This window comes from Urocitellus parryii, chromosome 1 (assembly GCF_045843805.1).
Source record: "Urocitellus parryii isolate mUroPar1 chromosome 1, mUroPar1.hap1, whole genome shotgun sequence".
In the NCBI taxonomy this organism is placed as follows: domain Eukaryota; kingdom Metazoa; phylum Chordata; class Mammalia; order Rodentia; family Sciuridae; genus Urocitellus; species Urocitellus parryii.
In genome coordinates, this window is record NC_135531.1 from 1,242,559 (window position 1) to 1,376,915 (window position 134,357).

General features: G+C 45.6%; 4 protein-coding genes across 7 annotated transcripts; 3 read left to right on the forward strand and 1 right to left on the reverse strand.

The window, feature by feature from the left end:
- The first annotated feature begins 50,655 nt into the window (after positions 1 to 50,655).
- Lrrc14b (leucine rich repeat containing 14B) lies at positions 50,656 to 54,520 on the forward strand. The gene is made up of 2 exons (XM_026381434.2): positions 50,656 to 51,633; positions 53,070 to 54,520. Exons 1-2 carry the CDS (start codon positions 50,747 to 50,749, stop codon positions 53,713 to 53,715), a joined length of 1,533 nt encoding a protein of 510 aa, XP_026237219.2. The 5' UTR covers positions 50,656 to 50,746; the 3' UTR covers positions 53,716 to 54,520.
- A 3,438-nt stretch (positions 54,521 to 57,958) lies between these two features.
- Ccdc127 (coiled-coil domain containing 127) lies at positions 57,959 to 67,345 on the reverse strand. 3 transcript variants are annotated; one of them, XM_026381442.2, is made up of 4 exons: positions 67,268 to 67,345; positions 64,938 to 65,000; positions 64,553 to 64,683; positions 57,959 to 58,991 (listed from the first exon to the last, which is right to left on the reverse strand). In XM_026381442.2, the coding sequence occupies exons 3-4, from the start codon at positions 64,671 to 64,673 to the stop codon at positions 58,330 to 58,332; spliced, it is 783 nt and encodes a 260-aa protein (XP_026237227.1). In that variant the 5' UTR covers positions 64,674 to 64,683; positions 64,938 to 65,000; positions 67,268 to 67,345; the 3' UTR covers positions 57,959 to 58,329. The 3 variants fall into 3 exon arrangements, with proteins under 3 accessions (XP_026237227.1, XP_026237228.1, XP_026237229.1); XM_026381443.2 differs by having other exon boundaries at positions 67,264 to 67,332; XM_026381444.2 differs by lacking the exon at positions 64,938 to 65,000 and having other exon boundaries at positions 67,268 to 67,339.
- A 116-nt stretch (positions 67,346 to 67,461) lies between these two features.
- Sdha (succinate dehydrogenase complex flavoprotein subunit A) lies at positions 67,462 to 91,600 on the forward strand. The gene is made up of 15 exons (XM_026381436.2): positions 67,462 to 67,570; positions 73,338 to 73,424; positions 74,516 to 74,677; positions 77,264 to 77,407; positions 77,604 to 77,768; positions 78,865 to 79,013; positions 80,599 to 80,723; positions 82,357 to 82,525; positions 83,635 to 83,830; positions 84,512 to 84,683; positions 86,031 to 86,149; positions 87,956 to 88,067; positions 88,261 to 88,391; positions 89,779 to 89,892; positions 90,933 to 91,600. The coding sequence occupies exons 1-15, from the start codon at positions 67,508 to 67,510 to the stop codon at positions 91,017 to 91,019; spliced, it is 1,995 nt and encodes a 664-aa protein (XP_026237221.1). The 5' UTR covers positions 67,462 to 67,507; the 3' UTR covers positions 91,020 to 91,600.
- Positions 91,601 to 91,690: 90 nt separating this feature from the next.
- Pdcd6 (programmed cell death 6) lies at positions 91,691 to 109,535 on the forward strand. Of its 2 annotated transcripts, none has more exons than XM_026381437.2 (6): positions 91,691 to 94,993; positions 95,641 to 95,702; positions 99,363 to 99,407; positions 101,611 to 101,769; positions 106,266 to 106,375; positions 108,996 to 109,535. In XM_026381437.2, exons 1-6 carry the CDS (start codon positions 94,893 to 94,895, stop codon positions 109,092 to 109,094), a joined length of 576 nt encoding a protein of 191 aa, XP_026237222.1. In that variant the 5' UTR covers positions 91,691 to 94,892; the 3' UTR covers positions 109,095 to 109,535. The 2 variants fall into 2 exon arrangements, with proteins under 2 accessions (XP_026237222.1, XP_026237223.1); XM_026381438.2 differs by having other exon boundaries at positions 101,611 to 101,763.
- Positions 109,536 to 134,357: the final 24,822 nt, after the last annotated feature.

The window sequence follows — 134,357 nt, forward strand, 5'->3', positions numbered from 1 at the left end:
ACATACATACATATATATAAATTGAGCTTTTTTGTTAGCCATCATTATTATAAAACACTTTTTTTCTTTATTTTTGGGAGCGTGATGCTGTAGACTGTGAACCCAGGGCCTTGCACATGCCAAGCAAGTGCTCTGTACTGAGCTACACTTCTATCCAGGTTGAATGGCTTTTTAAGCTTCTACAATGCAATATGTACTATTTTCTTGCCTTAAACAAAATAAAGGTAATTTTTTTCCTGATATTTGATGCTTAAGTTTGATATAGATGAAAAATAAGACTGATTACATTTTTTTACCACAATTTTTAAGTTAGAAGCATTACATGGAAAGACTACAAGAGATTTTTTTTTCATTTAGAGTTGTTCTCCTAGCTCTATGGTTACACAGTTTCTTTCTGAACTCTATTTCAGAGTTAATGTCATCAAATATTTTAAGCATCTAACCTAAATACTCTTATTCTTGTTTTAGCTCTTCTAACTCTCTAGACCAGGATCTATGATTTTGGGAGGTCACATTAGAAATATGACCTACATAAGAGAATTGTGAGTCCCCCAAACCAAGTCACTAGTGAGAGATCAAGCAGAAAGGAGAAAACTGGTTTGAAAATCACTTGTAGGGCTTTATGTGCTCATTGGACAACAAATACCAAAATATGATAATTAGATGTAAACTGAACTTCAACAGGAAGTAAGACCATATTTTATGTGTAGATTATGTCTCCACTGGCCTACTAAATGACTTCTGGCTGGGCACTGTGGTGCATGGCCATAATCCTAGCAACTTGGGAGGCTGAGGTAGGGGGACATGAATTCAAAGCCAGTTTCAGCAAAAGTAAAGTGCTAAGCAACTCAATGAGAGCATAACTCTAAATAAAAATAATGCAAAATAAGGCTGGGATGTGGCTCAGTGGTTGAGTGCCCCTGAGTCAATCCCTAACTCCCTGTCCCCAAAAATAAAAAAATAAAAGATAAATAACTTCTGTTTCTATCCTTATAAAACTTTAATCAAGGAGTGGGATAGCTGGGTCAAATGGTGGTTTCATTCCAAATTTTCTAAAGAGTTTCCATATTGCTTTCCAAAGTGGTTGCACCAATTTGCAGTCAGTCCCACCAGCAATATATGAGTGTACCTTTTCCCCCACATCCTCACCAAAACTTATTGTTTGTATTCTTGATAACTACCATTCTGACTAGAGTGAGATGAAATCTTAGTTTTGATTTGCATTTCTCTAGTTACTACAGATGTTGAATATTATTTCATATATTTGTTGATCGACTGTATATCAGCTCCTTAGCCCATTTATTATCGGATTATTTATTTATTTATTTTTTGTTGTTGAGTTCTTTATATATCTTTCTATAACCTGGAGATTAGTGCTCTATCTCGTCTGTGTGGCAGAGACTTTCTCCCACTCTGTGGGCTTTGTCTTCATATTATTCATTGTTTCCTTTGCTGAGAAGAAGCTTTATAGTTTTACTCTGTCCCACGTATTCTTGATTTGCATTATTGTGCTTTTAGGCAAAAAAAACCTTCATATTTAATATATACCAGAAACATATTTGAGGTTTACAAAAGAGAACTTCCTTTTTTTGTGCCTGATTACTAAATATTGTGTTGTTGTTAAAATGTCCTTTGGCCAAAGTTGGTCACATGCTCAACTCAGATTCAAGGCCGAGATGTAGTCTGTGCCTGTGTATGGAAAGATCTGCAGTGTCACATCACAAGGGTTTGAAAGGATGGAGTGGAAATGTGTATTTGTCTATGGTCATTGTGAGCAGCTTATATCCTGGTCATGTATGAAATTAATCTTATGATTTTGTGAGAAGCAAAAAATTTTTCTGAAAAAGAGAAGCATTGAAAATGTACCTGTCACAAATGCATGAGAATTGGTAGCATGTACTGCACTTACTGACTTGTGCTGGAAAGTTAGTTGACTTTGAGAATAGACTCCACAGTCATTGGTCCTGTTGAAATGTTTCTGTTAACTGTTGTCCTTCATCTTTTCCTTTACTATACTAGTGTGAGATGGACATTTTATTATGACTGAATGTGGAAACAGAAGTGTGTCTATACTTCTTTAGGTGTTTGCCCAGCTACTGTGAACACGGGGGTAAATGTTCCCAGTCTTGGGACACTTTCTCTTGCACCTGAACTCACATTGGTTATGTGGGAACCACTGCCTCTCCTTTCTGTTCTGATATCCCATTCATTATTTGGTGCATATGTGTTTGTGTCTGTGCACCTATGTACCAGAAAATGAGAAGCAATAGTCTTTCACAAACACATTTTTGGCTGGTTTAATTTTGATCAATTTTATTTCCCAATGATTTTAAAGTAGCTTTAAAAATTAATAGTATCAAATACAACAGCATAGGGAAAAAAGTGAAAAAAAGAACCAGTAAATGGAAAATAAGTGTAGTAAAATAAAATATAACGGTAAGTTAAAAATAAATAAACTGCAACCAGAAAACACAGTGTGGTATCTTGTTTTGTTCCTCAATCTGAGCACACATATAGCTCTCAATTCTTGTCTTCCAAAGACAAGGTGTGGCCAGGATGTCAACATGAAGTTGAATGAGGAACACCTCAGAAGTACCAGATAGGGTGCAAATGTGGCAGTAACTCTCAATGATGAAGAGAAAACAGATAAACTTTCAGGTCCTGTCCAGTCTTGCTCTTGTTTGATGGCGAAGGAGATGGAAAGTATTAACACATATTCAGAATTTACCATATGCCTGCCCAATTTTAGTTCTCTGCATATTTTAACTCCTTGAATTCTCAAAACAAGCACAGGAGGTAAAGTCATTATTACCTATACTTTGCACATGAGGGAGGAAGGAGGCTGAGGAGATTGACAGTGACTCACAGCTCTGAGCCTGGAGCCAGGACTGTTAACTGCACCCATCTTCTTACTCAAGAATTATTCTGTCAGTTTTCAAGCTAACTTTATTGACCACTAATTATTAGCTTCTAGAAGCATATGACAGAGCCCCTGAAATTCTCATGTTTTTCTAATTATTAACTTTTATTTCTGTTCATTTTAGAATTTTTGCTTATTTCTTTGTTTTAAATTTGTGTATCACTCCTGATGTTTGGAGTCCTGTCTCCACAGCACTTTCCCTTTTCCTTGGTCTTTAGAGGAGAGCAAGACATTTCAAGACTGCCTTATTCAGTCCCTCCTGCTGGGGGAATACCACCATTGTACCATTAAAAACCCTTCCATGGACCTGGTGCATTAGTCCATACCTGTGAGAAAATGAGACAAGATGACAGTAAGTTCAACTGAACAAGAGCCGCAGCAAATTAATGAGAACTTGTCTCAAAATAAAAACTATACAGGACTGGGGATATAGCTTAGTGGTGGAACACTTTTCTAGTATGTGTAAGGGCCTGGGTTTAATACCCAGGACTCGTGGGAGAAACCCAACTATTCCATATGAATGAATTCTATTCCCATATAAACTGTGAGACGTAATGCAGAGAGTGAATTGTCATGAATCTAACTTTGTAGGAAATGAATCCCAGGGATCTAGTGTCAGTTTGGAATTACACCCCTAGGTTCCAGATGTGGGAGTTCCATGGAGACGCAAAAGAAGGTGAACTTTACATATCCAGTGATCAGTTTCATTTGTATGTCCACTTTTACTTTGCTGGTTAAGAATTCGATAAGGAAATCCTCACTTAAAAGGGACTGGAAATCTGATCTCAGAAACTTTGTGCTAAAAATGTGGCCACAGTCACAGAGTTAGAACTGAGATAGTTTCTTTTACTCACAACCTCTCCCATCACAGTAGAAAAGTGTCTTAGACAAAGCAGATACCTACTAAATGTGTTTGTTTCAGTAGCTGATCTAAACATAATTCCATGTAACACTGAGGAAAAATAAACTTGACTGATAAATGTGAAGGATCTTCCCCCTATGGCCCATGGTTTGGTTTGTTAACTGATTCAATTTTATTGTGATTCTTCTAATGGTATTCCAAAATAAACTTGGATAATGCCAAATTAAAACCAAGTGATCATGGGGCCGTTATTCTTTGGTGGAGTACAGGACAAGGATTGTAGTTCGAAGTGTAAAATTAATGCGTACATACATTCCCATTTAGATTAATTTTTTTCCCAATCATTCTTCCTCTCCCTTTGTTCTTGTAGGAAATTTGAACCCCAGTCCAAATGCGTGCATGCATCACTCTGGGCTATTTTCCTAGGTGGTTATTAGCATGTTTGTTTATTCATAGAATCTAAGTGGCCAATTCAAGCATGATGGGGAAGGATCCATGTTTTCTGTACTTCCATCAGTTGGAGATGGTATTAGTTGGACTCTTGATTTGGAGTTCTCTGATTTGACACATTAGGCCCTTGCCTATATATATATATATATATATTTCTTTTGTAATATCAAGAAAGCAGAAATTCTTCTAAGCACTATAATAAACAACCACATGTATGAATGAGTAGAGCCTCGTAATTTTTTTTAAAGTGGAATGACTACCCTTTGAATGTCCATGGAAATGAGGCTGTACTGAACAGAAAGCTTTTAAAGTGTCTTTGCAGAAGACAGCTGATGAGTGACAGGGATACCTAGGTGCATCTCATAGCATCTACCTACATGTGCTGAAAATATTCGGGTAAATCATGAAAAATCTCAAGACTTCAGAACTAGAGACAAGAAGGGCAGTCCTTAAAGGGCCCTAATATAAATACTGATTTAGAAGGACCCACACAGTGTGGGGACATGACAGGTGCCACCCCTGTGCTTTCCCAGGGCTCTGGGGTCAGGGCTGGGATCTTAAGGCTATCACTTAGAGCCTGAAAGCTGTCACTAAGAGCTGACACCCTTCAACTCAGTAAGGCACAGATACCAAATCATTCTTGGCTTTGACAAATGGACAATGTGGTGGGGCCCAGTAGTTCACAGAGATTTTAGGCATAAACAGGAGTGGGTTGACCAGTGTCTTTATGTGCACATGAATGTCCATGATCTAGTTCTATTTTCTAATTCCTCCTGGAGTTTTATCATATGAAATATAGGATAAGGCTTAGTTGTAGAAGGTACCTATGAAGTCCTCAGACCTCTGCCATCTTTGAACATCTTTACTAATTCAGAAAGCTCAGTGACTAGCCCTAGGTGGCCCAGAAATGTGTAGTGAAGTAGAATTATTTTGTTAGGCTGGGCAAGTAAATTTTTCTAGGCCTCCATTTTCTCATCTGTAGAGTAAGAGTTGAGCTGAATAAAGGATAACATCTATCTATAACCTCTGTTTCTCTCTGAAAAGGAACATAGTCGAAGAACTTCTGAGAAATCTGGCATGGGGCTGTACTTCTCAGAGGCACAATACTGGGACCAACTTTTCCTTGTAGATGCAGGATAGCTGCTAGTGATTTTATTAGTGAGTCCCTATTAATGATATTGAGCACAAGTTTCTTGACCAGTTCTTCATCGTAAAATATGACAAGTTACATGTGAACTTGCTAAAAATCATCTGGACACACTTCTGTCCTACTCTTCTCTGAACTTGTACACGCTTTCCCCATCAGAGGAAATGTAGGCAGGTGGCTTCATCTCCAAAGAGGTAATGTGTAGAAATGTATTGGACTTCTTTTTTTGTACCTTTTCTTGAATTAATTCCCAAAGTGACAGAATCAATTTCCATGATTGACACGATATTTTTTAATGAAATATTTCTTCTTTATTTTGGGGGAGGTGGACATGAGCATAGCAGGTATGCTTTGAATATATGTTTATCTGAATGCATAAAATAAACATGTTTCTTTGTCATCAAGCCACTTTTTCCTGTAAATGTTCCTTACATAGCTTGAAGGAGTATTACTCAGTGTAGAAAGTTTCAAAAAATGGAAAGAAGACATACTTTAGCAGAATAAACAGAAATCAGTAGATGTTGTATGATATAGGATTAGTGTTGTTGTTTGTATATGGCTTAATCAAACCAAATCGTCAAGTTAAATTAACTGCAAGTTTATTTGCATGAACATTAGACAGTGGATTAGGAGCCATCAATGGTCACCCTGTATGAGTGCAGATGAACGGGGCTTCAGTGAGTTGGAGGAACATGTTTTCATGTGGTGGGATTTAAGGATAGTTCAAAAATCCTTTAAAAATTTGTTCGCAATTACAATTAATTTCTTCAGTTTTAATTTGCTATTCAGACTACAGAGCAGCTATTTGTTGTTCCAAAGTGTTGTTCTCTGTTTGCTTATCCTTGAAAACAAAGGACAAATTATGTGATCTCAAAGTTCTCTGATAGGTAATATTTTTTTGAGTTTGTGAAAGTAATGTCTTCTGAAAATGGTGTGTCTTTTAAATAATATCACTAGAAAGGGCAATCATTTAAATTATGATTTTTTTTCAGAAGACTAGATTGAGAGATTATTATCAGTCTTCTCCTCTTCTGTACTTGAAGGAAGAGATTTCTTATATTTTAACCATGCAAGATCATTCTGATTTTCAATGTTTAAATTCTTTTCACTTATTTTCCAAAACTAAAGTTTATTATTGAATTCTAACTTAGTTTGTAAGTTTTCTGTTCCCTGCCTTAACTTATTCAAAGACAATTTTATATTTGACTACCTATTTCTAATTTTATTGTAAAGGAAAATATAATAATAATTTTATAAGAATAGCTAGCAGTAATTAAAAACTCAATTACATCAAGGCATGTATCTTTGGACTTCGAATATGCATTTTCTCATCTGAATTTCACAACAGTCCTCTAAAGAACACTATTATCTTTATGTTATTGATTGGAAAAGTGACTTTCTCTCTTAAATATTTCTCTTTATATGAGAATATAAATATATGGTTATTAATATAATTATCATTTAATAATTTATATAATAAATTATTTGGTAATTCCAGAAGAAGTCATATTCTTAGACTGGGGTCATGGTTGGGAGAGAAAGACCTAGAAACAAAGTGTAGTTTCACCATGACATAGCAATGGTACTGCTTCAAATGGAAATTATTGGTGTTGATCTTGATCACCTGGCCAAGGGAGTATCTGTCAGGCTTAGCTTTTTTTTATCACAAATTTTCACTGAATATTTAAAAGATGATAAAAAATTGATTTATGTGCCTCCTCATAGGAACAATTAGAATCAAAAGTTACAAATTAGAATCATAATGTTAATTTTGAGTAGGAAGAGATTGCATTGAAATAAATCCACCTAAAACTAGCTAAAATTGATAAGATGTTTGAATTTTCTGTCCAAGTTAAAATTTCACTTTTTTATTATTTTTTTAATTTTAATCACAAATTTCCACTGAATATTTAAAAGATGATAAGAAGTTGAAAGCACAAAATCAACCTGAAAATTTCCTTTAAGTATTAAGAAGCTTATACTCCAAAATATATCAGACTTTTGCCAATGCAACACAAAGGCTAGTGTAATGTGTTCATTAAAATATTTGAACACCTTACCTTTCTGGACTCACACATACATATGTTGGCTTTAAAACATAAGTGAACAAGTTTACCTTTTATTCCTTCTTACCCATGACCTGTATGCCTATTATTTGTAGGAAATCATAGGAAAGAGAGAAACTTCCAAATGTTGGTAAAACAGATTATCAAGGAAGTTAAAAGAAGTGATAATTCATAAGGTGTATAATAATCATATTTATACTTTATATGCATATAATAATCATATTATTATGATAAATTATTTGCATAGAATTAGTTGTTGATAACTGGAACTCCCATAAACTGATCTAGACATGATCCTTAATCAGTGATATTTACACAAATACATAGGACATGTTTAGAAATATGTCAGCAAAGAATTTACTCCTCATCTGTCTTATTTTTCATGCTGGCTAATTCATTTGAATTCCCCCTCTTTGTTTTCTAGAGTATCAGCCATGGGTTTCCATCCATGATAAAGTAGAAAGTCCATTTGAACAATAGATCCAAAATTTTTAAGGATATTCCTGAAGATTGGCCTTATTTAATCACTCAAGATAGAAATTCTTTAGAGAAATGTATCAACCCTCTATAGGATGACATAGCACATAAAATTACATCTGTCTGGTGAAGTATTTAATAAAATTTGGCACATAACAGAATCTGAAAATTAGGAATAAGTACTCTCCCTCAACAGAACAGCAAAGTCCACTTAAAATTATAGATTAATTGATGCTGAATTTAGTTATTTCAGAATGACTTATCTTCAATCTGATGTAAAAATAGTTGCACTTTTATTCAACACTTTTTTTAAGCATCTATTTTACAATGCTGAGGATATAGTTATAAGAAAAGCAGGCAGGAGTCCTTGCTCTCTGAAGAGAATGTTTCAGGTTGGTGGAGTGTGTGTGTGTGTGTGTGTGTGTGTGTGTGTGAGAGAGAGAGAGAGAGAGAGAGAGAGAGAGAGAGAGAGAGAGAGAGAGAAGAAGATAGAGGAGAAATAAATATGTTTATAAAATGTCAGCCGGTAAAATGTGCAGTACAGAAAAACAGGACCGGAAGGGCTTAAGGAACATAGAAGAAAAAGATGCAAATTTAAATAGGGTAGTCTGGGAAGAGCGTGCTGAAAATCTGACATGTGAGCAACACCTGAGGAGACAAGGAGTGGACCATACGTGGGAAAAGACTTTCCTAGCAATGAGAGCAGGAAGCCCAAAGGCTGTGAAGCAGGAGCATATCTGGCCTGTTTTGAGAATAGCAAGGAGTCTTCCATGGCGGGAAAGATGTGGATGGGGCAGAATAGTAAGAGATGGAGTTAGACAGGTGGAGGAAACAGATCGTGTGGGAATTTGTAAGGACTGAGAAGGGTTTCTGGCAAAAGTGTGACATTTGAACCCAGTTCTAAAGTTTGTTCTGGCTATACTTTAGGATTGTAAGTAGAAGTTCTTTGCAGTGATCCATGTGAGAATAGGTGGTGCAATGGAGATGGTGAGAAGGGTGGAACTTGAGCTGTTTTGAAAGGTGAGCCGGCTGGTTTTGGTGCCCAACCAAATGAGGGATGTGAGATTCTTTTTGGCATGGGCAACAGGGACTATGCAGGATTTTCAGAAATTTCTCTTCTCTTGTCTGCATAATAAAGAGTAGGAAAGAATTGAGATTTACAAGGTTCTATGTAGAAGACTTTATAATTATACACCCTGAAGAGGGAAAGTAATCAACCTAGAGCTATTAGAGATAATAGAACAGAAGAAAAACTGCAGGTCAAAAGATACAATGACACAATTCAGTCTGATACTCAAATACCTTTACTAGGAAGCTAAAAATATAATAGTGAAAGACTTCAAATTAATGATAGCCACAAAATTGAATTATGTGTTAATTAAGCTTGTGTGAGGATATGTATCTCTAAAAAATTCTACAAATTTTAAAGATGAAAAAAATAGAGAAATATGTCCTATTCCTGGCTTGGAAGATCAAATGGAAGCGGTAACTTTTGATGGCTTAATCTGTGGTTTTTATGTAACTTCAGCTGAATTCCAATGATGTCATTGGCATTGTATAGAATTCAAAGTAATTGATTTTACAGTAAAAATAGTGAGATAGACAAGCATACTAGAGGGCTAATGAAGGAATAATAATTAGCTCAAAAATAGACTGTTTTGAAAAACAATAACTTATCTGATGTAATACTGCATTAAGAGGAGAAATACAGACCTTTAAATAATACAGAGCATGCATTAATAATTTTAAATACATATGAAAACACAATACATTGCAAATGAAAGTAATGGAATTATAAAGAATATAATTTTCTTGTACATTCTTCTGGGAGTAACTTTATTTCAGTAAGGTACAAAAACAAATTTTCCCTCAAAGAAGTGTAATTTAAAAAATAAACTCATTTACAAAGAGAGTTTGGTTATTTAACCAAAGAGGAAAAGCAGTTTAGATTATTGGAGAAGTTGTGAAGAAAAAATGGGCAAAAGTGTCTAAAGAAAATTCAAGTATCTTCAAAATTACAATAAAACAAGGAGAAAATAGTAGCAAAATATTTTAAGTTACTGCAAGAGGTCTAAGCATCGGAGGATAATGTTAAGTATTCTTTAGAGTTTCTGATAGTTTTCAAATTTAATATAGCAGAATGAGGTTTAGTATATAAAATACACATAGAGCTTATAAAATTTCAAAAATTGTCACCAAATCTCCAATACACACACACACATACACACACACACACACATCTACCCAGAAATCACTCATCCAAAAGAAAAAAATCTCTAACATTATTTATAAACGAAGATATAGAAATTAGTTGTATGGTCAGTTACATACCTGGGAATTAGCCCACATCCAGGGGCAGCTGATGAATCTTAAAGAAAGCTACCTCACACCATAGAAGTAACACTATTGATGGATTCAGTCCTCCACCAGGGCAATATTTTAAGTCAGCTTTAAAATATTTTTTAGTTTTATTCTGGGAAATCCATTTGGTACAGAGATGAGATGGGAGGGGAGGGAAAGGGAAGGGGGGATAGGAAGGGCAGCAGAATAAAATAGACATTATTATTGCTATATGTATATATGTGACTGCATGACCAATGTGATTCTGCAAACTGTACACTCAGAAAAATGAGAATTATACCCCATTTGATTCAAATGTATGAATTGTCAAGATCATTGTACTGCCATGTGTAACTAAAAAAAAAGAAAAATAATTTGAAAACATAAATGTTTCATGCACAAAGATATGTAATAGAAAGCAACAACTAGAAACAAAAAATAAATCTTTTACAATTTGAAAAAGATCAAGTAACCTATAGTTCAGTGATTACATGCATAATCCAGATTCATGTTTACTATTAATCTGAGGTAGGAAACTAATATTTGCAACATAAGGTTTATAAGGAAAAAGAGCAAAATTCTCTCCATGTTCCAAATACATAACAATGTTTCCTTATGGTTAAAGGTAGAAGATACAACTAAGACATGTAGTTGAGTGCAGGTGAAAGGAATTTGGATACCCATCTGGTCCTGGGCTTTTCTTGGTTGGTAGTCTTTTGATTGCTTCTTCAATTTCATCCATTGATATTGGTCTGTTCAAATTGTGTGTATCCTCCTGACTCAGTCTGGGCAAATCATATGACTTAAGAAATTTATGGATGTCTTCACTATCTTCTATTTTATTGGAATATAGGTTTTCAAAATAATTTCTAATTGTCTTCTGTATTTCTGTAGCATCTGTTGTGATATTGCCTTTTTCATCTCATATGCTAGTAATTTGAGTTCTCTCTCTTTGTTAGCATGGCTAAAGGTCTGTGGATCTTATTTATTTTTTTGAAGAACCAACTTTTAGTTTTGTTAATTTTTTCAATAGTTTCTTTTGTTTCAATTTCATTGATTTCTGCTCTGATTTTAATTATTTCTTGCCTTCTGCTACATTTGCTGTTGTTTTGCTCTTCCTTTTCTAGGGCTTTGAGATGAAGTGTGAACTCATTTATTTGTTGGTTTTTTCTTTTTTTTTTTTTGAGGAATGACCTCCAGGCAATGAATTTCCCTCTTAAAACTGCTTTCATTGTGTCCCATAGATTCTGATATGTTGTGTCTGTATTTTCATTTATCTCTAAGAATTTTTTGATTTCCTCCTTTATGTCTTCTGTAACCCATTGATCATTCAGTAACATATTGTTCATTTTCCATGTGATGTAGGATTTTCCTTCCTTCTTTTATCATTGATTTCCAGTTTCATTCCATTATGATCAGATAAAATGCATTGTATTATCTCCACCCCTTTATATTTACTGAGGGTTGCCCTATGGCATTATATATGGTCTATTTTTGAGAAGGATCCATGTGCTGCTGAGAAAAAAATATATCCATTTGATGATGGTTGATATATTCTATATATGTCAGTTAAGTCTATGTTATTGATTGTGGTATTGAGTTCTATAGTTTCTTTATTCAACTTTTGTTTGGAGGATCTGTCCAATGGTGAGAGAGGTGTGTTGAAGTCACCCATAATTATTGTATTGTGGTCTATTTGATTCTTGAACTTGAGGAGAATTTGTTTTATGAATGTCGCAGCACCATTATTTGGTTCATAAATATTGATAATTGTTATGTCTTGTTGGTGACTGGTTCCTTTTCACAGTATATAATGTCCTTCCTTATCCTTTTTGATTAACTTAGTCTTCAAGTCGATTTTATTCGATATGAGGATGGCCACCCCTGCTTGCTTACGAGGACCGTATGCGTGGTATATTTTTTCCCATCCTTTCACCTTTAGCCTGTGTATGTCTTTTCCAATTAGATGTGTCTCCTGGAGGCAGCATATTGTTGGATTTGTCTTTTTAATCCATGATACCAGCCTATGTCGCTTTATTGGAGAGTTTAAGCCATTAATATTCAGAGTTACTATTGATATATGGTTTGTACTTCCATCCATGTTTGATTATTTATCCTTTTTTAAAAAAATTTAGTTTGTTTCTCCATGATTATCTTTCCCCTCGCCCTCTGTCTTTACTGAGGCACTTCCCACTGATGGTTTTGGTTATTGTTTTTCATTTCTTCTTCGTGTAGTGTTTTGCTCAAGATGCTTTGCAATGCTGGTTTTCGGGCTGCAAATTCTTTTAACTTTTGTTTATCATGAAAGATTTTTATTTCGTTGTCATACCTGAAGCTTAATTTTGCTGGATACAGATTTCTCGGTTGGCATCCATTGTCTTTCAGTGTTTGAAATACATTGTTCCAGGACCTTCTTGCTTTCAGCGTCTGTGATGAAAAATCCGTTGTTAACCTTATTGGTTTACCCCTGAATGTAATCTATCTCCTTTCTCTTGTAGCTTTTAATATTTTCTCTTTGTTCTGTATATTGGATATCTTCATAACAATGTGTCTTGGCATTGGTCTACTGTGATTTTGTGTGCTCGGTGTCCTGTATGCATCTTCAATTTGTATATCTGTTTCCTTTTTTATTTCTGGAAAGTTTTCTGTAATTATTTCATTCAGCAGGTTTCTCATTCCCTTGGTTTGAATCTCTGTACCTTCTTCTATCCCGATGACTCGTAAGTTTGGTTTTTTTATGTTATCCCATAACTCTTGGATGTTTTTCTCGTGATTTTTTACCAGTCTTTCTGAGTTGGCTAGACTCTTTTCAAGATGATATATTTTGTCTTCATTATCTGATGTTCTGGCTTCTACTTGCTCCACTCTGTTAGTGATACTCTCAATTGAGTTTTTAATTTGGTTTATCGTTTCCTTCATTTCTAGAATTATTGTTTGATTATTTTTTATAATCTCTATCTCCTGATAAAGATGCTTAACTTCTTCTTTTATCTGTTTATGTAATTCATTCTCAATGTGTTCTTTCGTTGCTTGAATTTGCTGTCTCGTATCCTCTTTAAGGTTCCATTCCATCTGTCTAAGGTGTTCCATGAGTTCTTTATATGACCATTTTTCTGATGACTCTAGGTCCTCCTGAATATTTAGGCTGTCCTGCATTATTTGTACTCCTTTTCTTCCTTGCTTTTTGAAGCTGCTCATGTTACTTCTTGTTCTGTTTGACTGCTGAGTTACTGTTTATTCCTATAAATTTATTTGATGCTTGGGAGGAAAGGTATTAGAAGGGAAGGGAAGAAGTCACTAAAGAGAATGAGAGTAAGCAGGTAGAATTCAAGGAAGGGGGGATAAGATAATTGAAAAGAAATGAAAAGACAAAAGAAGAAAAAAAATAGGAAAAAAATTTTTAAAAAAAAATAATAAAAAAATTAAAATTAAAATTGGAAGAAAAAAAAATTTTTTTAAAGAGAGAGTGAGAGAGGAGAGAGAGAGAGAGAGAGAGAGAGAGAGAATTTTTAATATTTATTTTTTAGTTCTCGGCGGACACAACATCTTTGTTGGTATGTGGTGCTGGGGATCGAACCCGGGCCGCACGCATGCCAGACGAGCGCGCTACCGCTTGAGCCACATCCCCAGCCCAGAAAAAAAATTTTTAAAAAAATTGTAAAAAAAAATTTAAAAAACAAGAAAGAAAAATGAAAATGAAAGAAAAACCCAAATCAAAATAAAAAAAGAGAAAAGAAAAAAGAAAAAAAAACTAATAAATGCAGTCTTAGAGTTTGATTAACTTCTCTTCCAGTAGGTGGCGCTGTGCCCACCAGGCCAAGTTTCTCCTGTCAATACGCGGGAACCAATCACTGTGCAGCAGCTCCTCCTCCCAGTCTGGGCAAGTCTCCAATCCTGAGTGCCTAGGGCCTCCTCTTGTGTCTAGTCACTTCCGCACTTTTCATCTAGCCAGGCCCCTCTCACCGGTGACACTCACCACAATACTGGGTACACGCCAGGTCTGCTGCTCCCGGGAGCCCTGTTTTCATGAATGACTGGGCACACTCTTCCAGTTTGCCATTCCCTCAGACTCTAAGTTTGCAGAGCTTGGGGCTCAGAATCCTCAGCGAATTTTACTGCCTCTTCGGTAGCCATGCCCCCGGTAGCTGGTGCAGGAGACCTCAGCTGTCAGCACTGGTGGGAGCGGTAGTTCGGCGTCGCGGGTCCCACGCCACCTCTAATTCCCTCGGTCTGGCTACCGCGCTCACCGGAGAGCTGGGAGGGGCCCTTACGGGAGAGGTGGGAGGGGCCCTTAAGGTTTCCCCGATGTGTGGAGAGGGAAGGCTAGGGGATTACACACCTGTAGCCGCAGGATTCAATGAAGTTATCTCCTCCGCCATAGTCTGATGATGTCAGTTCTCTGCCATGGTGGTATCTCTTGCAAATGGCGACAGTTCGTTTCCCTTTGCCGGGTGACCAATGCAACGGGTGGGTCCTTACTGTCTCTCCCAAGCCCCGTTTCAAACCTGTGGCCACTACCTATGAAGGCTCGGTTGGCATTACCTCCGTAGGATCAGAAGGGCTGACCAGTTGTTTCAGCTGGATGGATTAGTGCTGAGTCGCAGCTGTTTGTTTGCGGGAAGCAGGGGAACGGGAGCTTGAATTCAGCCGATCCGGGCTCGGTGTGAGTTCTGAGAGGCCCAGACTGTTCACCCCAGATCCACGTCAGCTCAGCATTGCCTAGTGATCCTGAGCAAACAGATTTAGGCTGTTTACGACTCCCTATGCCTGCACAGCTGAAGAGGTCAGAGACTTGATCTCTCCGCGCCCGCCACCATGTTGGAATCTATTATATTAATTTTAAATGCTACAGTATGGAAATTATTGTAGTATTAAAGCCACAGGACAGATATTTTATTTTTAGATACTATATAATGGATATTACATAAATTTAAAGGCTACAGTGTAGCTATTACAATTAAAGATCACAGGACAGCTGTTATTCTAGTATTGAGTTTGAAAGTATGGATATCATATAAGGATCAAAGACCACAGAGCAAGTATAATATTAGTTTTAGATGTTATAATATGAATATTATATTAGTACTAAAGGCTGCAGAGCAGCTATATCACTCTAAGATGATAGAGTATTCTACTTTAGTACTAAAGGCTGCCTATAGGGTCATTATTATGTTATTTTTAGATGACACAGTACAGATAAAATGATAGAATTAAAATCCACAGGGCAGTTATTCTATTATTTTAGATGGTATTGTATGGATATCATATGAGTATTAAAATCCACAGGGAGCAATTTTATTAATTTTAGATGCTATGTTATAAATATCATATTAGTACTAAATGCCACATGGCAGCTATTATATTAGCATTAGATTGTATAACATGGATATTATATTAGTACTAAATTCCACAGGGGAGCTTTTACATTATTTTCAGATGCTATGGCATGAATGTTATATTAAGATTAAAGGTCACATAAAAGGGTTTATATTAGTTTCAGATACTACATATAGCTACAATATTAATTTTAAACTCTAGAGGACAGGTATTACATTAGTTTTAGATGCTATACTATGGGTATATTAATATTGATGGTTATAAGGCAACTATTTTATTTGAGGTATAGGTCACAGTATGGATATTTTAAAAATATTAGAGTCCACAGATCACCAGGCATGGTGGTGCATGCCTGTAATCCCAGCAGCTTGAGAGGCTGAAACAGGAGGATTGCAAGTTCAAAGCCAACCTCAGCAAAAGTGAGGCGCTAAGAAACTCAGTGAGACCCTGTGTCTAAGTAAAATACAAAATAAGCCTGGGGATGTGGCTCAGTGGTTAAGTGCCCCTGATTTCAATCCCTGGTACCACCCCTAAAATAATAATAATAATAAAGTCCACAGGTCAACTATTATATAACTATTAGATGCCATTTATATATTATATTAATATTAAAGGAAGATATTATACTAATTTAAGTTGTTATAGTATAAAATTTACATTAATAATAAAGGCTATATTGCAGCTATTACATTAATTTTAGATGCTCTTTTATGGATACCTATTATTTAAGGCCAATAGGTCAGTTTTAAATGCTAGTAATTATGTTTATCATGCAAGTATTAAAGGATACAGGGCATCTATTATATTCATTTTAGATGCTATAATGAATATGTTATTAAAACCTCTCATCACCTATTATTTAACTTTTGATGGTATAATATGCACAACATATTAGTATTAAAGACAACAAGGCTGATATTATATTAGTTTTTGATCCTATAGTAAGAATATCATATTAGTATTTTAGGCCACCAAGCATCTACTATATTAATTTTAGAGTATATTATGGATATCTTATTAGTTTCAGAAATCATAAGATAGATATTATATCTTAGGGTTTTTTTAATAGTTGTGGTTAAAAAAAAATTTTTTTTAGTTGTCAATGGACCTTTATTTTGCTTATTTATATGCAGAGCTGAGAATTTAATCCAGTGCCTCACACATACTAGGGAAGCTCTTTGCCACTGAGCTACAATCCCAGCCCCATATTATATTAGTTTTAGATGCCATAATAGGGATATTATATCAAAACTAAAAGCCACAGGAAAGCTATTACATTAGTTTTAGATGCTATAGTGAGGATTTAGTATCAAATCCACAGGTGGTTAACATATTTCCAATGATATCATACAGATAATATGTCAGTATTAAAAGTCACAGGGCAGCTATAACATTAATTTTATAAGCCAGTGTATGGGTATAAACATGAAAGGCCACAGGACAGCTGTGGTTTAAATGTTAGGTATCCCCAAAAAGCTCATATATGAGACAGTGCAAGATAGTTTAAAGGTGAAATTATTGGGTTATGAGAGCTTTAATATAATCCCTGATTCAGATTAACTGGATTATAACTGTAGGCAGGTAGAATGTGGCTAGAGGAGGTAGGTTCCTGGGGGTGTGCCTTTAGGGTATATTTTGTCCTAGTTAAGCAGAGCATTCTCTCTTTCTCTCACTCTAGCTCCCTCCCCCTCACCCCTTTCCTTCTTGGTAAAATGTTCTGAGCCATTTTCCTCCACCACACACTTCTGCCAAAATGTTCAGCCTCATCCCAGGCCCCGAGGAATGAAGCCAGCTATGTATGGACTGAGACCTCTGAAAGTATTAGTTCTAAATAAAATTTTCTCCTTAAAATTGTTCTTGTTGGGTCTTTTTCTTTCAAATGAAACAGCTGACTAAAACATAAACTGGCACCAAGAAGTGGTATCATGGCTGTGACTAACTTGACCATGTTGTTCAGAAGCTTTGGGGGCATTTTAGAATGTGTGGGAGCAATCTCAAAAATTTTAGTGATGCAAGTTGGAAAACCTTTGAAATATTGTAAACACAGCTTAATGGGGGTGATTCTTGTGGGAACTCAGAACCAGAATGCTGATAGGACTTCAGGCATTAGAAACAGGACTCATGAGATTTCAGAGAAGGAAGACTCTTAGAAATTGTACTATAGGTCATTCATGTTTTGTTCTAGATAAGAAGCTGTCTATATTTTGCCCATGTCCTGAGGCTTTCTGTGAGGCTGAATTTACAGGTAATGGACTTAATTCTAGGCTGCATAGCATTTAGGTAATGGCATGGATATTGCTGGCATGTTTTAGCAAAGTTTATTGTGATAATCAGGAGCAGAATACAGAGCAGAAAATTCTTAAAAACCTGCAGTTTGGCCAGAAAACTGCAAATAAAACTGAAGCTAAGGAAGTTGTGGTTTTCAAAGATATTACAGTCACTAAAGAGACTTTGAATAAAGACAATTGGAAAGAAGGCTTGAGGGCATCTTGGGAATTGGCAAGACCACATCCACCTCAGGCCCAAGGGTGTAAAAGGAAAAATTACTTTGAGAAGAGACTATTGGGGTACCCTGCCTGCTCAAAGAGGCCTAGGAAGTTGTTTCACTGTGCTCAGCCACCTAGGCATTCAGAGGCTACTGAAGTCTTGGTCCTTGGAGGCTTAGCTACTGCTTGAGATGGCAGCAGACCTTGATGTCAACCATGTGGAGATGGCTCAGCATGAATGCAGATGCTGGAATTAGGGGATCATGGAGGCTTCTACTAAAATTACAAAGGAAGGCCTAGGAGACCAAGCAAAGTGCTACAGGGCCAGAGACCCTGTGGGTTGCCCCTGAGAAGGCAATGTGTGGAGTTTTGAGGAGAAAGCCAAAGCTGCAATGGAGAACCCCAAGATTTAAAATTGCCAGTAATGTGGAACATCTTCCAGGGAAACCCACAGGAATGGAGCAGAAACAAGTCAACAAAGAGGCTATATGGGCTGCAACCAGCAAAGCCATAGGGACGGAGCTACACCAGCCCTTTGGAGAGAACATCATGATGCCATGTGCCCCAGATGCTGGACATGGAGCTATAGGATTTATTTTCCAGATGGATTTTGGGCTTGTTCTGGTCCCATCCCTTCCTTCTGTGCCCCTATTTCTCCCTGTGGAATGGAAATATTTATTCTGCACCTTTACGTGACTTGCTTTTGATTTTTACAGCAGCTCACACTTAGAGTTAGCCTTGAGTCTCAGTGGAGACTTTGAACTTTGACTTTTAGACAATGCTTGAACTGTTAAGACAATAGGGACTCTGGGGGCTGGGGTTGTGGCTCAGTGGTAGATGGCTGCCTAACGTGTGAGGCACTGAGTTCAATTCTTAGCACCACATAAAGATAAATGAATAAATTGATAGACCCAACCTGATTTTCTCTTAAAATTGTGCCATCTTGCCACAAAGCCATGAAAAGCTAATTTTGGCTTGACTATAAATTACTGCAAATTCTAAACTAGCTTGGAATGCCTGCCCGTGCCTTGAACTCACCCATGTCTGGCTCTCTGACCAGATAGCAGCCCTCTATGAGACTTTAGTGACACCTCGTAAATATTGGCCTTCCCTGGCCAGATAACGACTCTTTCTGAGGCTCTAATGACCCTCATAAATTCTGATGTTGGGGCCAGCAAAAATGTAAACTACCATTATTAGTGTTATGCTCGTTAGAGTTTTGTTATCTGTAACCCCCTTTGTGTGACTTTCTGGGATATAAAACTGGGCTGCAGGAAACTGCAGCTGCTGTCTTGTTCCTGCGGTTTTGGGTGGGAGAAGCAGCCTGGCCAGTCGAAATAATAAGCTTGCTTTAATTTGATTTTAATTGGAATCAGTGGTCTTTTCTTGCATCTTGGTCTAACAAAATAAAATAAAATATTTTTTTGAAAGACTATGGGGACTCTTTAAAATGGACTAAATGTATCATGCATTGTGAGATGGACATGGGCTTTTAGGCACCAAAGGCAGACTGTTAAGGTTTAGATATTATGTGTCAGCCCCCAAAGTTCATGTGTGAGTGCTGCAGGCTGCTTGGCCCCGGGTTGAGCGGGCTGGCTGAGCTCCACTCCTACTGCTGCTGTTGCCGAGCACTGCCTGCCGCACCCCTGCTGAGCGCTTCCCTGCTGGGCCGTCAGTGCACGCAGGCTTGCAATCTTGCAACCCGGTTGGGCACAAAAACACAAGCCAGTCAAACTGAGACAAAGTTTTATTTTGTGAGAGGCCGTGTGCGTCCCCTAACAAGTGGGTCCATCCACGTGTCTCCTACCTGAGCGGGGGGGGGGCTCCACTTCCCCCGGAACACCCTCCTACCATCCTTTCCCAACCAATGGGAACTCTCCCATTACAAGAGTGACATGAGTAACCTGAGTCCTGAAATGGGCCCAGGTAAACAGCAGGAGTCCAATTAGCATATGAATTTAACTTAACATAATCATAATTTGAATGGCTGGCTGGCAGTCACTAAATCCAAAGGTGCCTGTATCAATATTTTTGCTGTGGCTCCTAGCATCTGCCCCCTTCTGTTTAATTAAACAACAGGCAAATGTGGCTAGGGACCGTGCCTGTTAGGTTGTCCAAATTAACATGTGGTTCTTACCCGTCATGGGAGAACTGACCTTTACACGTCAGTTTCCTGTCTTAGGTTGAATCCACTGTAACCAGATGAACCCGTCACTGACTACCGGTCCAGCATAGCCATGCTTGTGGATAGGCCTAAGCACCAGTGGGGGGGTGAGGTTCTTGCCTCACCTCTGTTGGCCCCCAAATTTAGACCATCACTAGCAGAAGGGAGAAAGACACAGAATTGCCACGACACCAAGCCAATTGACGGCTCCTTGGAAACACTGGTGACACATCGGCTAAGATATTTAGCACTACCAGTTCGCTGTATCAACAAATAGAGCACAATGCATACAGGTGATACATAGTCCAGGCAAGTTGTGTAAGCAGTTCAAAGTGGAGGAGTCTATCAATATGTCCATTTCCTCCCAAAGTAAACTAAGTCCTTGATTGAGCAGTTCAAAGTGGAGGAGTCTATCAATATGTCCATTTCCTCCCAAAGTAAATTAAGTCCTTGATTGAGCAGTCTTATTGAGTTATATTGATTGATGTATCAGTTTATACAGTTTACTGTGATAGCTATCATAAAAGTTGTAGTTTGGTTTTATCTTAGTCTTCACCAGCAATGGGATGGAGATGGGAATTATGGCCATGTTGCTAAAGAGACATTATCCTGAACAGAATTATTAAATATAATGAAAAGGAAAGGTGAAAGTAAACAAACAGATCTGTTAACCACCTTAAAAAGAAAATTTATAACAGCTGTTTACCTAATGTAAATTAAACCATATAAGTCACGTGACTTAAAATTTTTTTTTTTTGGATCCTTTATATCTATTTATACATGAGCACTCCTTATAAATGAAATATGGACATACACACATACAGACATACAACACAAAACAGTGCATACATAACATAGAACATATAAGACAAGAGTAAATAAAGGCCTTGTAGCTATAGCTAGGTGAAATCTCCATTGCAATGTTTAAAAACTTTACAGTTAAAAAAAAATAAAACACAGTCAAAAAATAAAACTGGTCAGAAAAACATTAACCTAGGTTTGTATGAGCTTAAAAAATAAGGTAAAATAAAATAAAATAAAATAAAATAGAACTTTATGATGTGGGAAAAATGCAAATAATAAAATAGATATTGAAAAAGGCACCGTGGTAAATCACTGTCGCAGATGTAAGAATAGCCAGGCTGGAACTCTGGATATCAGCTGTTATGGATTTGAGTCAAATCATCTTCTTTTTCTGTAGAAATTGTTTTAGTTAATCTCTCTGGAATCCAAATTGGTTGCTGTTCCTCCTGTGGAAAAACACAGATGGAGCCCCGACTCCAGACTATTACTGGATCCGGACCTTTCCATTGTCCTGTTAGAATATCTTTCCAAAGTACCTTAGGCTTATGTACATTTTTCGGATACATATGTCTTTCCGCAGCACTAAGTCCTGATGAATCCAAATTTAGAAAGTTTAGAGTAAAAAGGGTTATTTTAAGTTTATCTTTGGGGGATATATACTGCTTACTAATTCCCTCCTTTTGTTTTAATAAGTACATTTTAATAGTTTGATGAGCTCTTTCAACTATGCCTTGTCCCTGTGGGTTGTATGGGATTCCTGTTATATGAGTAATGCCAAATGATGAGCAAAATTGTTTAAAAGACTTGGAGGTGTAACCAGGACCGTTATCAGTTTTTAACTGTTTAGGAACACCCACAGTGGCAAAATTTTGTAAGCAATGAGCTATAACATCTTTAGTTTTTTCTCCGGGATGAAGGGAGCCCATCAAAAATCCAGAAGAAGTATCAACTGTAACATGTAAATATTTTAATTTTCCAAATTCTGGCAAGTGTGTGACGTCCATCTGCCAAATATGGTTAGGTATCAGTCCTCTAGGATTGACTCCAAGATTAACTTGTGGCAAAAATGTCACACAATTTTGACATTGTTTTATTATATGTCTGGCTTGTTCTTTAGTTATTTTAAAACGTTTTTGTAAAGTATTAGCATTGACATGGAACCTTTTATGAAAATTTATAGCTTCTTCTATTGTGGAGAAAATATGTATGTCATGTGTAGATTTATCTGCTAGTTCATTACCCAAACTAAGGGCTCCAGGCAATCCTGTATGTGCTCTGATATGTCCTATAAAGAATGGATCCTTTCTATCCCAGATTAGACTTTGTATAGCAGAAAACAAAGAGAAAACAGTAGAGGAAGGAGAAATCCTACCAGCATCTTCAAGAGATACAATAGCATTAACTACATACTGACTATCAAAAAATAAATTAAATGTAGAATCTTTGAACATCATAAAAGCTTGCAATACTGCATTGAGCTCTACCTTTTGAGCTGATTGTTTGGGTACTAAAAATGTAAAAGTTTGATCAGGAGTAACTACTGCTGCTGTACCATTGTTTGACCCATCAGTGAATATATTTGGAGCATTTATGATAGGGGTTTTTCTTGTCATTTTTGGAAAAACTACAGGATGCTTAGACCAAAAAGACAACAAAGGATTAGATGGCAAGTGATTATCAAATGCAACACTAGATTTACACATGATTATTGCCCAAGTATTTAACTCATTAGCTAACTCATCAATTTGATCCATAGTATATGGAGTAATAATTTTATTGGGAGAAATCCCAAACACTCCTTTTGCTGCTTTTATTTTTTTTATTTTATTAATTGCCCTACAGCCTCAGGATATCTAGTAAGAATAGTATTAGGAGAATAAGATAAATGTATCCATAATAATGGACCTTCTTGCCAAAATACCCCTGTAGGAATATTTTTTTGTCAGTAGTACAATAAATAATAAAGGCAAACTTATATCAATTCTATCCAAATGCATATTTTCCATATATGTTTCAATGATTTTTAATGCCTTTCTAGCTTCAGGCGTTAACATGCGGGGTGAATTTGGATCTGACGGACCTTTTAGAATATCAAATAAAGGTCCTAATTCTCCTGTTGGTATGCCTAGATAAGGCCTTATCCAATTTATATCTCCCAATAACTTTTGAAAGTCATTAAGCGATTTGAGTTGATCTACTCGTATTTGAATTTTTGGTGGACGGACCATGGTTGAGGATAATAGAACTCCTAAAAAATTAATTGGAAGATTTAATTGTACTTTATCTATTGCTATCTCTAGATTATAATTTTTTAATAAGTTTGTAAGCGTGGCATAACATTCTAGCAATGTGTTTTTATCTTTATGTGCCATTAATACATCATCCATATAGTGAAATATCTGTAGTTCAGGATTTTGATTTCTAAGTGGCTGGATTGCTTTATCAACATAAATTTGGCACAAAGTTGGGCTGTTAGCCATCCCTTGAGGGAGTACTTTCCATTCATATCTCTGATCAGGACCTTCATGATTCAGTGCAGGGATAGTAAATGCAAAATGTGGACTATCCTCGGGATGAATTGGAATTGAGAAGAAACAATCCTTAATATCTATAGCTAGAACATGCCAGGTTTTTTGGTAGAGCAGACAATTGGGGAATCCCTGATTGAGCAGGTCCCATAATAACTATCTCATTATTAATGGCTCTTAAATCTTGTAATAATCTCCATTTACCAGATTTCTTTTTAATGACAAAAATGGGAGTATTATGGGGAGATATGGAAGGTTGTATATGTCCTTCCGCTAATTGCTGTTTGACCAGATCATGGGCTACTTGTATCTTTTTTTTTAGTTAGGGGCCACTGAGGAACCCACACTGGTCTTTCTGATTTCCAAGTAATTTTGATTGTCTCAGTGGCCCTTTTTGAAAACCCAATCCATGTTTATTTATTTCTTGACCTATTTGAATTGGTGCTGTTATATCTTGTTCTTGATCTCTTAATCTCTTTTCTTTTCTAAAGCCTTGTTTTGCCCTAGTAGTGGGCGTGTTAGGATTGACGTTATTTGTTAATGTCAATCCTAATTGATCTAGGACGTCTCGTCCCCATAAATTTATGGGGAGATGGTCCAATACATAGGGCTGTATAGTTCCTTCACATCCTTCAGGATCTTTCCAATCTAATACCATTGCACTTCTATGGGGATTAGTCGCCACTCCTAGGCCTCTAAGCGTTTGTGTGGCTTGTTGCAATGGCCAGTGCTTAGGCCATTCCTGGCGAGTTATGATGCTGAGGTCAGCGCCTGTGTCCAGCAGTCCATTAAAATCATGTCCTTGAATATTTAATTTTAGCATAGGGCGAGAATCTAAATTTAAAGATAGCATAGCCCAATCTACACCTGTGGAGCCTAATCCCTTGGAACCTCTTTCTACATTACAACTGGAAAATTTATCATGTAGGCTTGGTATTATTAATAACTGTGCTATTCTATCTCCTGATGAAATTACTGATATACCTCTTGGAGAACTAGCTATGATTTTTATTTCTCCCTCATAATCGGGATCAATTACCCCAGGACTTATCATAAGTCCTTTAAGTGTAGGAGAACTGCGTCCTAATAATAAGCCTACTGTTCCCTGGGGAAGAGGTCCTTTTACTCCTGTGGGAATGATTTGAACTCCCATCTCTGGAGTTAATACTGCTCTGGCAGAGGCACAGATGTCCAACCCTGCGCTCCCTCTAGTCTGTCTGATGAGGGATCTAATGGATAATGCGTCCTGGGTACCACCTTGATGGTGCTGTTGGGTTCCTCCATTGCCCCGTATATTTGTGGTTTTGGGCCCCGGGGCATTGGGCCCTCCAATTCGTTTTTTGGCAACGGGGCCTGATACCTTTCTCCACGATATCGTGGGTAGACACTTGGTCTTTGTCCATTTTTTGATAACGGAATACCCTCTATGGTGGTTTGAGAACGGCATTCATTAGCCCAATGTCTCCCTCTATGGCATCGTGGGCAAATACCCAGGATTCTACTCTTTTGATACCTAGCTTTGTTAAACCCTCCTCCTATGGGGCAATTTCTTTTAAAATGTCCTTCTTGATTGCAATTATAGCATGTTTTTGGCTTGGTACCTAAAGCCTGTTTTACTTCAGCTGCCATGACTTGTCCTTGTTCATTAATGTCTCTACATAATTTAATATATGTGTTTAAATCTTCCTGTTTCCATGGTCTAATGACCTCTTTGCAGCAACGATTTGCTTGATCTTAAGCCAGTTGTTTTATAAATGGCATTGCCTGTTCTGTATTTTCAAATGTCTCAGAGGCTGCTTCAATAAGTCTAGCTACAAAGTCAGCGTAGGGCTCATTAACTCCTTGTATTATCTTAGATAGTTGACCTTGTAAATCCCCTTGTCCCTTCAAAGTTTTCCATGCCCTAATTGCATTTATAGCGACCTGAGCGTATACGCCAGGATCATATCCGATCTGTTGCCTCTGACCTTCAAAATCTCCTCTCCCTAGAAGCATTTGTAGATTTCTTTCAGGGTAACCTGCTGCTGCATTTCGCATAGCTGTCTCCTTGCAAAATTCCTCATTGGCAATTTTCCATAATAAATATTGTCCTCCATTTAGCACAGAGTGACACACGTTAGCCCAATCTGCTGGTGTTAAGTCCCAGCTGGTAATAGATTCGACCATACTGACTGTGAAGGGAGCGGCCGGGCCGTAGGTTGCTACAGCTTCCTTTAATTGCTTTACTATTTTGAAATCTAAGGCACGGTAAACTCGTTCTCTTTCTTCTCCCCGCTCAACTACAGGGCATGCTAATTTTTGGGGTCCTGCCTCAGGATTCTGTTCATCATCTATGGAGGCAGGTAAAGCTGTTGGTTGAATTACGCCCTCTGGTGGTGGAACGGAGTTAGTAGCAGCCTCCCTATCTGACGACCGTTTTTTCCCTGAGCTTGCTTTCTTCAAATTTTCTTCTGTCTGACTAGCTTGAGAGACCTTTTGTTTTGCTTGACCTAATATGTTTTCTGCCATGGCTTGGACCTCTAACAATTTACTTAACAGTTTTTCGGTTTGTTTTTTACTAGATTCTAATCTACTATAAAGGTAACGTAACCCAATAAGATAGGATAGAAGAAAGCCAAAACAGAATGAAACAGAAACGGAGAGGAGGAAAATGATTATATCAATTTTCTCTCTCTCAGGGCCGAATAACTTCAAACCTTGAGCCAACCATTTTTCCCAATTCGCCTGAAAAAATTGTAAGGCTAGAGAGCCTGAAATAAAAGCAGAATAAATCAAAACAGGAATACCCATTCTGTCGCCTTTCCTTAGGGGCGAGCGATATTACTCACCTTTAAATTTTGGGCGTTCCCCGTACAGGGCCACCAAAATGCTGCAGGCTGCTTGGCCCCGGGTCGAGCGGGCTGGCTGAGCTCCACTCCTACCGCTGCTGTCGCCGAGCACTGCCTGCCGCACCCCTGCTGAGCGCTTCCCTGCTGGGCCGTCAGTGCATGCAGGCTTGCAATCTTGCAACCCGGTTGGGCACAAAAACACAAGCCAGTCAAACTGAGACAAAGTTTTATTTTGTGAGAGGCCGTGTGCGTCCCCTAACAAGTGGGTCCATCCACGTGTCTCCTACCTGAGCGGGGGGGGGGCTCCACTTCCCCCGGAACACCCTCCTACCATCCTTTCCCAACCAATGGGAACTCTCCCATTACAAGAGTGACATGAGTAACCTGAGTCCTGAAATGGGCCCAGGTAAACAGCAGGAGTCCAATTAGCATATGAATGTAACTTAACATAATCATAATTTGAATGGCTGGCTGGCAGTCACTAAATCCAAAGGTGCCTGTATCAATATTTTTGCTGTGGCTCCTAGCATGTGAGAAAATTAAAAAAAAAGTTTAGAGGTAAAATGAGGGGTTTATGAGAGCCATAAACTAATCCATGTGTTAATCCCTGATAGGAATTAATGGGGTGGTAACAGCAGGTAGGGGGCATGTTTTGGGGGTATATATTTTGTCCTTGTTGAGTAAAGCTCTCTTTTTGCCTCTTGGTGTAATGTTCTGAGCGACTTTCCTTCACCACGCAATTCTGCCATGATGTTTTTTCTCATCCCAGACTCCAAGAGATGGAGCCAGCTGTCTATGAACTGAGATCTCTGAGACTATGAGCCCCTAAATTAACCTTTCCTTCTTAAAATTGTTCTTGTTGGGTCTTTTGGTCAAAGCAATGAAAAAGCTGACTAAAGCAATAATTTTTACATGCTATAATATGAATATCATAATATTGTTAAAGGCCACAGTGCAGCTATTTTATCAATGTTAGATTTAATAATGTGGATAATATATTAATATCAAAGGGCACAGGGCAGATATTATATCAATTTTAAACATTAGTAGTAAGAATATTATATTAGCATTAAAGCCACACAGGACAGCTCTTATATCAGTTTTGGGTGCTCCAGCATAAATATCATATTAGTATTACAAGCCACAAGGTAACTATGATGTCACCTTAATTGCTATAGCATGGATATTTTATTAGTATTGATGGCTACATGGCAGCTCTTGTATCAGTTTTAGATACTATACTATGGATATCATGTTAGTACCAAAACCATAGGACAACTATTATATTAATTTTAGAAGCTACAGTATGGATATTGTATTAATTTTAAAGGCCTTGGGGGAGCTATTATATTGGTTTTAGGTTCACATTATGGATATAATATTAATATTAATTTTCACATTTCAACTATTACAAATCAGTTGTAGATGACATAATATGGATGTCATATTAATTGTAAAGTTCTCAAGGGAGTTATAATATTAGTTTTGATACCATAGTATGAATGTCATATTAGCATTAAAAGGCCACAAGGCAACTGTTATTTCAGTTTTAGAGGCCACATTATTAATATTACATTAATATTAAAGGCCACAGGACAACTTTCAGTATAGTTGCTATATTATGGATATTGTAGTAGCATTAAGAGCCATCATGCAGGTATTATGTTAGTTTGGGATCTATAGTGTTGATATAATGTTAGTATTAAATGACATATGAGGGCTACTGAATTACTTTTTGATATTATACAATAAATACTACATTAGTATGAAAGGCCCAAGTGCCACCATTATATTATTTTTAGATATGACACTATTATTTCAGTCATCATCTTTGCCACTGTCTAAAAAATCCTGACAAGAACAATTTAGAGAATGAACATGTAATTTGGCACTCACAGTTTCCAAATTCTCAGTCATAGAGGACCAGCTCCACTGTTCTTGGCCTGAAATGAGGCAGAACTGATGAACAAAGAGTGTAGAGGAGAAAAGTAGCTCAGGACATAGCAAACAGGAAGCAAAGAGCTCTACTCACCAGGAACAAAATATAAACACCAAAGGAATGCCCCCAATGACCAACTTTTCCAGCCACATCCTTCCTGCCTGCAATTAACATCAAGTTAATCCTTATCAGTGAATTAATACACTGATTAGTTTAAGACTTTCATAACCCAGTAGTTTTACCTGTAAATGTTCCTGAATTTTCTCATGCATGAGCTTTCATATCTAAACCATAATATCCTGACCCTGGCCCCCAAAAGCTCATGGCCATCTCACAATGCAAAATACATTGAATCTACTTCCAAAAGTCCATATATTGTTAATAGCATTACCCAAAAGTCCAAGTCCAAAGTCTCTTCTGAGATTCAAGGCAAACTCTCAGCATGAGCCCCCATGAAAATCGAAAGCAAGTTACACACAATCCAATATAGAATGGCACAGGGACATATCAAGAAGGAATAGGACCAAAGCAACACTGAAATTCAGCTAGGCAAAGAAGACCTGTAGATCCACATTCAGCATCTGAGGCATATGGCATTGTGATGTTCTCTCCAAAGGGCTTGTGCTGCTGTGCTCTATGGCTTTGCTGGTTGCAACCCACAAGCCTCTCTCAGCTTATCTCTGTTAGATTCCCACAGCCTTCCTTGGCAGGCTTTCCATGGTACTGGCATCTCTGAATCTCAGGGGTCTCCACTGCAGCTGCAGCTTCCTTCTTACTTCTTCATGCATCAACATCTCAGGGGCTGCCCACAGGGATTCCAATACCTTGCCTGGCCTCCTAGGTTTTCCTTTGAAATCTCAGTGGAAGTCTCCATGACCCTCTAACTCCAGAATCCTGCAATCCTAAAGAACCAACATCATGTGGTTGATGCGAAGGCTGCTACCAATTTAAGCCAAGATCAAGGCTGCAGTAGCCTCTGTGTGTCTGGGCAGATGAGTGAAACAACTTCTTAACTCCTCTTTTGCAAGCAGGGTGCACAAATGGCCTCTTCTCAAAGGAATTTTTACTTTTACAACCTTGAGCCTGAGATGGATGTGGTCTTGCCAGTTCCTAAAATGCCCTCAAGCCATCTTTCCTATTGTCTCCTGGTAAAGGATTTAACATCTCTTTAGTGGTTGTAGTGGTCTTTAACAACCACAACAACCACAACTTCCTTAGCCCCAGTTTTATATTTTTCTTGCCAAATTGGAAATTGTTCAAATATATCTGCTCTGCTTTCTGATCCTTATTATCACAGTGAACTTGACTAAAAGCTTCCAGAAATATTCATGTCACTGTTCAAATGCTGTTGCCTTGAAATTTTCTCTGCCAGATTAATTATTCCATTACATTTAAATACAGCCTCTCAGAATATCTCAGGACACAGGCAAAATGTAGCCAACTGCATAGCCAGAATGTAACATGAATGGCCTCTAGCCCAATTTCAATAGTCCTCTGCTCTGAAACTCTACAAGCCCAGTCTTTGCTTTCTACAATCCTATTGGTGTTCTGGTCTTCTGGGGTCCCAACAGAATCACCCATTAAGTGCCAAATACAACATCTGTAAACATTTCAACCCCCACCACCCCACCCCTGCCCCAGGAAACCAGTTCCAAAGACTTCTGAAACACTCAGTCAGACTAATCATAACAAAAAACCCACTCTCAGTACCATCATCAGCTTTTTAAACACTGTGACCAAAAGACCAGATAAGAACAATTTTAGTGGAGAAAAAGCTTATTTGGTGCACATGGTTTCAGAGGTCTCATTCCAAAGACAGACAACTCAATTACTCTCTGTCCAAGATGAAGCAGAATATCATGGCCAAAAGGTATAGAAGAGAAAAGTAACAAGAAGCAAAAACATGGCAAACATGTCACCAGGGACAAAATATTAACCCCAATGAAATGCCCCCATTTACACGCCTCCTCCAGGTGCACACTATAGTTACCACCCAGTTAAGCTCTGTCAGTGGATTAATGCACTATTGGGTTAATGCTCTCATGACCCAGTCATTACACATCTAAATTTCTTTCATGGTCTCACATATGAGTTTTTTGGGGACGACTCATATCAAACCATATTAGGTATGGATACCACAAGAACATGAAAGGACACAGGCAGTTATTATATTAGCATTACATACTACATTATGGATATAATATTAGTATCAAAGGCCACAGGGAGATACTAGATTTGTTTTAGATGTTACAGTATGTAAATTATACTTGCATTATATCAGTTTTATAATATAATAAAAATGAATAAAATAATAAACTAATATTTTATTAGTTTTAGATAAATAGAGTGGATACATTATGAACATTAAAGGTCACAGAGCAGGTGTCATACCAATTTTAAATGCTATAGTAAGGATATCAGATTAGTATTAATTGTCACAGGGCAACCATTGTACTTGTTTTAGATGTTATAGTATGCATATTATTTTAGTATTAAAGACCAAAGATCAGCTATTATATTAGTTTTATATTATGTATTATAATATAAAACTAATATAATTAATATAATTAAATGCTACAGGGCAGCTATTATGTTAAGTTTTGATGGTATACTATGGAAATTATATTAATACCAAAGTCTATGGGGCAGACATTAGATTAGTCTTAGATGCTACAATATAGATATTCCACTAATGAGTATGAATAGTAACATGAGAGGCCACAGGCAGCTACTATATAGTTTTAGATGTTATGTTGTGAATATTATCTTAGGATTAGAGGCCATATGGCCGCTGTTGCATTAGTGTTCAAGCTCACTCTATGGATACTGGATTAGTATCAGAGGCCACATGGGGACACATTAGCATCAAAGGTCACTATGGACAATTCATTTGCACTAGAGACTGCACATGGATGACACCTTAGCATTATCACACTACCATATCAGTAGTATTTTACCACCTGGTCCTGGAAGGTGGGTGCCCTCTAGTGGCCACTGGGACCCAGTACAGGATCAGCCTTGCACACTTGCCCCTTCCTGGCATTCCTGAGAAATGACAAAATTCAGTACTGTCTCCAAATTATTCAAAGCCATGATTTTGGAAATTCAAACTGAAAGGAAATCCATTATCCATGATTTTTAGAAAATAGTGATTGAACAAGTTTTTGAAAATTATATTGAGTGAAATGAATGTAGATACAAACCGAAACTCCTACAAAAATTACTTCATAGTTGTTATAAATAAATGTGAGAAAACTAAAAAAATTCTAGAAGGAAACAGAAGAAAATCTATGTAATCTTAGACTTAATGATGAGGGTGTGTGTGTGTGTGTGTGTGTGTGTGTGTGTGTGTTCTGGTAATGGTATCAAATGCAGTTCTGCATACATGCTGGACAAGCTCTTTAATACTGAGTGACTTTCACAGCCCTTGGTGATGAGTTTTAACTCACAATCCCAATAGCCAATTGACTCAAGAAAAATACTGATAATGTGGACTTTATAAAACCAAACTTTTGCCAAGTGTAGTATTATATGCCTACAATTCCAATCACTGAAAAATTGGCAGGAGAATTGCAAATTTGAGGCCAGCCTGGGAAATTTTAAAAAGGATAGGAAATAGCTCAGTGGTAGAGCACTTGCCTAGTTTTTGTGAGACCCTGACTTCAATCCCCAGCACTACACACACAAAAATTAAATTTTCTATTCTGTGAAAGAGAGAACAAAAAGACAAGCCACAGATTGGTATATTTACAAACACATTTCTGAAAAGAAAGTTTTATTCAAAATACACAAAGAATTCTTAAAAATTCTTAAAAACCAACAACTAAAAACCCAGTTAAAATGAGTAAATATCTGAACAGACAAAATGATTCTCAGCATCACATATCATTAGGTAATTGCATATTAAAACAATACTGAGATAGCATGGCACTGCTATTAGAAATGTTAAACTCTTAAGAAATGACAGTGCACCAACAGCAGCAAGATGTCGGACACCAGCACTCTCAGGCATTGTTGGGAGAATATGAGACACAGACACTTTGGAAGACAGTTCTTCTCAAAGCAAAACAAGTCTAATCTATAACCCAATATGCTACCTATAAATTATCTCCATTTAGACAAGTGCTTTGAAAAACCATAAAAAACAAGTGCTTTGTCAAAATAAAATCAGCAGGAAGTATGCAGAGCAGCTCTACCGATGCCAATCAGATCATAGTTAGAATGCACTTCCATAGCTGAATTCACAACCAACACAAAATAGAAGGGAATGAACTATCCATCTATACAAAGACACAGATGCATCCTATCTGGTGTGCTGCTAAGTGAAACAAGCCAGGCTGAAGAGGCTACATGATGTACGGCTCACCTTTTATGACATTCTAGAAAAGACAAAATTTCAGTAAGATTAGGAGATGCACAGGATGAGGCCCAGGAGGGAGCCCAGTGCAGGAGACTCTGTCCACATGGAGTCCCTATGCATGAATGTATTCAGCAACTGAGAAACTTCTAGATCACTTCTCTAAGGGACCTCTGTCGGGACTTAATTATGTAGGCATGATGGATTGTTAGCTCAATCTCCAGCTCCTTTCCCAGGAGGATGTGGTGGGCACTGAAAATTCCAAGCTTTTAGTCATTGCTTGGTCTTCCCCATGACTTCCATCCTGAAGCTGCCCTAGAGCCAACCAAGTGTCCTTATTAGAGCAAAACACCCTCATACCACCCAGGAGCTCAAGCAGGATTTAGGAGCTCTGTGCAAGGAACCAAGGTCAAAGGACCAATGTTAGAACAAAAGATGCTCTTAATAGCTCCTAACACTACTATCATTCAGGAAATATGAGGATTTGGGGATCTCTGTACCAGGATCTTAGGGCAGAGGACAAATGTGTGTTTCTTATGTCACAATATGTAATTTGGAACAATGATTAATTCACTGCTCATAGTAGAACAATTAATTAATTACATGGCAGAAACTAGGAGCTAGATTTCCCACTAATGGAGAATAATCTAAAAAATACCTGACAGGTCCTCCTCAACATTGTCAAGGTCATCAGGATAAGGAAGGTCAGAGAAACTGTCACCCCCAGAGGAATCTATGGAGACATGATGAATGGCATGTAGAATTCTGGATGAGGTCCTAGAACAGGAAGAGGCAGAACTGAGAATCCAAAGGAGATACAACTTAGTTAGTTATAGCATACCTGTATTTTTTCTTCATGACAACTGGTCTAAAATGTTAACACATCCAAGATAGTGCACATAAGTCATAACAAAGGGAAAAACCAGGTTAGGGCTACCTGGAAAATCTCTGCACTTTCTTTGCAATTTCTGTATAAAGATAAAAACTACTCTAAAATAAATCTTTAAGATATGGTTTTTATTTTTTCATATATCTGCTTATTTATTTATACAGTTGGTTACTGGTAATTGACACTCAGCTATTTCTATAGTTTATTATTAACACAAAAATTTATTATAACAAAATTTAAATAATTCAATCTAAAATTTAACTCAAAATAAGTGCTTCTTTTACAGGTTTTTATGTGGAAGTAATAACATATATGTAAACTTATTGTATTTCTATGTTGTCACTAAGTCCTGCGTGTGCCTTCTAAAAACCTGATCATTTTAGTCTAGAGAAAAAATAACATTTTTGAGACTATTTCAATTCATGGTTGAACTTTCACAAAAGAGTGACTTCGTTAAAAGAAAAAAAAAGGTGTGTGAGTGTGTGTGTGTGTGTGTGTGTGTGTGTGTGTGTATCCCAACGGCAAATTGACTCACCAACTGGATGACTTATTCCAAAGAATCTTTGTCTTTACTTTGTTTCTATGCATACCCTTTAGCAGTAATAGAATAAAATATTTGCCACAAATAGTCAAAGAAATGAAAAAGATAAACAGGATTGGCAGACACAATCAGTGATGCCTTCTGAGCAGAAGATTTTTTAAAAGGACACCAGCATCTATCTCCCCCATGACACAATGCAGGAAGTGGTGAAAATAGAGTAACACAAGGGGCAGCACAGTCCACGGGTGACTTAGGTACTTTGTTATGGAAAAAGAAAAGCATGCAGGAGGCTCTGGGTTCAATCCTCAGCACCACAGAAGGAAAAAAAACAGAATTTGTGTCTTAATTGTGTAACCAAATAGAAAATGAATAATCACTGCTCCTAGGAAAACACGTAGGACCTGAAACACAGTTGAGACTATCAGAATAAAAGTGTTGCATAACTAGACTCTCATGAACAGCAATGTCACATAAAGCATGCAAAAAAAACTTTATTGAGTCTTGAGAAGTGGGAAAATGGACATAGTATAGCTTAGGAAATTATTATACATTGAAAATGTATGATATTGACATCCAAATCCTCCAGAACACACCAGGCACTTTGACACATGTCTGTCATCCCAACTATTTGGGAGGCTAAGGCAGGTAGATCACCTGGGAAAATTAGCAAGAACCTGTCTCAAAATAATATTTATAAAGGGCTGGGGGTATAGGTGGCTCAGTGCTTGCCTAGCACATGTGAGGCTTTGGGTTCAAACTCCATTGTCAAAAAATTCTCCAGGCCAGATGTCTCATCCTAGACAACCATAGCAAGAGTAGAACAGAACAGACCATTATGTCAACCTCCTACAAATGATTAAACTAAACCTGCACTTTGTTCAGCTCATGATACTAACATATCCAACCTCTGCTCCTAGTAATTTAAATATGACAACCCTTGAAATATGATAAAAAGTGTATGTATTTTCCTAAGGAATCCAACAGATATGAGAGAGATATATTCAACTCTGCTCTCAAAGTCACCCTATAAGTATACAGGGATACCAACATTAGGATAAAATGTAATCATGGCATTTCCCACATGAAATTCATTAAGTACTAATAAATACATAATCTCAAAAAAAGAAATTCAAATTTATGAAATCAAAAGCACAATGCTACATTTTTTTTACTCATAGATGAACACAATACCTTTATTTAATTTATTTATTTGTATGTGGTGCTGAGGTTCAAACCCAGTGCTTCACAGGTGCTAGGCATGTACTCTACCACACCTCACAGGTGCTAGCCACAGATCAACCTACAATGGTACAGTTTTAAATGATTTTTTTAAAGAGAGAGAGAATATTTTAATATTTATTTTTCAGTTTTCTGTGGACACAACATCTTTATTTTATTTTTATGTGGTGCTGAGGATCGAACCCAGTGCCCCGCTCATGCCAGGCGAGCGTGCTACCTGTTGAGCCACATCCCCAGCCCATTACATGATATTTTGAACAGAAACACTTCATAGAGTTCTCCAACAATAATTCTTGACAATATATGAAGTATCATGCTCTTTAGAAGGCCCATACTATTGTTTGCAAGGAATAAGAGAAATTAACTTTCTGATGAATGTACAACTTTAATAAGACATGCAGATATACTTTCTAAATTTAAAAAGTAAAGAAGAAAATGTCTGGGTTTTTTTAAAGTTTATTTTTAGTAAATGTGTTGAACTACAAAAAGCAGCTATTGACTTGTCTCTTACATATTGTAATGATTTGAGTCCTGAGGAAATTTTATCTATAGAGTTTTTAAGCATCATGCATACCAATAGTTGGCACTGAAAATATCACCTTCTTGCTTTTATCTTCTAAAACTATTTGAAATTTCTGCTTAAAATAATTTCACTCAAATTTGGAAGTGGTCATTTGGTAGATTTGTGTATGTCTAAATACATAATCTTTTTAAACAATAGGTACCTCTGGGTACCTCTGATGCATAAGTCCTGTCAAAAACATGTTCCATATTGGGGTGGGAGGGTGCTGGCATCCAACCCAGGGCCTCTCACATGTTAGGCAAGTGCTCTGCCACCAGGCTGAACATCCAGACCCCAAAGACATCTTAATAAACGGAAATTAATTAGAATTATTTAAGATTATCACAAGAATTTTCAAACAAGACAATTCTCTCAAAAACAAAGTAAGCTAAAAGTATATTCTTTACATATTGCTGATGAAAACTAGTGGAAGTTCATAGGATTAAGAATTCTGTAGAAAGTTGGAATAAGAAGAAATTAAAAGTTGAATAGGAGAAAGCTACATCACAAAACTGGAAACTTGGAGAACATGGGGGATTTCCTAGTAAATACAGATAGTACAACATGACCCTAAAATAAGGAAACTGTAAATTGATCAAATAGCATAGGAAAGCTGGCCTGGTGCTAAGAGATCTCCCACTGGAAAAGACCCAGGATCATGGGGCTCACAGCAGAGTATTACCTGACCTTTAACAAATTCTAATTTTATTTAAAATGTTCACAATCTAGAGAAAAGAGAGAGAGATAACTTTTTAAATTTATTTTATGGTATATCAAAGACTGATAAGGTCAAGATATTTTATCCAATGCAGGATGTCAATGTTTATACAACTCCATTCTGTGCACCATTAAACACGTACTGCCAATTAGTGAGCTGAGGCTCAGATCAGGTCAGCTGCTTGACCTAGCCCAATGGGGACAGAACCTGGAGTAGGGGTGGGGACAGGAGGATGGATGGGGTGAGAAGGGTGAGGTCAGAATGGGGGGCAGGGTCTGGAGGAACGGTGTCTGAAGGAGGGTCAAAGGGACCACAGGTGGTGAGGAGCAGCCACCTTAGTGGTCACTAGCTCAGAGCCCCTAAAACTCCAGGCTTCCATCCACACATCCCACCAAGGCTGGAGCTCAGTGGAGGTAGACAGACTGCCTAACCCACCACCCGCCAGCACACTAAGCACCAGGAGCCACCCTGAATCCTGGGGCGGTAGACCCCGGGCCACCCACCACCACTACCTGCTCTGTACCAGCTGCCTTAAAATGCTGATGTTTTAGTGCTTTTTTTCTGCTGTAACTAAAGGATCCAGTCAGAACAACTGTAGAGGAGGAGAAGTTTATTTGAGGGCTCACAGTTTCAGAGGTATTAATTCATAGAAGGACAGCTCCATTCCTCAGGGCTCAAGGTGAAGCAGAACATCCTAAGTGAAAGAGTGTGGCAATGAGAACCAGCTCACATCATGCTCAGAGAGCAGAGAGAAAATCCACTCTCCAGATACAAAATATAAACTCCACAGCCACACCCCCAATGAACCACTTCCTCCAGGCACACACCACCTGCCTCCAGTCACCACTAGGTAATCCCATCAGGAATTAGGTTCGCTGATTAGGTTAAGGCTCTCTAACCCAATCATTTCTCCTCCAAATCTTCTTGCCTTGTCTCCCACATGAGCTTTTGGAGGACACCTCACATCCAAACTATAACAGCTGTAGAAGTGGCAGGTATTCATTATATAATGCCTCTTCACACAGAAGATTCTGAGGTATCTCCCTGAGGCTGGTCTGAGAAAAAGGAAGCTCCAGGCATCCCTACAGACAAGACCCAAAAGGAGTCTGCCTGGAGCTGTTCCGAGGGGAAGGAAATTCTGGGCATCTCTATAGACACGACCCAGTGTCCCCAAGCCACATATCTCCCTAAGGCTGCTCTGCCTAGAAAAGAATTCTGGGTGGTCCTATAGACAAACCCACAAGGGCCCCCTGGCAGGTGTCTCCCTGAGACTGCTCTGAGAAACTCAGGCATCCTAAGAGCAACAACCCGTAATGGTACCCCAGCCAGGCATGTCCCTCTGGCTGCTTTGAAGAGAAGGGAGCTCCAGTGTCCTATAGACACAACCCACGAGGTCCCCAAGCCAAGCATTTCCTTCAGGCTGTTCTGAAAAGAAGGGAGCTCTGGTGTCCTTTGGACAAACCCAAAAGGGTCCCAAAGGCAGGTGTGTCCCTCAGGCAGCTCTGAGAAGAAGGAAGATCTGATGTCCTACAGACACAACCCCAAAGGGTCCCCAAACCTGGTGTCCCCCTCAGGATGCTCTGAGAAGAAGAGAGCTCCAGCATCCTAGAGACACAACCCACAAGGGTCCCCAGACCTGGGCATCCCCCTAAGGATGCTCTGAGGAGGGAGCTCCGAGATCCCATAGACACAACCCACAATGGCCCCAAACCTGGGCATTCCACTCAGGGTGCTCTAAGGAGAAGGGAGCTCCGATGTCCCATAGACACACCAATGAGGGTCCCCAAGCCTGGCATCCCCCTCAAGCTGCTCTGAGAAGGGAGCTGCAGCGTCCTATAGACCCAATCCATGAGGGTTCCCAAACCTGGTGTCCCCCTGAGACTGCTCTGAGAAGGGAGCTACAGCATCCTATAGACACAACCCACGAGAATCCCCATGCCTGGGTGTGCCCCTCAAGCTGCTCTGAGAAGGGAGCTCTGACGGCCTATAGACTCAACCCAGAGGGTCCTCCAACCTGGTGTCCCCTCAGGCTGCTCTGAGGAGAAGGGACCTGCAGCACCCCACAGTCACAACCCACGAGGTCCCCAACCTGGGCGTCCCCTCAGGCTGCTCTGAGGAGAAGGGACCTGCAGGATCCCACAGTCACAACCCACGAGGTCCCCAACCTGGGCGTCCCCTCAGGCTGCTCTGAGAGGGACCTGCAGCACCCCACAGTCACAACCCACGAGGTCCCCAACCTGGGCCTCACCCTGAGGCTGCTCTGAGAGGGACCTGCAGCATCCCACAGTCACAACCCACGAGGTCCCCAACCTGGGCGTCCCCTCAGGCTGCTCTGAGAGGGACCTGCAGCATCCCACAGTCACAACCCACGAGGTCCCCAACCTGGGCGTCCCCTCAGGCTGCTCTGAGGAGAAGGGACCTGCAGGATCCCACAGTCACAACCCACGAGGTCCCCAACCTGGGCGTCCCCTCAGGCTGCTCTGAGGAGAAGGGACCTGCAGCATCCCACAGTCACAACCCACGAGGTCCCCAACCTGGGCGTCCCCTCAGGCTGCTCTGAGGAGAAGTGAGCTGCGGAGTCCCATAGACCCAACCCAGAGGCTCCGGAAGCCTGGGCATCCCCCTAAGACTGCCCTCAGGAGGAAGCTCTGGCTGTCCCTGTTGGGGGCACCAGCCGTCCCCAGAGCCAGGGCTCTCTGGCACTGGTCCTGAGTAGGAAGCCCCGCCCACAGGAGGCAGGATTGGCTGGGAGGCGAAGCTGCAGGGCCCCGCCCCTGCTGGCCACGCCCAGTGAGGGAGGATCCCTCCTGGGAGGCCGGCAGCTCCTGGCTTCAGGATGGATCTGGGCCCCTCCTCCTCCCTCACCTGTACCTGGGTAGGATCTCTTCCCACTGCTGTAACTAGGTCTGGCTGTGTTTATGGCATCATGAAGAGTGGACTCTCTGGAAAGGAGAAAAGGGAATCCAGGAGACCGCCTTCCTGAACCCCGTCCTGCACTCCACCAGGCCTAGCACTGCTGCAGCCCAGGCCAGGAGGGCAGAGGTGCAGACAGGACAGTGGACAGAGCCCAAACACGGCACTCCTTCGCCCAAGGGTAGAAGGCCAGAAACAGGCTACCACAGAGGCATCTGGGAGTGTAGTCTTTAAGATGGAGGGACATAGCCAGGGACCCCTCCATTTTAGGATCATGGATTTCAAGAGAAAGTTAAATCCCAGACTACTGTCAAGGCGACCACCTGCAGCTTAGAAGCAAATCCGCCAGCACCTCTGGGAGCTGCAGGCTGCACACCCCACCCAGGGGTATTCTAGAGAGTTTAGTCCCTCCTGCCTTCCCAGCTCTCACCATGGAGGCCTCTGGGAGATGCAGAGGTTCGGGACAGTGCCATCTGGAACCCTGCCCACACAGCCCTCACCAGGCAGGACCCCGGGACTGCACACCACAGGCTGGAGGACTCTGGCAGCAACGCCTGGCATTCTGCCCAGGCAGACCTCACCCCAGATGCCTCTCAGGGCAGTAGGCCAGAAGTGCACTTCAGTGCTCCCAGCCTCACTGAGGAGGCCTCCAGGAGAGGAAGGCTTCCCTGGTCTCCTGGCAACATACTCTGGAATTCTCTCATGCAGCCCTCAGCCCAGAGGCCCATGGGGTCTGCAAGCAGCATGCTCACCCTGATACCCCCAGTGATATCAAAAGCTCAGTCCTGGTCCTAGATGTCAATCCAATAACAAGGACAGAGTTTTGAGAAAAAGCCGGGGGAGGGGGGGAAGTACTACCACTTTGCTGGTAAAGAAGAAACACATGGTACTCTTATCCTAGAGGCTGTAATTCTGCCCATCAGAGGGAATAAAGTGTTTTTAAAGTGGTACATTCCAGGCATGTCCTAACCTGGGATGGCAGGGGCGTCATTCACATCGTAATTTGGGAGAAGGATAAGAGGGGAAAAAAACATGTCTACTAAGCCTCAGCCAACCTCAGAAATTCAGGGAGGCCCTAGGCAACTTAGTGAGTCTCAAAATAAAAAATTGCTGATGATGTGGCTCAGTGATTGAGCAACCCTGGGTTCAGTTCTTGTTACCAAAAAAAAAAAAAAAAAAAAAAAAGGCCCTCAGTGGCAGAGCAGCAAGTGCTCTCTATTGAAAGCTGAGGTGGACCACCAGTGCCAATGCTGGTCTCCACGACCAGTGGGTTTAATGCAGTCCTCAATGCAAAGGCCTCTGGGAGCTGCAGGCCTCTTAGCAGTGCCTTGCATTAGGCTGTACAGCCCACACCACAGTGCTCCTTGACTGTGAACAACTCTAGGTATTGTAGTCAGTTCTACTTAGGCAGCCCTGCCCTCAGAAGCTTCTGGGAGCTGCGGACCATCGATTGTTCTGGGCAGTATAGTTCATCCTACCTAAGTGGACCTCACTGTCATGGCTCCAGGCAGCTACTCGTCTCTTGTCTGCCTGGGTGTCCCTGAGGAGCCTGGGTAGTGCAGTCCAAAGTTCCAGCCATGCAGCCCTCAACAGGAAGCTGCCTGGGAGCTATAGGCCCACAGGGTTTCTGGACACCACAGTCTGGCCTTCCAGGAGTTGCAGGTCAAGTACTCTAACCTTCAGCCTGCACAGACCTCACCATGGAAGCTTCTGGGAATTGTAGTCTGCACACTTGCCTGGGAATCCCCCCCACCCCAATGATTCTGGGTCGTGGAGTTCGGTTCTCTGCCCCACAGTCCTCACCACGGAGGATCCTGGGAGCTGCAGACCACAGGCTTGCCCTGGGACCTTGAGGGTCCTAGGTAGGGTAGTCCCCTGCTCTACCAATGCAGTCTCACAACAGAAACCTCTGGGAATTACAGGCTGCTCATTTTCCTAGGCCTCCCCGGGGATTCTGGGCAGCACAGCCTGGCTTTCTGTCCTTTATGCCCTTCTCACTGCAGAAGTCTCTGGGAGCTTCAGGTCTCCAAGTTAGATGGTCAGTCTATCCATCTCCCCACACAGCCCCCACTGCAGAGGCCTCTTGGAACTACATCCCTGGAGGATTCTAGGTAGTGCAGTCCATCCTACCTTACCACCCTCACCCCAGAGGCTAATGGGAGTGGCATGCCCCATGCTTAAAAGCCACACAGGAAGGCTCCGAGCAGTGTGGTCTGCCATTCTGCCACTCAGCCTTCACTGTAAAGGCTCCTTGAAGCTTCAGGCCACGCGATTTTCCTGATAGCCTGAGAATCCTGGGTAGTGCAGCCCAGCAGCTGACTTTCCAGACTTCCCCAGAAAGGCCTCTGGAAACTGTGAGCCACACATTTGCCAAGGAATCCGCAGAAATTCTGAGTAGTACAGTTTTTCTGCCTGTGCAGCCCTGACCACACAGGCTCTGGGGGCCCCAAGGATCCTGGGTAGTGCAGTCCAGCATTCTCCCTATGCACCCCTCCTTGTTGGGTCCCTAGCTGCAGGCTTCCCACACAACCAACACCACAGTGACCCCCAGGGGTTGCCAGATGACCCACCCCACTGTGAACTGACTCACCTAGCAAACCCAGCATCATCTAGTTTCTTATATAAAAATTTTTAAGTCATGTAGTGTGGAAAGAACTCTAATACAGCCACAGCATTATTTTCATCACATTGAAAATAATCAAAACTAATTCCTAAATATCAAATGCCCCATCAATAAACAGACATCTCCAATTATTAAAATAAATTTCACAGTTAGTATAAACAAATCAGGTTCAAAATAGGAGCCTCCTTTACATTTGAGTAACACATCTTAAGTCCTCCTCCCTTTTCTTTTTCTGTTACCTACTTACTGATCTTGCAGCGCCTGGTTGAACAGGCCCTCACACAGGCTAGGCACCACTCCACTGCTGAGCTACAACCCACCTGTAAAGTTCTCCCTGTAACAGGCGGAATGACAATTATTTACACTTAAAGTAATTTTGAGGTTTAATACATCACCTTCTCAGTATTTTTCAAATACTTTATCACTATAAGAAAAATAAACCATTAAAACACAAATAAAAGCAAGCCATGAAATGCACATCACCCCTTTCCCTTAGTCCTCCACAATTAAGGATCTTCCCCAGAAATATAAAAAATAGAATCATAAAAAATAGTTCGGCATGCCATGGTGGTGGTGAGCCGTCAGAGCCTAAGAAGGCACCCTGTTGTAAAGTGAAGCCCTACTAAACAGCACCTGAGAAGGTAAGCACATGGCAGGGCTTTCTCCTCAGGACTTGGGGCTGTGGACCGGAGGCTTTTCCCTCACTCTTCCTCACCTTCTGATCACACAGACTTCAGTCAACCCAGACTGCAGTGGCATCTCCAAGGGTAGGTGCCAAGGAGGAAACTCTGGTCTTCATGGTCGATATGGCCCCAGGTGTCCCCAAGTTGGTCCGACCAGAAGAAAGTCACTGTAGACACAGAAACTCATAAAACAGAAGGCTGATGCGCCTGGGGAGTCCGAGAAAGTGGTTCTGAGCAGCCCCTGCTGACCACTCCTGGTAGTGCAGGACTCCCCATGATCAAGGTGGTGGTCCTGGTGGAGCTCTGAGATTCTGATTATTCCAGGCCATGATTTTGGAAATCCAACAAAAATAAATTCCACCGTGCCACGTCTTGATAGGAGTGAATGGGATAATGAGAAGCAAAGTGCACAGCCAACTGACAAGTTCATTGATTTCCTATGTCAACAATAATATACAGCAAACAGTGGAGTTTGAAAATGGAAAAAGAAATTTTTAAAAAGCATTAGTCATTTACAATAGCCTACCCCCCCAAAATAGTTAAATCCTTAAATATAAGTCTTCTCCTCCTCTTCTTTTTTGGTAGTGGGAATTGAACCCAGTGGCACTCTATCCCCAACCCTTTCATTTTATGTTTTGTTTTGAGTCATGGTCTTACTAAGTTGTCAAGGCTGGTCTCAAACTTGCAATCCTCCTGCCTCAGCCTCTCCAGTTGTTATGTCTAGTCTATGAAAATAACATTGTTAACAAAAAATAAGACAAACAAATAAAATGTGTCTTGACTAGATAATATGGACCTGGAGACCCTGGAAAGAACCACACCACCATGGCCTGCCCTGTGCTCCGTAATTAAGAGAGTCACACCAGGCTGGCACCACCCTGCATGCCTCTCACAGCCACTATTTACAAAGCTCCCCTTAAAATAAGACCCTGAAGCTAGAGAGGAAAGGGGGAAAGACAGGTGGGGCAAGGATCTCATAAAAACCAAAGGGAGATCAGCAGAGGAAAGAGGCCGGGTGGGGTAGGGGAGGGGAAGTGCTGGGGAGTGATGCTGGCCAATGGTATTGTTCTACTGAGTGGAGTGTGAACATGTAACAACAAATTCCACCATCATGCACAACTACAACACACCAACTTTAAAAATGTGGAAAGAGGAAAAAGAGATCAGAACCCTTCACTACGAGAATCAACCTTTTTTTAAAAAAGTGGGAAGAACTTACTTTAAATCTTTCTAAGACTTATTATCTAAAGGAAAACTATAATACTTCCCTATCAGGGCCATCTCACTGTCTCCTAATCTATTCTAAGTGTCAAAATAAAAATCATTCCTTCCCCTACACACATACAAAAAGAGAAGCTACCTACTAGCACTCCCTAGTAACTGGTGGAAAGGGAGTCTCCAGGGAATCCCCCGCAGGGCCCCAGGAGAGCCAGAGAGAGCTTTGGCAGCTGCCGGGGCAGTCCACTCAGGGCCGCTGGTGACAGCGTGGGTCAATCAGAACCTGCCTGTGGCCTGCATGTCTTCTCTACCCTCCTGCCACTCCAGTGTGCCCCCTCCTCCCCCCTTTGGTCTGCAGCAGGCCTGAGCAGGGCGAGAGGAAGAAGTTTTAGCCCTGAGTTGAAGTTGAAGTCTTGTTGACTCTATGGGCCAAAGGTACTAATGGCTTTTTCAAAGAATCTTTTATTAACTGAAAGTGATAAGAAAAATCACGGGACTCGCCCTGAATTTTACCTAGAGCAATTGAAGAGTTAGTCCCACAGAATAAATTCAGAGTGACACTGGAAATAGCTTACATTGTCTGGGAATCACATCCCACAAATCATGCTTGTCTCCATATTTATATACAGCTGTCTCACTAAACAGAAAAATCTAAGAAATGAATGAAGCTAGCTTCAGAGAAACATCCTAAATTTGAGGTGCTTCACAGACTTTCAAAAAACAATCAGAGCCTGAGATGAAAGCACACTTGCTCTTGAGATAGCCCGGACTCTGTCTCTTTAAGCAAGTGCTCCTGGCTTCCCGGAGAAATCGCTGTTGCACCTCTTTCTATCTGGTCCTGGGATTCTTTTCTGAGGTTGATGACAAGAGCCTGCCCGGGCTGAGGTGAGGTTCTCTTCTTCTTTTGAGGGACCCCCCCAGGTCCGAATCTAGTGACAATCTGAGGTAGGCCCAGGGTCCAGAGTGGGAAGGACCTGAGTGAGTCCCAGAGCCTGAGAGGACACACCCCTGCAACAGTGCCAGAGGCGCTGGGTCAGGTCACCTCCTCTTGGGGCCAGAGGAGGAGGTTTCACTCAGGGCTCAGTCGAGGAGGACTCACCCTCCAGCAGAGGACTTGAACACAGGCTGGTTGTCACCATGACTCCGTGGCGATGGGGAACCTGGCCAAGGCCCTGTGGTGGGTGCCAACTGTGGGACTCCAGCGCAGTCGGAAGGGGTGAGGCCTGCACCTGAGGACACTGAGGCTCCCAGGGCGCAAAGCCCAGGGTCGGAAGCCAGGACTGCGGTTGGAAGCCAGAGTCTGAGTGACACTTGGCCATGGCACTGGTGGGGGGGGCAGGGCTTGGCTGCCCCAGGGCACGGAGGACCTGGGTGGGGTGGTGATCACACAGCTGCTTTTGTCGTGACCCACAGAGCCATGTATTTGAAGGTGTGAATTTTATGTTGTGTAAACTATGCCTCAATGAACCTGATGACATGAAAAGCTCATAAAACAAATAATTTACCTTCAGAGCCAAGTCTCTACATGTGGGGGGAAGGGATGATAAAATAGGAAGGGATGATCAATATTGGACAGCTCCATCAACTCAGCAAAGGCAAAACTTAGAAGGGTACTCAATAATGTCTATTTCATTTATTTCAGAACACATCTGCCCCCACAATTTCTAGAATTTTGATGTTGGTAGATAAAGAGTCTGCGTTCAGGTCTGACCAGGATGTAACAATTCAGGCATGGTTTCAGACACTTGGCCTAGACATGACTGAACTGGAGAGAAAAGCCGCCAGCATGTGCCCTGGAGAGATGGCCACAGGGCAGCACTGGAACCTGCTTCTTCAGGAGCCCTGCCAAGCTGGCCCTCAAGACACTGCTGTCCTCATTTGTGTGCTTTCCCCTCTCGCCTCCGCCTCTTTCTCCTGCACCTGCCAGCACCTTTGCTCACCCTGGAGACGTAGGATCCTCTTGCGGAGTATGCTGCTCTAGCTGGGGAGCGGCTGCAGCTTCCCCAGCACGGGTGCTCTGGCCTCCCCTGCACCTGGCACAAGGTCCACAGTGATTCAGATCCTTGTTCAAGGGCTGTTCTCCTCTGTGACGCCCAGATTCTCTCTTCTTTTCGCCAAATTGACTATAATGTGAGTAGACATTCCTGATTGGGTTTGGGTGGAGTTGTTGAATGTGCAAATTCACATCAATCACCAAGTGCAGGACTCTCTGAGCCAGCTTTTGGAGCTGCTCCATCTGCCTTGTCCTCTCTTCCCTTCTCCAGGACTGAAGCTTCAAGACTGACATTGTCCCTGGTCCCCAGGAGCCCTCATTCTCTTCACATTTTTCCTCTGTGCCCTTCAGATCAGATGGCTGTTTTATTTCTTCAACTGTGTTCACATATTAAGCCCATACAACAGCTTTTTAAAGATACTATATTTTGCAGCTACCAGATTTCCCGTGGTTCTGGAGTGCAACCCCGTGTCTCCTGAGATGTCCTGTGCTGTCATAGGACATGTCTTCAGCCAGGGCAGGCTCCCCTGCCCTGGCTGAGTGCAGGCAGAACAGACTCTTTGACATCCTCATCTGGTAATGACAACATCCGGGTCCTTTCCCTTGACTGCAGGCCACTTTTCCTAACTCTTCATACATCAAGTGGGATGCACTTTGGAAGTGGAGAACGTTCTGCTGTGGGGTCGTGGATTCTGACCTGGAGTGGGATCTTTTTCACTCTTTCACCCTTTCCTACTCAGGGTTTAGCAAGCTTGGTGTAGGGTCAGGGACCCAGGCACAGTTTACCAGCCCTGGGCTTCAGCTTCTCGGCTCCCCCTGCTTGGGATCCACTTTCTCTTTCCAAAGGCCAAGACACTGTGTTCCATTCTGGGTCCTCCAGACCACAGAGATGTCTGAGATTCACCTGCTCTGGCATGAAGGGTCTGACCTGGGTGGGGGTGGGGGTACAGCGGGCACCAAGACTCCAGGACTGGCCTGCTGCCCCACTTTGCAGTGCTCCTGTGGGACTCAGGGAGAGGTCAAAGGTACATTCCTCCCACCCCTGCAGGAAATCCCTGAGCTACTCAGCCAGCAGGAGACAGTGATGACGCATGTCCTGGAAGGCCCGCTGCTTGTGTCCCTCAGGCTGGAGGGCAGCACCCCCTGGCACAGGTGAAGACTTCCAGTGAGTACTTATGCCAGGCAGCACCTGAACCTGGCCAGCGAGGGACTCTACAGCCAGGACTGTGGCACTCTGCTCCAGGGGCCCCCTCTGCACTGGCTCACCCCTGTTCCTTTTCATAGGTTTGCCCAAGGACAGCTGGCAGTTTCTGGGGACCCTCGAGGGAAACAAGTTTGTCATCAAGTGGGATGCACTTTGGAAGGGCACTGGCCACAAGCAGCACTAGTCCTGCCTGATGCTCCCTGGAAGCTGCATTCACACTTCAGCTCCCAGGAGCCAGTCCAGTCAGCTGTCCCACCAAGGCTGACAGGGATGTCACCAACAGCATGTTCTCCCAGGGCCTGAGAGCTCATATGACCACCTGGTCAGCCCAGCCCTACCTAAGAGCTGCCTTTTCTCTGGGCTGTGCAACCAAGTGGAGAAGGGAGCCATTTTATCTTTCCAGGCTGGTTCTCACCTTGAATGAGATCTGGGACCGGAGGCTGCCAGAGGAGGGGCACCCAGGTCACATCCTCAGGGCAGGCAGGAGCGGAGGACCCTCCTCCCTTCATCCGTGTCCTTGGGGCCAGGCCTAACTTCCATTTGCCATGTAGTTGAGCCGGGATCTAGGTGCCCAGCTGTTATGTAAGAAGAAGCTGTTATGAGAAGCATGCTGCGTGGCTCCAGAGCTCAGTTACTTCCACTTCACTTGTGAATGTGGAATTTTCTCCTGAGTAGGTGCTATGGTTGTTTGAAAGAGAACTCGGGAAGCTGGGAAGCCTCTGGCAGCTACCCTCCTAAAAGACCTGGGGCAGTGGGGTGGGGAGTAGCAGGCCTTGTGTGCCTCACCAGGGGTGAGGGCCCAGACCCACCCCGGCTGTATTAATGCACGATTATTGGACTCAGGGAGAGGTCAAAAGTATATCCTTTTGACTACCAGTCCAAGGGCCCCGGCTGTATGAATGCACTATTCTTTGGCTACAGCAGAACCGGCACACAGGATGAGGGCTGGAGCACACACAGGGTACAAAGAAACAGCCCAGGGCTTTGGAAGGCATTTGAGTGCTGCTGTTGGCCCGGTCGAACGGAGAGCTGACCTAGTGGCCTGTCTGTCTCAGTCCCTCAGTCGGTAAGAGGCCAGTGGGGTTGACCATGCCTTCCTGGAGACTTTGTTTCTTGGTGCTGCAGACACTTGTCAAGAGCCTTACCTTGCAGGTCTGAACAGGATGGCCAGCCAGCCAGGTTGGAGCCCTAGGCCCTCCATAGACCTTAAGGGTTTGATTTCTGTGCCAGAGGGACCAGCCTGGAGGACACATCTGTGAGCTCAGATATAAAATTTCACCTGCTGCCAGAGACCCCCAAACCACATCTGCAGCATAGCACCCTGCTACAAACTTGTCCAGCCACAGGAGCCCAGTACCAAAGCCCTCCCAGGGGTCACAGAGGGCCCAGGAAGGGTACTGTCTCTGTCCTCACCGAGCTCTTGTGCCCCTCAGGGAACAGGCTGAGTGGGACAGGGTGCATGCTCACTGCATGGTAGAGCTCCTCTTCAGAGCACACTCTTCTGCTTTACAACTAAGGCCGCTCTGCTTTGATCCTCACCTGAAGGTTTGAGACAGACATGTGGCCAGCTCCCCTCTCCGCTTCCTTCCTGATCATGTTCTTTAGAGTCCTTCTGGTCTCTCTTCCCAGGGAAAACAAGCTTTCCGGGGCTCTGAGGAGTCCTTACCCCACCAGACAGTCCTGCCATGTGCTCAATCATCTCCAGATCACTCATGCCTGACAAAGACGATGACCCCGAGGAGTCAGCATGTGCTCAGTAGAGAAGCAGTGTCCAAGTACTTTCCATCCTTGGTTGGTTAAATCACTGGATTTGGAAACAGTGATTATGAGGGGCTGACATTACTGCAAAATTTTTCAAATTTTTAAAAAATGTTTTATTAATCAAAAAAATACTTTCCACCTCTACCTGAGATAAAGAAGTAGGGAATGAGCTTAAATTCACCTGTACCTGGAGACTCTGGAGGCTCAGTGCTAGCTCAAAGGCCAGAGCACCTGAAGCTCTGAGTCCAGGGACAGGAGGAGAGGCTGCCCTGCTCCAGAGAGGGCAGATCCCCCTTTCCTTGGCCTTCATGCTGTGCTGGGGCCCAGCTGCCTGATGGTGCTCATCCACGGAGGGCCGCTCATCCCCACCCAGCCCTGACTTGCACACCAGTCTACTCTGGAAGCACCCTCAGACACAGCTAGAAGGGATGCTTTACCAACCCTCTGGAAAGTCCTTAATCCAGTCAAGTTGACACCTAAATTAACTTGTCCCTGTCCAAAAGGAAACACGCTAAAAGAACTGCCCCTGCCCCTCCCTCCCCCACCAAAACAAAAAAGAGCAGAACATCAGTGAATTGGAGGATAGGGACTCGTGAGCTGTAGTTAGAGTTCCCACAGCAGGGGCAAAGGACATCTGAGGAAACAGCAGCTGAGTATCCTCCCAATTTGATGGACATGAACCACGCCAGCACTGAGTCCTCATCCTAACCAAGCTGAGTGGAGTCAGCTATGAAGGGAAGCTCTTTACAGCTGTGAGCAGCATCTCAAATGCCCCCCAAGGCCAAGTGCTTAAGACTGGTCCCCAGCAGGGACACTACTGGGAGGTGGTGGAGCCTTCAGGAGGTGGGGCCTAGTGGCAGGAAGCAGATCTTCCGTGCACACTGGGTCTGGCTCTGGGTTCAGAGAAGGCAGGTTAGGAGAACCTGTTCACAAGGAAAGCAGTGCTTCTGACCCATCATGCTGTCCCCCGATGGTGCCCGGCCTCGAGGACTGCACTATGAGTTTGTGCATTTTCAAGAAACACCTCCCCTTGCCTTATGAGGTGTGGGCTGAGGCCAGGCACTGGTGAGGGGACAGAGCAGCTTTCATGTACCTTGGGTTCACTCCATCTTCCTCTGTGATACTGCATGCAGCCAGCACTAAAGGAAGCAGAGGTTGTTGGGTGGGGGTACTGGCCAGGTGGGCAGCTGTGGCCATTTCTAATGTGCTCCTCTTCCCAAGTGGTCATGATACTGCCATTTACCAGTGACGAGTTCTGCTTCTTCACATGTTGAAGTATAACATTAGAGAAGCATGCCAAGACAAGCATATAAAGCAGGGTTTATTTAAAAAGGGGTAACAGAGACTTCTCCCAGGAGGGAAAAAGGGGCCATTGCTGGTATCCTGGTATCCCCAGAAGTGAAGGTGTTTTGCCTTTTTATATGTCCTAGGCTTCCCGCATAGGGCACCTGGAGCCAAGCAGCTCTGATTTCACAAGCTGGGTGCCACAAGGTGGACAGCCGCCTCTAATGGTCACACCAAACAGGCTCCCCAGGACCAAAATAGCAGTCAGATGACTGAAGGGCAAGCTCGCCACTTTCTGCCCAAAGCCAAGCACTCCCAGCAGCAGCAGCAGCAGCTAAAAATAGGCATGAAGGGCACACACCTCGATCAGAACCAGAGAGAAGAATGCTGTCCTGCCTTGGTCTGAGGGCGCCATGAGGTCGCTCCGTTTCATTTCTGCTGAAGCCCTGGTGTCCCACCCCCTGCTGGCCCAGGGGAGCCTGGACAGTGTGGCCCATAACCTCTACCCACTTCTGTTCAAGGCCAGCTACCTGCTGGAGCAGGCAGAAGTGACCCGTGCTGTGCTGGGATGCTGGCCACTGGAGGAGTTCCGGCTGGCTGCGTTGTTGGGTCCGAGCACTGACCACCCAGAGGACCTGCGTGACCGAGCCTGCAGGACCTGCCTGGAGGCCTGCGTGCGGGGCCTTGCCGACCACGTGCTGCAGGGTGGGAGCCGCTGGCTGCGGGTGGCAGACCTCACTGGCATTCGAGATGTGCAGGTGCAGCGGTGCCCCTGCAGGAGGGCACTGGGAAGGTGGGGACGCACCGAGCTGCTGGCCAGGACCTGCTGTGAGCTTCAAGCAGAGCCCTGCATGGGCAGGCGCTCCACTGAGGTCTTTGCTGACCTTTTTGTCACTGAAGGTAACTTTGAGGTGGTGGTGCAGGCCCTGCAGCCATCAGGCCCAGCCCCTCTGCAGGTGCGATGCCTGTCCTTCCGGGCGGACAGCCTAAGCCCTGGGCAGCTCCTGCATGTGCTGGGCCTGGCCAAGCCAGGTGCACTGCGCAAGCTGGAGGTGGTTCACAATGTGCGGCTGAATGCTGGGCACGTACAGCAGCTGCTGGCCCAGGTGGGCTTCCCTCAGCTGGTCTCACTCACCCTGCCCACCAGGGCCTTCGACGTACCCCCCACCTACACGCCGATTCCCGAGGGTGAGGACTCTCTCCTTTCCTCCATCGCCTGGGAGCTCAGCCAGATGACCCGGCTCACAGAGCTAAGTGTGGCCTTCTCCACGCTGACCGGGAAGATCCAGACGCTGCTCAGGTGAGTAGAGGAGAGGCCAGGTGAGCACTCTGGGCCCTGGCAAGGAAGGCTGGAGAGGAGCTGAGGAACAGGGATGGGACCTGCTAACTTATAAGGCTACTGGTTCATCTCTTTGGGGTTGCTTTGGCCAGAGCTGTAGGAGAGGGACAGGGTTGAGGTAACTATGAGTTAGAGCCACCAGAAAAGAACAGTGCTCTGGGGGGACCTGGGACACTGCTTCCAGTTAGCAAGAGAGCTCATACTAAGTAGCAAGTAAACAAAGCATAAGTACACCCCCACCTAACAACTTACCTGTTGTGGGACAAATTGCCCGAACCCACCGATGTCATACCAGATCAGGAGTGGGAGTGAGGCTGAGCTGGGCTGTCAGCCGTTGGTGCTGCAGTCTCATCCGAAGGTCTACAGGGGCAATGCTCCTCCTGGATGGCTCACAGGAGGACTGCATGGGCAGCCCTCAGGTAGAGGGGTCAGGGTGCCTCCTTCTGGGCAGCTCTGCTATAGACAGGGGTGCAGGAAAGCAGCCAGGGAGAGACACAGTTGGGGTGGCTTCATGTGCTGTCCCAGGGGCAGGCTCTTGGCAGCAGATCCACCAGGCGTGGCTGGGCAGTGAGAGGTAGCTGTGGCAGGAGGATAGGAGGGAACAAAGAGCGGGAATCGGGTATTGACAGGTCAGGGTCCCAAAAGGGTGAGCAGGCTGAGAATGTGTGTTTTCACAAGTCCCAGGTATGGACGCTGTTCCAGAGACACTCCTGCAGCTGCTCGTTTGCTGCCACCTACTCCAACTAAATCGAAACTGGTGGTTTAGGAATGCAGAGACTGTCGGGGTCTCTGGCTTCCCTTCCCAGTTCTAACACCATGTGGATCTGGCTCCTCAGTGAAAGGGTGCTTTCCTGCTGGCTCATTTTTGCTCTTTTGCCACCCCTGATGCCAGCTCTCTGAGCTGCCATTCCCGACAGGACTTCCCTCACAACATGAAAGGGGTTGCTGCAATGTCTGGGTATGGGTGTGGAAGAAGGCCCCCTGCGTAACTGTGTGCGCTGGGGATGAACCTAGGGCCTCCTGCATGCTGGTTTGGCACTTACCACTGAACCACACCCCAATCCTAAAGCCTATTCTTTGCCACAAAGCCAAATGGCAGCTATAGGCTAGGTGAGTGAGGGAGAATGGCAGTGTTCCAGTAAACCTAAATCGCTGTGGACACAGACACTTGAACTTCATGTAATTCCCCTTATCACAAACTCTTTGAATTTTTTCAAGTATTTAATTAAAATCACCAGTTATTCTCAAATGGCAGACTGTATGAAATCAGGCAGCAGCTGGATTTATCCATGGGAGGCAATTTGTGATAGAGAAACAAGTGGATTGTCACCTACACTTAAACCCCAGCTCACCTGAAACACTGCTGTTACCTGTGTTGCTTTCTGCCTGTCCCTCAGCCCCCTCAGAACCCCACTGCGAGCACTGGACCTGGCTAACTGTGCCCTGAACCACGCCGACATGGCTTTCTTGGCAGACTGCGCACATGCTGCCCACCTGGAAGTGCTGGACCTCAGTGGACACAACCTGGTGCACATGTACCCCTCAACCTTCTTCAGACTGCTCCGCCGGGCCTCCCAGACACTGAGGGCACTGACCCTGGAGGAATGCAGCATCACAGACAGCCACGTGGGCATGCTGATCCTGGGCCTGAGCCCCTGCCGCCAGCTACAGGAGTTCCGGTTCCTAGGGAACCCGCTATCTGCTCGGGCCCTCCAGCGCCTCTTCACCGCGCTCTGCGAGCTGCCTGAGCTGCGGCGTATTGAGTTCCCAGTGCCCAAGGACTGCTACCCCGAAGGCACTGCCTACCCCCAGGACGAGCTGGCCGTGTCCAAATTCGACCAGCAGAAGTACAATGAGATTGCTGAGGAGCTGCATGCGGTGCTGCTGCGGGCCAACCGTGAGGACATCGAGGCCTCCACGCCTGTCTTCGGAAGTTTCGACCCAGACATCCAGGAAACAAGCAATGAGCTCGGCACCTTCTTGCTGCAAGCTTTCAAAACTGCTTTAGAAAACTTTTCCAGAGCACTGAAACAAGTGGAGTAGGTGCTCCACCAGGGCAAGGGCGGTCTTGCATTTCAGCCTGCAGGGTGCCCAGGGCCAGTCCTATTGCCAGAGGCTTGGGCTGCACATTCATCACCAGCATCACCACCAAAAGCAGTTCTTAGTGAAAATGGTAAACAAGCCTGCTAGGTGCCCTAGGAGAGGAAGCCCTGCCTTCAAGATGTGTCATGGGTGCTCCTGGGTCAGGCAGCAGACCCTATAGCCTGGTGAAGACCCCACGCAGGCACATGTGGTAGTGAGTGGAGGTGCAATGGGTGCCAGGGCAGGCTACCGTAGGAGCAGGGTCGACTGGACTCTGAGCCAGCAAGAAGAAGGAAACGAGGACTTGTCACACAACATGTGTAAAGAAGGAAGCAGCCCCTAAAACAGCTGAGGAAGAGATGAAAAGCAAAGGTAAACCAAATCTGCGTGCCCGGCAGGAGGCTCATATGGCATGCTAGATGTGTCTGTGGGGCTAGCATGTTGACAAGCCAGGCTTGTTTGCTCAAAACAGGGCCAGGAGCACGCAGCGGCTTCCAGCTGTTACCAGTAACTCTGTCCTTGCTTTGCTTTGTATCTGAGTGAGTGCTGGCCTCAGCAGTAGGTCAGGACACAGAGTGTGGCATTTATGGATGTCCTGTGGTTTCTCCAGTCCTAACTTTCCCTGAACAGCCAGGCTCCAAGCCCATGGCCCTTGGCTCCTTGCCCCTAAGGGGCTGATTGTCACCAGAGGTGGAGTTGGTTTCCACTAAGCTTGACTCTGTACCAAAAGTTGAGAATTAGAATGATAAGTGCTAATAAAATAAGTGTGGTTACCAAGCCATGGTCCTTATTTCACCGCAATTCAAGACTTTTAAAAGGATTTAAGAGTTTGGAAATAAGATATTTCCTTGAGGCACAGACAAGAGCTTGGACCCAGTACCACCTGAGCACCACTCCTGGCAGCACTTCCCCCAGGGGCATCTCCATCTCAGGTGCTCTGCAGCCTGGAGCTCCAGGTGTATCCCAGGCTGTTCTTTCTGGTGGGACCCAGCAGGAGAGCCTCGCAGGGTTGCCTGCTAAAGGCGTCCCTCCTCAGGGTCTCAGTGTGAGCTGACACCAAGTGTTCACCCCACCCTACTGTAATCGTTCTCTGCCTGCTTGGCTGTGCCTTACCAGCAAAGGTTCACGCTGGCAGTCTCTTTGCAATCAAGTTTCGGGCACATAGAGTTTGAATTGCAACAAGCTCTTAGAAAGAGTAGGCACCACGCAAAATTTTTAAATTACTTAAAAATTCAGACTCTAAAAAGCAGAGTAATTTTCATTATTTTGAGTGTCTGAATTTTCGTGACTACAGACTCAGCCTCTAGTGGCACTGTAACCAATCATGTGCAATGGCTAGCTGGACCAGGAGAGCCCTGCATTTGTGTGGCTGTATGGAGAAGGGCCCAGGGTGTGGCCCATTACCTGGGTAGGGGCAGGCACACAGAAGTCTGCCTCTGCGGGTGAAGTTGCTGGCAGCAAACATTCAGGACAGCACCCCCTCTATGCTGGTCCAAATCCATTCCTAGGCAGCAGTCCAAATGCTCTAAACCGTACATACCTGTCCCCAAGTGCGAGACTCACCTGCTCCTCTAGACCAACTCCACCCCAGCCTGACAGTGCTCTCAGCACCCATGGACTTGGGTCACACCTTCCTCACATTGGGACTCTGCCTGCGGCCACCCGGCATCTACGGTCACATAGCTGGTATCTACCAGGGCCAGCAGCATCTACTGTTTGCAAGGTAAGTGTGTAAATTGGAGTCAGTGCATACACATGGCAGCTGTAGCTGGTGTAGCTCCTGGTGAAGCTCTGGGGGGCCACTATCACCCACCAAGATCCAGCCAGCCTCTCCAGGACGAGATGGGCGAATGGAACAGGGACACCAATGAGGTCAGCGTGGGGCTCACCTCCTTGTATTCCTAGGTCTCACTGGGGGATTGGTCATTGCTTTTCCCCTAGGAGTGCAGCAGGGCTTCTTGATGATCATCCTGCAGGGCAGAGGAACAGTTCTGGGAACTCCAACTTGGCCCTTCCTACCTTAATGGCTGGTTCCACATGTTGGGATACCTGCAAGGGTTCTTTCTTGAGTATACAGAGACAGAGGAGATATCCACAGACCAATGGACCTCTGTCATGGCCAGCTAACTCTATTATGAGGAGTGGAGAGAGCTCTACTTGGCAGTCACTCAACCCTGAACTCCCATGATTACCAGTCTTGGCAGCAGCTCCAGGATAAAGGCACTGGTTACCACTTGGTCCTGATGCTTACCATAGCCACCCCTACCAATCTGCTTCTGCCGGTCTGGAGCCCCATCCTATGGCACCACCAAGCAGAGTCAGCCCTGGCCCCAGAGAGCAGCCCCCTGGCCCAGCCACGTGCCAGAGGCCTCACCAGTAGGGCCAACACCCCATGTTCAACAAGCAAGCTTCTGCAGCCAGGAGACTCCAGCACCCCACTCAGCTGCTGGCCACTGACCAGCCTCAAGGGGCCATCCCAGCAGGGTTGGGCTCAGAACCAGGAACTTGAAGAACACTGATGTAGAGTTGTGCATGAGCACCCCAACACAGTACCTCTCTGGCTGACCAGTTCTGTTACCCACATGAGCCAGGCAGGCCCAACAAGGCATACTGGGGGCTCACTCTGCAGGATTCCCAGGTAAAGGAGGTGCTTTCCTGACTGGGGCAGGGCTGCCTGAGCTGACATGAGGGCTCTTGAGTCTGGGATTTCAATTCAGGCTAAGGGACCAAACACCCTACCCAGACCTCAGGCCACCTTGGGCCTGGGAGCCGCCCTAATGCCTTTGCTATCCAGTCACCCCAACAGCGAGACCCTTTCCTACCAGAGGTGGGCAAGGGAGATGAGCTTCCTTCATTGCTGCAGAGCTCTAGGACTTCTACACCATGCCTTGAGTCACCATAGACTTCCTGTTAACAAAAGCCACATACTCTGTAATCCCTGGCTTTCACTGTCCCCACTCCATCCAAGTGCCACAGCATTGTATAACCCAGGGCTCCCAAACTTCTCTGAAGGCCTGAGTGGGACAGGCAGTATGCCAGTCCAGGATGGGGTGTGGCCTTAGGAGCCTTTTGCAGGGAACAGACTGAAGTAGGCAGGTCCCTGAGAGTTGCTCAGGTGCCATTTCTAGCTCCTCCCAGGTCTGAACTGCACTCTCCATTCTTGCCCTGGGTCTGAGACACCCTTAAAGCAAATCCTCTAAGCCAGCTTGAATTAAGCTATTGCTTACAACCAGAATCCTAACTGAGAAATACAGGGACTACTTCATCGAGCCCAGAACAGAGACAGGACCTCTCAAGGAGCAGGCAGAGGGAGTGACCCCAGCTCTGCCCAGCAATCCGTCCTGGTCATAGTACAGCTAAGGGCCACCCAGAGAATGAAGGCAGCTGCTTGCTGGAGCATGTTGGGGCTCAGTGTGTTCATCACATCAAACACTGGTGCAACTTAGGCTGCAGCTAGAAAGCCTCCCCCTACTTTAAGCTGACCCAGAAACAGTTACACTCTCCAACTAGACATGCAGTTCCAAAGAACATGCAGGTTCTCTGGGGAGGCTTTCCCCTGCCACTTGTCTCTGCTGCTGCAATGTCTGCAGAAAGATTTTCTTGTCACCATGAAATTGACACTGTGTCAGTGGTGCATAACACACATGCATACATGGAATATGTGACTGAGATACCTCTTTATCTAGGAGCTTTAAAAAGGGGAAGGCCTCTCCACCAAATAAGTTAACTTGATGAAAGTACAAAAGTCTTGTGACTGTGCATTTAGGATTCAGAAGGTCCAGGCCAATCATTACCTTCTAACTTTGTTCCAAGGCAAAGCAGCCTGCAGTAAGCAAAATGAGAAGCAAGATCCTAATACCCAGCCCCCAACCAACTCCTTCCATTTTAAGCCCTGCAACCTCATGTACCTTCAACACCCCAGATCAACAGAAAACAGTCTGAAGTGATCCTCCCATCCCCCAGGAGCTGGGACCTGTCCACCCAGCCTCTTCCAGAACATGGGCTCTGTGGGCCTGCCTCGCGCTTTGATAGCCTCTGTGGCTATCAAAATACTGGGGCACCTGCTGGCTAGGAGAACCACTTGGGTGCTTTTCCTGTTGTGAGCATGAGAGCTTCCAAATGTTTTACAGCCTCCGTGGTCTTATAACACCCCTCATCACCACTGCCTGACGACTGCTAAATGGAAGCTGGGGAGGAAAAAAAATAATCCTAGAAGACAGAATTTATTTAGGAAGATAGGAAAAGTCACAGAAAATTACCTACAGTGAGGATCAATATTATATTTGACCTTTAAAAACAATTTTTACCCTCGAACTAAAATGACATTATACTGTTCTGCTAAATATTAGCAGCTCACAAAATGCTTCAGAGAAAGGCAACCCTTCACAGCTGCTGAGCATCACAGGGAAAACCTTTATGTGCCGAATCCTCACTGCTGCTGAGGGTGGCAGAGCTGGAATGCCACTGAGGGCAGCTGCATGTGGTGGGATGCGGGTAGCAAGCAGAGGAAGTGTGGGAGCTCAGCAGGGAGAACGCCATGAGAAGCAACCGGTGGCCATGGACACCTCACTCCTCTCACTTCTCTAGTATGGCCTTCTCTACTCTCTTGAACTTCTTCAGCTCCACGACTAGCTCCCAATACTTGAGATATAGCCACATGAGCCTCCCATTCTGGCGTTTGTTGCTATTCCAGATGTCACCACAGTAGGTGTCATGTTTGAATATGTCAGTCAAGCCAGCTGCCATCTCTAGGTCAGCAGCCACTGGGTCGACAGCGGCACGCACCAGTAAGTTCTTCTCCAGCTCCAGCCGTGAGCGGCGGGGGGTGACGAGGCTGCAGTAAATGTTCTGTCTTTCTGCAAGGGCCTCTCCAACCTCCTTCAGCATGAGCCGGGCTTTCCTCTGCCAGTCCTCCTCCTCCTCCAGACGGCTCAGGTACACACTTCTCAGAGGCTGCAGCTGGCTTCTTTCTTGCATTACCTTAGCCCATTCCCGTTCCAGAAGTTTCTTTTCTTCCACCAACTTCCGCCCCTGAGAGATAAGGGCTTCTCGGTAACTAGTTGTTCTGTTTTGCTCCTTTTCAAGTTCCAGAGACAGCTGAGCAACAGCACGTCGATTTTCCGAGATCACAGCATGGTACTTGGCTTCAAGATCCTGCTGGAAGGCAACTGTTCTCTGGCGATATGCTTCTCTCTCTTTTGCTATTTCTTTTTGGGACTCTCGGGACCAAATCCAACCTGACATGAATAAATTGAAGGAGAAAAAGATACATAGTGAAGAGTCACAGCAGAGGTTCAATGAATGATCTTTACTCAAAGGAAACAACATATAAAGATAGCCCTTGATTTACAGCCTAAGACCCAAGACTGTACATTCTGTAGGAATGGCAAAGCTCTTACCCCCAAATCAGACCAGGACTGAAGGCTGAGCATGCAGGGTCCACACATCTAACTCCTATGGCCAAGAAAATCTACCACTGCTTCTCTTGCCACCAACCCCACCACTGTCTGCCAGCTCTGGTCTCAGTGTCCCACAGACTATCAGTAAGATATAAAAAGTTAACATGGGAGGCCGGGTATGGTGGCACAAACCTGTAATCCCAGCAGCTCGGGAAAGGGAGGCAGGAAGATTGCAAGTTTGAAGCCAGCCTCAGCAAAAAGCAAGATGCTAAGCAACTCAGTTGAGTCCCTGTCTCTAAATAAATACAAAAAAGGGCTGGGGATGTGGCTCAGTGGTCGAGTGCCCCTGGGTTCAATCCCCAGTGTGCCACGAAACAGTTGTGTCAGCTCTGTCCAGGCATCACTGGTGAACAGCTTATATCCAAGGCATTTGCTTACGTTCTATCAGACACACAGCAAGGATGCCAACCTCAAGACGTGCTCTGGCCTTTATCCCCATGCCAGAGCCACTGGACTCACAAATGTGGGCCTAGGAGAGTGGGGAGGCCAGGCTGGGCACTGACTGCACTACCTCACACTGTGGAAAAGCTGGCTTCCATTCTCTGCTACAGGAAGGAAGAAGGCCCAGGACCTGGTGGCACAGCACCTGCCAGTGGGCAGGGGCCTCAGGTCTGAATGGAGTCCCCAGCTTGTTTCCCATCCCACTCACAAGAGGAGTTTGTCACGTGGATAATGAGGCGAGGCAGGGTGGTGGCACAGGATGCCCACCACCTCCTGAGCAAACACTGGTGCTGATCATTTCACAAATGCTGGACAATGATATGCTAATTTCTAGCTTTTCAAAATGATATGTTCACACTCCAAAAAGCAGTGTGGAGGAGAAGGGCATGGAGGTCACACCTGTGATCCCAGCCACTGGGAGGCTGAGGCAGGAGGATTGCAAGTTCAAGGCCGTCCTCAGCAATTTAGTGAGGACCTAAGTAATTTAGCAAACTCTGACTAAAAAAAAAAAAAAAAAAAAAAAAAAGGACTGGGATGTTGCTTGGTGGTAAAGCACCCCTGGGTTCAATCCCCAGTATCAAAAATAAGAATTTTAAAAAGTTAGAAAAAAACGGGCCAGCATGGATTTGAGTCTTTGGAAAACAAAAGGAATGTCCCACACATGTTCAAATCCCAAGGCCCAAAGCCACCAAAAGCAGGAGTTCTGGCTCTCACAAGTTCTGCTCTTCCCCTGCCCCTGCTTTAACTCCCTGCAACACCAGGGTTTCTACCAACTTTCCTGGTCCTGCTCCACTTTTGCAGCTGCCCCCTCCAGCTGGTATTCTTGCCATTCAATTTTATTTTTTGGACTGGAGATTGAACCCAAGGGTGCACTACATCCCCAGCCTTTTTATTTTGAGACAGGGTCTTGCTAAGTTGTTAGGGCTGGCCTTGAACTTTTGTGATCCTCCTGCTTCAGTCTCCAAGTAGCTGAGATCACAGGCCTGTTAGGAGAGTAAAAGGACGAATAAAATAAATAAAAGGTGCCTGTGCCATCTGATTCTTTCTCCATGACATCAGTGATCACGCTGCAGGACCTACTCCATGAAAGAACTGGCATTATTTCCATATACCTGAAAGCCATTCTTACTTGGCTGTGCTGTTGCACCTCAATTCTATAAGCATAAAAGTTAAAACCATCTTCTCAAATGCACACCTGGATGTATCCCACCCACAGCCCAAGGCTAGATAGAGCAGGAGCTAGGAGCCACTCCCAGACAATGGGCCCCGGGGGGCCACAGGGCCTGTGGCCAGCAATAAAGAGGCAGCCTCCCATCCCCGGCAAGAGCAAGGCTAAGACAGGTGAATGTAAAATCCACAGCCTCATGGCACAATACCAAACTTCTGGGGTTTCAAATGAAGTCACTCATCCCACCAAGGTGTAGAGAGATCTAAAGCTGAATGAAAAACTAATCAACAGATGCCTATCACTGCCAGGATGGAGACGTCAGTGTCATTGGACAAACACTTTAAAGCATCATCAGAATAAAGTCTAAGCAAAGAAACAGAAGATATACAGAGCAAACAAATGGAAATTTTAGAAGAAAAATACAACTACTAATTTTTTTTTTTTTTAATAGCACAACAGTTGAAGAGAAGAGAGAGAACCTCCCAAAGTTCAGTATTTTCCTTAGGAACACAGACACAAAAGTCCTTAACATTAGCAAGTACAATTCTACAATATGTAAAAAGAAATATACAGCATGACCAAGGGGGGATTGCTCCAGAGATAAAGACTGGATCAATATGAGAAAGTCACTAGAAGTAATCCAACACATTAACAGGTTACAGAGGTATAATCACACAACCCTACAACTGATAAAAATTTAAAAAAAAATTAACAAAATTCAATACCTATTCATGAAAAACAGAAACAGAGGGGAACAATCTTTTTTTTTAATCTTTTTTTTTTTTTTTGCATTGTAGATGGACACAATACCACTATTTTATGTATTTTTATGTGGTGCTGAGGATCAAACCCAGTCCTCACACATACTAGGCTCTACCCCTGAGCCACAACCCCAGTCCCAAGGTGGGAACATTCTTGACTTAATGAAGGGTGGCTACAAAAACCCACAAACACCACCACCAGTGGTGAAACGGTGCTCTCCCTGAAGCCCAAAGACCACCCAGTCTGCTCCAGGCACCAGAAGGCAAGACAAAGGCAGAGAAATGGCAAGGAGGAGACCAAACCAGGACTCACAGTGTACCATGTAAAAGAACCCCCCCCCCCCAAAAAAAAAAAACTTCAGAAGAAACACAGAAGAGGATCTTCAGGATCAGGGCAGGCAGAGATCTCTTAGATCTGCACAGAAAAAAGCATGTTAAACTTGCTTTTGAGAATTAAACCTTTGCTCTGTCAAAGACTGTTAGGAGAATAAAAGGACTAACTAGATCTGATGAAGATATCTGTAAGCCACAAATCTAGAAAAGGGCTTGAATCTAGGACATACTAAAAACTCCCAAAATTCAACATTTAAAAACAACCCAACTAGTGAACGGCCAAAGACATGAACAGATATTTCACAGAAGATACACCCCGAGCATGTGAAAACATGGTCAATCTCACCAGCTGCCAGGGGAAGCACAGTGAAAACACTTGAGATGCTTCCACACCTGTAAGAACATGAAATACGAACACTTGTGGGGCGGGATCCTGGACCACTTGTGCATCACTGCTGAGGACATGACGTTAACAGCACAGCCACTTTGGAAAACAATGTGGCACTTTCTTAGAACACTTCACATGCAACTGCCATGAAACCCAGCAACTGCACTTCTGGACATTCATCCTGAAGAAATGGAACTTATGTTCACATAAAAACCTGTAAAAGAATGTTGGTAGTAGCTTTATTCATCACAGCCCAAACTAGAACACAGCAGTCTTGTTGGTGGATGGTCAACTGAACTGTGGCGCACCCACATCAGGGACCCTGCTCAGCACTGAGTGATCCACTGGCTACAGAGGTGGCAACAGCCCGAATAGGTCTGAAGGACCACACTGGGTGAAAACACCAGCCAAAGAGGCCACACACTACACGGTACTACTTAGGCGACATCTGGACGGAGTGATTACGGGGTTATAGGAGATGTGGCCACCGAGGCTGACAGGAGGCGCTGTCCTAAGAAATGCCAGACACTTTTCCAGGGCAGTTACCCAGAGAAGAATGTGGCCAGGGACTAATCTTTCAGGTGGACATAATTATACTAGTCTCTATGCTGTGTTGAAAGTCATAAAGGTGTAGTTGGGCATGATGGTACACACCTATAATCCCAGCTACTCAGGAGGCTGAGGCAAAAGGATCCTATGTTCAACGCCAGCCTGGGCAACTCAGTGAGACTCTGACTCAAAATAAAATAAAAAAGCTGGGGACGCAGCTCAGTGGTAAAGCGCCTCTGGGTTCAATTCTCAGCATCTCGAATGTACACATAATGCAGTTTAAATGATCAGGATAAATTCAGCATCTCATCAATACATCAACAGCATTGATCCCATACAGCATTCATCCATCTGCCTTTACTTCCAAACCATGCCAGGGGCTGGTTAACACTCAAAGTTGCAACACAGCTTCTCAAACACAGAAACGATTTTGAAGAATCTTTATATAAGAATGCAAAACTAAATGTTATCCTTGAATACGTTACCTAAACAAGATAACCATGAGGAAAAATAAAACATTCCTGAACTACAGAAAGCATCATTTCAAAGGCCCAAGAAGAGAAGATAAGAATCTGAAAGTTAACATGAGTGGCTATAAAAGTCACAGATGAGTATTGGAAAATCAAAGGGCCTCTCCCAGCCTCAAAGCCAAAAAAGATGACATCAATAAGCATCATTTTAAACCACCCAGGCCACTCTCTGAGTGGAAGTTCACCACCCCAGCCTCAGCAACAGTAGCCTTTAGCAATGCTGGCACTGCCCTGCAAGACCAAGTTGAGTGAGCCTTCAATATAGAATCCTCAGGGCTGTAGCTGGAGCACCAGCAGGTACCACTCAGATCCCTGAACTGTGAATTCCACCTGCTCCTGCCAGCCTTATCTCCCTCACTACACACCTGCTGACATGGAAAATTCAAGCACAAAAAAGTCACTGTGTACAAAAGTCCATACGCACAGAGGGCACTTTTGCTTTTCTTCCATTCTTTTCTTTTCTAACATTAATTAACTTATTTATTTGGTACCAGGGATTAAATCCAGGGGCGCTTAACCACTGAGCCACATCCTCAGCCCCTTCTTATATTTTTTTTTAGAGACAGGGTCTTGCTAAATTGCTTAGGTCCCTGCTAAATTGCTGAGACTGGCGTGAACTTGCGATTCTCCTGCCTCAGCCTCCCAAACTGCTATGATTACAGGTATGCGCCACCACACCTGGCTTTTTTCTTCCATTCTTTATCAGTTTCTCACATCTGGGGGTGAGTATCTAGTGGTGCCCAGGCAACTCAAACTACATACAGGGCTTCTGGCTATGCTGAGCGGAACTTACACAGGCCAAGTCTCTGGGCTGACTTCCAGACATGAAGCACACATCAAACTTGTTTTCCTCCAGGCCTGTTCTTCCCTATCAGTCTTGACTAGGACACAAAAGCAAGGAGTCACTGCCATGAAACCAGTTATTAAACCAGCCCACACAAAACATTTCTAAACATTGATCTTACTCTCATTTCATGTGTTGAGCTGATTGTGACTGCCACCTCCCAGGGTCAGGTAAACTGAGGCTTAGAAGAATTAAGTAATTTGCCCAGAAGTCACAGAATGGGATGAAATTGGGCTGCACCTGTCAGGTCCCAAAGCTAGGTCTTAAGATACCACTCCATGCTTTCAGCCCAGAAAACACAAACATCAGAAAAACCACAACTTACGGAAAGCTGCCAATCCCAGCATTGGCACCAATAGGGCATAATTCCACCGGCTTCCACCACCCCCATCAGCCCTGGAATCAGGCCGGATATTCCAATTTGGAGGATCATTTAAGTTATTCATGGAGATATACCTTGAAAGGAAAGGACAAATCATTGTATGAAAGGAATAAAACAACAGTCACTATTATGTCATCTATTTGAATCTCAAGAATCATGATTTTATTCAACAACCTTTTTTCAGGCTGGTGTTGTAATTCAGTGGTAGAGCGATTGCCTGGCAAGTGTGAGGCACTGGGTTTGATCCTCAGCACCACATAAAAATAAATAAACAAAATAAAGGTATTGTGTCCATCTACAACTAAAATAATTTTTTTTTAAAAAATACCTTTTTTCAGTGCATGCACATGGAGCTTTATGGGATTTCAAGAAGGAAACGACGACTTGCAACCTAGTGGGGAAAAACACATCTCAAATCAGCCAGGCACTGGCAGAACGTCCTGCTTTTTAGTGTGTTTAAACGGTGATTGTCATGATGGCTAATGGCCTGAGTCACCTTGACCGAGCCGTGGCATGCCCAGATGCTTGGCTGCACCCCACTTTGGGTGTTTCAGGGTTGTTTCTGGATGGATAAGCTGCGCATCCTTAATACCAATTCATATACTAAATTGAATGCATGTGCTTGCATTCTGTGAGATATACATCTATGTGTATGTATATAGATACACACACACACATACATAGTCATAAATTTCATAGCATTCTATTCATTGATGAATCACATAGAAGATGGTAGCTCTGTAAGATCTTATCATATAGTAACATCATCGGCCGCTCAGCCTGTATAAGTGCACTCCAGGGTGTTATAGGTCAAAACCCCATCAACACATTTCTCAGGATATTATCTCCACTGTTATTCAATGCCTGGCTGTGCACGTATGTATGTCTCTTATCGATTCCATTTCTGCAGGACCTTAACACCATTGTAAATAAAGACATACAATCAACTGAATAAATGACGGCTCACACTGGACATACTGGTTTGTGCGAGCTTAGTTTGGAAGAATGAGCAGTTGTCTAACAGACAGCGATCAAAGGAAAAAGGTCTTCCAAGCAGAAAGAATAATGCAGGCAGGAGACTTTGGGTAAGTGCTGGGCCTTGCATGAGAGGAAAATGGGGACAGTGTGGGTCTTTTCATGCCTCCTGACATGGTGGTCACCAACATGATTAGAGAGGCCCCTGCTTCAGGTGTAGGTTGTACTCTCCAAGCTAGGTTAACAGTCTACAAGTTTTTTAAGTACCCATGCTAAGTGGGCATGTCCACAAAGTAGAGTCATGGAGGTTTTCACCTTGTTTATGTGCCCACCACAAATACACTGATCACAAAATATTTAGTCATGTTGTATGTAAGAAACAAGGAATTCAACCCAATTTTTGAAAAGTTTTAATAGGGTTTTAAATAAATACTTAACACCTAAAGACATAAAATTATGATAGATGATAAAGATATACCCAAACACATGGCTCAGAACTTAATATCTGGGGGTTCTTGGTAACCACAGAATTTTTTAAACAATTAGGTAGACACCTAATTTAGAAAATACTAAAACTGTTATACTTTCAAAAAGACATCTAGGAAGTATAATCATTTCTGGCATCTATGGGAGATTGATTCCAGGCCCCCCAGAAGACACCAAAAATCACAGATGCCCAAATCCCTTATATAAAATGATGAAATATTTGCATATAACGTTCACTCATCCTCCTGTATCCTTTAAATCATCTCTAGATCACCCATAATACCTAATGTAATGCAAAGGCTATGTAAATAGTTGTTATGCTGTATTGTTAAAGCCATAATGACAAGGAAAAAAGTTTGTACATGCACTGTGCAAAGCAATCTTTTCCCAAATATTTTTGATCTGCAAGTGACTGAATCCACTGATAGAGGACCCACTCATAAGTAGGGCTCAATATATAATGTTTGTTCCCTGCACATCAATAAAGCATAATTCTGGGGCATATGTCCTACGGAAGTAATCCTAAAGGCAAAATTTTAAGCACAAATATATTTTTTATGCTCTTATAGCAAAAATTGGAAAAAAATCAATAAAATGACAATGATTCACTGTAAATTTAATAATTCGAAATTATATTCATAAAGTTGTGTACAAGAGGAAGATTTTAATAATACAACCTTAAGTGAAAAAAGCAGGAAGCTAAATTACTTAGGATTACTGATTTATTTTCCATGCAAGATCCCGGCTCTTAGCAAATAAACACACTAGAAAACTACAATACCATCGGAGCAAGCTAGCCACAGGCTCACCAGCCACGACCTCGGCAGCTTTCAGGGCGGCCCTGGGCTTCCCCGCAGCTGGAGCACAGGAAAGCTTCCCATCTTGTCCCCTGTCCAGTGCGCTCCGCGGCTGCTCAGGCTCAGCGCAGGGGGCAGCCCCCTCCCCAGCCCCGCAGGTGGAAGTGGGGGCACCTCCCCGCGTCTCCTGAGGCCCGACGGGCCGTGTCCCCAAACACCGGCGGTTACCAAGCCGCGGTCGCCGCCCCTCAGACCCCATTCCCCAGGGTCGAGATCCTCAGACCCTCTCAGTGCTGGCATGATCGGGGAACCACAGAGTACTTTTAAAAATATCGGTGGTCGACCCCTTCCCCTGAACACTGCCCAGCCCGCCCGGCCACCAAATGCCATACAGACCCACCGGTGCCGGACCACTCGGGGAGCCGAGCACCCCGCGCCCAGGTCCGCGGGTCTGCTCTGCGCAGGCGCGAGATCCAACCCCGACGCCTCGGGCGAGGCGAAGTGCGCAAGCGCGAGATGTCCCCACGCGGGACCCCGGGAGCGGCGGGATGCGCAGGCGCGGGATCTTCCCTGCGGCACTCTGGGCGCGGCGGGGTGCGCAGGCGCGGTCTGGCGCGGGGCCTGGCGGGACGGCGTAAACATGGCGGGGGTCGGGGCGGTGTCGCGACTTCTCGGTGCGAGGCGCCTGGTGCTGACCCAGGCGGTGAGTCGGCATCGCGGGAGGGCGGGACCCGGGCGGGCCGGGGCCCGGCCGGCAGAGTGCAGCGCATGCCGAGTCGCCCGCTCCCTTGCCCGGGTTGGCAGGGCTCCTCCTGTGGCGGCAGCCCGCAGCGTCCCGGTGAAGGTCACGACCGTCGCCGGAGTCAGGCCTGGAGCCGCGTCCTCCAAGGTCACCTCGCCGGCGCTGTGGGGAGGTCGCTACGGGGCCCGGCGGTCGTGGGATCTGGGCTCACTAGGCTCCACGGGCCGCTGCTGGCCCTCCTGTGCGTGTCCTCCGGGAGACCTTGGCAGTTAGGAACCTTTATTTTAGGTTTGGTGCGGCGGCCGTTGAGCACCGTTTTGTTTTTTTGTTGTTTTGTTCTTTTTAGTTTAAATGACAGTGAAACGTATTTTGGCATATCATACATACATGTGGTGCAACTTCCAATATTGTGGCTGTAGGTGATGTGGAGTTACCCTAGTGGCGTGTTTCTACATGACCAGAGGAAAGTTTTCCTATTCCACCTCCTCCCTTTCCTCCTTTCTCGCTGTGTAATCCAGTGAACTCCACCCCCGCCCGCCCCTATTCTGTGTAAGCATCTGCAAATCAGAACTTTCAGCCTTTAGTGTGTTGGGATTGACTTATTTTATTTAGCATGATAGTCTCTAGTTTCATCCATTTATCGGCAAATGCCATAATTTCGTTCTTTATGGCTGAGTCATGTTTCATTGCTGAGCACTTTTTAAAAAAATATCAGAGGAAATGAGTACACTGACGGGGGGGGGGGGGGGGGGGGGGCGCATGGGACCAAGCAAGTGTGTACCGGTTTGGGATGGGGATCACCCTCCCTGTCCCTGCTGTCCGGGTTGTCTGAGTGAACGCTAACATGGCATGTTCATCCTCAACCTTCCAGGGCTTGCTGTAAGTAAACTAACTTTGGATGGTTTCATTATTTGATTCTTTTAAATGAACTGACCCACCTACCTACTTAATAGTTTAATTACAAAGAAGAAGTGCCAGTAGAAGTCAAGGCATTCAACAGTAGTGCCTGTAATTATGACTGCAATTTTCTCCTTTTTGAAATAGAGATATTAAAGATTATGTTCAATTAAGTATGAGAAGGATTAGTTGACAGCCACTCCTTTAAAAACCAGAAGGCATTATAAACGCTTTAATAGGTGCTGTGGTTGGTGCCTACAGAGCAGACCAAGCCATTCCCATCTTGGCCCTTAAGACGCTGCAGGAAGTAGAGTCCTGGTCAGTGGTGCTTTTTCAGAAAATGACAGGTTGATATTCTGTGATTGTAGCAGAGTGGTTTGTCCTTACTCAAGAAGGTTCCCAGTGGTCCTTCTGCTGTGGAAGACCTCAATTGTTGTTGTCTTTTATCCAGACTAAAATAGAGGAATTCTAGCTTTGAACTTCTACCTGAAAGTGGGAACAAGGTTTTGAGCACTGAAATAAATTTAGTTGATAACCCTTTATTTTCCTAGTGGCTGATTGGAAGTGGTCTTTTTCAAACCTTAGTTGAATTAACTGTTTGCATTTTTATCTGCATTTTCCATCTAGAATCTTCACTACTGTCCTGTGATTTGGTTTTTTAAGAAGTCTTTTTATCTTTATGAGGATAGCTTTTCCTTGAGAAATTCTGCCCCCAAGCAGTATATTTATTGGCATGTAAGATTAGTTTTCTTTTCCCTGAAGAATTGAAGTTTATAAAGAAATAGTCAAACTAGCAGGGAAAAAAAGTTATGATAGTCATCTGAGAAATGGCTTAGGAAAGTAGATGTTTGGGGTTACTCTTTATTGAGAACTGCCTTCAAGTTATCAGTTTGCCAGACTTAGCTCACCTTTGATTTCTTTTCCTGGCCCCAGTGCATTGACATGATTTGAAGCCGTTTGATCCAGAGGAAGAGTAAAACCAAAGACTTTACATAGTTGTTAACCATTCCCTTCTGATGAAGTTTTTTAAATCCTTCAAGATGAATATACAAAATGTTGTTTTAGGATAATTCAATTCCTTTTCTTAGATAAATTGTTCCAAATATGTTTTGGTGATGTATTTGAAATTACATTAGTTATGCTATTACAGTAATAACGGGTTTTTTTCTTTTGATTATCATAGCAGTGGCATTTAGTTCTGTATTCTGCATAATTTTTTGAAGAGAGAGAGAGAAGAGAGAGAGATTTTCTTTAATATTTATTTTTCAGTTTTCGGCGGACACAACATCTTTGTTTTATTTTATGTGGTGCTGAGGATCAAACCCAGCGCTCCGCGCATGCCAGCGAGTGCATTACCGCTTGAGCCACGTCCCCACCCCTTGCGTAATTTTTTTTTCTGGTTCATTTGAAAATCTTTGACTTGGGTTTACATATAATCAGGATTTTAATCTTAGAGTCAGAGCTGTTTCCCAATATTCTCTGGATAGTGGGGAAGTATAGGATCCGAGCTGGAGTCCCCCAAGTTTTCAATTTCTCCCTGGAGCTAAGGAGGGTTCTGTGAAGTAGCCCTTTGAACTAGCCAGGGTTGTAGCTCGCCACCCATGCTTTGTATCCATTTGAGCTGTATTTTAAGCATCTCTATTTGAAAAACAAATATTAAAATTTTTAATGAAAATAATTGCACGTAGTTGTTAAAAAAATTAGTGAATACAGAAAGCCTTGTATGGAGAAAAGAAAACCTTGCTTTTGCCAGCAGTGGGGATAATTTTGAGGTGTTTCGTTGCCCCCTGCAGGTTTTCCATTGTAGACACTGGCTTTCTGCCTTGTAGAGGATTTAGTTCACCTAAATCACCCTACTTCCCCATATCAACCATTTTTAGGTTCTTATTGACTTTTCTTTTTTTTTTTAAATATTTTTTAGTTGTAGGTGGACACAATATCTTTATTTTTACTTATTTATTTTTATGTGGTGCTGAAGATTGAACCCAGGGCCTCAAATGTGCAAGGCAAGCACTCTACCACTAAGCTACAACCTCAGCCTTTATTGACTTTTTTGTAGTTGCATAGATTGTGTTTTGTTTCTTGGTCATGATTTTGTAGGTATGCTTTATCAGGTGAGGGCCCCCTTTGCTTATTGAGGATAATGTTCTCACGTTTTCCTCCTTTTTCTTTATTACCTAATTCAGTCATCTAAACTTCTAAGCTATTGAACAAAGTCTTATGTGCCTTTCAATTGTACTGCAGGTAGATTTTCTCATTCTTTTTCATGTTTCCCTGTTAGAAAATGTTTCTTCTTCTCAAAATAATAATAATAATAATGTCACAAAATTTTTGTTTTGTGTGTTTCTTTTCATTTTTACTTTTTGCCATACTAGGGGTTGAACTCAAGACCTCATGAATATTAGGCAAGTGTTCTATCACAGAGCTAGATCCACTACCCTTTTTAATTTTTATTTTGAGTCTCTCTGCCTTGCCCAGGCAGGCCTTGAACTTAGACCTCTTGCCTCAGCCTCCTAAGTAGCTGGTATTATAGGTCTGTACCCCAGGCCTGGGCAAAATAAGCTTTATCTAAAGACAGAAATTTGGTTAAATTGAAATTAGTCTCCAAATTAAAAAATACACCCTACTGTCTGGTTGGGAAGATAGCTCAGTGGAAGAGGAGCACAAACCTGAGTTTGACTTCAACACTGCAAAAAATAAAAATATCCCCTGCAAAGTCCAACTTCAGAATAAAGATTGGTCATTTTTCACAGGGAGAGAGTGATGATTGTCAATTCTGTTACGTACTCTAGTAACTGCCACTTTTTTGGGAGTGGGTAGGGGGTGTACCAGGGGTTGAACTCAGGAGCACTTCACCACTGAATCACATCCCTAGTCCTATTTTGTATTTTATTAGAGGCAGGATCTCACTGAGTTGCTTAGTATCTTGCTTAATTGCCAAGGCTGGCTTTGAATACATGATCTTCCTGCCTCCGCCTCCCAAGCCTCTGGGATTACAGGCCTGTGCCACCACGCCTAGCCTGTAACTGCCACTTGTTAAGCTAGCTGAGTGTGTTAATCATGAACATCTTAAAGAAATGTATAGCGACCTCACCATTTCCATTTTGAGTTGGTACTATAAAATGTACTGCTCTTACTACAACTGTTCCCTATGTTAATGTATGTCATAGAGAAACTATACTTAGGCGGAAGAATTTTGTTTTTTCCTTAAATTCATTTTCTGAAAAAAATAGAAAACCTAAATTGGCTTGTCAGTATGTTTTTGAAATAGACTTGTGATTGTAGAGTCGAACACTTTAAAAATTTAAAAATTCTTTTTTTTTAAAGAGAGAGTGAGAAAGGAGAGAGAGAGAGAGAGAATTTTTAATATTTATTTTTTAGTTCTCGGCGGACACAACATCTTTGTTTGTATGTGGTGCTGAGGATCGAACCCGGGCCACACGCATGCCAGGCGAGCGCGCTACCGCTGAGCCACATCTCCAGCCCCCTAAAAATTCTTTAAAATCCAAGAAACTACCTTGCAATTGGGACTGTTAAATAAATCCAAGTATTTATGCCAACTGTCATTCAAGCTTAGCAGTAGAGGAAGCTTGGCATAGGAGTCCAGCTCTGCCTTTGCTTGAGAAGGACAGACCAGCTGCCCTCCAGCCCAGCTGAGTGGCTTTACCTTGCGAATTCCATTCCTGTGATCCCCTCTTGTTTGTCTTACAGAATCTGCCCCCACCCCCCACAAAATAATGGTCTTTTCCAAGTAACAAAGTACAGGAAGACATCTCTCTTTTCTCCTCCTCTAATTGCTGGATATACTTCCTAAAACTATTCTTTAGGATTTTCTAACTCTCTTTTTATTTTGGTCTTCTAAAGTACAGCCTCAGAATGGAGAACATATGCCACAGCAGCTGACCCAGTCTTACCACATGGAAGGTGTCTCTCTTACACTGGGCCACAGTGTCACTGATACAGATATTTTTTTTTGAGAATTTTAATATTTATTTACTTATTTAGTTAGTTAGTTATTGGCAGACACAACATCTTTGTTTGTATGTGGTGCTGAGGATCGAACCCGGGCCACACGCATGCCAGTCGAGCGTGCTACCGCTTGAGCCACATCCCCAGCCCTGATACAGATATTTTTGAGTAAATTTGTATAGAATGGGACATTTAAGCTGAGACAAGACAAGTTGTGGAGGTTAACCAGTTAATAGCTGGGACAGCCCTGTAGAGGGGCAGCACCAGAGGCCTGGTGGTCAAGAGAGGGTGCGGCTAAAGGCTAGCTTAGTGGAGTCCTCCTGCATGGAGTGGAGGGATGCCACCACTCATTCCTCTGAACCAAACTGCTTTTACTAAGTGTTATACAACAGCCTGTTCCAGAAAAAGGATCTCACTGTCCAGTGCCTTTTCCAAGACTACAAGGCTTCGAGTGCTAAGATAGAGCAGTAAAAATGCTTCTTTACTTGCAAAACTACTGTGCAGTGAGGCGGCATTCTCCCATTTTCAACCTAAGTAATGTCAATTAGGACACCACAGAGAAGGTGAACCTTTTTCATTTTATTTCTGATCCATTGAGTTTCCTACTGGGAACAGGAAAAGCAACTTAATTCAGAAGGCTTTCACTGGAATATCACCTTAGGTGAAGGGAGAGGAAGCCCTGGAGGGGCCAAGTCCTTGCCCACTGATCTGTCTGACCTTGGAGGTTAAGTCAAGGGCCCCAGGTGAGCTTTCTAGAACAAGAACAGGGGTTCATAGAAAGGTTCATGATTTAGAAGGAAATTTTAGTTTGAGTTCCCTTAGTGTCTGTGGTCCTTAAGACACTAACAGTCTACCTTTGCAGTGGCCAGCAACTCTCCCGACGTGGGCCCGTGGTCTTCACTTCACTGTCGATGGAAGGAAGAGGGCGTCTGCTAAAGTTTCAGAATCGGTGAGTCTGTGGCTTTCTGCTGCATTAAACAGCTTTGTTGGCCTAGAGGGATCATAGCCTAGACCAGTTCATTTCAGTGCATTCACATATTGCACATATTTAAAGAAATTCTCTTGGATATTCAATCCATGCTCAAATTATTTTTAGTACAATAATAGTTGTACAAATATTTACAGATATTGACAGTTTTGCTTGTAAAGTTCTTAATGTGTCTATAGATTAGATACAAATGAATAGCATTTGCAGTGGTGGAAGATGGATTCTCTACTCACAGTAGGGCTGTGTAGCCACATGAGTCTAGGGTCTTTTTTTTAATATTTTTTTTAATATTTATTCTTTAGGTGTAGATGGATACAACACAGTGCCTTTTATTTTTATGTGATGCTGAGAATCTAACCCAGGTCCCGCCCGTGCTAGTCAAGCGCTCTACTGCTGAGCCACAATCCCAGCCCTGAGTATGGGGTCTTTTGAGTTTAGTATTCCTGTTCTGCTCTTTGTTGAGAATGCTGAAGTTTGCTTACAGCTTCTTACCTCAAGCTCATGGTGGTCGCTGAATATCCTTGGCACCTTCTCATAGGAGCCTGACTTGGGTCCATGCCAGGTCAAGTGCAGTGTGCATACCTAGAATAAAACAGCACTTCAGAGTTCTAAGTGGGGACGTGAGCATGACAAGAGTGGACAAGTAAGAATGATATATGCAGAGCTGGAACTCACTGTTGTTGCTTTCCTCTGCCTCTGTACTCCCCAGTTGACACGTTGGGGTCTTAGTGGTTTTAAGCCTCCTTAGAAACGGATTTTTTTTTAAATTGTATCTCTAAGTGTGTAATATTTCAGCTAATGTTGTGTTTCCTGGTCCGTAGGACAGAACCTCTGCTATTCATTAAGTATGGTTGTTGATCCCCTTTCCATGAGGCTGCCCCACTGGGCATGTGTGCTTGGCCCTAGGATAAGGTTGGGGACCTCTATGTGTCATTGCTCTTTCCTTTTGATTACTCCCTTCATTTTCTTTAGGCTAATTAATCTGCTATCACCATATTCTGAATATTAGGTATAGTTGAATGTGTGATTGACAGCTGAATTTTCTTTTCTAGATTTCTACTCAGTACCCAGTGGTGGATCATGAATTTGATGCAGTGGTGGTAGGTGCTGGCGGGGCAGGCTTGCGAGCCGCATTTGGCCTTTCTGAGGCAGGGTTTAATACCGCATGCCTTACGAAGCTCTTTCCTACCCGGTCACACACTGTCGCAGCACAGGTAAGAGAAAGTTTTATCTCTCAGTGCTCTTGGTGCAACAGTGAGGCTCTCGTTACCTCAGCAACCTCCTGCCTTCTCCACGAGCTCCTTCTTGTTTGCCAGCTCCCACTGGCTCACTCTCACTACTGGGCCTCTTCCCTGGGACCTGTGTGGCTTCTCATATGCAGGTCTTTTCTGACTGTCGCGCCTAGTCCTGCTTTTGCCCCTGTGGTTCAGTTGCCTTTGCAGCCCTCACATGTTTGAAATGTGTTAGTCAATTTGTGTCACTATGAAGAAGGTATGAGGAAATACCTGAGGTAATCAAATTAAAAGGAGAAAAGGTTTATTTTGGTTCATGGTTTTAGAGGTTTCAATCCATGGTCACTTGATCTGGTTGCTTTGGGCCTGTGGTGGCACAGAGTGTCATGGCCAGAGTGTGTTGCTGAGGAGGCTGCTCCTGAGTTTCACCAGGAACTGAAAAAAGAAGAGCCACATTCCAGTGTCCCCTTCAAGGACATGCCCCCTGTGACCTCACTTCCTCCCACTAGACCTGTCTCTTCAAGATAGCGCCATGGGCTGGGACCAAGCCTTCAACACATGGGTCTTTGGGGGATATTCCAGGTGCAGACCATAGCACCTGATCAGGGTGTATGGTGGTGCTTGTAGACGTGGCGTGGGCACGCAGGGTAGAGGGACAGTGGCCTTCGAAGTTCTCAGTGTAGGGAAGAAGGTAAAAGTAAGGTAAGAAAACAGTGTTTTTATGATTTTGTGCCGCAGTCCGGCTGCAGAAAAATAAACGGGGGGGGGGGGGGGGTGTCGAGCAACTTGTGTACATTGATACAGCAGGAGTGGGAGCCGTTTATTGTAGGACAGGAGGGGTGTATATACATTCCACACAGCTTATCTTAATTAACATAAACTAGATACAGCAGTCAACCAATAAGGAATCTCCACACTTAATGGCTCACTGGCCTTACTTCACAAACCACTCCCTCTGGCAAAATGCCAGGCGCCATCCTGACTTGTTTACAGACCCTAACAATTTTGTTCTCTGATTCTAGGATCACTGTAGATAATATCCAGATTGTTCACAGTTCACCAAAGTCAGTGTTTAAAACAGTCTTCTGTTAAGAGACGATGGATGGTTGGTTCCAGGAGCCAGGAAAGGCCTCTCTGATCACAAGGACAGGCAGTGTTCAGGTCACATGGTGTTAAAGTCCCATGGCAGTAGTAGCACCGTCAGCAAAGGGTAGCTCAACTTGAGGACTGGTGCTCAGGAGGCCTGCCCCGGGGGCTGGGATCTTATGGAGGCCAGGGACTCTAGTCAGAACTGGGAGCTCAGGGTCAGCCTCTGGTGATGGCAGGTTGTGGCTAGCATTGGGATTGCATACACTGTTAGGTTTTTGTTTCAGACCAGCTTTCTGTGTTCTGCTATGACTGTAGAGCTTTTTTTGTCAGGATCTCCTTGGGTTTGTAGTTGGAGGGTTAAAGAAAGAAGGAAAGTCACTGGATAACTTGTCCTCTTGCTGCAAAGTTCTCAGCTCTGTGCTGGTGACATCAGAACTGGAAGGAACCTCATAAGTGAGGAAACTGAGGCACAGCAGTAAAGGCAGGAAGGGATTCTGCTTGACTGAAAAGTTATGATAGAACAACACTTGGAGAAAGATTAGAAATGTGTATTAGTTTGTGTTGTTGCTGTAACGAAAATCCATGGCTGGGAACCATATAAAGAAGTTGGATATTTTAGCTCAGTGTTGGAGGCTGAAATCCTGAGATCAGGCAGTCTCATGCATTTGCCTCTGGGAAGGGCTCCTTTGGTTACAGCATGTCCTAGTGGATAGCTTTGTGGTGAGAGCATGTGAGAAGGAGAGGTCACATACAGAGACAGGGAGCCAGAGCAGGAAGTAACCAGTGTTGCTCTGTTATAGCAGTCCCCTGCAAGACTGACCAGTTCCCATAAAACAGACTCAGTTCCTCCAAGGGCATGCCGAGAGGGCCTGAGCGCCTCCCAAAGGGCCCACCATCTCTTAACATCCTCACACTGAGGACCACACCTCCAACACAGCCTTGTGGACACACACAGATCACATCAGTGTTCCTTTACTTGGGGGGGGAAAAAAAAGATTATCTAAAGAGGAGAAATTGAAATTTGAGTTGGGGAAGAAGAGGGTGAGGGTTAACATTTATCTCTGTATTGTTGTATCTGGTGACTCTGAGGGATGAGACAAGGTGATGTCCATAAATAGCCATAGGAAGTGGGGTGCAGGGCTGGGTGGCTCTGAGTTAGAGTTGTATACGTAGTGTTTTCAGCATACAGCTAGAGTGCCATTGCCATGAAATCACTGGTGGGTTTCTGGAGTGCTTTGTGTCAGCTCATTAAGAGGCAGGCAAGTTTATATGCATCTTTTCCCAGCAGCCCTTGCATGTTGCTGCTTCTCCTTTGCAGAGAGGGATTAAATTGCTTATCTAGTCAGCTGAAGCTGTGACTTGGGACCATCCTGCCTCGCTCCCCCTCAGCCCTTGTAGAAACTAACCGCACAAGGAAGAGAGGCCTGAAGATGCCCTTGGGCTCCATCAATAGTGTGTAAGGAATGCATGTTTTTCCAGGGGGGAATCAATGCTGCGCTGGGGAACATGGAGGAGGACAATTGGAGGTGGCATTTCTACGACACTGTGAAGGGCTCTGACTGGCTGGGGGACCAGGATGCCATCCATTACATGACGGAGCAGGCCCCTGCCTCCGTGGTCGAGGTAAGGGAGTGTGATCAGCCAGGGGAGGGGGAGGAGACACGCTGGCAGAGGCTTTTCACTGCAGCCCTGGAGCTGAGTCACCAAGGTAGCTTCTGTAGCATTAGTGTGGGGTTTGCAGAGTCGTGTTAAGGTTGTAGTCCAAATTCCCAGAATAGCTTCCTCCTTTAAGGTTCCTGTTTGTTTTTGCGTTTTATAGCTAGAGAATTACGGCATGCCATTTAGCAGAACAGAAGATGGAAGGATTTATCAGCGTGCATTTGGTGGACAGAGCCTCAAGTTTGGGAAAGGTGGGCAGGCCCATCGGTGCTGCTGCGTAGCTGATCGGACCGGCCACTCACTCCTGCACACCTTATATGGAAGGGTGAGGCCACCTGGGTGTACAAGAGATGGGATGCAGGAGAGTGGGAATGACTAAAGGATGGTGGTACCAGCTCATGGGTTAAGAACAATAGGATAACTCTTAAGAGCTGTGTAGTAATTGTTGACCTGAAAGTACTGAACAGGTGCTGCAAAAGCTGTCATTTTGACAATTGTATTTCCTACATGTATTTCGGAAAATTGAATGTCCACTTCAATGTGAAAGTTGAACTTATGGCCATCACAATCCAAGTATAAAAATAGACCTGTCATTTTAAGACTGTTTTACTGCCTTCAAGTTCCTGAATTGATTGGTTTGTTTTAATACTTAACTATAAAACTGCTTGAAGACTTATGAGACAGTAGTCATTGGATGGTCAGGGCCTGCTGTGACACAGCTAAATCATCAGTATTCTGAACTATTTTCAGATAGGTGGGTCAGGTGATAAATTTCCAAGTCTTCTCTGAGGCTGACTATGATGACAGATGCATAACAGGACTTATCTGTACTGCAGTTCTCTCTTGGGAGTTGGCTCAGGCTCCTGAGAGCCTCTTGGACTTGCTGTGAGGACTATCAGGTCCAGCCCTTGCAACGCTGCCCAGTGGGGACCTCTCTGTGGGTGGAATTGGGCATGTCTATACTGTGCGGCTGGGCAACGCCAGCCCACATACCACTGCAAGTGGGGCTGTGTGACCGGGAACTCAAGGTTTTGTTGTGGACCTTGTGGTACGTGGGTCTTACTCTGGCACCATGCGGCCTCCAGAGAGCCTGGAATGCCACCTGAGGTCATGCCAAAACAAGAGGTGTTACAGAAACGTGAGCATGTGCTCCATGGTGCAGGTCACCAGGGGTTTGCTTTCTCCTGTTAATGTGTGATGCTTTCTTATGTTCTTACAGTGCCATAGGCTTTGATAATGAGAACTGCAGCCTGTTATCTGTTTCAAACCCCAGTGTCATCTTAGCATTATGGTGTCCATTCATTAGCAGAGCCAAATCAAGCCCTCTAACCTTTCACATGCTTAACCATTCGCATTTTAAACACATTGGCTTAACACTTAACTTGAATGCAGTTTAGAATGTGGGGTCCTGTGTCCCACAGTCTTTGCGCTACGACACCAGCTACTTTGTGGAGTACTTTGCCCTGGACCTCCTGATGGAGAGCGGGGAGTGCCGTGGAGTCATCGCACTATGCATAGAGGATGGATCCATACATCGCATACGTGCGAAGAACACTGTCATTGCCACTGGGTAGGAACCTCATTTTTGTATTTGCATTTCATCTCTCTAGAAAAGTTGAGTTTCATAGTTTCTTTAATAAAATGTGGGCATTCTAGAGTAGTGCTTTGGATACAGGCTTTAGTGTACCATTATGTGGCAATGGCCATTCCCAGGCTTGGTCCGTGCCTAGTAGAGGTAGCAGGAGATCTGTGCTGCCCTTGGTCATAGCAGAGGCTGTCCTCAGGGTGCAGTGGAACCTTAATGATCACTGTCCCTCCTGCTCTAAGGTGAGGGAACTGAGGACTTGTGAGAGTCACGTGACATTTCCTGGTGTAACCTTTCTGCTTTAATGGTGACTATACTGATTGGTTCATAGAATAGAAAATTGCTATTTGTGCACATGATGAAAATAATTAAATTTTAGTTTCTGTACCATCTTGTTTACCATTTTAAAAATTAAGAAGTTCCTCCACAGCAAAGAAAACAATTAGCAAAATGAAAAGACAGTCTGTGGATTAGGAGAGAATATCCACAAACCATTTTGTCTGGTAAAGGGATGATATCCAAAGTATATAATCAATGCATCAACTAAATAGCTACCCAAAAAACATCCAATAAACAATGGGCAGGACCCAAATGAACATTTACCAAAGAAGACAAAGTGACCAACAGGTTTGTAAAAGGGTGGTCAGCATCATTAATCATCAGGGTCCACAAGGCAATATTGTCTTATACCTGCTAGAGTGGCTGAGGTTAGAAAGACAAGGATGTAGAGAAAAGGGACCTTGGCAGACTGCTGGCAGGAGTAGAAATTGGTATTGTGGAGTTCCCGAGAAAACCAAGGCAGGAACCTGCTGTGTGATCCTGCAGCCCCACTGTGCTGAGGAAGGAAGCCAACATATGACTGAGGTCCCTTCACACACATGGTTCACATAGCCCAGGACAGAGGGAGCCCAGGCATCCTTTGCTGATAAAGGAGATGCTGTATAAATAGGCCATGGAGCATTATTTAACCAAAAGAAAGAAGCAAATCCTGTCATTGGCGACAGTGTGGTTGAACCTGGAGCATGTTGTGCTAATTAAAACAGCCCAGTGCATGATTTCACTTACACATGGAATCCAGAAATGTCAGACTCTAGGTGGTGATTGCCAGGGTTGGGGGAGTCACAAGGGGAATGCTCTCTGAGACTGAGCACACAGCCTGTGGGCCTGAAGCTGGCCAGGAGAGTTGATCTCCATGTCCATGTCCCCAAGAGAGGATCTTTAGGTGAGGTGACACGTGTGTTGATTATCTCACTGGTAGCAATCCCTTCAGTGAGTGCACTTATCAGAACATCCTGTTTTGAATCATATATCAGTGAAGCCAGGAGACAAAAATATAATAAGAAAAATCCTTAATGTTTACTATTTTTTTTTTATCATGAGTATCTCTTCTCTGTGCCCTTGTCCTGCATCCCAGGGTGGCACCAGTCAGTGGCAGGGCCTCCCCTCAGGGTGGTATGTGCACTTCTTGAAGATAGTGCCCTTGAGGCTGCTCTGTCTGTTGTGTGGTCCCAGGGGACTGGAGGTCCTGCCTGGGTTGCTGTGTATAGTCACCATGCTCTTTCATTTCCAGGGGGTACGGGCGGACCTACTTCAGCTGCACGTCTGCCCACACGAGCACTGGGGATGGTACAGCCATGATCACCAGGGCTGGTCTTCCCTGCCAGGACTTGGAGTTTGTGCAGTTCCACCCCACAGGTAGGATGGGTACCTGGCTGGCGTGGGTGGGCTTCTGTCTTGTAAGCATGCAGTGCGTCCTCGGTGCTCTCCAGGCTTCACTTACTAACACACTTGATTGTGATTTTGGGTTCCCAGGGCAGTTCAGGTCTCCATCTTTTATATATATATAATTATTTGTTTTTCAGTTTTAGGTGGACACAATATCTTTATTTCATTTTTATGTGGTGCTGAGGATCGAACCCAGTGACTCATACATGCTAGGCGAGCACTCTACCATTCAGCTACAACCTCAGCCCCTTGGGTCTCCATCTTTGCACTCCCAGCAGAGCCCAAGCTCTGCCTCGGTGGTGTTTGCCCCAGTAGCAAACAGGGATTGCTCAATTTCTCCCACCCAGGGGCAGGTTTCTCATGTACTGCTGTGTCCAGAACTTGAATCAGTATTTCCTGAGTGGAAGTTTGAGAGCCAGGGAAAGTATGTGACCAGAGAAGTGGCTGGGGTGGACTGTGGAAAAACATGGGCCCCTATGGAAGTAGGATATGAAGTTAGGACTCAGCTTTGACAGATGGCACTCTGTTGCTGGGGTTAGGGTGTGGACAAGGAGGAAACTAGTTGGGGGGAGGTTAGTTTTTCCTGGGCCAGCAGATGGCTGGAGATGCTAATAACATGGGTCGGAGACTTGAGTTCAGGGGAAAACCCAGAGTCAGGGCTGAGAGAGGAGCCTGTTGCTTGAGGCAATGTACCCACCACTCCTGGGCTGCTCCCCTGGCCTCTGCAGGGGTGAAAAGCCAGGGCTTTTTCCCTTTCCTGTCAGTACATCCCTTCTGAAGCCTGCCAGGGATGAAAACTAAGAAATGTAGATGTTGGTTTTTGTTACTTTTGTTGTCCAGTGAAATGCCACCAAGCTTCAGGGTCCCACTCGTGTGCTATACCTGGGGCTCCATTTCTTTTCCTTCACAACTCTGAGAAATAAACCACCCAAAAAATGGCACCAGGAAAAACAAAAGCAAAAGAAATGCAAGAATTTGTATTCTTATTTTTAAAGCATGTAGTCCTTTTAGTGTGCTCAAGAAAATTTTAACTTCAAATTACATTCGTTTGTTCATTTGGTCTCTCCTGTTAAAATTCAAGGCTTGGCATTCCTCATTTTCATTACACTGAGGGATAGGGCCAGAGGCCAGGAACAGTCTGCACCATGCTGCCCAGGTTTGGACTTGGGTTCTGCCCTTGCCAGCCATGTGGCCTGGGCCAGGTAGTCAGCTCTCACTTGCTGTATCTGAGGATGGGGTGAAGCGAGTAAATATGTGTACAACAGCTGCCACCGTCCACAGCCATGAGAGTTACTGTCATTGTTGCCATTTGAATTCTTTAGATAGGAATATTCCATGTTGGTTGCTCTTAAGGTAGTCACTGTCATGGTGTAAAATTATTTTCAAAAGTTGAAACAGTGAAGATGGTGATCATGCAAGGGTTTTAATCATTGGCAGCCCATCCTTCCTAGACTTGCACTTTCAGCTCTGGCTCTGCTTCCTACTCCCCTTCAGCATTTCCTTTTTTTCTCTTTGCACTTTCCTCTGCCAACAAAGTGTCTTGAAAAGATGTGTGTTTGATGGTTGTCAGCTTACAGGTGTTTAATGACTTGTGTTTTTGCAGGCATATATGGCGCTGGCTGTCTCATTACTGAAGGATGCCGGGGAGAGGGAGGCATCCTCATTAACAGTCAGGGCGAGAGGTTCATGGAGAGGTACGCCCCTGTCGCGAAGGATCTGGCATCCAGGGACGTGGTGTCTCGGTCCATGACTCTGGAGATCCGTGAAGGAAGGTCTGTATGATTCACCCAGGGATGTGTGAACCCACCATGCAGGTGGGCACACACTCATGTTCTTCCCTTCTGCTTGGTGGCAGTTGGTCACCTGGGCTGTGGTGCTGTGAGTTCTGCACCCCTCACCTGCACATGCCCACAAGGATAAAGCTACCTATTGTTATTTGACTGTTCTCTGCTGGTTTGTGTTATTTCCTAAATACCTGCATTTTGAGTTTTAGCCAGTTCATTGTAAGGCTTTCTCACCTTGGTGTCTGCGTAAGGGTGAGTGTGTGACAGACACTCTGTATGGGGAAAGACATGCACAGCCTGAGATTGGCACACAAGCCTGAGGTGTGCTCAGGCCTACCAGTGTTTCAGCAGCCTTCAGGGTGTGTGTTGTCTTGTCTTCCAGTGAAACAGCTTTAGGCTCCCCATGCCTGGTCCTGTTCTCTGATATGGGACACTTATTCCATGTCTGCTGGCATGACCTGTGTAGGTTTTACAGGTTTATATAAAAATGGGCTAGCTGAGTTTTGGAGTAATGTGAGTTAGGTGAGGGCAGGGTTTTTGTTCTGTCCTCAGCTGCATCCCAGCACCAGAATAGTACCTGGGACGTAGTTCATGCTCAATAATATTGGTAAAGAATGACCACAGCAAAGGGGAGGTTTTCTAGAGTATCAAAAAGCATTGAGCCAACTGGATGGCTCACACCTTCAATTCCAGCAGTGCAGGAATCTGAGACAGGAGGATCACAAGTCAAGGCCAGCCTCATCAACTTAGCAAAGCCCTAAGCAACTTAGTAAGATCCTATCTCAAAAAGCAAAAGGGGCTGGCTGGGGTTGTGGCTCAATGGTAGAGCACTCACCTAGCACGTATGAGGCCCTGGGTTCGATCCTTAGTACCACATAAACATAAATAAAATAAAGGTGTCGTGTTCAGCTGCACCTAAAAAAAAAAAAAATATTTAAGAACAACAACATCAAAAAAAAAAAAAAAAAAAAAAGCAAAAAGAGCTGAGGATGTAATGCAGTAGTAAAGTGTCCCTGGGTTCAACCCAGTCCTTCCCCCAAAATGTGTTGAGACTCACATGCTATTCATCCCTCATGTTGAGATACTCTATGTTGCAGAGGCTGTGGCCCCGAGAAGGACCACGTCTACCTGCAGTTGCACCATCTGCCCCCTGAGCAGCTGGCCATGCGCTTGCCTGGCATTTCAGAGACAGCCATGATCTTCGCCGGTGTGGATGTCACCAAGGAGCCAATTCCTGTACTCCCTACTGTGCATTACAACATGGGTGGGATTCCCACCAATTACAAGGGACAGGTAACAACAGGGCCCATCCCACTACCGTCTCCTTAGGTCTTAGAGGGAATATCAGACCTCTTTTTTTTTAATGTTTGGTGGTTTGTACTTAAAATCACCTTTGCTGCAGGGTAGGGGAGTTCTGTTCTAGGCTTTCATTTACTTAGTAATAATAGCTCCTTGTCAGTGGAGCTGATAGATAAAATACCAGATATAGTTTTTCTATTTTGCAACTGCTTTCCTGTGCAGTATTACGTTGTTTTTACAATGACTATGAGTCAGTGGTTTTTATGATTACATCAGAGTAGTGCGCAGTGCATAGGAGTTCGCCACTCGCTTGGTTCCTGGTTGGAGCAGGGGCAGGGAGTGGAAGGGTCTGAAGGCTTCCTCCTGCTGTGGTTCCACCTGCCAGGGAACATAGTTGGAGCTGAGACTTCATGATGGTCCAGTCAGGTGGGAAGTGGGGCTCAAGGAGTGGCTCCTGGAAGGGAAGGCACAGGTGCCAATGTGGGGTTCTTTGACCCCCATCACGGAGAGTGTTTGGAGGCAAATGGGATTTGGGGATGCAGTCAAAGGATTCCCTAGGAGACAGATACCATCCCTACTTCCCTTTCTTGATCTCAAACACAGATAGCTGCTCAGTTAGAGGGGGGACTTAGGGTTTAAGACATCTTATTGTCTCACCCACAATCTTTCTTACAGGTGCTGAAGCATGTGAATGGCCAGGATCAGATTGTGCCCGGCCTGTATGCCTGTGGGGAGGCTGCCTGCGCTTCAGTGCACGGCGCCAACCGGCTTGGGGCAAACTCTCTCTTGGACCTGGTGGTCTTTGGCCGGGCCTGTGCCCTGAGCATCGCACAGTCTTGTAGGCCTGGTATGTGTTCTCTTCAGCCAGAAGTCGTAATTTATTGCTGGAAAGGAATTCTAGTTTGAGGAAGCAGGAGGCCAGACAATGTGGTAGTAATGTCAAAATATCAAGACTGGTGGGTGGGTTGGGAATCTCAGTAGTTAACATAAGGGTTTCTTGGTTCCTTTTTTTTTTTTTTTTTGGCAGTCATGTTCTGCTTAGAAAAGTCACTGCTAGAAAATTGTTATCTTGAGGAGAACTTTATTGCACATTATTTGCCTAGTATAAATTGTTTACTTGCAATGAAATTTTGAATAGTAGGTATCAATGAATATATAACTTCTGAGTACTTATGGAAAAATGGTCCCACCCTGAAAACTAAACAGAACTGACCCCTATTAACAAAGGCACAATTCGAGCAAACTTTGGGTTGTGGCCCCTCCCTTTTGAGAGTAGGTTTCAGTTGTTGGCTCTTCTTACGCAAGCTTAAGGTGCTGGAGAAAAAAAGGTGCCACGTGCTGGGGTGCAAGTCTGTTCCAGACACCAAGAACAGGAGGTCACTGCGCCTCCAACCTCATGGAGGCTGTCTTGCCCCTTTGCTCAGGACGTCCCATAGGACCCTGGCCCTTTGCCCTGTTACCTTGTCCTGATGCTGACTGTGGAACATTAGTTCTGTGGTTCTAAGACAGTAGGGTTGAAGCAACACGCTGGAAACAGCACAGTCTCCACCTACTGATAAAACAGCTGGAGAGGGGCACATGGCCAGAGGGCAGGGAGCATCTTCACAAGCTCCCTGAATCAGGCACAGCTTAGGCCACCTGCAAATGACGCTTTGTACTTGTGCAGTTTCTCTATCCTCAGAGGGAGTGTCCTCCCTCTGTGGCACTGCCCTTTGAGCCGAGGATCATCACCACTTCTCATCAAGCAGGGAATGAGATTCCCTCCTTTGAAAAGGAGAAAAAAAGTTTGAATGTATTGTGCTTTTAGCCAGGCACAGTGGCGCATGACTGTAATTCCACTGAGTAGAGAGACTGAGGCAAGTTTAAACCAGCCTCAGCAACATAGCAAGGCCTTAAGCAACTTAGCAAGACCCTGTCTCAAAATAAATAAAAAAGGGCTGGGATGTAGCTCAGTAGTAAAGTGCCCCTGAGTTCAGTCCCAGTACTAAAAAATGAAATAAAGTAAATAAAATGGGCTCAAGGTCAGTAGGTGGTTTCTTGGGTCAGGATGGGCCAAGACAGTTGGTTCATTTACTGCCGTGGTTTCCAAACTCTTTGAATGCCTTTGAGACAAACTTGAGTGTCTTCAAATTCCATCTGGTTTTTCTAAATGTTTTTGGAAAGTTGAATTCCAGTGTTTTGATATTGTTTTTAGGAGATAAAGTTCCTCCAATCAAACCAAATGCTGGGGAAGAATCTGTCTCAAATCTAGACAGGTTGAGATTTGCTGACGGGAGCATAAGAACCTCGGAGCTGCGCCTTAGCATGCAGAAGGTAGGATAGATTCCTGCGCCCTGCATAGTGTGAGGCCCACGGCAGGACATATAGCCCTTGCCATATCAGGGAAGTGTGTTCAGGTAGATAGGATCCTCACTTAGATAAGAGTGCGCTCTTTTACACAGGCCATAACTCAGCACTCCAGGGCAGACACAGTGGCGCTGTGGACTTGGCCTTCTCTGGTACTCTATGCTTTAGCTTGGCCTCCATCTGTAGACCTGCCCTGGCTATCAGGTGTGTCACAGCCAAAGGAGGGAGTATAGCAAGCCCTGTTGGAGGCCAACACAGCCCCAGTGCTTGTATCTCTTTGCCCAGAAATTAATCAGGTCAACTCACCTAGTTTCCAGCTGCTCTAGAGATGTTGTCAAACTGAGCCTATTGAATCTAGCCAAAACCAGGAAGTGGGAGAAGGGCATCGGGTGGAGGCTGACCTCTGTAGGTTCACCTGGGTGGACACTGTCCCCAGGGAGGTGGGACAGGATGGTGGGTAGTGCAGGCCACAGGGCCTAGAGAGTACCTAGTGAAAGGTTCAGTCTGAGAACCTCAATTTTAATTTTAATATGAATGGCTAAAAGTAGTTAATGGCTTTGTAATGGATTATAGGCTTAGATGGATAAAAATACTATAGAAAACAGGAAGCAAATTCTTCTATTATAGGGATTCTTGCTCCATGAATGAGAGCTCTTTCTACTGGAAATACTTGCAGTAATTGATGCATGTAAGTTTTCTGAAGAGAGGCCCTTTCCTTGGGTCCTGTCTGAAAGGGGTCCAGTGACAGACACAGACAACACCAAGAGAATGTTACCATTCTTCTTAGGACTGTTTTCTGTCTTAAGGAGAGACAGGTTGGCAGGAGGAAGGCCAGGTGGCCAGGTTATGCTCTGCAGGGCCTGGCAGTTGCAGTGTTAGGGTGTAAGCCATCGCAACCTGCGTTGGGTGTGGAAGCTGCACGCCCGTGAGGCAGGTGCTTTGACATGGAGACACTAGAGGCACCCACCAAGCAAGGCTCAGCCAGGCTACTGCTCTGTGCCAGGCACCATCAGATGCCAGACTTAGCCCTGAGCAAACAGACCAAGGTAGAATATGTATTTCCAAGGTGAAGTAATTTTCTTGCCAACTGTAGCTGTCACAGAAAAGATTGAAAGAATTGAGGTATATATTGGAAAGGAATTAACAAAATAATAATCATTTACAGATAAGATTATCTAAAAATTCCAAGAGAATAAACTTAAAAACAAATAAGAATGATATAAAAATATAGTAACTGGGCAAAAAATTCACTTAAAAACTTGGTTTAAATTCCAGGATTTTGGAGTGGTGGGGGGTCTTATGAGAAACCATTAAGTGATGGTGTGCATTACAACTTTATGATTATGTATTAATCTAAATAATTCACTTAAAAACTTGGTTTAAAGGATGGAGAGGTAAGAGGTTGCAAGACTGAGGTCGGCCCAGGCAGTTTATCAGGACCTTGTATCAAATTAAAATAAAATGGCATAGCCGCACACATCAGTAATCCCAACAACTTGGGAGGCTGAGGCAGGAGGATCAAGTTGGAGGCCAACCTGGGAAACATAGCCAGACCCTATCTCAAAAAATAAAAGGGACTGAGATGTAGCTCAGTGGTACAGCACCGCTGACTTCAATTTCCCAGTACCAACAATAATGATGATGATAAAGTAAAAAGGGCTGAGGGTGTAGCTCAGTGGTAGAGCACCCTAGGGTTCCATCTCCAGTACCATAAAACAAAAAGTTTACAACCAGAGCCACCACGCCTGGCTTACAAAGGGTATCTTGTTATAGTCCATGCAGAGTCATGCTGCAGTGTTCCGTGTGGGAAGCGTGTTGCAGGAAGGCTGTGAGAAGATCAGCCAGCTTTACGGAGACCTGAAGCACTTGAAGACATTTGACAGGGGTAAGCCCTGGGTGCACAGCTGGGATTTTGCCTTTTGTGGAGCCTGGTGGTGTCTGTCCTGTTTATTGCTGACTCTGCCTTTCCTGTGGCTGAGGGTCAGACCAGTAACTCTGCCCTGATCCCACAATGAGAACCCAGAGCATCTACGTGGTGGGGTCCTGTCTATATCTAATGGATCCTTGTATGTCTTCAGGAATGGTCTGGAACACGGATCTGGTGGAGACGCTAGAGCTGCAGAACCTGATGCTGTGTGCTCTGCAGACCATCTATGGGGCAGAGGCACGGAAGGAGTCACGTGGTGCTCATGCCAGGGAAGATTACAAGGTGTGATTTTGGGATGCACTTCAAGCCTGGTGTCTTGCCCCCTGTTGTCATTCTGGCCCCCACCAGTCACATGCCCTTCCCCTCTGCATTTCACTCCATTTTCCCAAAAGTCAATCCAGGAAGATGAGTTTTTCCCTGGTAATTATTGTCACCTTTGTTCTCACTGCCTTCAGAAACACAGGATCTTTCTTGCTTTGAATCAGCATCTGTTGCTGCCTGTGGCAGTGTGTTGGAGCAGAATGAGCCTGTTTCTTACTTGGGTGGCAGCCACAGGGGCAGCCAGGTCCATGGATGTAGTGCCTGAGGCTTGGGAAAGGAATCACAGATCTGGTTCTGGTACCGTGTTTTGACAGTGGATTGATGTCTGTGTGGAGCATGCATGTTAGATGCTCTGATGATGGCAACATCAGGGGCTTAGGTGCAGGTGCAGGATAAAAGACACTAGCCCCAGGGTCCCATGAGTAAGATGTAGGCTTTCATTCAGGAGAGTGCAGGTGACATGGATGAACAAAAAAAAAATTGGCTAAGCAAAAGTTGCCATGTACTGTGATGCTTCACTGATTTATCCTGCACTGATCAGGTGGATGCAGGAAGAGATGGGCCAGTCTGACCCCTGTGTGCCCTAAGGGATGGAAGCTTCTCCAGAGCATGCTTTAGGACTGAGGTGAACAAGCCTTCAGGTGCGAGGCTCAACGACTCCCCACTGGGAAAGTTCATCCCTGGGAACATGTGCAGAGCCCAGGGACTGCTGCGGCCACTGGCCCAGGGTCACCTTTTGCCCACCATGTGTCCTCAGCAGCATCAGCCAACTCTATTAGAACACAGGGATTTTTTCACTAGCATTCTGCTACTCTTTGAGAGCTTTTGAAATTTTTAACACAATTTTTAAAATATTTTAAAAAGGTTGAAAGAACTGGGTGTGGTGGCATGCCTGTAATCCCAGTGGCTTGGGAGGCTTAAACAGGAGGATCGTGAGTTCAAAGCCAGCCTTAGCAATGGTGAGGTGCTAAGCAACTCAGCAAAACCCTATCTCTAAATAAAGAGATCTGGGGATGTGGCTCAGTTGGTTGAGTGCCCCTGAGCTCAGTCCCTGGTACCACACACCAAAGAAAAGGTGGAAAGAAAAGTTGGAGTTTCCCAGGGTATAGCGCAAAAAGCGAAAGTATTTGATAAACTTTAAGGTGCATAAATGAGATTTAATTCTCAACATTCACCTATGAAGTCATAGAAGATGTAGAAATGGACACTGGACTCATGCTGACCCTTGGCAGGCCCCAAATTGTCAGTGGTGCCCCCACCTGACTGGTCTCTTCACATCATTGTAATGTTCTCCGGGTTTTCTGACGAAGGGCTGTGAGTGGTGAGTAATATATACTTTTGGCATCAGGTGCGGATTGATGAATATGATTACTCCAAGCCCATTGAGGGGCAGCAGAAGAAGCCATTCGGAGAGCATTGGAGGAAGCACACTCTTTCATACGTGGACGTCAAGACTGGAAAGGTATGTGGGCTACATCTGCTCAGGAATGTCCTTGGTGGTAACCAGCTGAGAGAGGCCACTGTAAGGACACTGAATCAGGCTTCTCCCTGTGCTGGCTCAGGGAGACTTGATACAAGGTCAGCTCCCTCGTGTGGGCCAGGGCAAGGGCCCTGGGCAGGGAAGAGATGGTGACTCTGCAGAGATGGGGACCCAGCCACTAACAGAAACTCCTTTGGAGCTCAGGGGTCAGGAGAGACTCCTCCCATTCTGTTCCATGGCCCAGCCTACCTGCAAGCAGCTGCAGAGGAGCCTGGGAGATGTGGTAGCATCCTTTGCATCCCCCATCCCCCTACAGCATGCAGAGAGGCAGCAGGTCAGGAGACCCCGGCTGAGGTCTTGTTCTACTGATGCATACCTGCCCTTTCGACATTTCCCTGGGTTTTAGGGTTTAGAAATAGGCCAGTGCATTGACACATGCCAACAATCCCAGCCACTCAGGAGACTGAGGAATGAGGAAGGAGGATTTGAATTCTAGGCCAGCCTTAGCAACTCAGTGAGGCCCTGACTCAAAAATAAAACTAGGGATGTGACTAAATGGTAAAGGCTCTGGGTTTGATCCCTAGTACAAACAAAAAAAGATTTGGAAATAATTAAGTAATTTTTATCTTTAAGCTTTTCATTGCTTCTAAGAGTTTTATAATCATTTATCTGGGCCTCCAGAAATTAAGGTGAACTCTGTTGTTACTTATATAGAAACCTAATGTGTCTTTAATTCAGAAGTTGGCCATCTTTCAGCATAAGCCCATTTTTAATAATGTTGGATTTTTTCTTCATTATAAAATACTCATTTTAGAAAGTCTAGAAATTATAAAAAGAATGAAACATTTACATCCATCAGAGATAATCCATTATTTTGAAATACTTTCCAAGTGTTATGTGAGGGTGTATATACTTTTCCTTGGGTACATATTTATGTATATAAAGGCTCATTTTCAAGTAGAAAAAACAGGGGATGGCTATCTGTGGATCTTGCTCTACCTGCCCTGACCTTTCTCTTCAAGGTCACTCTGGAGTACAGACCTGTCATCGACAAGACTTTGAATGAGGCTGACTGCGCCACTGTTCCCCCTGCCATTCGCTCCTACTGACTGAACCTAGGGTCGCAGAGGTGGCTTCTGTCGCCATGTGTCACATCTTGCGCAGCTGCTCCTGTTGAACCTGTCTCGGTAGATGGTAGATTCTGTGCTCGTGAACAAGCAATACGCTTCGCAGATGTCATCAGTCCCCTGGCTAGCAGCTTGTAAGGACTCAGCATGCGGGACAGCTCTGCCTGTCTTTATCCCTTGCTTTATCATCCTGGGCACAATCAAAACAAAATGAGCAACCCTTCTTTATATTTCCAAACCCATTTAAAACCTGTACTGTTTGGCTATAGGCATATGTAATTTAGCAAATGTAATTATCTTATTATTCTGTCACATCAAAATCCAGAAATTCTGTTGTGTATTTTTAAGTAAAGAAGAATTTTCATTCCTGACAGCAAAGGAAGAAAACTTCTCCTTGTTCTTGTCCAGTAGTTCAGGAGGTGAACTTCTGAAGAACTGGAGCGACTAAACCCTGAATGAGACTGATGGAGTAAATGGGTTTCCTTTTAAGTCTGTTCTCTTTAAAGGTACAACTCATTTTAAATATGAATCCATTCTTTATAAAATTCTTCCCTAAAAGGTTATCTGATTTTGTTTCTAAAGTGTCCTTTTGATAAGAAGCATTTCATAAGGCAAGCAAGGCAGCACTGGGTTCACCTTGTCTTTGAAGTCGTGTCCTGTAGGGCAGTAGATGTGGGGACCCACATGTCCTCTGCCCTCATGGAGTCACATTAAAGATGCACAGTATGTCTTCTTCCCATGTCCAGTGCCCAGTAACTATGTGTTGAATTCCTTATGTATTCTTTGTGCCAGACACTAAGCTAGACTTTGGACAATGTTAGGGTGTGATAGAAAATAAAAACTGAATAATAGGGTGGACAATTCAGTAGAAAAGTTTGGATGTAGAATGGAGTTAGTGTCACTTTAGGTTCTTGACCATAAAACATAAAAGCAGAAAGTTAGTGGAAATCTAGCCACTGAAAATGCCCTAGGAGTTGGTTACCTAATGGAGCTGTCTCCTCACCTCCAGAAAAAGGGCCATTGTATTGTATAGGAAATCTAGGTATGAATTCATCCTTATTCATTTAAAGAAATCCACATTTCCTAGTTATGCCCCAGGAGCAGTGGACAGTATCTGGATTGTGGTCTCTAGTATCATTCGCCACTAAAATGAACCACCGCTGCTTCCTGAGTAAGGGCTAGAAATGGTGCCAGATGAACCCAGAACCGTATTCCAAGACAGAGCAAGGAAGTGGACGGGAGCCTTTGTGGAACAAGTTCTGCATCAAAAGCCTAAGTAAAATAAAGTGCTAGGTAGTTCTCTTTCATGCTGAATTCTGAAAGAATAATGGCTGAAGCCATGGGAGAAAGTGTCATCCTGAGAGAGGAAGGGGGTACTGGGCACATTCAGTTCTATCTCTAGAATCTACAGCCAGAGGCTATAAGGGGGGCAAGGGGAGTATCATCAGTATGCAGTGTCACAATCCAGCTATTAGAGAACCTGAGTAAGAAAATGAGCTAAAGTGACTTAGAGCCACTTGTTAAATAAAAAATAAAAATGTGTGTGCATGGATGTCCTCAGGTATAAAGACAAAGGGCACATAACTACTTGGTGTCCACTCATTTGAGGGCCTGCTGTGCCAAAGCCAAGGTGAACAAGCAGGTGCATTGTAGAAAGCCTCAGAAACCCAGAACCTTAAGGAAAATGAGGCATGTTCTAACCAGCTTACAGAAATTAGGTCATCCAACTGTGGGGGGTGTGCACCTGTAACACAATGACTGAGGACGCTGAATCAGTACCACAAGATCCAGCCAGCCTTGGCAACTTAGCATGACCATGTCTCAAAATAAATAGGACTGGGGATGTGGTAAAGGGCCCTTGGGTTCAGTCTCCAGTACCAAAAAAGGAAAATTAGGCCAAAGACCCAAAATATCTGGGTACATGACATGATTATCATTAATGTAAGAGAGTGTTATCTCTCGTTTAATTTCTTGACTTCTGGAAAGTTTAGACCAGACCTGGTTAGGAGGAATTGAATCCGAGATAGAAGAGGAGATAGGTGTCTGCACCTGAGGAAATGGCCTGCCTCTTACTGTTGCAGAGGGCTTGGGTAGTGCCCAACCTTTATGGCAACACCCCACCTCCAAGTCACAGGGACTGTGGAAAGGACTTGTAAGGTACAGTAGCTTAGAGCAGCTCAGCCCAAGGGCTGGTGTGACTCAGCACAGTTCCTTTGTGAATGTGTCAGGGCAACATCTCTGTCCTGAACGCATCCACTTGTGCATTTATATGGGAACATGTCTTTAATCCTTAATTTCTTCCTGGTTAACTTCCCTTCTCAGTCAGCCTTGCCTTGCTGCTGCTGAGAGATACCAGAAAAATACAGAGAATCTGGCCTTGAACCTCCTCTTTTGCTTGTTTGGCCTTGGGCAAGCCAGTAACTTCTCAGCCATACTTTTCTCAGGTGAAGTGTGGGCCAGGGTGAAGACAAAGTGACGTGAGCCTCTTCTCAGCATCTGCTTTCCCTTGAATGGATGAACTACCCAGACTGCAGAACAGCACTCCTTTGTGCCTCTTAGGATAGAAGACTGTAGTTGTGGCACTCCAGGCTGGTGGAGCCAGGAACCTGCTGGGTGGGGCTGAGGGTTGCTGCAGGGACTGAGGGTCTCTGCTGGAAAACACCTTCAGCCACAAAATTTTAGTTGTTAAAGTTTCGAGAAGAGAAAGGGAGGCCGAGATATGGGGTAGAGGATAAATATATATTTCAGAAGAGAAAATTAGAAGCCACTTGAATTAAGTAAATGATGAAAAAAAAAACTCACTTGCAGGTTAAGGTGAATGCCAAAGCCACAGGATAGGCTAATTTATTTTAAGTATTTGAAAAAATGTCTCAATAGATGCCTTGTAAATAAGCGAGAAAGGCAAAAGGCAAACAGGACAGGACGACAGTGTGGAAGCTGATGGGATCTATACCTGTGCCCTGTGTGCTGAATAATGGATCAAGGTCCACAGGGAATAAGTCTCAGGTGACGATAAAAGGCCTTGTCCTTGCAAGTGAGGTAAAAGCCCACAAGGAAAGCTTACCATCTCCGAGGGACGAATGCTCCCATTCGCAGGATCAGGAATTGAAGAGCTGGGTGGTCCTATGAAAGGAGAGGAGTTCTTTTAGACCCTGAACTGCATAAGACACAGGCCTGGGTGGGAGGTTCGTCTGACGGCATAAGCAGGAAGGACCCAGGACAGTGACCCCTAAACTGCGCATTTCCCATTATGGGAAGTTCATGCTAAAGGCACACTTTAAGCTGCACTGCAGAATTAGTGCCCAGAGAAGGCCCCTTGTTTTGTGTTTAAGGACGCAGTCTAGGAGGCGCGGGTCAAGGGAAACCTTGATGCTCTTACCTTCGAGACCCCGGGCTCCTCCGCTGCTTTTCCGGCTAGCTGAAGTCACCTGTGCAAAGGCGGAGGCGCACGCTTCACCAACCTCCGGAAGGGGGCGGTGGAACTGAAAAGCGCGAGTACATGGCAATTTGTATCCTTCCCTCCTGAGCTTTCAGCGTTGGCGTCCTTGGTTGTCGCGTTCACCCTTTTCTCCCTCTCAACGTGATGTCATCAACTCAACAGAAGCCCTTGGCCATCACTTCCCATCCCGGGTCCGAGCGCGATCCGGAAGCCCGGGTCCGGCTGGGCGGACGCCCCGGCGTTGCCTGGCAACGGGGTCGCGAAGGATTGGTCGCGTTGGGTCACATGACCCGAGGACCGACACTTCCGGCACTCCCGGAAGTGTCGTGCGCGGCGTGGGCGCCAGGCTCCGCCCCCAGCAGAGGCGGAAGTGGAGCCGCCCGAGTCTTGCCGCGTTGCCGCCGGTTCCAGGGTCCATGGCCGCCTACTCCTATCGCCCTGGCCCGGGTTCCGGCCCGGGCCCAGCTGCGGGCGCGGCGTTGCCGGACCAGAGCTTCCTGTGGAACGTCTTCCAGCGGTGAGACGGGGCCGCCCGGGCTTCTTTCTTCAGCCTCCTCCCTCACCTTCCTCGCCCTCCTCCCTCGACCTGCCCGGACTCCTCTCCTGTCACCCCCTCCTCCTTCGCCGTCCTCCCCGGCGCCTCTCCCTCCTCGCCCCTCCGGGTGCGCTGGGCCCGTCACGAGATGCAGAGCAGAGGGCGCAGGGCGCTCCTGCTCGGTTCGAGGAAGGCAGTAACAGGCCAGACCCTGCGCTGTGGAAGAGGGTAGCAGCCCAGCAAGGGCAGGTAGACCTGCGTCCCTGGGGCAGGTGACGGTTGGCAGCGTCCTAAGTCCCAGTTGTCCTTTTGAACAAATGACCGTAATTCGAGTGACTCATTGCCTAGGAATGATTTGACTGCCCCAGAGAATCTTTCAGCGTTTGTGAAAGACAAACTGGTGCAGGTGTGAATTCAGACCCGGAGGCCTGACCCTTAGGGTCTTGGGGAAAACTTCTTAATCCCCCGAGGGCATGTGGTATGTGACATTCTGACAGCCAAGTGAGAGGTCTACCTGAGGAATGTCCCAGAACTAAAGTAAGGTAATGGGACAGATAGTTTGTTTCTGCCATATTTTGCTTTTCCTGCACATTTCATCACCAACTTTCCTGGTCTTCTTGATTTTGTAGAGTTGATAAAGACAGGAGTGGGGTGATATCGGACAGTGAGCTTCAGCAGGCGCTATCCAATGGTGAGTCGAAGCCTAATCCTCTCACAGTAAGCAATTTCCCTTCTGGAATTTATTTTTCCAAGTACAGAGGAGTCATTCAGACTGAATTACTATAACCTAAACATGGAAGAGGTGTTTCTGACTTGCCAGTTGGTGGCTTCCTGATTTTTATCACCGCTTCTGCTCCGCACACCACCGAGTTGATGCAGGGGAGCATAGAGACAGGCTTTCTGGAAACAGCAGCCAGGGTGTCGCTTCTGAGTGAGGGGTGGGAAGTGTAGCTTTGTGCAACAGAAATCCTTCAGGTGTCTTGAAGGTCCTTGAATGTTCTCAGAATCTTAGTGACTCCTCTGGAAAGGGTCATCGAGAGTACTAGGTAATTATTGAAGAATTTGGAGATGGTCTACATAGCACTTTTGCTTAGGAACTGCTGAAACTCTAGGCCCAAATTTGGAAGGGAAGAAATTGGAGGTACTGGCAGCAGAATCATGACAGATGTTCTTAACTGTGTGGGGAATACTATGCATTTAGGGGCTGGGAGGGTGGTGGCCCTTGTATAGGGTGTGTTGGGAACTCTGTGGAGTCATTCTTGATGACTGAAGTGTGGTAGCTTTGGAGGCATTTTTCTTTGTTAAATGCCTTTCATAATTCCTCAGATATGGCCAACTTTTCTGATCAATATAGTTAAGGCTTGCTGTTATGGTTTAGATTTGGAATGTCCCCCAAAAGCTCATGTGTTAGTGCAGCAAATGTTCAGAGGTGCAATGATTGGATCATGAAGGCTGTGACCTCATCAATGCATTAATCCATGTGATGAATTAATAATTGGAATGGATTCCTGGGTGATGGTAAAAACTATAGGCAGGTGGGGTGTAGCTGAAGGAAATAGGGTGCTGGTGTTATGCCCTTCCCCACATCTGTCCCTGACCCTATCCTATCTCTCTTTGCTTCCCCTCTGCTATGAGCTGAGCGACTTTCCTCCACCATGCATTTTCACATGATACTCTGCCTTATCTCAGACCCATAGCAATGGAGTCAGTCAACCATGGATTATAAACCTCTGAAACTTTCAGCCAAAATAAACCTTTCCTACCCTAAGTTGTTCTTCCTGGTAGGTGTTTTGGTCACTGGTAACTAATACACTTGTCTTTCCAGAGGCATATAATTTAAGCTGGGTAAAGGAACAGTTTTAAGGTGTGACAAAAATGTCAAAAGGTCTGGCTTTGTTAGTAGGAAGCACTTCAGTGTTGTAGTTGGTTGGATGAGGGAGTGGGCAACACTAGGCTGCTGGACACTGCCTGGCAGCATTGAGGAGAAGCTCTTGCCACTGGCATGTGTCCGGTATTTAGTGTTCATTTCTGAGAACATGGGTTTCAGTGTGACACACTTACCTCAGAATGGCAGATGCCATAGACACCATTCCCCTGCATCCAGCCTATGTGGACCTCAGGCACTAGGTTATCATTTCACACATGTTTATTTAGATTGTTTGGGCAGCCGGATTGCATTATCTCCACCCTGACTATTGTGCTTATTGATTTTTCCTCTTCTCTGGTCATCATTAACCGCTTTCAACTGTGTTTGATGTCTCCAGTGCTCCTTCTACTCTGAGGAGAAGCAAGGCAGGGTTACTACTAGAAAGGCCTCAAGAGCATCTGCTATCTAGCAGGCCACACTTTAGCACATCTTGGCCTCAGACTTTCCAAGTGAGGAATGGATGGTTTTCTTCACATCATGCTGTGCATGTGTGGTGGAAGGCCATATGAGCCCTATTGAGGCGTGCATCAGAGACGACACTTTTTGTGGCCTCTTTACCAGGACTGGTAAAGGTTTATGGTCTCTTTTGTGTCTCTTTGTTTGTCCGTTCCAGAGTACTGACCAAGATACAAGATCAGTTTAGATCTTGTGTCTTGTGTGAACCTTTCACAGGTGTTGTTCACCCTCACTAGCAGGACAGCCTGTCTGCCCTGGAGGGCTCAGTTGGGCCCTGGTGCTGCCAGGATCCACATCTTGCTCTCCCTGTTTCAGTAGTGTGAAGTTGAACAAGTATTTAACCTGCCAGCGTCAGTGTCCTCACAGCCTCTGGGAGAGCAAATCGAGGAAATACAGTCAAAGTGCCTCCCTCATGCTTGGAGACAAGAGCCAGCTGGAGTGTCAGTGGGTGCCACCACAGGACAGTGGCTGTGTCTCTACTGCCACTATTGGCTTAGGAGCCAGCTCCAGTGGTGATGGACAACAGAGCTACTGCAAGGGCTACCGCAGGGAGGGCTATGGCCATGGGGCATGCAGCAGCACAGAGCAGGTATTCTCTGGCCCTGTGAAACAGCTTGCCGCAGACTGTCCTGAGGGTAGTATGTGTTTTTTATTTTTTATTTCCACATTATTTCTTGGGATAATGAGAAATGAATTTTTCTCAAGCCCATTTTTTTGTGCTTTTGAAATAAGTTTGCCTTAATATGACATTGTTATAATTTGAAGGAGCACTTTTTAACTACTTAGAAAAAAAAAAAAAAACTTACCTTCTTTTAAGGACATTTTACCAAATAGCTTTCTAGTTCATCCTAAAAGAATTGAGATAATTTAGACCATACAAGCAGCAATTTCCTATAGAATAATTATCCATTCATATCACCGTTCTTCTCCAACAGAGGTCCCATTTCATGGGTGATGGAACAGAGGTCTACCTGTGCTTTGATCCCTGGGTAGGTAGGGTCAGCTCAGCAGACATGCTACCCATGTTCCTAAGAAGAGCCTGTTGGGTGACTGGCCCTCATCTGTCTCCTGGGAACTGAGCTCCTAGAATGTTTGGGAAGAGTGCTTTGTCTCGCCAAGATCTGTGAACTGAGCTGTGCCTCTTGGCCTGGGTGATTTGTACCTGGTTGCGATTTGTGGCAAACACCTGCTTTTATCTCTAGGCAAATGGAGCTCAGTGACTGGCCCCAGGTAAGCCCTGAACCCCCAGGAGTATGTTCTGTTCATGTTGAATAGAATTTTTATGTTTTTTTTTATCACCAGTTTTTCTACTCAAATATTTACTCAAGGACCTTATTCTGTAACCCAGTGTGTGGAGGCCTATTCATGTATTCAAATATATCTGATTTGGGTATAAAATTTTTTAATGGGATTTTCTCTTTTAGACTCATCCAGGATGGTCAGAATTAATTATTGTCTTATATTTAAGGCAATCTCTTTGCAGATTTCCAAGTAGATCATAATGGAACTACTTGTTAAGTCTGTCTCCTTGGAGAAAGATCAAGTGCCCTGGATAGTGTCCTTGACAGTGGTCCTGTGGCAGCTCTCACAGGTGCAGTTGAGCAGGCTCTGGCTAGACTCTGGAGGCTCACATCTGGGTTCCCATCCACTTTTCCCTTGCTGCTTTTACTGTGTCTCCTCTGTAAGAAGCTGTGACCATGTGTCTTATCTTAGAGAGTTGGTCAGCTGTGTCTATGATCCCCAGAAACACTCTCAGCCAGAACTTCAGAGAGTTAGCGTCCAGCTTGGTGGTCATAAATAGCTTGCATGTCTGGCAGGACATGGGATATTGCCCACTCAGTGCTTAGGCTTCTCCTAGTTGTGACAACGGGAAGATCTTATGGTGCTCCTGAAGCCAGGTGCTTGCTGAGAACCTCTTTAGGGGTAGGGGGAAGGCACTGGTTTAATTGTTGCTATGTTTGTTTACAGGCACATGGACCCCGTTTAACCCAGTGACTGTCAGGTCAATCATTTGTAAGTATTGCAGACAAGCTCCCCTGGGAACTGCCTAGATAAGCTTGTGCTTTCTGGAGTCTACTCAGGAGGTGCTGGCCCTTGTGTGCCACATCCTGCCTCTGGACTTCTCACCTCTGTGTTTACAGCTTTCACAGTTTTTACTTTTAATTTACGGTTTAACTGGCATTTTCAATTTTTGAATTCTAAAGGTAGTATGTGTATAAAATTTTTAAAGTTATTATATAGTTAATTTTTTATTATAATGAATTTTTAAAGTTATTATATAGTTATTAATAGTTAATTTTGATAGTCTCTTATTGCTGGTTTTTATGATTCTCTCTTTTATTTCTTTGAATATTGTATGTTATGGTCTCTTACATTTTAAATAAATGTTTTTATTGGAGAATTAAGTATTTGCCAGGCATGGTAGCACACATCTATAACTCCAGCTGCTCAAGAGACTGAAGCAGGAGGATTGCAAGTTTGAGGCCAGCCTGGACAAGTTTGCAAGACTTGGCTTAACTATAAAAAGGGTTGGGGGTGAAGCTCAGTGGTAGAATACTTACTTGGCATGCTCAAGGCCCTGGGTTCAGTCCCCAGCACTGTGAGAGGGGGTTACTTGTTAAACTTGTCTACTTCACCATGTGTTCCTGACACTCCTGAATCCTTGAGAAGGTGATCCATGTCTGACTGTTATTCCTGCTGAACCTCATGCATGGCTAATTTCCTTAGTATTTTAGTATTTTTATTTGCTTTGTGGGTTCGTGTGTGGCTGAACTCAATGTGTGCAAACCAGGCTTGATCTGGGAAAACATCCTCCAGAAAAAAATTCATATTTCTGCAGCCAGGGTGTGGGTTTCTCAGTTTGAGTCTCCCTTGCTACAGAACTTGAGCTCCAGATCCAAGAGGGAAGGGTTCCCTGTCACATAGTCTCAGGGAAAGTTCACTGTTCCACCAGTTTCTGGAAGATTTCCTGTTCTGAGAGATGATTTTTTTTTCTATCCTACTCTTCCAAAGATGTAGTTCCTTTCCTGGTTGCCTTTGACATGGAACCTTGGGTCCTGTGCCTCTCCTTCTGGGTTCCTCTCTGTCTGTGAGCTTAGTGCTGTATTGCAGGGTGTGTGGTGTAAGCCACAGGCACTGCATCTTGCTATAGGTAAAGACATTGAGGTAACACATGGATGTGCTGGCAGGGATGCAGCCTTCCGCACCAGGAAAGATGTCGATGGAGCAGGGGATGGGGCATGTGCACTTCCCTGCCAGAGGCTGGCCTGGAAGCTGCTGTTCTGCTCAGCCTCACTGGGTGGCTTTCATTGTCATTGCCCAGGTACAGAAGCAGGCTGGAGTGGCACTCACCAGCATGTCGATACCACACCTCTTTACAGTCCACGCTTGAGGCCGTGATGTTAAAAACAGCCCATCGTTACAAACGTGCTTCTGCGCTGTGTGGAGGAATCTGAATGCTCAGTCCTCACATGTTCTTTGATGATGGGATGTGCTACTGACCTGGAATGGACTTCTATATGATCCAGGAGCATTCTTCCTATAGTCTGGCCTTAGTCTCCTAAAATAACAGGCAATTTTATCATTTTCTCTACAGCAGCACTCCAGACTGACTTGTTTTATTTGTTAGCCATTTTGCAGTAACATGTAATTGTATTCAGTGATTCTTATTATCTGGACCTGGAATTACACTGATTTTTTTTTTTTAATGAAAAATGTGGACTTATTTTTTTAAAAAATTAAATCCTAATGGGAGAGTAGGCTAGGTCTCTTTTTAACTAGAATAGATTCCCCTTGTCCCTGGAGGACTGTTTCTAGCTCCTGAGGGGTGGCAGAGTTTACTCCCTCCTGGGACTGGGAGTCAGGAGCAGGGGCTCCTGGACCTCTGTACCTTGGTGACCTCAGGTGAGGCGAGCACAAGCAGAGAGTCTGCTTTCCAGAGCCTACTTCAGTGGAAAGTGTTGTTTTGACTTTTACTGTGATTCCACCCACGGTCTGCCACACAGCTTTGTCTGCGTATTATTATTCTGGGACCAGGGCTGGGTGACTGTCCCATAGGCCTCCACCAGGCAGGGCCCCATTCAGCCAAGTCCTGTTTGTGAGCTAGCACACGGTGATCTGCAGGCTGGCCCCATGCTGGCGTTCTGAAGGACAGCTCAGAGACCTGCCTGACACCGTTCCTCTGTCTCAGTACTGATACTCTGTCCCTCTGCCTTAGCTATGTTTGACCGGGAGAACAAGGCTGGCGTGAACTTCAGCGAATTCACAGGCGTGTGGAAGTACATCACAGACTGGCAGAATGTCTTCCGCACCTATGACAGGGACAACTCTGGAATGATCGACAAGAACGAGCTCAAGCAAGCACTCTCAGGTTTTGGTAATTCACTTGTCTTGATTGTGTAGCATATTTCATTTTGGAACCTAGGAGCCCCTGAATTTTATTTTACTTTGTTCAACTTACAGATTTTTAACCCAGTCCATGTGAAATTTCTGTTTATGTTACATTGTAGTGTCATATTTTGATACTATTTATTGTATATATTTGACATGCAGTCTTTTGTTCAGTTTTTCATCCAAAATGAGATAAGGGCTATGCAAACCTCCAGTTTTTTTCCTATGGGGTGATTTGATGAACAAAATTGAGAATGGGGCTTTTGAAACAATTTCAAGTGGAAGTGATAAAGTGGTGTGGGACAGTTTATGCTTCCTGATGCATCAAAACACACAATGATAAAATGACCCTAAGAGGCAATTCTGTAAGTTATCAGCTCTAACTCTCAGTCCTTCCAAACTGTGCCTCAATGGAGAGTTAGAGCACGTACCCATTCTCAAACGCCTGTGTGTCTATGTGGCATGTGTCCACATGTGCATACGCCTGTTGTGTGCAGGTATGTGACAGCATGCCATGCTTCTCTTGAGTGTTCAGAGTACTTGTCCAGAGCTCACCCAAGGGTTCCAGAACTGATCTTGGGCCTGAAGGGAAGCTGCGATTTTTCTTACAAAGGAAACACCAAGCTGTTTGGGACCAGCCCACAGCTGCTCATAGTTCCACCTAGACTCATCTAGAGCAATTTTGCTTAGTGCTGTCATCTGATCTGTGTTACCAAACTCTTCTGTGCTTACTGAAAAGTTGCTTACAAGTGCTCTTTAGGAAAAATATGAAAGATTAGACCACAGTCCACAGTGCTGTGCTGTTGGAGTCTTGTGATGCTCAAGTTCGGTATTTCCTGTGGTTGCTAACATGGCTCTTGCACCTCTCCCCACTTCTTCTCCCAGCATGTGGCTCATGGCCATCTCCTCCTCCTCTCCCTTCTCACCTCATGAACTTGTCCACAGGGCTGATTTTAGGAAAGATATTGAGAACTCACCGGTTGTGAGGCAGGATTTGGACAGGACAACTCTGAGTTAGAATTTGGAATACACACAATCTTGTTGCATCTTTGTGTGGGGATCCTGGTGAGGTCCTGGCTGGCCTGTCTCCTGGCGTGGTGGAAGAAGGATCTCCAGGCAGAATGGCCGCATGGCTTAGAGAGCGCCAGTGAAGGCCCAGGAGGCCCAGTACAGCCCAGTGGGACAAGTGCCACATGGCGCTGGGGACAAAGCTGGGCCCATGTGCAGTCTCAGTACCACAGAATGTCAGCCTGCCCCACATCTGAGGCCTTGGAGCTTGTGCTTAGCACAGTGACCACTGGGTCATTGGAACTCAGTGGAAACATTGATGTGGATGGTGCTCCTCCGCCTCTCAGACTCTCTGTGACCTGTTCAAGCCAAGGATGCTTTAGAACCTCTGTTTCTGTAGTCGTGGTGAGGGTGTGGCTGGTCAGGAGCACAGGCTGCCTCAGAGGCAGACCCAGAGTCCTCTGGCTTCCCGGGTGCTTTCTGGAGGAGCAGTGTCTTGTGTAGTACCTCTCTGGTGGTCCTGCCAGATTTCTTCTTGAGTTTGGTTTCTGGTTTTCCAGGGTTGTCCCCCCTTGTCTTCCATGAAAAGGAACATGGTCATCTTGTTTGCACAAGTCTGAGGCTCGTGTCCCTGCATCCCTTGTTCTGCAGCTGGAGTAGGTGGATACCTGCCTAGGAGGTCAGTTACTTTGGAAGATTTTTGGTTATAACTGTTAAGATTTGGCCTTAGAAGCAAAAATTCCTGCTCTGTTTTGACGCCTGAGAATGGGTGTGTTGCTCTCAGGTAACAGAGCAGCTCAACAGTGGGCGTCTCAGACTAGCCCAGGTGGCATTGTGTGACCCTGATAGGACCACTCAGTGGATCTGATGACCCTTTCCCTGTGTATTTAAACTTGTTAACATGGCCAGGTGTGGGCATGACACCTTCCCCAGTGTGGCTGCTGGCAGGCTCTTCAGGTGCAACGTGATTGTTGCTGACTTGAAGTTTGGCTTACCTACGCTAAGCTGTCCCTTCTGGTGGGCAGTGCATTCAGAACCCCTGCTCCCCCAGGATTCCCCTGGGCTCCCCTCCCCCACCCTGCCTCTGGCAACTTCTGCAGTTTAGTTTTTTATAATGAAAACTGTGGAAGTATAATCCACCTCCACTTTTCCGTCACTCATTTTCAATCTCTTCTCTGCATTTGCTCCTCCCCTTTGTGGCTGAAGCTTTCTGAGCAAGTTCGAGGCTCGTGTCCCCTGCATCCCTCGTTCTGCAGCTGGATTAGGTGGATACCTGCCTAGGAGGTCAGTGTGAGCAGTTCATCTTACGAGGTTAACAGCGTTTTTATGACCGTTGTGCCTGACCAGCAGCCCCATCTCCTTTCTCATGGCGTCGTCTGGTTGGTGCCATACAGGCCACCGATGGTTTAACTTTCCTCCTATTTCCTTGTCCACTGGTGATCACTGCTGTCTGTCCAGTTTCTCCCAGGTCATGTTGTGACTGCAGTGGTGCCATGCTATTCCTGGTGGTGGGGCTCATGATGGGCAGGGGACTCTGGACTGGTGCTGACCATCTGACCCACAGGCTGCATGGCCTGGGCAGTTTCTGGTGGTATCTTCCTCATGTTAGTTCCTGGGTTGCTGCATCACCAAAGGCTATTTGGAAGTAGACACGGGAGGCATATTCCTATCCCCTCTCCAGGAGGCCACTATTGCCTTGAGGGCGCTAGGAGAGTGGGCTTGGCAGAGGTGAGAAGGACTGCCTCACTCAGACCCTGCAGCCCCTGCTTCACCCGGTCTGTCCAGAGAGGGTCCAGACTTCCCAGTGGTGTGCCCCATTGGTATGGAATTGTCCTCTTGCTGCTTCTCATAGGCTGGGAGGCCTCAGGTGACCTTGCCCTTTTGGGTGGGGGCAGCTTAGCTGGAACTGGAATGGATGATGTATGTTGCAGTCAGAGCAATTTGGTTCAAGAGCAGTATTTCCAGAGTCAGCCCTCATCCTGTGGAGAGAAGGTACTCCCCAGGTGGGTCTGCAAGGTGGCCTTTGCCCCCACGTCTTGCTGGCCAGGCCTGACTGGGTTGTGGCCATGTGCAGAGTGCCTCCTGGCTCCCACACAACCAGGTTTGTCCTCCAGTTGAGCCTTTTTTCCTGGTCTTTCTGTTCATTGCTTGCTTTTCCCATCTTTCTCTGTTCTTGCTTTCCCTGCAAGAGCGCCAGAGACTTGGAGTTGATTCCAGGATCTGTGGAGTTGTTTCTGGAAATTCAATGTTCAGACTGGAAATTCTGTATCTTTGTTCCCATCTCATTGGCCTTCCCCAGCCCTGGCAGGAAATCAGCAATGGCTCTTGTCACCCCACCCACACCCTGAATCTGCAGTGCCCTGTGGCTGTGTTCCAGGCTCCATCCTCATCAGGTCAGGGCTCAGCCAGGGTGCTGCCTCACCTGCCAGGTACTTGATAGGTGTAAGGAGATGAGTGCAACTGTTCCCTACTTGCTCTCTTTCTGATGACAGTTGGGGGTCCCACTCAACCTGCAGGGACTCATTTAGTGGTCCTGTACTTAAATCCCAGCTCCCCCTGAGTGCTCTGGAAGGTACTATGAACATGTTTGTGTGTTTTGAGTCTTTATAGTGAAATGATGAATAAGTGTTCATACAGGTAATTAACTGTGAGATTCAATCAGACAATAGGTGTGCATATCCTTGCAAAGACCCCAACAAGACTGAAAACCGGTAAAAATATATTGGCACCTGGATCTTGTCTCCTGAATCAGTAAGGATACCATGGCCACACAGGTAGTGGGGGTGAGGGAAGGAATCAGGTGAGCTGCAGGTAGTAGGGGGTAAAGAAGGAAGCATGTGGGCTGTGTCCTCCTGTGCCTCCGTCTACATCCGTCCTTCAGACCCTCTCTCCACTGGAGACCTTCTCCAAACATGCTCAGTAAATTGGAGAGGAATCAGGGCTCAGTGACCCTGGGGATTTTGAACTTGGTGACGCCGACTTTCCTTGTGTCCTCAGTTCCCTGATGTCATGTGCCCTGTCATTCCCCTTTCCTCATGTCTTCATTTGTTTCACTGGAACTCTCTGTGGTATTTTAGCTCTCGGAGCACTCTCTGGTAATAAGCAGCCAGGGCAGCACGTCCTTCGGGGCTTCGATAGATTGGCAGACTAGTGAGGTGCTCCAGGGGCTCGGGTTGCCGTGCCTGGCTGCCCTGTGGGGAGGGTGCAGTTAGCCAGCAGATGCTTGTGCTCAGGAGAACAATAGGTTGTCCTACAGGGAGAGGGCACTGGTCTCTAGGTAAGTCACGTCGTAGTCCTGGAAACTAAACAAGTTTTGGAATGATTGGTCAGGCAGTGTCTTTCAGCTCTCAGAGTGCATTGAATGGAGTGGCAGTTTTTGCTGTGGGGAGGCTGGCGAGTAGGCAGGGCGCGTGAGCATTGGTGCATTCCTCCCACCTCATCTGCCCATCTTGACTCTGACCTTTCCTCTCCCAGGCTACCGGCTCTCTGACCAGTTCCACGACATCCTCATTCGGAAATTTGACAGACAAGGACGAGGGCAGATTGCCTTTGATGACTTCATCCAGGGCTGCATTGTCTTACAGGTGACAGAGTGGCTCTGTGGGGGCTGGGCAGGAGCAGGGAAGGGTTCACACCAGAGCAGGATACTTGGCCTTACATGAAATATATAAGGCATGTATAGGAGTTTCTTTTTGCTTTTTTGTTTTGGGAGTTTTTTTTTTTTTTTTTTTTTTTAAGCATCATATTTATTTATAGTAGTTGGGTTCATTTTGACAAAATCACGCATGCATGGAATTTGATGAACTCCATTTCAGTCCTCTTTCCCTCTTCCCCCAGTTGGAGTCCAGACTGAGGGCACTCCTTGCTGACTCTGGAATCATTGAGAGGCATTGATGACATTGGGGTTTTAGACATAATGTAGAATTTTGGTAATTGTTCTTAATTTTTTTTTTCCCATTAAATGATAGATCAGTTAAAGTGTGTTGCCTTTGGTCAGCTAAGCACAGCCTCCAGGTTCTTTAACAGGTTCTCACTGAGGATTGGAGAAAGGTCTGCCGGCTCTCATGCCTCTGGTCTTGGAGGGGGAAAGCCTTGCCTTTGCCTGCTGCTCAGTGTTCCCTAATGTTGGGTTGTGCTTCCCATGTCCTCTGAACATCCAAGAAAGAGGTGCAATGTGAGCTGTCCTTTTGGACTCTTTGAAGTGCTATGGGGTCAGGGTTTTAATTTGTTCTGTAAGTCAACATCTGGCCCTTCTGCTGCCTTGGTGAAGGTCTCCTTTGGGTTCTCAGCAACAGGGGTCCCACTAGGACCCCGGCCCACTAGGAGTTTTCTGCCCCCAGACCCGTGTCCTGTAGCTCTGGGGGATGTTGTCAGTTCTGGGTCAACACTCACCCCGGAATGTTAGAAGGGGAGAACCTAAAAGCAAAAGCCATGTCCCATATGTAAAAATTTTATCAGAATGATTTCTTTCATCTGCTTTTTTTTTTTTTTTTTTTTAAGCCTTTTGAGGGCTGGGGATATAGCACAGTGGTGGAGTGCTTGCCCAGCATGCATAAGGCCCTGGGTTTTATCCCCAGCACTGCAAAAAAAAGAGTTTTTTGAAAATTAATTTAAAAAAAAAATACAACATGAAAACTTATAGAAATCTTAAAATACAAATAAAATTAAAAGGAAAATTACCTGTGTTTTTTGCATTTTGTTTTGTTGGGCAGTGCTGGGATGGAACCCAGGGCCTGAAACACGCTAGGCAGGTGCTCTGCCTCTCAGTTACAGGCCCAGGCTTCCCATTGTTCAGTCAGAGTTAGCTGTTGCTGTTCTCTTGTACTGACAAACATCATGAAACAGAAAGGCATGTTCTGAGCAGTACACCATTGGGAGGGCAGAGCCTGCTGCACACCTAGGCTAGGTAGGTTAGCCACTGTGGCAGTCAGCTTTCTTTTATGTAACAAATATCTGAGATAAACCCACTTAAGAGGAAAGGTTTGTTTTTGCTTATAGTTTTGGAGGACTCAGGCCTTGTCTGCTTGTCTCTGTGGCTTTTGGGACTATGGGGAGGCAAGAGTGCATGGCAGAGGAATTATTTTGGGATAGCTGTGAAGCAAATGCAAGGGAAGGCAGGACTGGTATCCCCATGTCCCCTGCAAGGGGACACCCCCAATCAACCCATTTCCTCCCACTGGGCCCTATCTCCTGAAGGTTCCATCACCTCCCCGTCTTGCCATGCCTGGGGATCAAGCCTTCAACACATGGACCTTTGTGAGACACTGGGTCCAAATTGTACCTATTACCAACTCGGAGGACTGTGGCAGGAAGACCACAAGTTCAAGGCCAGCCCGGCAACTTAGCAAGGCCCAGTCTCAACATAAAATAAGGACTGGGACGTGCTTCGCATTAGAGCACTCGCCTAGCATGTGTGCGGCCCTGGGTTCAGTTCTTAGGGCCACAGAACAGAAAAGAACCAAAGCAGCGTGGCCCTGGCCACATGTTGCACGCTGTTGACTGGAACCACCTGGTAGTGCATGACTGTCACTTGTGTTGTGCTAGCAGTTCTCACATAGGAACTCGCAGTGGCTGACCCTCAGGGTGCTGGGGTTGTCGGGTTCTTTTGTCTACAGAATTCCCTTGTGCCTGTTTGTCTTGTCCTTGGCATTCTTTAGAGTGTGTCTGGGCTGCTGAGTCCACCTCTGGAGTGGCACTCTCAGCCTCTCTTCAGGGTTGAGCGGTTGTCCCTCTGCTTCTGGCTGGCCTGGGCCCTCGGGCTGTTGGAGGGCAGGGGCAAGTCAAGCAGGAGGTGGGGGGGTTAGAGGGGCTGGCCGTCCCCTGCTGGGCTTGTTTTCCAGGGTAAGAGCCCGTATTAGGACTGTCTTCCCTGGCCCAGTTCCCCACCAAGATGAGCCCTCGGGAGGAGCCACCCATGGGGATGCTTCTAAACTTTGACAAGCCCATGACCTAGAGTGGGAGGAAGTACCCATTTGGAGTCTAGTGGGGCCAGGCCTGCCCTACCCTTCATCCCATGTCCTCAGGCTCCACTGCCCCGTAGACAGTGCTGAGGCTGCTTCTACCTGTGCCTCTGGCATGGGTGTCCATCACCCATGTCCCTCTCAGGGATGAGGGACATGTGATTCTGAGGTTGTGTTTCCAGATGTCCCATTTTGTCCTTCTGTTCAGCACACACCAAGCTCTAAATGCCTGTTCTTTTCCCAGAGGTTGACGGACATATTCAGACGTTACGACACGGATCAAGATGGCTGGATTCAGGTGTCCTATGAGCAGTATCTCTCCATGGTCTTCAGCATTGTGTAAGGCACGCCTTGTGGACAGCAGCACATCATATGAGAAAAGACTGACAATGCCAAACTCCTTCCCTGTAACAAGTGGGGACCCAGATGCACTTAGATGCTGCTCTTCACACTTGGGGACCTGGCTGTACCTATGTGGATAAGCTGACTACGGCTTTGCAGTCGCAGCAGCCACCATGTCAACATAAGAAACACTGGGTTGGCTGGCCTGCTAATTGTGCCATGAGGCGAAACCTAATAATGGTTCAGGTATTCTGCTCCCAAAATGCATCATGTACTTTCCTCAATCTCCAGTTCTGTAGTGGAAATGCTTTTATCAGCCAATAGAATTTTTAAGTGAAATGAACTTGCACAGAGGCTTTCACGTGCCTTACTTTTCTAAAAGGAGTTTATTGTATTCATTGGAACAGGCAACATAAGCAATAAAGTAAAGGTACAGACTCAAGGCCTCCTTGTAGCTCCTCATCAAACAGGGAAGAAATGTGCCCACATCCCCAGCATCCATCATCCTAGACACACTCACGTGCCTGAAGCTGCCTCTGATGGGACCAGCAGGACAGGCATGAGACAGGGAGACGAGGTGTCCCACAGAGGTGAGGCCACTCCCAGCGGCCCCATGCCAACTGGGGGACTTAGGCCCTTCACCTGTGAGCTTTGCCTGAAGGAGATGGGTGGTATAGTCAGACTTGTGGGGAGGACGTGAGGACATTTGGTGCCACCGATGAGAAACTGGGTGTCCATGGGGTCCACTGGGGCCTGTGCTGGCCTAGGAGGGGACCTGGAGGGTGAGGGTTTCTTGTCTGTGGTATCTAGTTGTTGGGATCATTAGGGGCTGTGGTGGCAGAGTGGCATTGTAGATGTCACTAGCCAAGGGGCCTGTGGGGAATATGAAAATTTTTACTCACATCCATGATGGTTGCCTCCTGGATATTGACAAGCTGTGACCCAGACCAGCAGCTGACCCCACCCCGGTCCAGTGAGGTCAACTTTCACACCTCAGACCCATGAGTTCAGTGTGCATTGCCCCCTTCTTTGTTTCATGGGCACCTGACTACCATCTAGTTAAAGCCCCAGTCTCTCCACTTCCTCCAGGGTCCCAGCCCTACTGCCTTGCTACTGGAGGAGCCTGTGGAGGGTGCTCCCCGTCTCAGCCCCACAGGCCCCGTGATCAGCCTGCTCGGCCTCATCTCCCTGCTCTTATGCCTGAGTACAGCTCCACCACACACCTGAGAGTCCCTGTGCTGCACACCTGAGAATGGCTGGGGTAGAGTGTTCAGCCAGTGGAGATGGTGGCAAGTGGCCTGGGAACTGAGGTGGGGCATCCACCACTGTTCCCTGGAAGTCCTGGGAAGGCAGGGGCTTACAGAGCCTACCTGAAGTGCAGTAGGGCCCCCAGCCCCACCCACCCTCTGCATACCCCTGAGCAGGCTCCTGGTGGGGTCTGAGCAGTAAGAACCAGGACACCTGGGAAACGCGCCCAGTAAAATGCATCGCTGGCCGCCTCCTGCAGCACCCTCACAGCCAGTGGGACACCTACAGCCTTGGGCCACGTGGGGGCAGTATGGTCATGCCACAGAGGACCTGCCAGCTGCTGGGAGGGTGTTCACGGCAGCTGCAGAGGCTGAGGGCTGTTAGCCTCCCCCAGTGCCAGGGTGGCTATGGGATGTGGCCAGGACGCTCTCGGCAGCTCGCTCTCCCGTTGTCCACTCAACTGGTCATCAGGATGGCATGAGTGTGGGTGGATGGAGTGAGCCAGGGACAGTAATGGACAAGGCACTGGCCTGGAGAGGCCAGGCCTGCTGAGACCTGCAGCAAGTCCTCTCCAGTGTCCTCAAGACCAGACACCCTCCTGCCATGGATGATATGTACATGGGTTGGCACCTTGTCTGAGCACAGAAATGAAGAAACCAACCACTCTCCACCCTGGAGTTCCCACCAGACTTCAGAGGGCCCTTCCTGAGGGAAACAGTTCAAATAAAGCTAAGGCTGTCCCTCCTGTGCCATCACCTGGTCACCCCGGAGCCCACTATCCAGATAGAGATGGTGTTAGCAGGTGCAGGGAGGGGAACCGGGGTCAGAATGGGGAGATAAGGGATCCTGTCTCCCTGCCATGGGCTCATGCCAGATTCTTCGAGCTTCCACATCCTCTGACAACCAGGGGCCTCCCTGCTGCCTGGAGGGTGAGTAGCAAGGTCAGAGTTTGTCATCAGGGACCCTTTACCCTACGTGGCCTGACGACCCGAAGGTCAAGGGCCAGCCACACTCCTGGCTTCTCGACATTAAGTGCAGCTCATGAGTTCACGTTGGCTCTCATGTGCCAGTGCATGTGACATTATCTGACTGGTGTCTGATTCCTCAGAGGCTCAGGAGGCTGCCCCTTGTGGCTCTGAGAGGCAGAGCCTGCCTGGTGGACGGGTTGGTAAGGGGATCCTTGCCTATTTGCATGTGTCTGGTACACATGAAGTTCATCATGCTTACCATTTCTGAGTACACAATCCAGTGGCATTAAGGATGTTCACTTTGCTGTGACTATTGTCACCCGCCATCCCCAGAACTTTCCATCTTCCAAAACTGAAGCTCTGCCTGTATTAAATACCAGCTCCCTTCTCCTCCTCCCCTAATCTTGAAAACCCCTTCCACCTCTATGAATCCAACGAGTGGAACTTTATAGCTCTTGTCCTGTTCAGGTGTACTTCCCTGAGCATAATGTCCTCCAGCTTCTCCCAAATTGTTTCAGGTGTCAGAATGTCCTTCCTTTTCAAGGCCAAGTAAATCAAGAAGGTGTGACGGCTTGTTATGCGGTCATCTATCAGTGGAAATGTGCAACCAAACCCAGGGGTCACTGAGCCACATCCCCAGATCTTTTTATCTTTACTTTGAGACAGGGTCTCACTAAGCTGCCCTGGCTGGGCTGGTGCTTGGATCCTCCTGAGTCTGGGATCACAGCATGGCCATGGTGCCTGGCACAGTCATTCTACCTTTAATTTTTGGAGAAACTGCCCCACTGTTTCCACAGAAGCTGCACCTTTTACATTGCTGCCAACAGTGTTCAAGTGTTCCAGTTTCCCTGCATCGTGGCCAACACAAACTTTCTGTTTCCCCTTTCTCTCTTCCTTTCTTTTTCCTTTTTTTTTTTGTCAGAAGTCATCCTAATGGGTATGAGATGGTATCTCATTGGGTTTTTGTTTTGCATTTCCCTAATAATGGTTACTTTGTACATTTTTTCATGTGTTAATTGGCTACATATGTTTTTTTGAGAAATGTATTTTCAAGACCTTTGCCCATTTTAAAATTGGGTCAATAATCTTTTGTTGTTGAATTGTAGGAAATTTTTATATATTCTGGATACTGGAATATTTTCTCCCTTTTTGTAGGTTGCCTTTTATTCTGTACATTGTATCCTTTGATGCAAAAAACAAGTTCCAAGTTTTTTTGTAGTCCAACTTATGTATTCATTTCTTTTCATCATCTTCTTTTGGTGTCATAACCAAGATATCAGAGCCAAGGCTGTCATCAAGTATTCTCCTTCAAAGGCAGTACAGTTCTAGCGTTTATGTAGCGGTCTTCGATTCAGTTTTAGTTAATTTTGCCTCTGGTATGAAGTGAGGCTCTGACCTCATTGTCTGCATGTGGACATCCAGTTGGCCCTACTGCATCATTGAAAGACATTCCTTCCACATTGACTGGTCTTAGCACAAAGGAGGAAGCAAGAATTAAAGACAAGGAGTCAGTATAAGTAGGTAATTGGGTCGGATCATCTGCCGCAGTCTGGCTGGGCACAAATCAAGAGCCACTCAAGCAGGAACAAACTTTATTTCCGAACTCCCTTGAACCAAGCACGTGGCCTTCCCCTGGGACACGCCACATACCAACCGGAAATCCCTCCTCCGCACTTCCCCAACCAACACGGACTCCCCAGGAATCCCCAGGAGAACTCCAAAGTAGCCAGCGCAGGGTGGACAGCAGGGGTCTAATATACAATTGAATGCAGAGCTTAACATAACCATCATCATCTCAATGGCTTGCTGATGTCACTTCTCAACCACTCCCAAAAATGCCCTGTCATTCCAACTTGGCTATGGCTCTCAGCAATCATCAGTAGTGAAAATGGAGGCCTATTTGGGTCTGGGAAGTTGGAGATTGCCCCTGGGAGACGAGGTGATGTTAGTGGCTGCTCTGGTTAAGGCTCCGGGGCTCAGGAAGGACCCTGATCTGCATCTTGCTGATTCAGATGTTCTTGGTCGGGGGATCCCCTAGTCTATTTCCTGTTTGGACTCCTTACAGCACGTGACTCAATGCAGTTTGGCCCCACTGGCCACACCTGTCCCCCCAAGATGGCTGCTGCTCCTTCCTGCCTACTGGGTGGGCCCCCTGAGGATCTACAGATAGCATCTGGAACCCTGGTTGCTTGACCCTCCTGCTCTGCAGGTAGGGACTCTGGGACCCTCAGCTACCTGTGCAGATGGGACATGAAGTGTGTCCAGCCCAACATTCCTTCCTCACCTTGCTGCCACCCAGAGCCACAGCACCTGCACACCCAGGTGGGAGAAGGTACCTAATGCTGTTGGACCAGCCAGCAGGACACACGTCACAGTGACTGAATGGTGGGAACTTCCCAGTGGTCTTTAACAAAACGTCCAGACCCTTCTCTGTCCTCTGAGAGAGTTTGGGGCCAGAAAACAGCCATAGCTGAGGGGTAAATGCTGTGAGGCACTAGTACTGCATGACATAGCTTTTAGGGAGCAGCCTGTACCAACTGGGTCCTGGCCTGGCCCCCGAGGAATCCACTCAGTCCTGCTGCCCTGAGAAGAGGCCCAGGAAGCTCCTGCCCAGTTCTCAAAAGGATGTGGAAAGGAGAGGGCAGGAGGCAGAGCCAGGAGCAGTGGGGGTCACCACCTCCTCATGCTCAGTACAGAGAGCAGCTTGGCCTTTCCACACTTCAGGGAGGCCAACTTGGGCCTCTTTGGGAGAGATGGGGCTTCCAGCAGCCTTGGGCACCTGCAAGGCCACCCTTCAGATACTGCCACAAGAGCTTGCTTGAAGGGCCACATTCCAGGGATGTGGTGTACCCTGGGCTGGGCATGGCTTCTCTGTCTTTTCCAAGCTGCTATCCCCACATCTTGTATGCAGAGTCCTGGGAGGACTGAGTGGCCCAGGATCAGTGCCCAGCTGGTGGGAGTCTGAGTAGGGGAGTGCTCAGAAGCACAGTGCTCTGATTCCAGCTGAGGGTCCTGATGGGAGGAGCGGACAGGGAGAGTTCTGGGGAGGACCTGCAACAGACCCCTGCACCTCAAGGTAGAAAGGGGATGTTGTGGGTGGGGGTCAGCTGCACTGGGACCCATGGGGGCAGGTGATCATGACAGAACACAAGGCCCCCACACCTGTCTTAGTCAGAAGTCACGGAGGCAGACATGTCCTGTGCCTGGGAACTCTGCTTGGGAGACCAAGAGCTCTCTGGCTATGGTCCAGAGAGTCAGAGTTCTCCACCTGGGACCTCAGGGGGCCTTAAGGGTCATGCCTCCTTTGGTAGAGAACTAAGGACTGTGGGGATGAGGGGCCTGTGCCTCTTGAGGGCAGTTTGAGGGGAAGAGGGGCAGGGACTGAGGTTCCTGCTACACCTATGTAGGCAGCTTCTGCTTCAAATCCCCAGGAACAGCAGTGAAGTCACTCCTTCCACTGGTTCTGGCTGGGGAGTGCCACCTGTGCCTGTCCTGAGATGTGGGGGCTGTCTCCCACCTAGGGCAAGGGTCAGCTCTATCTAGGAAGCTCCAAAGGTTTGGGGAGGATTCTCCAGGCAGCCTTGACACAGCATACCCCTCCTCTCTGGCACTACAAGTACCACCACATATGCCTAGGGTCCTGTGCTCCGCAGCAGTTCACAAAAGTGCACCATGATTCTTACAAAACGTACATGAATTATAGACATTTTGAAAAATAAAAAGAGATTAAAGTCAACAGGTTACCTCAGAGCTTTCCAGTTTCTTCCATGCAGAGTTCACTTCACAAAAATTGGATCAAGATACAACTAATGATTTTTTTAAAATTCAGCAATATTATTTCATATCAAAACCCACATAAAACCATCAGATTTTTTTTTTTATTTTTTTGGTAGTGGGGATTGAACTCACCACTGAGGGGCACTCACCACTGAGCCACATCCCTAGCCCTATTTTTTTTTTTTTTTTGTATTTTATTTAGAGACAGGGTCTTACTGAGTTGTTTAATGCCTGGCTTTTGCTAAGGTTGGCTTTGAACTCACAATCCTCCTGCCTCTGCCTCCCGAGCATTGTTGAGCCTCTGCCGTCCATCAGACAGAGCTCTTGCCAGGGCAGAGAGGGACTGAGCAGTCCTTTGGACTCACCTGAGAGACACACATGCCGCTGTAAGGAGACGGGCGCTTTCCGGGCTGTGCACTCTGAAGGGAGGAGGCAGGGCCTCTGGGAGGCCGGGAGCAGCCGCCCGGAGTGTCCGGGGAAGAGCCCCACCGCAGGCGGCCACGTGAGCCGTCAGAACACAGGATTTTCCTCAGGCTTGTGGGGCCACGAGTAGCACCTTGGCTGCGGGCAAAGCCTGCGCTGTCCCTGGGGCTTTGATGCAGACCTGAGCCGACACCGAGGAGCTGGCGAGGCGCCACCAAGGGACTATCCCACGCGACCCGGAGGGAGGTGGCGTGAGTAGAGGGGCCGGCCAGGAACCTTGGAGGTCCCTTAGGCGCTAGATAGAGACCTGAGACGGTTCCACGGGGCCAGAACCGTGCACCTGGTGAACCCACGCCCCCGGGCAAAATGGTGTCAAAACCACGCTGTGTCTCCAGGAGGGAGGAGAGCGAGGGGGCGGAAAACCCTCTGGGATGGGAAGAAAAGAGGGTGCGGCCCGAGGCCTGGGGCGGCCTGGGGGCGGACCTGAGATCTAGGGAGGTTCGCAGGCGCAGGGGGCTGGGTTCGCGGGCCCTGCGGGGAGGACCCGGGCAGGGCAGCGCAGAGTCTGGGTCTCCAGAGAAGCGGGCAGTGCGCGTCCGACCCGTCAGGACCCTGAAACACCGAGGAGAGCACATCTCCCTAAGACATTAACGTGCTCGGTGCAGATCTCATTCCTGGAAGTTCAGGGTCCAAGACTCACAAAAGTGTCCTAGTGACATTTGATGCTACGCAGCAGACCGGGCGGCACACGCTAGCCCACGGGACCTCTTCCAGGCGCAGGTCTGGCCCCGGGCTGGTGAGCGGGTGCCAGGAGTCCGGGCCTCCTGCCCCGCGCACCACCGTCGGATGCCAGCTCCGCCTTCCCCAGCGCAGGTGGGACCCGGCGCGTGGCGCTGGAGGACGAGGGTCTGGGGCTCTGCCGGTGCGCACTCAGCGAGTGGCCGGGCGCCATCCCGCCCAGGCCGGCCGACACGCGAGGACCTCGGGGCGCAGGATTCTCTCCGAACCCAGCGCGCGCAGACCTGGGGGTACCGCGGGCCCTCGAAGGGCGCCAGCGTCACAGGCCCAGACACGAGGACCCTGGCGGGACCCGAAGCCTGGAGGGACCAGAAGGCGGGGCGGCACCGGCCGGGATGAGGATGCCCGCGCGCGCCCCCTGCCGCCTCCCCCTCTCTGGCCGCTCCGGGGCGGGGCGGCTCGCGTGCCGGGGTGGGGCCGTCCTTTTGCGCCCGCCCTGCCGCCTGGTCCCCGAGATGCGAGCGCCGACCGCCGCACGGCCACAGCTCCCGGCCAGGGCGGCTCCCCGCGTGGTACCGCTTGAGCCTCCGAGCTCCGCCGGCCCCGGGTAAGTGCCCTCCGAGGGCTCTGCCGGCTTCCCCGCCTCCCCACCTCTGGCTGCTTTGGCCGCCCGGGACACCAGGGACCTCGGCTTCCACCCATCCTTGGCGCCCTGAGGCTGTTGGACGTGGCGGGCATTCTGGAGTCGGTGGGGGTTCCTCACTTAGCACCTAGACCTTTGAAGGAAGCCAGTCTACTTCACCGTCCGGGTCCTCAGTTTCCCCTGTCCCCTCCCCCGCTGCTGATGGACGTGAGCTGACCTAATTTGCCCTTGGCTTTCTGCGCAAGTTCTTTCGGAAGCATTTTAGACAGACTCTGGCAGGGGGCTCCCTCAGACCACCTGAGCCCTACCAGGGGCCAGTGACACGGTGGGCAGAGCCTGGTGAGGGTGGCAAAGTGGGCCTCTCGGTTGGGGTCAAACATTTCCAGGCAGGGCTCAAGCTTGGGAGGGAATTCCAGGGTTCCAGGAATTTGCTCTGTTAGTGGCAATTTCGCTCCTCAGAGTCTTCAGTGGCCGAAAATCCCAGATGGTGGATACTTTCAGAGAAGGATGAGGGACTAGGAAGCTGGTGGTTACTGGAAACTGAACGCACAGACCTGGGTGGGGAGGCGGCCTGTGCCAACTCGCTGGGAGGGGCCAGTCCACAGCTGTGACTGGCCCCCCAGGGCTCTACCTGCCAGGGCCCGGGCCTTGACAGTTCCAGCTCCTGTGTGTAGCTTCACAGGCCTGTTTCCTGGTTTGTTCCAGAGTTTGGGTCCAGTGGGTCAGTCTGGGGTGGCCACCCCAGCTGTCCTGAGGAAGGAGGGGGCTTGCCTCCTCAGGACTGCGACCAGCAGCAGGCTGTGAGGGTCCTGCAGAGGGTGTGTGCCCACGCATGTGTGCATGCATGTGCTCTGGGATGTCTGGCCCACAGAGCGTGGGTACTGGACAGTGTGTAATGCCTTCTCCTGGCCTGGCCGAGTGATCCACAGCAGAGGATGCTCCAGGTAACAGAGGATGGGCCCACTTCTTAGCCCATACCCACCACTGGGGCCTCCTGCCTCACTCTGCAGATTCCCAGAGGGGTCTGGGACCCCTTAGAGTGAAGGTCTGGGACAGTGGGCTTTCATCAGAGGAACAGCTAAGTGGCCCTCACTCAGCCTCACGGCAGCCATGTAAGTTGATGGTTGTCACCCACTCACAGATGATGTCAAGGTGGCACCTAGGGCTCTGACCAAGTGTGGCTTCCCATCTCCAGCAAGATAGTACCTCCTGATGATCCCAGAGCTGTTGAAAATGCAGGTGGATGAGCTTGGGGACACCGGCCTTGGACAGTGTAGATGGGCTGCCTGAGGGTGCTCTCTGTTTCCCTTCCGCTTGGTTTCTAAAATGAGTGGGCACTGCTCTTGTAAACGGCCAGGTTTCCTGGAGAAGCACACTCACCATTTTGTGGACAGGAGGCCCACGGGCTGCCCGTGGCAGGCCACACTAGGCAGTGCAGGCTTACTTGTGAGAGGCACTTAGGGGTTTGTCACTGGGAAGGACCCTGGCGCAGGCCACCAAGGTCCTCCCCCCATGACTGGGAGGCATCCCTGCCTGCCTCCAAAGCAGGGAAGGAGGCTGTTCCTAGCAGACTAACACAGCCCCCCTAGGAGGGGTTCTGCTGGGAGTCTGGCTCAAGGGACAGAGGAGGGTACACAGTGGGAGGGGGCATCTGTGCAGTGACACCACCCCCTTTGCCCAGGACCCTCAGACAGGCAGCAGGCATAGGGAGAAACCAAGTGGTGTGGGTGAGGGTGGCCGTGTGGGATTCTTGCCCCCAGCCCCGTGCAGTGGGCTTCTGGATCAGTGCTGTCACTCTGGGCGTTTTGTGCCAGCACCGGCATTTTAGGCCGCGCCAGTGCCGAGTTGGACATCCAGGAGAAAGTGGCTTTGGGCATGTGGCAGCCACAGGGGTACCCAGTGAGTGGTGGGTAAGGCTGGGGAGGGCATCTTGGCTCCCACCTGGGTTCCTGCTGCTTGGAGGGAGTTTGAAATGTAGGTGAGTGGGGACTGTCTGCGTGGGCCACCGGGCAGCAGCCTCTGCCCTCCTCCATCTTCCTGGTGTTCTGGCCCCTTCCGTGGCCCCAGAACCCTGCCTACTCTGAGGATTGGGCCTCATTTGGGCATGAGGGTGGGTCAGGGTGGCAGTTCTGGGGTTGGGGTCTCTGGGGATATGGGGTCAGCCCCTCCCCCTCACTGTTTCTGACTTGGAGGGTGGTCCGGGGGTTTGCTGCAAGCCCGGTCTTCTCAGGGTGCCGGGAAATGTCCCTGGCCTGTTCCCCCCAGGCTGGGCCAGGCCTGGGTGCGGCTTGGGAGTTTCCTGTCTGAGTTGAAAGACCTTGCCGTCCAGATGGGATGGCCTTGCCTACTGGCCTCCCGCCTCCACATGCCCACTCTGGTTTCTTGGAGAAGTGTACTGGTCAGCCCTGGGCGGCTCCCAGGGTGAGGCAGGAGCTCCACACCACTCCCAGGAAGGCTGCCCCTTCTGAAGGCCAGCCCCATACCCGTGCCCCTCCACCTCACTCAGCCACTGCGCCCCACCACCGCCCACCCTCCTCTCATCCAAGCCCGGACACCTCCTTCTCTGGGAGTCATCCCATTGCCTTGACTCCCTCAGGCCCTTCAGCTCCCAGAGGCCCATCTGTGCCCAGCCCAGGGAGTCCAGGTCTGTCCTGCCCTCAGAGTCCTTCTGAACACTTCAGAAGCTGCACCTATGTGTGTTAATGTTTAATTTATGTCTTTTTCCTGAAGTACAGTGCACATCCCTGAAGCTGACCGTGCACACTTGAGTTCTGTGGTGCTTGGCACATTCAAAGGTGTGTGATTCCTACCTCTGTCTGGTTCCCAGCGTCATCATTCCTGAGTGGCCTTAGCCATTTAGCAGCCACGTCCACTGCCTGCATTCTGGGTGCTTGTGTAGGTAGAGTCAGGTGACCTTGTCTGGCCTCCCTCAGTGCCACCCCCAGGCTCAGCATGCTGCTGTGTCCTGGCCCCATCCCTTCCTGTGGCTCTTCCATCGTGTGCACAGGCCATGACTAACCTATCTGTGGTGGACACGTGGGCTGTGTGCCTCTCTTGGCTGCGGTGAACAGGAGTGTGCATTCTGGTGCAGGTTCTGCTGGAACGTATACTTTCAGCTCTGCGACGTCCCTTGGAGTGGCCTTGCTGGCTCGTGGGGGACTCTGCCAGGCACCATGGCAGCTCTGCAATATCCTGTTCCAGTCCCCACCCCTAACAAGATTGCTGGGCCGTTAGTATGAGTGCTGTTGGTGTGAGTGCTGGGGCCTCATTTCACGGGGTTCGATGTCCCTTTGCTCAACGTGCAGGAGGCTGGGCTCTGTGCACTGACCACTCGTGTGGCGTTTGTAGAGAAGCTCAAGCCCTTTGTCCATATTTTAATTGTTTTCTTACCTTTTTGTTGTTGAGCTGCAAGAGTTCTGTCTGTTCTGGATTTTAGGCCCTATCAGATGTGAGTTGTCAATTTCTGCTCGTTTTAGTCAGCTTCTTCAATACTGTGACTAACAGACTGGATAGGAACAATTTTAGTTTATTCAGGGGCTCACAGTTCCAGGAGTCTCAATCCATAAACAGTGGCTCCATCTGGGGCTCAAGGTGAGGCAGGGCATCATGGCAGAAGAGTGTGGTGTGGGGAAGCAGCTGACATGATGATCAGGAAGCCAAGAGAGAGGAAGTGTCCACTCACCAGACACAAAATGTACACCCTAAAAGCTCTGCTCCCAGGGACCAGTCTCCTCCAGCTCGCCCCGCCCACCTTCAGTTACCACTCACTTGATCCTGCCGGGGGTTGATCCACTGATGGGCTAAGACTCTCAGGACCCAGTCATTTCCCTTCAGACCTTCTTACCTTGTCCCACACGTGAGCTTTTGGGGGACCTCACATCCCACAGCACTGCTCCTGTTCTGTGGTTGTCTTTCACTCCATGTTTTGTTTTCTTTCCAGCTCGGGCCACACACTGCTGCCCAGGCTGATCCTGAGCTCCTGGGCTCAGGTGATCCTGCCTCCTCGGCCTCCCCACCTGCGTGTCCCTCACCCAGCTTGTTTTCTTGATAGGGTCCTATGAAGTGTAGTTTTTAATGTTCACACAGTCCCATTTATTCAGGTTTTTCTTTTGTTACTGTTTTTTGATGCCAGTTTTAATCATGGTCAGATCTAAGATTGTGAGTACTTATTCTTGTGTTTTAGTTTTAACTCTTCATTTAGGTCTCTGTCAATATCACATTATTTTCTCGTTTTGCGTGAGGAAGGGTCCAGCTTCATTCTGCAGCATGTGGAGATCCTGTTGGCTCTGCATTGTTGGTTGAAGCACTGCTCTTCCCTATGAGTAGCTGGGAATTCTGATTGAGAATCAGTTGGCTGTAGCATGGTTATTCTTGTGCCACATTTTCTCATTTTAATGCTTTTTAAAAAACACCTTTTTTTTTTTTGTGATGCTGGGGATTGAACCCAGAGCCTTGTGCATGAAAGGCAAGCACTGTACCAGCCACAAACCCGTTCTTTTTCTCTTTTTTTAAATATTTTTTAGTTGTTGATGAACCTTTATTTTATTTATTTGTATGTGCTGCTGAGGATTGAACCCAGTGCCTCACACATGCTAGGCAAGTGCGCTACCACTGAGCCACAACCCCAGCCCCCCCAACCCGTTCTTTTAATGAAGGAACTTTTCGAGTCTTCCAGACAAGTGGAGAGAGGTGTACAATGAGCTCGTTAATTTGCCAGTGAGCACAGGTGGTCAGTGATCACTGAACCTGGCTCTGCCACCCAGGCCTCTTGGCTCCACTGCCTTCCACTCTGTGTCTGAATGAATCGCTGGCTCGCCACTTCCTTCCTCGGTGTTTTAGGGTGTATCTCTAAAACATGGACTTTAACCAGACTTTCCTGTTTAATCTAAGTTTTTAATTTGAATTGAGAAACTTCAGAAATACTGACTACAGTGGTGGAGTAGAAATACTGACTACAGTGGTGGAGTAGAAATACTGACGACTACAGTGGTGGAGTAGAAATACTGACTACAGTGGTGGAGTAGAAATACTGACTACAGTGGTGGAGTGGAAATACTGACGACTACAGTGGTGGAGTGGAAATACTGACTACAATGGTGGAGTAGAAATACTGACTACAGTGGTGGAGTGGAAATACTGACTACAGTGGTGGAGTAGAAATACTGACTACAGTGGTGGAGTAGAAATACTGACTACAGTGGTGGAGTAGAAATACTGACTACAGTGGTGGAGTGGAAATACTGACGACTACAGTGGTGGAGTGGAAATACTGACTACAATGGTGGAGTAGAAATACTGACTACAGTGGTGGAGTGGAAATACTGACTACAGTGGTGGAGTGGAAATACTGACTACAGTGGTGGAGTAGAAATACTGACTACAGTGGTGGAGTAGAAATACTGACTACAGTGGTGGAGTAGAAATACTGACTACAGTGGTGGAGTAGAAATACTGACGACTACAGTGGTGGAGTAGAAATACTGACGACTACAGTGGTGGAGTAGAAATACTGACTACAGTGGTGGAGGTGTAGAAATACTGACTACAGTGGTGGAGTAGAAATACTGACGACTACAGTGGTGGAGTAGAAATACTGACGACTACAGTGGTGGAGGAGTAGAAATACTGACGACTACAGTGGTGGAGTGGAAATACTGACTACAGTGGTGGAGTAGAAATACTGACGACTACAGTGGTGGAGTGGAAATACTGACTACAGTGATGGAGTAGAAATACTGACGACTACAGTGGTGGAGTGGAAATACTGACTACAGTGGTGGAGTGGAAATACTGACTACAGTGGTGGAGTGGAAATACTGACGACTACAGTGGTGGAGTAGAAATACTGACGACTACAGTGGTGGAGTAGAAATACTGACTACAGTGGTGGAGTAGAAATACTGACTACAGTGGTGGAGGAGTAGAAATACTGACTACAGTGGTGGAGTAGAAATAACTGACGACTACAGTGGTGGAGTAGAAATACTGACTACAGTGGTAGAGTAGAAATACTGACTACAGTGGTGGAGTAGAAATACTGACTACAGTGGTGGACTAGAAATACTGACTACAGTGGTGGAGTAGAAATACTGACTACAGTGGTGGAGGAGAAATACTGACTACAGTGGTGGAGTAGAAATACTGACTACAGTGGTGGAGGAGAAATACTGACTACAGTGGTGGAGTAGAAATACTGACGACAGTAGTGGAGTAGAAATACTGACTACAGTGGTGGAGTAGAAATACTGACTACAGTGGTGGAGTGGAAATACTGACTACAGTGGTGGAGTAGAAATACTGACGACTACAGTGGTGGAGTAGAAATACTGACTACAGTGGTGGAGTGGAAATACTGACTACAGTGGTGGAGGAGTAGAAATACTGACTACAGTGGTGGAGTGGAAATACTGACTACAGTGGTGGAGTAGAAATGCTGACGACTACAGTGGTGGAGTAGAAATACTGACTACAGTGGTAGAGTAGAAATACTGACTACAGTGGTGGAGTAGAAATACTGACTACAGTGGTGGAGTAGAAATACTGACTACAGTGGTGGAGTAGAAATACTGACTACAGTGGTGGAGTAGAAATACTGACGACTACAGTGGTGGAGTAGAAATACTGACGACAGTGGTGGAGTAGAAATACTGACGACTACAGTGGTGGAGTAGAAATACTGACTACAGTGGTGGAGGAGTAGAAATACTGACTACAGTGGTGGAGTAGAAATGCTGACTACAGTGGTGGAGTAGAAATACTGACGACTACAGTGGTGGAGTAGAAATACTGACGACTACAGTGGTGGAGTAGAAATACTGACTACAGTGGTGGTGGAGTAGAAATACTGACTACAGTGGTGGAGTGGAAATACTGACTACAGTGGTGGAGGAGTAGAAATACTGACGACTACAGTGGTGGAGTAGAAATACTGACTACAGTGGTGGAGTAGAAATACTGACTACAGTGGTGGAGGAGTAGAAATACTGACGACTACAGTGGTGGAGTAGAAATACTGACTACAGTGGTGGAGTAGAAATACTGACTACAGTGGTGGAGTAGAAATACTGACTACAGTGGTGGAGTGGAAATACTGACTACAGTGGTGGAGTAGAAATACTGACTACAGTGGTGGAGTAGAAATACTGACTACAGTGGTGGAGTAGAAATACTGACTACAGTGGTGGAGTAGAAATACTGACTACAGTGGTGGAGTAGAAATACTGACTACAGTGGTGGAGTGGAAATACTGACGACTACAGTGGTGGAGTGGAAATACTGACTACAATGGTGGAGTAGAAATACTGACTACAGTGGTGGAGTGGAAATACTGACTACAGTGGTGGAGTAGAAATACTGACTACAGTGGTGGAGTAGAAATACTGACTACAGTGGTGGAGTAGAAACACTGACTACAGTGGTGGAGTGGAAATACTGACGACTACAGTGGTGGAGTGGAAATACTGACTACAATGGTGGAGTAGAAATACTGACTACAGTGGTGGAGTGGAAATACTGACTACAGTGGTGGAGTGGAAATACTGACTACAGTGGTGGAGTAGAAATACTGACTACAGTGGTGGAGTAGAAATACTGACTACAGTGGTGGAGTGGAAATACTGACTACAGTGGTGGAGTAGAAATACTGACGACTACAGTGGTGGAGTAGAAATACTGACGACTACAGTGGTGGAGTAGAAATACTGACGACTACAGTGGTGGAGTAGAAATACTGACTACAGTGGTGGAGGAGTAGAAATACTGACTACAGTGGTGGAGTAGAAATACTGACGACTACAGTGGTGGAGGAGTAGAAATACTGACGACTACAGTGGTGGAGTGGAAATACTGACTACAGTGGTGGAGTAGAAATACTGACGACTACAGTGGTGGAGTGGAAATACTGACTACAGTGATGGAGTAGAAATACTGACGACTACAGTGGTGGAGTGGAAATACTGACTACAGTGGTGGAGTGGAAATACTGACTACAGTGGTGGAGTGGAAATACTGACGACTACAGTGGTGGAGTAGAAATACTGACGACTACAGTGGTGGAGTAGAAATACTGACTACAGTGGTGGAGTAGAAATACTGACTACAGTGGTGGAGGAGTAGAAATACTGACTACAGTGGTGGAGGAGTAGAAATACTGACTACAGTGGTGGAGTAGAAATACTGACGACTACAGTGGTGGAGTAGAAATACTGACTACAGTGGTAGAGTAGAAATACTGACTACAGTGGTGGAGTAGAAATACTGACTACAGTGGTGGAGTAGAAATACTGACTACAGTGGTGGAGTAGAAATACTGACTACAGTGGTGGAGGAGAAATACTGACTACAGTGGTGGAGTAGAAATACTGACTACAGTGGTGGAGTAGAAATACTGACTACAGTGGTGGAGTAGAAATACTGACGACAGTAGTGGAGTAGAAATACTGACTACAGTGGTGGAGTAGAAATACTGACTACAGTGGTGGAGTGGAAATACTGACTACAGTGGTGGAGTAGAAATACTGACGACTACAGTGGTGGAGTAGAAATACTGACTACAGTGGTGGAGTGGAAATACTGACTACAGTGGTGGAGGAGTAGAAATACTGACTACAGTGGTGGAGTGGAAATACTGACTACAGTGGTGGAGTAGAAATGCTGACGACTACAGTGGTGGAGTAGAAATACTGACTACAGTGGTAGAGTAGAAATACTACAGTGGTGGAGTAGAAATACTGACTACAGTGGTGGAGTAGAAATACTGACTACAGTGGTGGAGTAGAAATACTGACGACTACAGTGGTGGAGTAGAAATACTGACGACAGTGGTGGAGTAGAAATACTGACGACTACAGTGGTGGAGTAGAAATACTGACTACAGTGGTGGAGGAGTAGAAATACTGACTACAGTGGTGGAGTAGAAATGCTGACTACAGTGGTGGAGTAGAAATACTGACGACTACAGTGGTGGAGTGGAAATACTGACTACAGTGATGGAGTAGAAATACTGAAGACTACAGTGGTGGAGTGGAAATACTGACTACAGTGGTGGAGTGGAAATACTGACTACAGTGGTGGAGTGGAAATACTGACGACTACAGTGGTGGAGTAGAAATACTGACGACTACAGTGGTGGAGTAGAAATACTGACTACAGTGGTGGAGTAGAAATACTGACTACAGTGGTGGAGGAGTAGAAATACTGACTACAGTGGTGGAGGAGTAGAAATACTGACTACAGTGGTGGAGTAGAAATACTGACGACTACAGTGGTGGAGTAGAAATACTGACTACAGTGGTAGAGTAGAAATACTGACTACAGTGGTGGAGTAGAAATACTGACTACAGTGGTGGAGTAGAAATACTGACTACAGTGGTGGAGTAGAAATACTGACTACAGTGGTGGAGGAGAAATACTGACTACAGTGGTGGAGTAGAAATACTGACTACAGTGGTGGAGGAGAAATACTGACTACAGTGGTGGAGTAGAAATACTGACGACAGTAGTGGAGTAGAAATACTGACTACAGTCGTGGAGTAGAAATCCTGACTACAGTGGTGGAGTGGAAATACTGACTACAGTGGTGGAGTAGAAATACTGACGACTACAGTGGTGGAGTAGAAATACTGACTACAGTGGTGGAGTGGAAATACTGACTACAGTGGTGGAGGAGTAGAAATACTGACTACAGTGGTGGAGTGGAAATACTGACTACAGTGGTGGAGTAGAAATGCTGACGACTACAGTGGTGGAGTAGAAATACTGACTACAGTGGTAGAGTAGAAATACTGACTACAGTGGTGGAGTAGAAATACTGACTACAGTGGTGGAGTAGAAATACTGACTACAGTGGTGGAGTAGAAATACTGACTACAGTGGTGGAGTAGAAATACTGACGACTACAGTGGTGGAGTAGAAATACTGACGACAGTGGTGGAGTAGAAATACTGACGACTACAGTGGTGGAGTAGAAATACTGACTACAGTGGTAGAGGAGTAGAAATACTGACTACAGTGGTGGAGTAGAAATGCTGACTACAGTGGTGGAGTAGAAATACTGACGACTACAGTGGTGGAGTAGAAATACTGACGACTACAGTGGTGGAGTAGAAATACTGACGACAGTGGTGGTGGAGTAGAAATACTGACTACAGTGGTGGAGTGGAAATACTGACTACAGTGGTGGAGGAGTAGAAATACTGACGACTACAGTGGTGGAGTAGAAATACTGACTACAGTGGTGGAGTAGAAATACTGACTACAGTGGTGGAGGAGTAGAAATACTGACGACTACAGTGGTGGAGTAGAAATACTGACTACAGTGGTAGAGTAGAAATACTGACTACAGTGGTGGAGTGGAAATACTGACTACAGTGGTGGAGTAGAAATACTGACTACAATGGTGGAGTAGAAATACTGACTACAGTGGTGGAGTAGAAATACTGACTACAGTGGTGGAGTAGAAATACTGACTACAGTGGTGGAGTGGAAATACTGACTACAGTGGTGGAGTAGAAATACTGACTACAGTGGTGGAGTAGAAATACTGACTACAGTGGTGGTGTAGAAATACTGACTACAGTGGTGGAGTAGAAATACTGACTACAGTGGTGGAATAGAAATACTGACTACAGTGGTGGAGTAGAAATACTGACGACAGTAGTGGAGTGGAAATACTGACTACAGTGGTGGTGGAGTAGAAATACTGACGACTACAGTGGTGGAGTAGAAATACTGGCGACTACGGTGGTGGAGTAGAAATACTGACTACAGTGGTGGAGTAGAAATACTGACTACAGTGGTGGAGTGGAAATACTGACTACAGTGGTGGAGTGGAAATACTGACGACTACAGTGGTGGAGTAGAAATACTGACTACAGTGGTGGAGTAGAAATACTGACTACAGTGGTGGTGGAGTAGAAATACTGACTACAGTGGTGGAGTGGAAATACTGACTACAGTGGTGGAGTAGAAATACTGACTACAGTGGTGGAGTAGAAATACTGACTACAGTGGTGGAGTAGAAATACTGACTACAGTGGTGGAGTAGAAATACTGACTACAGTGGTGGAGTAGAAATACTGACTACAGTGGTGGAGTAGAAATACTGACTACAGTGGTGGAGTAGAAATACTGACGACAGTAGTGGAGTAGAAATACTGACTACAGTGGTGGTGGAGTAGAAATACTGACGACTACAGTGGTGGAGTAGAAATACTGACGACTACAGTGGTGGAGTAGAAATACTGACTACAGTGGTGGAGTAGAAATACTGACTACAGTGGTGGAGTAGAAATACTGACTACAGTGGTGGAGTAGAAATACTGACGACAGTAGTGGAGTGGAAATACTGACTACAGTGGTGGTGGAGTAGAAATACTGACGACTACAGTGGTGGAGTAGAAATACTGACGACTACGGTGGTGGAATAGAAATACTGACTACAGTGGTGGAGTAGAAATACTGACGACTACAGTGGTGGAGTAGAAATACTGACGACAGTGGTGGAGTAGAAATACTGACGACAGTGGTGGAGTAGAAATACTGACGACTACAGTGGTGGAGTAGAAATACTGACGACTACAGTGGTGGAGTAGAAATACTGACTACAGTGGTGGAGTAGAAATACTGACTACAGTGGTGGAGTAGAAATGCTGACTACAGTGGTGGAGTAGAAATGCTGACTACAGTGGTGGAGTAGAAATACTGACGACTACAGTGGTGGAGTAGAAATACTGACGACTACAGTGGTGGAGTAGAAATACTGACTACAGTGGTGGAGTAGAAATACTGACTACAGTGGTGGAGTAGAAATACTGACGACTACAGTGGTGGAGTGGAAATACTGACTACAGTGGTGGAGTAGAAATACTGACTACAGTGGTGGAGTGGAAATACTGACTACAGTGGTGGAGTAGAAATACTGACTACAGTGGTGGAGTAGAAATACTGACTACAGTGGTGGAGTAGAAATACTGACTACAGTGGTGGAGTAGAAATACTGACTACAGTGGTGGAGTGGAAATACTGACTACAGTGGTGGAGTAGAAATACTGACTACAGTGGTGGAGTAGAAATACTGACTACAGTGGTGGAGTAGAAATACTGACTATAGTGGTGGAGGAGTAGAAATACTGACTACAGTGGTGGAGGAGTAGAAATACTGACTACAGTGGTGGAGTAGAAATACTGTCTACAGTGGTGGAGTAGAAATACTGACGACTACAGTGGTGGAGTAGAAATACTGACGACTACAGTGGTGGAGTAGAAATACTGACTACAGTGGTGGAGTAGAAATACTGACTACAGTGGTGGAGTGGAAATACTGACTACAGTGGTGGAGTAGAAATACTGACTACAGTGGTGGAGTAGAAATACTGACTACAGTGGTGGAGTAGAAATACTGACTACAGTGGTGGAGTAGAAATACTGACTACAGTGGTGGAGTGACTGCCACCAAGGCAGGCAGCAGGGAGCTCCCAGGCTGAGGGAGCCTCTGGAAGCTGGGTCCAGGTCTTGCTGGAGAAGGGTGATACAGCCCCTGGATGACGGAGTTCACTGGGCCTCCAGCCTCCCTGGTGCTGAGCAGGACCTCAGGTACCTCCCTCCTGCAAGGTTCCCCAGTGCCCCCTCCTGGCAGGCGGAAGTAGTGCTCACGCTTAAGGGAGCCGCTCACAAGGTCCAGCTCCCTTCTGCGGAGCTGGCAAGGAAGGGTGAGGGGGAGGGTGGAGCCTCAGTGCTGCCCAGCACCTCCCCCTGCTGGTCTTTGGTGTCCACGTAGGTGACAAACCCCATGGGACAGTCTACCATCCTCTATGCATTTGTGGAAAATGCGGTTGCCATTCTCTGCTCTCTGTCCAGTTGGCAGGCTCCTCTTGCCCTGGAAGGCTTCCTTTAATACTGTCACAACCCCTGCAAGGATCCTCAGCCTTTGTGTGTCTGAAAATGTCCTCATTCACTTGTGAAGGGTGTTTTCCTAGGGTTAGAATTCTGGGGTTCAGGGTGTCTTTCTTTTAGAGCATTAAAGATACGGATTCCCTCTTTCCCCTGCGTTGCCTCTGACAAGGAGTCTGCTGTCCTGGTTTCTGCTTCTCTGTGCCCAATGTATTCTCTGACTTTTAAAACCATCCTGTTTGCTACTGGCTGTGAGCAGTTTGGTGACCATGTGCTTGGTTTGGTATCACGCACTCTTCCTTGGGTTTCTTGTGCTTGGGGTTCATTGGACTTCTTGGATTTCAGGTTACCAGTTTTCATTACATTTGGAAAATTTTCTGCACACACACACACACACACACACACACACGTTGTGTTTGGATATGAATACTTATTTTATTTATTTATTTATATGTGGTGCTGAGGATCGAACCCAGGGCCTCACACGTGCTCCGAGACCACTGAGCCACAACCCCAGCCCCGCCTTGATGCACGGTTTCAAATTAGCGTATGGATCTGGATCTTGTCAAGTGACCTTTCTGCATGTATTAAGACGGTCAAATCTCTTTTCTTTAGTTGTTGATAGAGTGAATGCAGTGATTGGTTCTTGGGTGTTGCAGCAACCCTGGATTCCTCTATGACCCCACATAGGTGGAATGTATTGTCTTCTTTATAGATTGATAGGTCCATGTGCTAACATTTCACTGAGGATTTTAAAAAACTATTTTAGTTGTGCATGGAAACAATACCTTTATTATATTTATTTTTTATGTGGTGCTGAGGATTGAACCCAGCGTTTCCCACATGTGAGGCAAGCACTCTACCAGTAAGTTATAACCCCAACCACTCATTGAGGATTTTTATGTCTATGATCATGAGGAATGTAGACCTGTAATTTCCTTTTCATGGGATATCTTTATGTAAAATGAGGGTAATGATTAACTCATACATGAGTTAAATGTATAAATCTTTCATTGGTTATGTGCCAAAGATGGTAGAGAATTGGAATTGCTCTTTCTTGAAACTGGTAAAATATAGCAGTGAAGCCATTCGGCCAAGATTTGCCTTCTTGTAATAGACAGAGTACTATCCACGTTATATGTTTCTTTGTGGGAATCAATAGAGTACTCGCTGGGTTATCAATTTATTTATGGAATACACAGAGTAATACCTGAATTATCTATGTCCTTATTGGAGTTGACAGAGGACTCTCTGGGGTATCTGAGTCTTTGTTGGAGTAGACAGAGGACTCTCTAGGTTATCTCTGGTGTGTTGGGGTAGACAGAGGACTCTCTGGAGTATCTGTGTCTTCATGGAGTAGACAGAGGACTCTCTGGGGTATCTGTGTCTTGTTGGAGTAGACAAAGGACTCTATTGGGTATCTATAGTGTGTTGGAGTAGATAGAGGACTCTCTGGTGTATCTGTTTCTTGTTGGGGAAGACAGAGAACTCTCTGGGAAATCTTTGGTTTGTTGGAGTAGACAGAGATGGTCTGGGGTATCTATGGTGTGTTGGAGTAGTCAGAGGACTCTTTGGGATATCTGTATCTTTGTTAGAGTAGACAGAGGACTCTCTGGAGTATCTGTGTCTTGTTGGAGTAGACAGAGGACTCTCTAGAGTATCTGTGTCTTGATGGAGTAGACAGAGGACTCTCTGGGGTATCTACGGTGTGTTGGAGTAGACAGAGGACTTTCTGGAGTATCTGTGTCTTGATGGAGTAGACAGAGGACTCCCTGGAGTATCTGTGTCTTGATGGAGTAGACAGAGGACTCTCTGAGGTATCTATGGTGTGTTGGAGTAGACAGAGGACTCTCTAGAGTATCTGTGTCTTGATGGAGTAGACAGAGGACTCCCTGGAGTATCTGCGTGTTGATGGAGTAGACAGAGGACTCTCTGAGGTATCTATGGTGTGATGGAGTAGATAAAGTATTCTCTGGAGTATCTGTCTTGTTGGAGTAGACAGAGGACTCTCTAGAGTATCTGTGTCTTGACGGAGTACATAGAAGACTCTCTGGAGTATCTGTGTCTTGTTGGAGTAGACAGACTACTCTCTGGAGTATCTGTGTCTTGATGGAGTAGACAGAGGACTCTCTGAAGTATCTGTGTCTTGATGGTGTAGACAGAGGACTTTCTGGAGTATCTGTGTCTTGATGGAGTAGATAGAGGACTCTCTGAGGTATCTGTGTCTTGATGGAGTAGATAGAGGACTCTCTGGGGTATCTATGGTGTTTTGGAGTAGACAGAGGACTTTCTGGGGTATCTATCGTGTGTTGGAGTAGACAGAGGACTCTCTAAGTATCTGTGTCTTCATGGAGTAGACAGAGGATTCTCTGGAGTATCTGTGTCTTGATGGAGTAGACAGAGGACTCTCTGGAGTATCTGTGTCTTCTTGGAGTAGACAGAGGACTCTCTGGAGTATCTGTGTCTTGATGGAGTAAACAGAGGACTCTCTAAGTATCTGTGTCTTGATGGAGTAGACAGAGGACTCTCTGGGGTATCTGTGTCTTGATGGAGTAGACAGAGGACTCTCTGGGGTATCTATGGTATGTTGGAGTAGACAGAGGACTCCCTGGAGTATCTGTGTCTTGTTGGAGTAAACAGAGGACTCTCTGGGGTATCTGTGTCTTGATGGAGTAGACAAGGACTCTCTGGAGTATCTGTGTCTTGATGGAGTAGACAAGGACTCTCTGGAGTATCTGTGTCTTGACGGAGTAGACAGAGGACTCTCTGGAGTATCTGTGTCTTGTTGGAGTAGACAGAGGACTCTCTGGAGTATCTGTGTCTTGTTGGAGTAGATGGAGGACTCTCTGGAGTATCTGTGTCTTGAGGGAGTAGACAGAGGACTCTCTGGAGTATCCGTCTTGTTGGAATAAACAGAGGACTCTCTGGAGTATCTGTGTCTTGTTGGAGTAGACAGAGGACTCTCTGGAGTATCTCTGTCTTGATGGAGTAGACAGAGGACTCTGAGATATGTATGGTGTGTTGGAGTAGATAGAGGACTCTCTGGGGTATCTGTGTCTTGTTGGAGTAGACAGAGGACTCTCTGGAGTATCTGTGTCTTCTTGGAGTAGACAGAGGACTCTCTGGAGTATCTGTGTCTTGTTGGAGTAAACAGAGGACTCTCTGGGGTATCTGTGTCTTGATGGAGTAGACAGAGGACTCTCTGGAGTATCTGTGTCTTGTTGGAGTAGACAGAGGACTCTCTGGGGTATCTGTGTCTTGAAGGAGTACATAGAGGACTCTCTGGAGTATCTGTGTCTTGAAGGAGTAGACAGAGGATTCTCTGGAGTATCTGTGTCTTGATGGAGTAGACAGAGGACTCTCTGAGGTACCTATGGTATGTTGGAGTAGACAGAGGACTCTCTGGAGTATCTGTGTCTTGTTGGAGTAGACAGAGGACTCTCTGGAGTATGTGTCTTGTTGGAGTAGACAGAAGACTCTCTGGAGTATCTGTGTCTTGATGGAGTAGATAGAGGACTCTCTGGAGCATCTGTGTCTTGACGGAGTAGACAGAGGACTCTCTGGGGTATCTATGATGTGTTGGAGTAGATAGAGGACTCTCTGGAGTATCTGTATCTTGTTGGAGTAGACAGAGGACTCTCTGGAGTATCTGTGTCTTGACGGAGTAGACAGAGGACTCTCTGGAGTATCTGTGTCTTGTTGGAGTAGATAGAGGACTCTCTGAGGTATCTCTTGTTGGAGTAGACAGAGGACTCGTTGGGGGTATCTATGGTGTGTTCGAGTAGATAGAGGACTCTCTGGAGCATCTGTGTCTTGAGGGAGTAGACAGAGGACTCTATGAGGTATCTATGGTGTGATGCAGTAGACAGTGGACTCTCTGGGGTATCTGTGTCTTGTTGGAGTAGACAGAGGACTCTCTGGGGTATCTATGGTGTGTTGGAGTAGACAGAGGACTCTCTGGGGTATCTATGGTGTGATGGAGTAGATAGAGGACTCTATGGAGTATCTGTCCTGTTGGAGTGGATAGAGGACTCTCTGGGGTATCTGTGTCTTGAGGGAGTAGACAGAGGATTCTCTGGATTATCTGTGTCTTGATGGAGTATACAGAGGACTCTCTGGAGCATCTGTGTCTTGACGGAGTAGACAGAGGACTCTCTGGAGTATCTGTGTCTTGTTGGAGTAGACAGAGGACTCTCTGGAGTATCTGTGTCTTGATGGAGTAGACAGAGGACTCTCTGAGGTATCTATGGTGTGTTGGAGTAGATAGAGGACTCTCTGGAGTATCTGTGTCTTGATGGATAGACAGAGGACTCTCTGGAGTATCTGTGTCTTGTTGGAGTAGACAGAGTACTCTCTGGAGTATCTGTGTCTTGATGGAGTAGACAGAGGACTCTCTGAGGTATCTATGGTATGTTGTGTTAGACAGAGGACTCTCTGGAGTATCTGTGTCTTGTTGGAGTAGACAGAGGACTCTCTGGAGTATCTGTGTCTTGATGGAGTAGACAGAGGACTCTCTGAGGTATCTATGGTGTGTTGGAGTAGACAGAGGACTCTCTGGGGTATCTATGGTGTGATGGAG

What these genes read in the sequence shown, in the direction of transcription:
- Lrrc14b (XM_026381434.2), top strand. Translation starts at nt 50,747, where the DNA reads ATGAGGTCGCTCCGTTTCATTTCTGCTGAAGCCCTGGTGTCCCACCCC. An exon ending in AAGATCCAGACGCTGCTCAG is followed by an intron (nt 51,634 to 53,069) that starts GTGAGTAGAGGA and finishes CCTGTCCCTCAG; the next exon opens with CCCCCTCAGAACCCCACTGC.
- Ccdc127 (XM_026381442.2), bottom strand. Translation starts at nt 64,673, where the DNA reads ATGAATAACTTAAATGATCCTCCAAATTGGAATATCCGGCCTGATTCC. An exon ending in GCTGGGATTGGCAGCTTTCC is followed by an intron (nt 58,992 to 64,552) that starts GTAAGTTGTGGT and finishes TATTCATGTCAG; the next exon opens with GTTGGATTTGGTCCCGAGAG.
- Sdha (XM_026381436.2), top strand. Translation starts at nt 67,508, where the DNA reads ATGGCGGGGGTCGGGGCGGTGTCGCGACTTCTCGGTGCGAGGCGCCTG. An exon ending in GCCTGGTGCTGACCCAGGCG is followed by an intron (nt 67,571 to 73,337) that starts GTGAGTCGGCAT and finishes CTACCTTTGCAG; the next exon opens with TGGCCAGCAACTCTCCCGAC. An exon ending in CCACCAATTACAAGGGACAG is followed by an intron (nt 83,831 to 84,511) that starts GTAACAACAGGG and finishes TCTTTCTTACAG; the next exon opens with GTGCTGAAGCATGTGAATGG.
- Pdcd6 (XM_026381437.2), top strand. Translation starts at nt 94,893, where the DNA reads ATGGCCGCCTACTCCTATCGCCCTGGCCCGGGTTCCGGCCCGGGCCCA. An exon ending in TCAGCAGGCGCTATCCAATG is followed by an intron (nt 95,703 to 99,362) that starts GTGAGTCGAAGC and finishes GTTTGTTTACAG; the next exon opens with GCACATGGACCCCGTTTAAC. An exon ending in GACTGTCAGGTCAATCATTT is followed by an intron (nt 99,408 to 101,610) that starts GTAAGTATTGCA and finishes CCTCTGCCTTAG; the next exon opens with CTATGTTTGACCGGGAGAAC.